This window comes from Schistocerca gregaria, chromosome 2 (assembly GCF_023897955.1).
Source record: "Schistocerca gregaria isolate iqSchGreg1 chromosome 2, iqSchGreg1.2, whole genome shotgun sequence".
NCBI lineage: Eukaryota > Metazoa > Arthropoda > Insecta > Orthoptera > Acrididae > Schistocerca > Schistocerca gregaria.
This window is the reverse complement of record NC_064921.1, coordinates 541432996-541577174: the sequence shown is the minus strand read 5'-3', so window position 1 is coordinate 541577174 and position 144179 is coordinate 541432996. Positions and strand designations below refer to the sequence as shown.

General features: G+C 40.7%; 2 protein-coding genes across 5 annotated transcripts; one reads left to right on the top strand and one right to left on the bottom strand.

The window, feature by feature from the left end:
* Positions 1 to 26799: 26799 nt before the first annotated feature.
* LOC126331554 (40-kDa huntingtin-associated protein) lies at positions 26800 to 103564 on the bottom strand. Its single transcript, XM_049996503.1, has 7 exons — positions 103482 to 103564; positions 103352 to 103398; positions 75621 to 75823; positions 54565 to 54826; positions 30131 to 30230; positions 29472 to 29590; positions 26800 to 27503 (listed from the first exon to the last, which is right to left on the bottom strand). The coding sequence occupies exons 1-7, from the start codon at positions 103550 to 103552 to the stop codon at positions 27337 to 27339; spliced, it is 969 nt and encodes a 322-aa protein (XP_049852460.1). The 5' UTR covers positions 103553 to 103564; the 3' UTR covers positions 26800 to 27336.
* A 411-nt stretch (positions 103565 to 103975) lies between these two features.
* Positions 103976 to 140925, top strand: LOC126331508 (DNA repair protein RAD51 homolog 3-like). Of its 4 annotated transcripts, none has more exons than XM_049996499.1 (8): positions 103976 to 104084; positions 112106 to 112188; positions 127272 to 127399; positions 135187 to 135293; positions 135444 to 135622; positions 136829 to 136960; positions 137087 to 137275; positions 140548 to 140925. In XM_049996499.1, exons 1-8 carry the CDS (start codon positions 103976 to 103978, stop codon positions 140584 to 140586), a joined length of 966 nt encoding a protein of 321 aa, XP_049852456.1. In that variant the 3' UTR covers positions 140587 to 140925. The 4 variants fall into 4 exon arrangements, with proteins under 4 accessions (XP_049852456.1, XP_049852455.1, XP_049852458.1 ...); XM_049996498.1 differs by having other exon boundaries at positions 112106 to 112215; XM_049996501.1 differs by lacking the exon at positions 127272 to 127399 and having other exon boundaries at positions 112106 to 112215; positions 135212 to 135293.
* The last annotated feature ends 3254 nt before the right edge of the window (positions 140926 to 144179 follow it).

The window sequence follows — 144179 nt, the reverse complement described above, 5'->3', positions numbered from 1 at the left end:
CGAAAGGCCTGGTGTCATAAAATGGTTTAAATAAGATGATAATAAAATTCGAAAACATGTACGAACTTGGTGTGGCAACTGGAAGAGGAAGGTATTCTATCCTGATGGATGTTATTGACAAAGTTGCTGTTTCTGTATTTCTCGTGCTCGTACAGTGTAACGAGAACTGTCCATCCCATGGTTGCTAGTATGGTAAATTTTTTGGTCTGTGTTACACTGGTACTCGTACAAGATCTAGACTGTGAAGCAAGTGAAACCTCATGATGCACAGCAATGTTCTGAATTCGCTGTTCACTTTCTCACATGGTCTTAAGTGGATGACATGTGGCTGAGCAATGTTCTATGAAATGACAAGGCACAGTCTAAACTAAAGGGTGAGTGAATACACTGAACTGGCCGAGTTAGAACAAGTTAAATTGCGTGTTGTGCGTGCAGAGCCATTGTACTCGCTGTATGTCATTGTGTGATAAGGATTCACAAGCATCGTTATTCTTGGTCTGTTCTTTGAACAGAATACACCCAGAGGCCCAGTTGGGTGCACCATGACATCTGCATATTATCAAGACCTTCTTGAATAGCATGTGATTCCTGCTTTAGAAGAGTGCACTTGTGTGGAAACCACTATTTTTGTGCAAGATAGGGCAACATCTCGTGTCGCTCACTAAGTAGAACATCTGCTTAATGCAACCTCCCATGACTGTGTTATCTCCAGAGGCTTTCCAAATGCTTGGCCAGCAAAATCATCTGATCTGAATCCAAGTGAATTTGGCTCTGCGGATATCTGAAGAACATGTTGCTCAGATTCTGTCGTAACTGCTGCATCTTATAGACATGGCCGGTGTTCATATCTGCATCGATACTCTGCAATTCACATTTAAGTGCCTCACAGAGGGTTCATCGAACAACCTTCACAATTCTCTATTATTCCAATATCGTACAGCACGTGGAAAGAACGAACACCTATATCTTTCCGTACGAGCTCTGATTTCCCTTATTTTATCGTGGGATCGTTTCTCCCTACGTAGGTCGGTCTCAACAAAACATTTTCGCATTCAGAGGAGAAAGTTACAGCAGTAAGAGAACGGACAAGTGTAGTGTAGGCAGTCTCCTTAGTAGATCTGTTACATTTTCTAAGTGTCCTGCCAATAAAACGCAGTTTTGGTTAGCCTTCCCCACAACATTTTCTGTGTGTTCGCTCCAATGTAAGTTGTTCGTAATTGTAATTCCTAGATATTTAGTTGAATTTACGGCCTTTAGATTTGACTGATTTATCTTGTAACCGAAGTTTAACGAATTCCTTTTAGCACGCATGTGGATGACCTCACAACTTTTCGTTATTTAGTGTCAACTGCCATGTCAACAGCCATGTCTAGCACGAAGACAATCCCCACACCACCCACATTGGTTGCCACCAGAAACAATTCTCTGTCAAAGTGTGGTTGGATACTGTCCAAGATCACCTAACAGGATCTCATTTGCTGCTTCCCCGCCTGCCTGGTCCACACTACCTGCTGGTCCCACGAGAATTGCTGCCACTGTTCTTGGAGACTGTACCCCTTACCGCCAGTTAAAACATGTGGTTTCAACACAACAGTGCACAGGCCAACTTTGCTGTTAGCATCCGCAAACACCTGACCAACGCATACTGTTGTCATTGGACTGGAAGGGGACATCCTGTACAATGGCCAGCGTGATTGTGAGATCTCAAACCTCTGCAATTTTCCTCTAGGGTTACGTCAAGATGTTGGTGTATGAAACCCCAGTAGAAATGGATGAAGACCTGCTTGCTAAGGTCCAAGCTACTTGTCTCTTGGCACAACAGACAGGAATCTTTCAGGGAGTGTAGCAGAACATCATGGGCCATTGCCTTACATGCATTGAGATGTGGTTGTCACTTTGAAAAATTACTATGAGCTATGTTGTTGTTACGCACTATATGCTGCGTATGCCCATAACACAATAAATATTCATTTCCAACCATTGGCAACCTGTCTCAGTATAATTGGTTGTGGACAAATATCGCCTGTTTCAGTTTGACCCTAAAGGGCAGTACTGGGCATTAATTTGTTTCTCTTTATAGTGTTGACACCAGTGCACAGGATTCAATTATAATATCTTGTTCACCATTTGGAACTTTAATTTTTGCAACTTTACCCATCAACAAAAGATATGCTGTAATAAACAAAGTAGAGTCTGTAGTTACTGGCAGGCAAACAGTGTCAAGCTTGAATCTCTGCTGTGTCTGCTGGTGGGCTCGCAGCTGATTTTGTCTGCTGAGCTTATGTAGCTTGACTCTTCTTGGGAAATATGCTCTCTGTATTTCAACAGTAAACATGCAATGCATAATGCCGCTCTTGTAATGTCAGCTCCTGGAGTTGAAAAAGCATCTTGCTATTGGTCCCACATATACTAAATGGATGTGAGGCGAAACATGCTGCTCTGTTGTTTCCTCTCTCAACTCTACCAGAGATGGATATGAGACAAATGAGCAATACTTACGAATTGGTCCACCAAGGTCTTTGTAAGCTACTGCCTCCATGGGTAAATTACTTTTCCTTGTGTTTCTTGCACTCTTAACTTCCATATAACAGCATCATATATGAACAGACCTCATCAGCCAGGTCATAGTACAAACAATAATAATACTAAAGAATTCCTGAAGCTACACCATAGGTACTTTCACACCCACATATTTCTTCTTGTTAAAAAGGATTTTTCTGAGTTCTATTTGCTAGTAAGGCAGAGCCCCAGTCACATAGCTGGTTTAGTATTTCTTAAGCTCATGCTATACAACATACAATTTTAGCAGTACTATCATTGTTCAAAGAAGAGTTCACAAACACTCTCTCTCTCTCTCTCTCTCTCTCTCTCTCTCTCTCTCTCTCTCTCTCTCTCTCTCATGTGTGCGAGTTGCATTTGTGTGAGAGGGTGTGTATATTGTTGACAAAGGCCACTGGCGGAAAGCTTTCACTGCAAAAATCTCTTTGTTGTGCCTATAGCATCTCTGCTATATGGTGAGTGGCAACTTTCCTTCTCAGAATATTGTTATTTTCAAGTTTTTTAGCAACTATAAGTGCCAAAAAGTTTCACGAAATTAGTAGCTCTTATTCTAGGTTTTGCTGTAGCCTTCATAGATATCTTGTTGTGGATACTAATTGCTTCAGTTGTTAAAAGAAATTAGTAATATTTTTAACTTAACAGACACATGAGTTAAAAGATAATCGTCATGCTTAGTCATTGTCCTGTAACACACTGCACTAGCCACAATGCAGTCCCAACGTGAATGCTATTCTCGAACATGGGATGAGTTGGTTCACATTTTTAAGCTGCTGTAAATCACCAGACTACTGTCCAATGATGGGCAGCTGCTGTGAATCAGTCTGTCGAGAGAGTTCCACACACTGTTGTATCACAGATACCAAAGGTATCTCAACTACCATCCTTCCTGTGGATCCTGTCTCCTCTCAAGGAACTATGGGATCTATCACTACCCACTCATTTGACTATGACTGGCATGGCTTAGCATCCCATTTAGGGGAGAAATGGGCCAGGGAGAATTCATTTCTCTAATCGGTAACTCTGAGGTGCTCTCCCCCAATGAAACTGAAACCGAGCCAGTAAGATTCATTTCACCTGTTGAGAAATCTGTTGTCCTCTATTCTGTCTGAAAAGCAGGCAAACACAATGGGCATCTGGGCATCATAGCAATAGAATTCCAAGTTTCCATGAGATGCCAATATTGGTCGTGTGGGAACCGGAAGAGCCAACAGAGCACACCTACTGAGCCATGCTTCTAGTGGCACCCTATGCTGCCGCAATATAGGAGGGTAGTGGCAGCGACTCTGCCCAATTCACACTTGGAGTCACTTCTGTGAGTACGCCATACAAACACTGCCTAGGCATCGCTCCATTGTTGCTATTGCATGAGCAGGACTATTCTTGTTGCATCATGTGTAATGATTCTTCATATGTTTGGAGACATACAGGTTCAGTAAATCTTCTGTTTGCTGTGTTACTTGTCCAGTAATCATTTCTGTTACTATAGTTTTCCTGGAAAGACAGTTTCTGCACCACTCAGTAGCCCACTCTCCTTACCATTGTGAATGAAGCTGTACACAACACAAGGGATGGGAAGGAACACTAGGTACATTTAGAGTGTTAACCTGGAGGCTTTATTCAACGCAATGAAGAGTTTTTACCAGCAGCTTTTGAGGGAACAGGGTGCAGTCAACTGCAAATTTATGGCACGACTTCCAACAAACAATATCTCCAACTGGGCTCTGAAGGCCAGTCATTCTTTCCTTGTCCATTTATATGATACCTTGGGTGCCAATTACTCTTTTCCTTGTCCATTTTTATAATACCATGGGTGCTTCTTTCACTAGTTGTAAAAGTGATACCAGTGTATTTAAATGCACATTTTCATTTTGCAGAATCCTGCATCCAAATCAACTTGGACATCTTAACCCATTGTCATGTATTCTATCTTTTTTGTGTTTATTGCCAGGCCCCATTTTCAGTATTCTTTGTGAAGTTTCCTGAACATGTAACTGAGTCATCTTTGTCTCCCACTATCAAGAACCAGTCACTCAAAAAGAGCAAAGTATGTGATATTTCTTCTCTTACAGGAACTATTCCATAACACTTTCTCTTTCATTTTTGCTATAGTACTACTCAGTAATCTTTAAATAAAAAGATCCTAATGAGTACCCTTGTCTTAGATTCTTATTTACAGAGAATCTTTGGGAAATCCTTGGGAAATTTTGTTTACCTATTCGAACCATACAAGTAAATTTCCTATTGCCTGGACATACTTATTAACAAATTAACAATACCAAAATTTTGCATTGCTAAGTAAATCATAATTCCCCTTTCTGCCCTCTAAAATGATGTCATGTGGATGTCAAATTCTGAAACCACTTGCTGCTCAATCTCTGTTATTTCATGGTTGCCACAAGTTTCCCCAAGTGAAATTCCCTATTTCCAGACAAGTTTTAGCATTTTTCCCTGACAAATTTTGAGATGTCAAGGGTAAGTTAAGACATAAGTTGACACTCTTGTCTTTGGAGCTATGATGCAGAAACAATAGTGCAAATGAGGAAATATCCAAAACAACTTGCAAGCAAATGGTGTTTCCTGATGTGAGCAAAAATCTTAAGTACTGACATAAAAATCTTTTGTAATGAACTGTTTTAGATAGAGAAAGCAAGCCAAATGATTTGTGTTACATTAAGACCACTGATGTCTCATATTTCAATAAAACGAAAACACATTTGGTGACAAAAATAGGCATTTTCTTGGAGTTGCAAGACAGATTTAAAATACCTTCACTGCTTTCAGAAATAACCTCACAAGAACGTAGGCCTCTTGAAAGAAGTACATAAGGTGGTGAAGAATTGTGTAAACCAACACTATAGGTCAACACCAATAAAATGTTGATTCTTCTATGTTTGTTATTGTAGGTTATTACCCACTGTGTTATATCTATGGTTTTACAGGTATTTCCCGTCCGCCCCCGTTAGCTGGGTGGTCAGCATGGCGTAATGCCACGCCCTGGTTCAATTCCTTCCTGGGGCAGGAGATTTTCTCCACTCAGGGACTGGGTGTTGTGTTGTCCTCATCATCATTCCATCCCCATCTCCGAAGTGCAAATAGCCCAATGTGACATCGAATGCAATAAGTACTTGCCCTCGGTGGCCGAACTTCCCCAAATGGAGGATGCCTGGCCCACAATGCCGTACGCTCATTTGCATTTTTCCCAGGTATTTCATGATTTTTCTTTTGAGAAATATATGAGTACTAAGCACACAATTTTCATCTTCTTATTGTCCATACTTTCCAAGATGCAAACTACTTCTGAAGTGCCAAAATGTACTAGAATAAATAAAATGTCTATAAAATGACACACTATCCAACGTCGTAGTTCCTGAAATCCATCGCCCATGGCCTCTGGCCTGCTGAGGAGCACCTTAGTCCTGGGTCCATGAAAATCCACCGCATTACACCACACACACGGGCAGACCAAGCCCGTGGGCAGACTAGCAAGACTAGATCCAACAGCCAGGGCCTGCATATTGGTGGAAACCGAATGGCTTTAGACTGGCAGGCCCGATCCATTACAGATACCCACAGAAACAGCCTGCAGTTTTGGCCCGTCACAGAAATCCACTCATATGGCCAGCTATTCATGAGCCACAGACAACAAGATGAAATGGGACCATAGTGATCAATCCAAGCAATAGATAACTTGTTCAAATATTCTGAGAATCAATAATAATGAGGATAGCTAGCAACTCACTGTAAAGATGATTGCTGAGCCACAGACAGGCACATAGAAAAGACAATCACACTCTCACAACTAAATTTTCAGCCATAGCTTTTGTCAGAAAATGAGAGCACTCACACAATCACTAAGACACAACTCATGCACACATGATCACCATCTCTGGGCACTGCATCTACAGTCTCTGAGAATCAGATCCACACAAACCGTTCCTCATGCCTCCCTGCCTCTTGTCGGCACCTGCTAGGTTAGTGGCAAGAAGTGGTGACAGCACTGACTACAAGCTGAGGGCAGTGGTAGGAAGGAGAGAAGTAGTAGTAATGAGAGAGTAGGGAAGTGTGCACATACTCAGCTGCACTGGTGCATGACACCTGAGTAAACAAATCATTTCATCTACTGAGACAAAAACGAGATTTTTCTAGAATTTTTTTGTTTTTCGTATTTCACTGATTTCCTTAGACATGTTTGAAATTCCCTGATATTCCCTGATTTCCAGAACCTGTGGCAACCCTGTATTTATCCTTCTGTTTTATGCTTTATTACTTTGTCGTACAATCACACTATTGCACATATTGTGTTAATTCTTCTCTAAGTTGCACAATCCCATCAGCTTTCTTTTTAATTAAGGATGAAATAATTGTTTTTTTGATTCGTTAACTTCTTTCTCATGATTTGAACGTCAATAAATATTTCTACCAGAATTTCTAAAACTGCTGATAAGGCTGCCTTTAATATAAGTTCCACATATATATTCCCCGATCACAGTCTACTAGTGTCTGTTTTCAATTTGTGTTGTGTTAGCATGATAGTTTTCATAAACAGCTGTCCATTCTAACCTATTTTTGTCAAGAGATTTTTGAAATAAATTTTCTACTACATTGTAGAGATAACACACATTCCTGCTATATCTTTTAAGTTGCATTCACATTCCTTTGATTAGTTTTTTTTACTTCTGTGTTGTCTGCTTCTAGGCCAACATCTTGGCACGCCTCTTCCCAGTACTTCTTAGACTTCATTACTTCTTTCTGTACCCTTCTTTTGTCATTACTTTAACCTATCTTAAGTGTTTTGCACAGATAACGGTTTCTCATCTACAATCTTCTCTCTATCTTCACTCCACTGAGGTGTATCTTTCCAAACTTTTCAAGACCTGTTTCTTGTACAAAGGTTTCATCTGCAGCTTCATAAACTTTCTCTTTTCTCAAACCTTCAATATTGTACTTGATATTATTCAATGGAGTTCCATTTTTGTCAGGTGGATTGTTGCGAAGTAAGTATTTTTCATAAGGAAAATCAGTTTTTGCTATGACTACAAAGTGATCCATGTCACATTTTGGGCCATGCAAGACTAACATCTGTGATTTTCAGTTCAGTCTTGTCTAACATTGATGGATTTTAGGTTATGTGTGGGGAGCATCCATGCATACCTGAGGATGTCCTTGAACAAAGCTTATCTATTGGCAATAGCTTCTTGTCATTCACATGAATGAATTAGTGTTTTGCCATTATTATTCAAAATAGCTTCTCCATAGCATTTTAATATTGGTTCACATAATTCAGAAATGATTCTTCCACTTAAATTACCAATTAGAAACTCCTCCTCCTCCTAATTTCCAATATTTCTAAAAGTTGTCATCAGATCAACAAAGAAATTGTCCTTCTCAGTAGTTACAGCATTGTCTGTTGGGGCATATGCTACTTTTGATTACAAAAAAAATATTTCTAGCACTGATATCCATTTGCAAAAGCCTGTGATTGATTTGGACTCAGGATTTCATACATTTTTTGTACCCCTTTTTAACTGCTAGGAATAGTCCTCCTCGGTTGAGTCTTCTTCACCATTATATAAGCTCATATACATCTTTTCCCTTTGTTCCTTATCTTCTTCTTCTTCTTCTTCTTCTTCTTCAGTACCCTTTTCTTTGGGTCATCAGTCTTCTGACTGTTTTGATGTGGCCCACCACAAATTCCTCTCCTGTGCCAACCTCTTCATCTCAGAGTAGCACTTGCAACCTACACCCTGAATTATTTGCTGTATGTATTCCAGTCTGTTCTCTTCTAAAGTTTTTCCCTCTACAACTCCCTCTAGTACCATGAAAGTTATTCCCGTATTTCTTAACAGATGTCCTATCATCCTGTCCCTTCTTCTTGTCAGTGTTTTCCACATATTCCTTTTCGCACTGATTCTGTGCAGAACCACCTCATTTGTTATCTTATTAGTCCACTTAATTTGAATTTTAATTCCACTCTTGAACCTTTCTTTTATTTCCATCATTTCTTCTTTGCTTTATAGATTGAACAGTAGGGGCAAAAACTACATCCTTATCTTACACTCTTTAATCCGAGCACTTTGTTCTAGGTCTCCCACTATTATGCTATGTATTATGCATCCCTCCCTATAGCTAACGCGTATTTTCCTCAGTATTTCTTAGACACTGGACTCTTATTCGGGAGGACGACAGTTCAATCCCACGTCCGGCCATCCTGATTTAGGTTTTCCGTGATTTCCCTAAATCGCTCCAGGCAAATGCCGGGATGGTTCGTTTCAAAGGGCACGGCCGTCTTCCTTCCCCGTCCTTCCCTAATCCAATGAGACCGATGACCTCGCTGTCTGGTCTCCTTCCCCAAAACCAACCAACCAACCTCAGTATTTCGAACATCTTACACTATTTGACATTGTGAAATGCTTTTTCCATGTGTACCACGTGTACCGGTATGAAATGAGTGTTAAGATAAAAATGTGTCGATAGGGAACATTTGTTGTGAACGAGCCTTAAAATTTTTTTTTTTTTGTATGTATGACACCTGTCAAAGATATTTAGTATACATCAAGTCATGGAACAAACAACATCATATGTTTTCATCGTGTTAACAGTGTCGAATTTTGTACCAGAAAGTGATGATTTGCGGAAAGCATTAATTTTTTGTTTTCATTTGAAAAATGCTTGTAGAGGCATATGGTGATCATGCTCTATCGGAAGCAACATGGAAACGACAGTTTCAACGGTTCAGAAATAATGATTTTGATGTAAGAAATGAAGAACGTGGAAGACCACCAAAAAAGGTCCAAAATGCTGAATTGCAAGCAATATTGAATGAAGATGATACTTTCAGTCAGAAGCATATGGCAGCAATGCTAAATGTTGCACAACAAACAATTTCTGACCGTTTGAAAGCTATGGGAAAGATCCAAACGTGTGGAAAATGGGTGCCACATGAATTGAAAGAAAGACAGATGGAAAACCGAAAAACCATTTGTCAAATTTTGCTTCAAAGACATGAAAGAAAATCAATTTTGCATCGAATTGTTACTGGCGATGAAAAATGGATTTATTTTAAGAATCCTAAATGGGAAAAATAATGGATTAATCTGGGACAACCGTCCACATCGACTGCAAAACCAGATCGATTCGGCAAGAAGACAATGCTCTGTGTTTGGTGGGATCACATAGGTGTGGTGTATTATGAGCTTCTAAAACCCGGTGAATCTGTGAATACTAATCGCTACAGACAACAAATGATCAATTTGAACTATGCATTGAACGAACAAAGACCAGAATGGGCCAAAAGACATGGGAAAGTGATTTTTTTACACGACAATGCACCTGCACAGATATCAAAACTGGTTCAGAATACAATCAAAACACTTGGCTGGGAGCTGCTACCCCACCCGCCGTATTCACCAGACTTTGTCCCTTCCGACTACCATTTGTTTTCATCAATGGAACTCGCATTGGCTGAGGAACACTCTGATTCCTATGAATAAGTCGAAAAGTGGGTGTCTGATTGGTTTGCTTCAGAACATTTCTATTGGCTTGGTGTCCACAACTTGCCAGAAAGGTGGTCAAAATATATAGAAAGCAATGGTCAGTACTTTGAATAAAATGTTTTTACTTTTCAATTCAAAATTAGTGTTTCATTTTCACAAAAAACGCTCATTTCATTCTGGTACACCTGGTACAAATCCTATGAATGTGTCTCGATTTTTTTTTTTTTTTTTTTTTTAGTCTTTCTTCCATATCACCTGAAACCTCAGAACTGGCTCTCCGTTACTTAACAAACTCTCAATTTTCTTTTCTGTTCTTCTGTTTATTATTCATGTCAGCTGCTTGGTTGCATGAGCTGTTAAACTGATCGTGTAATAATTCTCCCACTTCTCAGGTCTTGCAGTCTTTAGAATTGTGTGGATGATATTTTTTCAAAAGTCGGATGGTGTAATGTGAGACTGATATATCTTACACACCAATGTGAATAGTCGTTTCATTGTCACTTCCCCCAATGATTTCAGAAATTCTGATTCAATGTTATCTATTCCTCCTGCCTTATATTGTCTTAAGCCTTACAAAACTCTTTTACATTCTAATACTGTATCCCCTATCTCTTCTACATCGACTCGTGTTTCTTCTTCCATCATATGAGACACTCTCATACAGGCATTCTACGTACTCTTCCCCCATATCTGGTCTCACCTCTGCATTCTACAGTGGAATTCCCCTTGCTTTTAATTTCACCAAAGGTTCTTTTGACTTTTGTACATGTTGAGTCAGCCCTTCTGACAATCATTTCTTTTTCGATTTCTTCACTCTTTTCATGCAGTCATTTTGCCTTTGCTTCCCTGCACTTCCTATTTATTTCATTCCTAAGCAACTTGTATTTCTATATTCCCGACTTTCCCTGAACATTTTTTTACATCCTTCTTGCATCGATCAACTGAAGTATTGCTTCTGATACTCATGGTTTCTTCACAGTTTCCTTCTTGATACCTATGTTTTTGTTTCCAATTTCTGGGACTGCCTTTTTCAGAGATGTCCATTTCTCTTCAGCTGAACTGCCAACTGTGCTGTTCCTTATTGCAGTGGCTATAACCTTAGACAACTTCAAGACTATCTCTTCACTCCTCAGTACTTCTGCACCCCACTTCTTTGCTCATTGATTCTTCCTGATTAGTCTCTTAAACATTATCCTACTCTTCATAATGGCTAAATTGTTATCCGAGTCTTTATCTGCTCCTGGGTATGCCTTACAAGCCAGTGTCTAATTTTGGAATCTCTGCCTGACCATGACGTAATCTAACTGAAATTGTCCTGTATCTCTCAGCCTTTTCCAAGGATACCTCTTCCTCTTGTGATTCTTTAACAGAATATACACTATTAACAGCTGAAATTTATTGCGGAACTCAATTAGTCTTTCTCCTCTCTAATTCCTAGTATATGCCCACATTTACCTATAACCCTTTCTTCTTGTCATTCCCCTACCACATTCCAGCCCCACGACTATTACATTTTCATCTCCCTCTAAGTACTGAATTATCCATTCAGTATCTTCATATACTTTATCTCTTCATCTCTTGCTTGTGACTTCAGCATGTATACCTGAAATATTGTTGTCGGTGTTGGTTTTCTGTTGATTCTGATAAGAACAACCATATCATTAATCTGCTCACAATAACAGTCTCTCTGCCCCACCCTGTCCCATAACAACTTTTTCTGCTTCTGCTGATATTTCCTATACTCATCTGACCACAAATCTTTGCCTTCTTTCAATTTCACTTCACTGACCACCACCACTTTGCATTTCTCTTTTATGATGTTCTAGCTTCCCTACCATGTTAAAATTTGAAATTCCATGTCCCGACTTGTAGAATGTTATCCTTTCATTGGTTGGTCAATCGTTTTCTCATGGTCACCTCCCCCTTGGCAGCCGCCTCTCAGATATCCGAATGGGGGACCATTCTAGAATCTTTTGAAATGGAGATATCATCATGACACTTTTTCAATTACAGGCCACATGTCTTGCAAATGCACATTACATTTCTTTAATGCAGTGGTTCCCATTGCCTTCTGCATCCTCATGCCTTGATCATTGCTGATTCTTCTGCCTTTATGGGCAGTTTCCCACTCCCAGGGCAAGAGTGTCTGCTGAACCTCTCGCTGCTCCTCTGCTCTCTTTGATATGGCCATTGGCAGAATGAGGTTGACTTCTTATGCTGAATGTTTTTGGGCACCAATGCTGACGATTTTTATTCAAAATTTAAGCGGTGGCATGGTTCGAACCTGCGACCGAGGACGTACAAACACATCACCTAAACACCCCCCCCCCCCCCCCCCCCCCCCTCAACTTGGAGAATCGGGTGATTTTCTGCCTGAGTGTTCTTCCCTTGGACTGTTTTCTTAAATCTGGAAAGACAGTCTTCCTTTTTAACAAGGCTACTGCCAGCCACAGCAGTGCAATACGTCTGACCGAGTGAGGTGGTGCAGTGGTCAGCACACTGGACTCACATTTGGGAGGACAACAGTTCAGTCCCACATCTGGCCATCCTGATTTAGGTTTTCCATGATTTCCTTAATCGCTCCAGGCAAATGCCAGGATGGTTGCTTTGAAAGGGCATGGCTGACTTCCTTCCCCATTCTTCCCTAACCCAATTAGACCGATGACCTTGCTGTTTGGTCTCCTCCCTCAAACAACCCAATTCATTATGTCTGTCACCATGTGCCTGCCCTGGACTGACACTGAAACCCATCACTGAGAGTACAGCAGTCAATGTGTTAACGATTGTCACTTCTGCCAGCTCCAACAAAACGAAGTCTCCTTCTCCACTTTTGCTACCACTGTGGTCTTTGCTTGTATCTTCAGGCATGCGGATTGTGTTATACCCTGCAATTCTGGGTCCTCAGCATATCTTAGCCACTCACTAATCTGTCCTACTTCCATGACACTGACACACCAGCTGAGAACTAGTTAAATGGGTTCAGAGAAGCAGTCTCTTGTTTTTTGTCCGGGACCGCGCGACAGCCTCTGGTTGCGCGCCGGCCACTAGGCGACGGTGTCAAGCGCCAACCGCCAACCGCCAACCCTTCCCTTCCCTTTTACTTCTTCTTCTTGGGCGAAGCCTTCGCCTTAGACGGCGTCGTCGTCGCCTTCTTCGGGCGCGGCGCCTTCGGCTTCATCGTCGGAACCTTGGCGGCCTTCTTCGCCTTCGACGGCGACTTGGCCTTGGCCGCAGCCGCCTTCTTCGCACCCGCGGGAGCGGCCGACGCCGCAGACGCCTTCTTGGCGGCGCCCGCCTTCCGACCGGTCGCCGCCTTCACGCCGCCAGCCTTCTTTGCGCCGGCCGCACGGGCCCCCTTCTTTTCCTTGCTGGCCGGAGCAGCGCGCTTCTTCTTCGCACCACCGCCACCACGAGCCTTGCCGCCCTCGGACGCCCCGCCGCCGGCGCCGGCAAGCTTGAAAGAGCCCGACGCGCCCTTCCCCTTCGTCTGCACCAGCTCGCCAGCCACGACGGCCGACTTGAGAAGCAGTCTCTGTCTCCCCTTAAGCTGGGTTAACGTTTTTGTATGAAGCCACAAGTAAAGTACAAAGTATGCTGTATAATATTTTATATATTAATGTTAACGGCTGTAGAGTATTAACTACTTTATATTACACTACAAAGTGCATTTTTGTGTTTTCTTTGTTGCATGGGCAATGTACAGATTGGGCAAGAGCTGACAGCTGTTCTTCACACACAATGAGAATTTTATGTCAGTGGATTAAATCTTCAATGGGACGATAGCCATCTAACACAAGAAGCCTGAAGCTCTGCCACTATTTCTGCCACTACTCTCAATAACAAGAAATCAAAATGAATTTGAAACAAACTGTAATGTTCAATATAATGTTGTTATCAGTTTACATTTGATCACTATACAGTACACATCTATGTATTAAAGTTGTTTAATGTTTTAAATACGTGGTCACATTTGTACTCTGTGGTGATAAATGAACCCACTTAACACATTGACTGCAAAGAGGCTGCTACTGGAAACAGTAGAACCACACATGTGACACCATGTGGCTGCCAGTAGCCACAGAAATACTCGAGACTGATGCTGTGGCTTCACCTGCTGGTGAAATAGCCATCACTACACATGTGGCAGTTAAAATATTTAGCTATTTATGATAAAATATTCCTGAGTTGTGAATATTTCATTAAATATACAGCTAAAAAAAGCATTATTTTCATTTGCATTGTAATTATTATTTAATGTGACAACTGCTGACTTTGAAAAAAGAAAGCACTGTAATAGTGAATATTGCAGAAAGTGAAACCTACTAATATCTTTCCCTGAAATAAATGGACAGAATATCGTTTTAACTAAATAAGACACGTTTTTAAAGACAAGTATGAACTTTATTGGAAAGCAAGTGAAAACTGTTTAGCTGCACTTAACTGAAAACTCTTATGAAGTACATTAAATCATTGAATTTCACTTTGAAAAAAATACAGAAATACTGTGTACTGAGGCAAGTGCTCTATTAAACATAAACACTGGCTGGCTTTGTAACATGTCCACATCTTGTGGCCTTGAGGAAGCGTTCTCACTTCCCACGCACGGGGTCCCAGCTTCGATTCCCAGTCGGGTCAGGAATTTTCCCTGCCTCGAGATGACTGGATGTTGTGTCGTCTGCATCATTCATCCCCATTACGGTTGGAGGAAGGCAATGGCAAACCACCTCCATTAGGGCCTTGTCTAGTCAGTGGTGCAGGTCTCCCGCATCATCCCCTACGCTCCTCGGAGTATGGGACCTCATCTATGTAACATGGTAATCAACAACTGCATGACAGAAAAATTCATGCAAATGTCTAATGTCTTAATACGTCAGTACCTTCATTTTTTTCTGAAGGTAACTAACCTGCCAACTAACAAATATTAAGAAGTAGTAATGTATACACAGCTGTCCACAGATGAAGGAAACTTTTTAAAAAATATTATCAGTTGGTACGAAATATATTATGCTACATGTGTCACCCATTAACAAGACGGCAAAAATATAGGGCTCATGTGTGAATACATACAGAAACAACAGAAATAAAATATAAAAGAGAAAGATAAAACTAAAAACAACAAAAGAAAAATCATCAGGAAGAAATAAACATTCAAGAAAAACTTGAGGACTCAAGATGAAAATTCAAGCAAGAAATTGAAGACAAAAACAGAAGAAGAAGTCATTTAGGGCACGGAGAATTTAATTCCCTTTTCCAGTTGGTGATACAGACCAGTGTTAGGCAAATACTGAATATGTCCAACACTAATGGCATTACACACTGATGCTGTCAGTCTGCAATGCTAAATAGACGTATCAGCAGCACATCAATACAAGAGACATTAGAGCATTCTGTCAGCTCGCTCCAGCAACAACCAACAGTGCTAACAACAACCAATAGGTAATAATAATTTTTGAAGTTCATAAAGTGAACAGCAGCAGTCTTTTCTTGTAATTTAACAAAAACAACCAGCATAGACTGAAAATAGTGCTTATTTTTCTGGCAACCAGTTTCAATCATAGAAAGACCATCTTCAAGCCAGTAAATAACTCCACTGGTGATACATGGAGCCAATGTACAAAGCTGCTGTACATGCTAAGAGCACCTATTGTCAACTGCAGCAGCTGACGAAAGGTTCCTCTTAGCACATATAATGGCTCTGCACATCTGTTTCATGAGTCACCAATGGAGTTACATACAAGTCTGAAGATGATCTTTCTATGACAAACCCAATACCAGAAAAATAAACATCATTTGAAATTTATACTGATGGTTTTTGTTCAGCAGCTACTAAATCAGAAACACTCAGAATCAGAGTAACTGACACAAAAATTTTGTTAACATTTAGGGACTGAAGAGGCTTTTCCAATATAACTAAATCCATATCCGTAGATCAAAAACTGCACCATATGATACAGGCTATCAGTTTGACTTAGTAATAGAAATTTATTTTATTGTGGGGTAATAATAAAATTTTTAATTAATAATTTTAATTTTTTAATATTTATGTACAGAAACACTGGGAGACTTGTTAGACTTTACTGACATATAACACAAAAAATAAACCACTGATAGGTTGGTTGCTAACATTGTGAAAAGTTAGGTGAAATGAAAGAAATGACTGATAGGCAAAACAATAATATGACATGAATAACAGGAAATGTAGATAATATGGAAAGGCATGCACCTATATCAAAGAGACAAAGCGAGAGCAATAACAGATTTTAAGACCAAGTCTATTAATGACGTACAGGTAAGCAATAGTGAAATTAAGAATGATGTTAAAGGCAGGATACAGGTCATGAGGGAGAAATTACCAGATTCATTGAATGAAGTTAAATCCTGTTGCAGCAAAATGCATGAGAAAAATTTTCCATGAGTAGAAATTAATGTAGGAAATATGCTAAGTAAGTTGAAATTCAAAGACAGCATTAAAAAATGTAAAGCTACAGGTAAAGCAATTATACCACTAGCCAGATCAGGATGGGAGAGTTGATTTATAAACATTATAAAGAACAGAGAGAAGCAGACAAACTAATGTTGTGAAAGTTAAATTACATGGTATCTTAACTGGTGTTGAGAAATGGAGTTACAACACAACTTGGTACTACATAAGGAGGCTTTTTGGATAATCCAGTGATTATACCAAACAATGGTGTGAACATGTACAGATCTACATTGAAATCCAACCATATTTTCCGGGTGTTTAAATTTTTTTTTGTATGCAGTGTGTAAATGGAGTTAAGAAAAGTATGAGACGGAGCTAATGGCAGTTCACTTGCCAAAGTGCTAGTTTAAGCACTATATTGTCGAAAACCTTAAAAGTGCAGTCCCACTATGGGAAACTGATAGTGGCATAGTATATGTGGTGGGCTGTATTCATTGTGGTCCACAAACTTCCATACTATAGCAGTTACAAAATCAAAAGTGCAAAAGTGAAATTCCAAATGATCATGTCTAGTTGTGTGACAATCACTCATTTGCATCCTCATTGCAGCCAACCTCCTGCTATATACACTCATATCACGGCTCTGGTCAAGTCATTTAATATATAGACTGTGTCCAGTCTGCTGTCTTAAGGCAGTTTTCCACTTCATTTTTCACATTCTGTGGTGGCAAAAGACAGTGTAGTTGAGATTTACTTGTACAGTTTTGTATTCTGATAATTTACCCATTTGATTTCACTACTTCCCAGTAGTTCAAGAAATGAATTAACCAAACACCAGAGTGAGGCTCTAATAATGAACTGGACTTATTTCCTAATCCCATTTAAATTAGTTGCCACTTGAAGGCAAACAGGCCGGACTGTTCCTGCCAGGAATACACTAACTGAAACCAGGCATTGTTGGCTCCCACTCTGTTCCCTCTTCTGCTGCACGAACTATTGTGCTTCTCAGTTCTACGGTATAAAACTTTTACTGTTGCAAAAATTTTGCCTACTTCAAGAAAAGAACACAGTTTTGGCCCCAATTAAAATTAAAAATAGATTTTTGACATTTGTAGAGACATTATAGAGATTCAAACCACAGGTAAATTTCAGAACTTCTGTGTGTGTGCGTGTTTTTTTTTTTAACATATTGGTTTCACCTACCAATGTGGTGAGTGCAGCAACACTAAGAATTCATGAATAAAATCTTGTCAGTTTACAAGTCACATCCATCTGAATAAAATTCTCCAGCTTTCAATGGCTCTCTCCGCCATCATCGTCCGGAGTAAGCTCAAGAATTTTATTTGAATTGACCATGGAGATTTTATCCAGATATGCCACCACAAAAGACTCTGAGGATATTAATAATTCATCTTTAGTGCAAAAACTCTGCGGACTACAAGCAGTGTAATTGAATTATCTTATTTTTAGCATGTTTATACTATGTAATGGAACATCATTTGAACGCCAGCAGCTTGTCAGATGATATCCAAAGATATTATCCACAATATATACCCAACACAAACTTGTACCAACTTTGTCATGTGTGCAACAGCACTTTTAATTGAGTGATGCATGAATCAGATTTTATTAGGCCAATTATGAGTGCATGCACATACCAACAACACTGGTTGAGATGCCATTGGGCATCATTTATGATATAATATTATACTTGTAAATATACAGCATACATGTAAGAGTATTTAGTATTAGAATATATGACTTTTGCTATCCAAAAGCATCATCATGTCACACTCATATGTTACACTATCACAAAGAAAAGCTGCTGTGTAACACCAAGGTGAATAGACTTAACAAAATATAGCTGAGAAAATTAGTAATTATATTTAGCTATAATTACCGCAAGTGGCATTTGCATAATTAATTCACGCTGCAGTTTCAAAGCAGCAACGCCAATTATAAATGATGACCTCACTAGATCAAATACAATCAGTAATAATTTGTTGGATGTGTAGATAATATCACTTTAATGTGTGTCAGTAGCATAATTTAGACTTTATGCACTTTGCACAAAACTTACATGAACTTTTATTTTAATTATAATTATACTTCACCCAAAGATGTGTGAGACACTAAAATCACTAGTGCACTTGAGTGCTTCACGTAAATAATGACCGTGCACTTATAAATACGTAGTTTTGCAACAATAGCATCACAAGCCACTGTAAGGGGTAAGGTGGTGCAGACCAACAGGAGCAGAGAACTGCACTCTAGGGAAGAGTTATTTTTGTAGAGAGCATTTTTCAGTGGTGGGTCAGGGAGTTTTTTAGAGTGAGTCATCTGGAGCAGACATGGTTATGTGGTCTCTTTGTGTTGGGAGTTGACAAACTTTGTTCACAAGGTTGACACACAAATGATTCAGTGCGGACTACACCACTAACAGTTTCTCACATCAACATCTACACAGCAGCTCACTACTATACATTTCTAGTGTGACGAGTGTACATTCTCCACCTAGACAATGAAGAAGAGGTGAAGAATCATGAAGGGCTTAAATTTTAGAAATATACCTGGGATATACAGTAGTGTAAGGTTTAATACATCACTGGAGGCCCTTGAGCAGTATTAGCTGCAAGAACAGCAGAACTGTCAATAACTGATGGGGTTGCCAGGTTCAATTAATGCTGTTCTGGAAAACTTAACACCAGCCGTTACAGCTAACTTCAGTAACATTACAATGACCCTTACCACCCCTAAAGTACAGGGCTATTACAAATGATTGAAGCGATTTCATAAATTCACTGTAGCTCCATTCATTGACATATGCTCACGACACACTACAGATACGTAGAAAAACTCAAAGTTTTGTTCGGCTGAAGCCGCACTTCAGGTTTCTGCCGCCAGAGTGCTCGAGAGCGCAGTAAGACAAAATGGTGACAGGAGCCAAGAAAGTGTATGTCATGCTTGAAATGCACTCACATCAGTCAGCCATAACAGTGCAACGACACTTCAGGACGAAGTTCAACAAAGATCCACCAACTGCTAACTCCATTCGGCGATGGTATGCGCAGTTTAAAGCTTCTGGATGCCTCTGTAAGGGGAAATCAACGGGTCGGCCTGCAGTGAGCGAAGAAACGGTTGAACGCGTGCGGGCAAGTTTCACACGTGCCCGCGGAAGTCGACGAATAAAGCAAGCAGGGAGCTAAACGTACCACAGCCGACGGTTTGGAAAATCTTACGTTAAAGGCTAAAGTAGAAGGCTTACCATTTACAATTGCTACAAGACCTGACACCCGATGACAAAGTCAAACGCTTTGAATTTTCGGTGCGGTTGCAACAGCTCATGGAAGAGGATGCATTCAGTGTGAAACTTGTTTTCAGTGATGAAGCAACATTTTTTCTTAATGGTGAAGTGCACAGACACAATGTGCGAATCTGGGCGGTAGAGAATTCTCACGCATTCGTGCAGAAAATTCTTAATTCACCAAACGTTAAAGTGTTTTGTGCAATCTCATGGTTTAAAGTTTACGGCCCCTTTTACTTCTGCGAAAAAATCGTTACAGGACATGTGTATCTGGACATGCTGGAAAATCTGCTCATGCCACAACTGGAGACCGACAGCGCCGACTTCATCATTCAACAGGATGGTGCTCCTCCGCACTTCCATTATGATGTTCGGCATTTCTTAAACAGGAGATTGGAAAACCGATGGATCGGTCATGGTGGAGATATGTCATGGCCTCCACACTCTCCCGACTTAACCCCATGTGATTTCTTTCTGTGGGTTTATGTGAAAGATTCAGTGTTTAAACCTCCTCTACCAATAAACGTGCCAGAACTGCGAGCTCGCATCAACGATGCTTTCGAACTCATTGATGGGCACATGCTGCGCCGAGTGTGGGAGGAACTCGATTATCGGCTTGATGTCTGCCGCATCACTAAAGGGGCACATATCGAACATTTGTGAATGCCTAAAAAATCTTTTTGAGTTTTTGTATGTGTGTGCAAAGCATTGTGAAAATATCTCAAATAATAAAGTTATTGTAGAGCTGTGAAATCGCTTCAATCATTTGTAATAACCCTGTAGTTATTACTAACATAAATTCTATTGAATAATTATAGTGGTAATGATAAAATGCTTCATTTACTGACATGGCAGTGCAAAGTTCAGCCTATTTTATTGCAAAACAATAGAGAAGCTTCTCAAATGTCATTGATAACACCCCAAGACCAATAATCCAGATAATCTTACCAACACAAAACACACACTGAAATGGCAAAGAAACTGGTACACATGTCTGCACTCAAATACAAAGATATGTAAACAAGCAGGATACAACACTGCAGTCAGCAATGCCTATAGAAGACAACAAGTGTACAGTTTGGCATAAGAAGTAATTTAACAACTGAAAATGCTATATTCTCTTCTCTCTGTGAGGTCCTGGATGGGTTAAAACAAAAGGTTTCAAATGCTAGTCATATTTTTTGATTTAACTAAGGCATTAAGGTGGACCATTATGGAATACGGGGAATAGCTCACAATTAGTTCACCTCTTACTTTAGCAACAGACTACAAAAGGTCATTATTCATAGTGTTGAGAATGGCTGTGGTGTGGGATCTGAGTGGGGTATGGTCAAGTGGGGTGCCCCAGGGATCAGTGTTGGGGCCACTCCTGTTCCTTATTTATATAAATGATATGCCCTCTAGTATTATGGGTAACTCTAAAATATTTCTGTTTGCTGATAACACTAGATTGGTTGTAAAGGTTTCAAATAGTGCAGTTCATGACAAGTTCATGGCTTGTAGAAAATAAACTAATTCTAAATCACAGTACAACACACAATTCAACAAAACCTGACATTGTAATTTCACAGAATGGGCATATGATTAGTGAAACTGAGCAGTTCAAATTTCTATGTATTCAGAAAGATAGTAAACTGTTGTGGATGGCCCACATTCAGGATCTTGCTCAAAGACTTAATGCTGCCATTTTTGCTATTCAAACCGTATCTAAAGTGAGAGATCATTTGACACAAAAATTAGTCTACTTTGCTTATGTCATATGGTATATTTTGGGAGAACTCTTCCCATTATAGGAGGATATTTTTGGCCGAGAAACTGGTGGTTCGGGCAATAAGTGGTGTAAGTTCACGAACCTCTTGTTGACCCCTGTTTACGAGTCTGGGTATTTTGACACTGACCTCTCACTACATACATATTCCTTACTGCCACTTCTTTATCAACATTAGCTTATTACCAAGAATACGCAACTTTCACTCAGTTAATACTCGACAGAAATCAAACCTGCATTTGGATAGGACTTCCATAACTCTTGTGCAGAAAGGTGTACAGTACAATGTTGTATTCATTTTCAGTAAGCTACCACTAGAATCCCCCCCCCCCCCCTCCCCCCGTGAACCATGGACCTTGTCGTTGGTGGGGAGGCTTGCATGTCTCAGCAATACGGATGGCCGTACCGTAGGTGCAACCACAACAGAGGGGTATCTGTTGAGAGGCCAGACAAACGTGTGGTTCCTGAAGAGGAGCAGCAGCCTTTTCAGTAGTTGCAGGGTCAACAGTCTGGATGATTGACTGATCTGGCCTTGTAACACTAACCAAAACGGCCTTGCTGTGCTGGTACTGCGAACGGTTGAAAGCAAGGGGAAACTACAGTCGTAATTTTTCCCAAGGGCATGCAGCTTTACTGTATGATTAAAAGATGATGGCATCCTCTTGGGTAAAATATTCCGGAAGTAAAATAGTCCCCCATTCGGATCTCCGTGTGGGGACTACTCAAGAGGACGTCATTATCAGGAGAAAGAAAACTGGCGTTCTACGGATCGGAGCGTGGAATGTCAGATCCCTTAATCTGGCAGGTAGGATAGAAAATTTAAAAAGGGAAATGGGTAGGTTAAAGTTAGATATAGTGGGAATTAGTGAAGTTCGGTGGCAGGAGGAACAAGACTTTTGGTCAGCTGAATACAGGGTTATAAATACAAAATCAAATAGGGGTAATGCAGGAGTAGGTTTAATAATGAATAAAAAAAATAGGAGTGCGGGTAAGCTACTACAAACAGCATAGGGAACGCATTATTGTGGCTAATATAGACACACAGCCCACACCTACTACAGTAGTAAAAGTTTGTATGCCAACTAGCTCTACAGATGATGATGAAATTGATGAAATGTATGAAGAGATAAAACAAATTATTCAGGTAGTGAAGGGAGACGAAAATCTAATAGTGATAGGTGACTGGAATTCGAGAGTATGAAAAGGGAGAGAAGGAAACATAGTAGATGAATATGGACTGGGGGAAAGAAATGAAAGAGGAAGCCGTCTGGTAAAATTTTGCACACAGCATAACTTAATCATAGCTAACACCTGGTTCAAGAATCATAAAAGAAGGTTGTACACATGGAAGAATCCTGGAAATACTAGAAGGTATCAGATAGATTATATAATGGTAAGACAAAGATTTAAGAACCAGGTATTAAATTGTAAGACATTTCCAGGGTCAGATGTGGACTCTGACCACAATCTATTGGTTATGAACTGTAGATTAAAACTGAAGAAACTGCAAAAAGGTGGGAATTTAAGGAGATGGGACCTGGATAAACTGAAAGAACCAGAGATTCTACAGAGTTTCAGGGAGAGCATAAGGGAACAATTGACAGGTATGGGGGAAAGAAATACAGTAGAAGAAGAAGAATGGGTAGCTTTGAGGGATGAAGTAGTGAAGGCAGCAGAGGATCAAGTAGGTAAAAAGACGAGGGCTAGTAGAAACCCTTGGGTAACAGAAGAAATATTGAATTTAATTGATGAAAGGAGAAAATATAAAAATGCAGTAAATGAAGCAGGCAAAAAGGAATACAAACATCTCAAAAATGAGATAAACAGGAAATGCAAAATGGCTAAGCAGGGATGGCTAGAGGACAAATGTAAGGATGTAGAGGCTTATCTCACTAGGGGTAAGATAGATATTGCCTACAGGAAAATTAAAGAGACCTTTGGAGAAAAGAGAACCACTTGTATGAATATCAAGAGCTCAGATGGGAACCCAGTTCTAAGCAAAGAAGGGAAAGCAAAGAAGGGAAAGCAGAAAAGTGGAATGAGTATATAGAGGGACTATACAAGGGCAACGTACTTGAGGACAATATTCTGTAAATGAAGACGAAATGGGAGATACAATACTGCATAAAGAGTTTGACAGAGCACTGAAAGAACTGAGTCAAACAAGGCCGCCGGAGTAGACAACATTCCATTAGAACTACTGACAGTCTTGGGGGAGCCAGTCCTGACAAAACTCTGCCATCTCGTGAGCAAGATGTATGAGACAGGTGAAATACCCTCAGACTTAAGAAGAATATAATAATTCGAATCCCAAAGAAAGTAGGTGTTCACAGATGTGAAAATTACCAAATTATCAGTTTAATAAATCACAGCTGCAAAATACTAACGCGAATTCCTTACAGACGAATGGAAACTGGTAGAAGTCGACCTCGGGGAAGATCAATTTGTATTCCGTAGAAATGTTGGAACATGTGAGGCAATACTGACCTTACGCCTTATCTTAGAAGAAAGATGAAGGAAAGGCAAACCTACGTCTCTAGCATTTGTACCTTTTGACAATGTTGCCTAGAATACTCTCTTTCAAATTCTGAAGGTGGCAGGGGTAAAATAGAGGGAACAAAAGACTATTTACAATTTGTACAGAAACCAGATGGCAGTTATAAGAGTCGAGGGGTATGAAAGGGAAGCAGTGGTTGGGAAGGGAGTGATTGAGCAAGCAGTAAAGGAAACAAAAGAAAAGTTCGGAGTAGGTATTAAAATCCATAGAGAAGAAATAAAAACTTTGGGGTTCGCTGATGACATTGTAATTCTGTCAGAGACAGCAAAGGACTTGGAAGAGCAGTTGAACAGAATGAACAGTGTCTTGAAAGGAGAGTATAAGATGAATATCAACAAAAGCAAAACAAGGATAATGGAATGTAGTCAAATTAAATCGGGTGATTCTGCGGGAATTAGTTTAGGAAATGAAGCACTTTAAGTAGATAAGGAGTTTTGCTATTTGGGGAGCAAAATAACTGGTGATGGTCGAAGTAGAGGGGATATAAAATGTAGACAGGCAATGGCAAGGAAAGTGTTTCTGAAGAAGAGAAATATGTTAACATCGAATATAGATTTATGTATCAGGAAGTCATTTCTGAAAGTATTTGTTTGTAGTGTAGCCACGTATGGAAGTGAAACATGGACGATAAATACCTTAGACAAGAAGAGAATAGAAGCTTTCGAAATGTGGTGCTACAGAAGAATGCTGAAGATTAGATGGGTAGATCACATAACTAATGAGGAGTTATTGATCAGAATTGGGGAGAAGAGGAGTTTGTGGCACAACTTGACAAGAAGGAGGGACCGGGTGTTAGGACATGTTCTGAGGCATCAAGGGATCACAAATTTAGCATTGAGGGCAGCGTAGAGGGTAAAAATCGTAAAGGGAGACCAAGAGATGAATACACTCAGCAGATTCAGAAGGATGTAGGTTGCAGTAAGTACTGGGAGATGAAGAAGCTCGCACAGGATAGAGTAGCACGGAGAGCTGCATCAAACAAGTCTCAGGACTGAAGACCACAACAACAACAACCACTAGAATTCAAAAATCTTAGCAATAATCCACATACTTTCAAATCGACACTGAAGAGTTGCCTCATGGGTCACTCCCCCTATTCTGTCAAGAAGTTCCTTAAAAATCAAGCTGGTTCTTGTTATATAGTCGAGTGTGTTTACTTAAACTTATGGCTTGACTTTTTTCAGGTTCATAAAAATTTTATTCTTACCTGTTGTTATTTTTTATTGTAATTTCATGTACTGACACATTCCATGACCTTGGAGATTTGCTCCTCAATTTGGTCCTACGGTAGTTGACATGTAAATAAATAAAAAAAAGTGTCTGGCGCAGTTGTTAGATTGATTACTGTTGCTACAAGGGCAGGTAATCAAGATTTAAGGCAGCCTGAATGTGGTTTTACAGTCGGCGCACGAGCAATGGGACACAGCCACAGCATCTCCGAGGTAGTTATAAAGTGGGGATTTTCTCGTATGTTCATTTCATGAGTTTACCATGAATATCAGGAATCTGGTAAAACATCAAATCTTCAACATTGCTGTGACCGGAAAAAGATCCTGCAAGAACAGGACCCATGAAGACTGAAGAGAACTGTTCAGCATGACAGAAGTGCAACCCTTCCGCAAATTGCTGCATATTTCAATGCAGGGTTATCAATAAGTATCATGTTGCAAACCTTTCAATGAAACATCATCAATATGGGCTTTCAGAGCTGAAGGCTCACTCATGTACCCTCGATGACTGCACAACACAAAGCTTTATGCCTTGCTGGAGCCCACCAACACCAACATTCAACTGTTGATGACTGGAAACATGTTGCCTGGACAGACAAATCTCATTTCAAATTGTATCGAGCAGATGGACATGTACGCATATGGAAACTTCATGAATCCATGGACCCTGCATGTCAGCAGGAGACTGCTTAAGCTGGTGGAGGCTCTGTAATGGTGTGGGGTGTATGCAGTTGGAGTGATATGGGACCCCTGATATGTCTACGTACAACTCCGACAGGTGACACGCACGTAAGCATCCTGTCTGATCACCTGCATCCATTCATGTCCATTGTGCATTCCAACAGACTTGGGCAATTCCAGCAGGACAATGCGACACCCCACACATCCAGAATTGCTACACAGTGGCTCCAGGAACACTCTTCTGAATTTAAACACTTCCACTGCCCACCAAACTCCCCAGACATGAACATTATTGAGCATATCTGGGATGCCCTGCAACGTGCTGTTCAGAAGAAATCTCCAAACGCCTTGTACTCTTACATATTTATAGACAGCCCTGCAGGATTCATGGTGTCCATTCTCTCTAGCACTAGTTCAGGAATTAGTCAAGTCAATGTCACATTGTGTTGCAGCACTTCTGTGCGCTCGTGAGAGGCCTACACGATATTAGGCAGATGTACCAGTCTCTTTGGCTCTTCAGTGTATTACTACAACCTTAAATTGTGTAATAATGACTTGGCTCCATATAAGACAGATACATAGATGTTCTGACATTAATACCTATTGTATTTCTTCAAGATCACAGCAAAAAAGCAAGCATTTCACATAAAAAAGAAATATAGCATTTGTGATAAACCAATAAAATTATCAGTTCAGGAAAAGGAGAAAATTGGAAAAGTGAACATTCAAATCACAGCCATTTCTGAACTGAGTAAATTATAATAAATTATTTTCTCAATCACACTATCAGGAAGTACAAACATGTTTTATTCATCTAGTGTAATCTGGAGATGTGTGAATTTCTTGTCACAGAAGTACATATTCAGCACAAGAACATGAAGAATTTTGTAAATAACAGGTATCTTGCAAATACTGTTGCATACTTGTAACCAACACAATATGGTTCATAATATCAGACCAGTACAAAGAGGCAGCATATGTCATGTGAGAGAAGACTATACATGTAGTTACCATTATCAAAAAAAAAAAAAAAAAAAAAAAACAGTCCTGGTTTTAAAACCACTATTTCATTGAGTATCTATGAAAATATCTTTAATTCATTTATAAGATCTGATCTATAATAAATATGATACAGACTCAACAATTTTTTCATATATTTGCAACACATTTCATCTTAAACATTTGAATACATTCTCTGATGCAAATACCAACCTTACACACAAATTATTTTCGTTAAGTATATTCAGCACCTCATTCAACAACAATTAAGAACTCCTTACAGAAGATTAATCCAACGTGTAACAGCCCTGAGTCACAACCTTCACGTAGTCATATGGCAAACTAATGTGCGTAGTAAACCACGCTGTTCAGCTGTTAGATATGGCCACAACTGTGCTTCCAGCTCTTGCAAAGATTCACAGTCTTTTGACTGACAGGCCATTACCAATGACTGGAGGAGAATAAATTCATCTTCACTCAGATAATTCACTGAAACAGAATACAAATGTATGTAATAGACAGTGGAAAAACAGATAAAAAGATACGATTGATCAAATTTAACATTGTACTTGTAACAAATACATTTTGTTTCACTACAATAAAGTGAAACAAAATAGACAGAACAATATCAAAATCTATAAAAAGAAAATTTTGCTTTAAAATTAATAAGCTTTTATTTTCAAACTAAGATGTTTCCTCTACATTCTTATAATTGTTATTTCACACTATTTTCAATATACTGTCATTAAAATTTAATTTTAAAATTTACATAATCGTAGAGCATTCAGTCATTGACAAGCACACAAGACAGAAAACTTCACTAGCTTTTGGACAATCCTTTGAGCTAAAGTTCGCATAAATCCCCCGCACACACTTACCACCCTACACCTCTACAATCACACCACTGTTCCACATTTCAACGTAATAGGACTCATTTTTATCATCAATCTCAAATTCCTCAAATTGTTGATTAATGCTGTTCTGTTTATCGAACAATATACTTCCTTGGGACAACAAATACTACAATTAGACTATTAGGAGTGAGTTTGCGTTACTGATTATGATGAATACTGTTTGCTGGATTCCCTCCCTGTTCTGTATCAGACAGTACTCCAAGCTCATTTAATACACATTCTCTTTGATATTTAAGAATTTCTGTGACTATCAAAAGCCTGTACCTAGGGTATTATTACCTTTCAATTTACGTTTATTTCCTTCCTATCAGATGGTAATGTAGTTTCACAAAAGGTCAGCATTCTTTTAAGTCTTTTGCAGTTCAGAAATGTTTTGGAGTTTCTGATTCATACTGTTTATTTTTTTTTTTTTTCCCCTTTCTTTCTGTGTGTGTGGGGTGGGGGGCACGTGTGTGCACGTGGGCACGTTCCTGTATTCTACGTAGTAGCTATATGCAAATACGGTTTTTTGCTTGAAACTTTTGTCTGGCCCCTGAGTGCTCCTTGTTTACAATTTTTCAGACAAGTTCAATTTGTCCAAAGATTTGACTATTTTCTATAATACTTTTTCATGAGTTTCATTCCACCGGAAAAGATTCTTCCTTCAGGTTACCAGAACATATATTTTGATTGCTCTTGTATTCAAGATTTTATTTTCACCTATTAATGACCTCAGTATCGATCTCCTCTCCTGGTGTAATTGTTCAGTTTATGCTGACTTAATTTTTTCATTACTTTCAGTCTTCTTTCTGGCATTAGACATGTGTTAATTTTTATCAGATAGGACTTGTCATGGAGATATTCCAAATCTCTTTGGAGTTAATCCAAGTGATCAGAATGTGCCCAGTTTTGGAAGTCATGCAGTTAATCAGTTATTTTCATACTAGATGCCATGAAGTGCAGATCTAATTTCTCACATATCTATTCATCTCTTGTCATGTGCTGTTACTCTTCTCATGTTTTTGAAAATTCAATAGTATTTTGTCCGATGATGAATGCATAGTTTCCACAATCAACCTTCAGCAAAACAAAACTTCCTATAATTGTAGAAGCTACATATTTCTCGGTTTACAAATGCTGTTAATTTAACATGATGTGTTTAATGCTTCCAGTTATTAATTATAGCTCACACTGGTCAGTTGCTTTCATTTCAATAACTTTACCAACAGGCTCAATACTGACCTTAGTAGACCTATTGCTGCTTTTTGCCAGAAACCTTCTCCCAACCAAGCATTCTAACTCATCATTACAAATATACAGGATTTGCTAATAACCACCTCAAGTTCTATGTTTATCTCATTACGGATTTCTTGATGAGATAAGGTTTCTTAGAAAAACCAATGTTTGAGCAGTCCTTTATTATCACTGTGCATGTAGATTTCTTTTCTTTCTCTTTCTGTAAAATGTAGTTTTAGAAAATAATCGTATTTTCATTACTGCAGGCCATAAAAGTAAATTTTGTTCAAGACCACTACAAATCAAAACACTGAGTAGTATCATTTACCAGGTACATTTCCACCAGCTTCCCATGCATACTTTTCGAGCACTTGTCCCAAATCAGGTGGAAGTCGTTGGGCAGCAGGCTGAAGAATGAGTAGCAAAAGTACACGTGTCACTTCACACCTGAAGACAGAAATATGGTCACCAATAGTAGAACATTCACTTACTTTCTGGAAGTGAATAGAAAAATAAGTAAAGTCAATCTGTTCTCAACCCAAAGGTAAATTTGAATGTCACACTGCTTTACTAAGCATTGACCTGCAGGAGGGAGCGCTTGCCTTCCTCAAAATCTTCGAATCTGACTTACTTGGACAATTACAGGGGATTACAAATCATGATGAAACTTGGCATTTTCAACATTTACAAGTAATTGCCAGACTTGAAAGTGACAAATACTCCAAGAGAAATTAGTGATTGAACCTTGGCTCTTTGCACCAGACGTCTACCACTGAGCCACTTAGAAATATTAATTGTATTAGAAATAATGATATGAATCAAACAATATGGCAAAAAGTGTAGCCTACATATTCATTAATTCAAAGATTTTCATTGCAGTAACATCACAATTCTTTCTCACTTTCGAGATAAATATCTGGTTGCATGCATTCTACAGTTGCTGGACACAGACAGTTGATTTTAATTTCTAAGCTACATATGACTTGCCTGTGCAGAACATCACTGTATACACCCATTGGTGGTTTACTCCCTTGATTTGCAACACGAACCATCTCACTGAATACATTCAAAGCACCGTCATAATCACCTGTAGCAAACAAATAACAAATTATCCTTACAAATTCTTTCTAAAATTCTGCATATGTGATCAGGACTTTCAATACCAAATGAGAAAGCTGTAATTGCTTTATATTAGGAGCAACATTTCAAATTATATTATCTCTGAAAAACCAAATTTTACAGGAGAAAGAAAAAAGTAATTACTTCTAATCAGGGAAATTTTTCACAAATTAGAAAATATGAAGTTACTGTAACTTCCTGGCAGATTAAAACTGTGTGCTAGACCGAGACTCAGAACTCTAGACCTTTGCTTTTGTGGGCAAGTGCTCTATCAACTGAGCTACACAACCTTTGCTCGGGTGTCTCAAACAGTATAGCACTTGCCTCCAAAAGGCAAAGGTTTTGGAGTTCCGAGTCTTGGTCTGGCACACACTTTTAGTCTGCCATAAAGTTTCATATCAGCACATAGTCCACTGCAGAGTGAAAATTTCATCATGAAGTTAATGTGTTTAAGGCTTACTTCTACAAAATTATTTTTATTATTATTGAAGAACATTATCTTTTAACATGAAATTAAATTTTTCACAAAGCCTTCTAATGTATAAAGTATCCATATTGTCCTTCCCGCTCCCAGCAGACTTCATTAGGATTTCTATCAAAGTAACATATTATTGTAAATCATGTTGTTATTATTATACGATAAAAATATTCATAGTGACCAATTTGATACACAATTCGCGATGTCTTTCTGCTATAGTTCTTTAATGATATGCCATATAGTTTAAATGCTTGTTCATATTCCTTGAAGTTTCAGATTGCACCCAGATTACATCAATTCTTGCCACAGTATTTCAGCTGACAACCATTCAGCCACCTCCAGATGAGTGTTTTCTCCTGGTGACCGCTAGTTCACATCACTAACTTTATACCAAAAACTGACAAGGCAATGCATGGTTGGTTGGTTTGTGGGGGTTGAAGGGACCAGACTACAAAGGCCATTGGTGGAGACACATGCACAATGGCAGCTGCTACATGCGAGACCTCTGTAAAGTTTTGGATCCTCTTTGAATATTGCTTCATCTATGGCCCACAGGAGCATGTGTAATGCTGATACTACATGCATGCTCTCTGGTGGAATGCACACTTGTGGAGTTCAAATTCAATTCAGATATCAAAATTATAAAATTAATTGCTGTTGGATGAGTCATTAGGAATAAGTTTTTCTTTCTGACAAAATTAGCTAGACGACTTATGTCTTTGCTGAGACTTTTTGTGGGGAAGTGCTTGAATCATATTTGCAACTCCAGTGACTTTGTTAACAGACTGAACTCACTTCTTAAGCTTCGATATCATCTCGCTCTTCACTAGGGTCCTTTTATGGATTCATTATCACTCATCAGCAGCAAGTCTAAAACGGATATAACAGCACTATTTCCACAACCCACTATTTATTCAACAGTGAATATTTTGAGCAAATTTACAGTGTTGCCATAGGTAGTTTTCTCCCCCCACTGGTAGCAAACGTTTTTATGGAAAACTTTAGAGGGAGAGAGAGCACCTGATTCAGTAGAAATTTAAAAAAATCTGGCAATATGTAGATGACAATTTTATAGTGTGGCCCCAGTGTGAAGAAGAACTGTTATGCTTTTTGCACCATCTGAATTCTATTCATGAGAAAATCAAATTAAGATGGAAGTGGAGAAGGCAGCCGTGTGCCGTTTCTGGACATTTTTGTCAGTCAGATAGCAGAACGATCACTGGGCATTTCACTTATTGTAAGCCCACATGAACAAATCTGTATTTGTAAGTGCCTAGCTACTACCACTCATCACAAACTATGTACATGCTTCCACCCACTTATAAAGACTTGTGCTCTTCTTGGTTTGGCAAAGGACGATTTGGGGTTGCAGGAGGCTTGAATACCTTCAAGTGTGGAAATGCCCACTTGGTCAGGCAATACACACAGTGCATGGAAGATGCACTGAATATGATCACCACACCTGCCTTTCACAGCTCAGTATTTCAGCCATAGCTGAGCACTGTATCTCCACAGGACATTTCATAGATTATTCTTCCATTGAAGAGGTTGCCTTTGCTCATGTGTGTCTGCATCAGTTTTTGGTATGAAGTTATCAACGTGAACTAGCAATCTCCAGAGCAAAACACTTACCTGAAGTTGGCTGAGTGGTTGTCAGAAGAAACACCGTGGAAAGAAGTCTATGGAATACAGCTGCTTCATGGAATACTTTTTATATTGCAAAAATCTCAAATGTCTCTTTCTTCTACTATTATTAAAACTTAATCCAAAATCTAAATATTCTGGTTAAAAGCTTTTATTTATATCATGTTTGGAATGAGCATCCAATAGAATTCTCTTAAAACTTGGTTCAACCCTCTTCCTTCCTCCAAGTAACTACAAACTGATATACAAACTTTTCCTCATTGCCAGTTATCAAAGCAAATGAATCAATGATGATAGCTTAGGAATCTAAATCTCCTATCCTACTCCAGCAATCCCCAAAATGTGTATGAAGTAAAGTATCCATATCAGTCATCTATGCTTCACTCACTCTACTGTATGGTGACTTAAGTTGATGAGGATGTTTGGTTTTCTTTTCCCTCTTACGGTTTCCTCTTAAATTATCACCTACAGCAGTTTTTTCCTCCATAAATGAAAAGCTGTTCTCTTATATATAATATACAAATGAAAGATAACTGACATTTTTAAAAGTCTGTCGAGAAAAAGAGTGCTTGTTGTCAGTGTAGTCACCTGAACAAAGTAACTATCAGCATTGTGTAGTCTTAATGTTGCACACAATGTGACTTGAAACACACACTACAGAGGACTGAATAAGATTTGAAACAACAGTTAATTCTGAGCAGCAACTGTAATTACACTGTTCATAAATACAATTTGTGACAACCTGACATTATAGCAAGAATGTTCACTTTGGAAATTGTATGAAAATGTATCGACTTCAATTTTTTCCAGTAGTGGACATAATATAATTTGAAACAATGCTCCTCATATTGCAAACTAGTTTATGAAACCATTTCACTATCTGTAAAAGATAACACATGATTCTATAGTAAAAGATTCTGAACTGACATCTCATATGGCAAACAGCTTAAAATTACACATACACAAGGTACTTCCAGCTCTTTACTGAGTACGTTAACAACAGTAGCTTGGAAAGAGATTTACAATATCATTAAGTACTCAAGTGATTACAAAATGACACTTTTTTATTATCAGTACTTATATCATATTTACAGGTTGAACATTCTGAGCAGTCGTGTGGTCCTTTTCGCTGTGTAGTACATTTGTCTTCCGTTTATGAACCATATCTACCACCAGTCGTAACCAACAAACCAATGACTCAGTACTCTGATCCACTGATTTTCAATTGTACATGCAACTTCTCCTTACAATGCTTTGCTCGACTTCCTCTGCCATTATTCACACATTTCAATATATAGTGATATAAAACACACACAAAGGAAGGAAGATAAAGGTTTAATGTTCCATTTAATGATGAGCAGTGTAAGTGAGAGCAGAGTTCCTGTACCAAAGTTAAACAAATTTACTTTATTATTTTTCTTGTAACACTATTAAATGTCTCTTGTCACAGTTCTCACAACAAGTTCACACATGAACTTACTGGAGGGTATCATCAACTGTAGCAACCAAACCATAATTAGATTACATTAGTCACAGAAATATAGAGAGTACTAAAAATATATTTTCTGCTTTTCACGCCGTGGTGGTGGTGGTGGTGGTGGTGGTGGTGGTGGTGGTGTGTGTGTGTGTGGGGGGGGGGGGGGGGGGGGGGGGCGTGTGTGGGTGTGTCTGTGTGTGCGCGCGCGTGTGCGTGTGCGCATGTTTGTCATGTTTGTTTGGAGAATTTGTAAATCTAATCTCACATTACATTTGATGACAACAGTCAGCTCAAGTCTGATTATGATTTTTACATGTTGTCTTCCATGAAAGAAGCAAAATTGGTGATATTTCAAATAATCTTGATTGTATTAAATGCTTTATTATGCTTAAACAAATTATCACTATAGGCCCCTAGAACACATCAATGTTATGGATGCTGTTTACTGACAATGTTGACGATTACTGCCAACCTTGACTAAAGCACAGATCCTACATTATTTGGTTGTAGTTCTTCGTATGTTTCTGTAATCTTTGACACTACTGTCTTTCACAGTTAATCTGTACTATATGCCTATGTAAGCCTGAACTTACTAGTTCTTAACAGCTAGGAATCATCAAGTATTTTTATGGTACATAGTGTTTTGAAGGTTATTGAGCTTACACGTGTTGTTATGGAAAAAGTCTGTACTAGACACATAGCTGTATCCTTTTTGAATTTAATGTATTTTTGATCCATCAGTATACAGCTTTGTAAGTACTTTCCTCATTTTAAAAGCTTGTCTGTGTATACTACATATCTTTTCCTGTTTCTTTATTTTATGGCCCTCCATAATAATGGTTGATGAAATTGAAACTGGTTAAGAAGAACGGTGTATATTCAGCTGGTGGCTCAAAATGCTTTTATTCAAATACTCTGCCATAAACAGTTACCCACAAAAAGCTTTAATTTATTAGTTAACCAGTCTTTGGCGTGCTAAGTCATTGTCAGACTATCTGACTGTCATCATTACAGACCAGATTATATGCCTTTGCATGTTGCATATGCATTTGCATATTTTGCTGCTTTTCATCCGTTATTGCATATTTTACCTAAACACTAGTGACAATGCATATTTTTGTTCTATGTTTACAATATTTTAAAAATTTAGATGGGCAGTCTCTAGCTCGATCTAGTTTTGATGTCTCACAGATTGACCGTGACCTAGAACCGCGTGCAATCGCTAACCGAGAGGCGACTACCTAGCGAAATCATTACAGAAGAGGAACAGGAACAGGCAGACAGAGCCAATGCTCCTGTGCTCACACCACCTTGTTAATCCTCTCCGCTGTCACACTGTAAGCATCAGCAACAATTACATTAAACTACACAAGCTTTTAGTCACTCAGCCATTGTTTAAGTTTAGCTTTCTATTTATTTGAACAAAGTTGAATGTGTTTACGACATGTAGTGTATATAGTGTTGTGTGCCATGCTGGGTGAAAAAAGAAACGCTGTTTCATGGATAGCTGATCATCTTGGAACATTTACATATGACAGAATTGTTTTATATTGTTGAGTTAGCAAGACAAACATTTCATATAAAAAAGTTTCAAACAGACCAGAATGTCAATATGTTCCTATTGCAGGAATGCAGAAGAAAGCACCACAACAACAACTTCTGCCAACAGAAGTTGCAGTAGCAGGGATTTGTCCAAAGGTAACAAAAAAAAGTCGATTTAACATGGATCTATGTGAAGCATTCATTGCAAGCAGTATCCCTCTTCACAAGCTTACAAACCCTATCCTCAAAGGCTTCCTGGAAAAATATTGCTTAAATCGTAATATACCACATGAATCAACATGGCGCAAAAATTACATATCGACAACTTGTGTAAATGTTCTGGAAAAAGTATGCATTGATCTCAAAGACAGCATTATCTGGATTTCAGCTGATGAAACTACAGACACTTGTGGCCGTTACATTGCAAATTTTATTGTTGGTGCTTTAAAAGAAGAGCTTTCTTCTCCATATTTAGCAGCCTGCAAAGAACGATTGCCAGATTTGTGAATGAGAGTATTAGAAAAATATTTCCAGAATATTTGAGATATAATGCACGCAGAAACTACCACGTCTTTTTATTATTTGATCTAGGATATTTCGACATTTTTCATGCATTTTAAGCATTTTTCCATGCATATTTGCAAGCATATTTTAAGGTTTTTATGGTGCATATAATTCGGTCTCTAGTCATCATCAACCAAGTTACAATATTTCTGAACAACACTGGATATCATGTTACTCATGTAGACTGAGGCACAAGCACACAAAGATGACATTTATTGTGTGTTAGTCGACATTAGTAACATCTTTTCCATTGTTGTTTGGAAATGTTGTAACTTCTTTGATGACAACAGTCAGCTCAAGTCTGATTATGACTTTGTAATCTGAAAACCAGTTAACTACTGAATTAATCCTGTAGAACACACAAAATATTGTGCTTTTCAGTTATTAGCTTGTTGTTCTACCATGAAGTGATAGAAGAATCAGTTAATAAATACTGTACATCAACAAATTTCAAAATCTTGAAAATATCGAGGAATTATATACAGAGAGGGGCACTGAGTACCCATAATTTTATAAACAAATAAGGAAGAAAATATAAAAGGCCACGAGAGAAATAGTCAGTAAAATACTATAATTACATGTAGAATATATCTTTACTCACAAATCTGATGAAAATAAAATCATACAATAAGGACAACTAGTAATGGTACACCTTTTGGGCACCGAACAAATCACACACATGAATGCACTTGCTAGTTCTAACAGCTGAATGGGCATGGTCACAGAAGCTTTCTCTGAGCAGACAGAAGTATCACACCTCAGAAGCTAGGAGGTAGCTCACTGCTTGACCTGCAGACAACTGTATATGTCATGTGCCTCTCCAAACTGTTTTGCCGATGGACATGTTTGTCAAGGTAGGAATACAGGAGGTGACCAAAATTTATTGAAAATATGCGGTATGGTGTGAATACTTTGTGTCTTCTATGGAAGCATTCAGCAGCCTAATGGACATTTCAAAACTACAGTCAAAATAGTAAGCACACACGGCACGATAGTTATGAAAAAGTCACGCATCTTAGATTAAAAATATTTCTGGGATGATACACATTAGCCTGTTCTGAACCTTTAGTTTAGGAACTAAGAAGCCAGAAAGATGTATACTTGACAGCACAAAAATTGGCTGTGGCTGAAATGTGAAAAGCATGTTACGCAAAAGCCTATCACATTACCGGATGCACACACATGCTCACAAAAGAAAAGACCACTTGTAATTGTGAATGTAGAAGAAGAATGAACACTTTTTTTGACATTTATCATACGGACATACCCTTTAAAAACACACAAGAAAATTGCACTATGTCATTAATAGCATCGCAGACACAATAAAGCCACTTTATTTTGTGATGTGGAGTCGAGTGATAAGAATTACCTAAATGTCGGCAGCTATAGTGAGCCATGTCACGGTTCAACATTTTTTATTTACCCACGAGATTATTTCACTGGTTTTCGCCACAGCGATAAGGGGCGTGATCGCTGAGCGCTGGTGCGTGAAGCAACAGTTTTGGCAGGACGGCTCGGTCGGTTGATGGCGACAGGACGGAAGCGGCGGGAAGTCAACTGATGCCTGCCGATTAAGGACTGCGATGAGCGTGACTGTTCGCAAGCATGTGGGGAGGACGGAATGCTCACTTGCTTAGCATTGTTCTCCATGTCCAGCTGTTGCTTGAAACTTCCTGGCAGATTAAAGCTGTGTGCCGGACCAAGAATCAAACTCGGGACCTTCACCTTTCGCGAACAAGTGCTCTACCACCTCAGCTATCCAAGCACGACTCATGCCCCGTCCTCACAGCTCTACTACTGCCAGTATCTTGTCTCCTACCTTCCAAACTTTACTGAAGCCCTCCTGAGAAACTTGCAGAACAAGCACTCTTGAAAGGAAGGTTATTGTGGAGACATGGCTTAGCCACAGCCTGAGGTATGTTTCCAGAATGAGATTTTCACTCTGCAGCGGTGTGCGCGCAGATATGAAACTTCCTGGCAGATTAAAACTGTGTGCCGGACTGCGACTCGAACTTGGGACACAGTTTTAATCTGGCAGGAAGTTTCATATCAGCGCACACTCTGCTGCAGAGTGAAAATCTCATTCTGGCAGCTGTTGTTTGTTTGGGCCCAGCACAATTATTGTTAAATAATAAATTTGTGCCAACAAGGCTTGGACCAAATAAATGTGTCTACACCTTCCCCATCATGGCTCTGCAACCGTCTGTACATCGCATATAGCATAATGCATTTGTAGGTCAGTGGCACAGTTGGTGATCTAGCCTGCAATTACATGGCAACAAGCTCTGGTTTGTATCTGGCTTATTACAATTTTTTTGTGTTACCCCGTTAACTTGTTTAATCTGCAGGACACACAAAATTAATATAATGAACAGTACACAGTTATTACCAAGATATTTTTGGCCCTCAATATCTCATAGCAAGTGGATTCACTATCATTTAATACCCCGTCCAAAGGCCTTTAGCTACCATGGTTGCCTACAATCTGTGAGGAAAACCATCTATGAGGTGGGCAACAAATCTCTCATTTTCTGCCACCTCATACCAAGTAGCTAATGCAATTTCCCAAAGGTTTTCATGGGTTCCAGGCATAGGCCAGTTTTCTTGCATGGTCCGTTCGGTCTCTTCCCGTAAGTTTTCAATAGGGTGCAGGTACGGTGCAGAAGAAGGCCAATCGAGAAGGAAAATCTCATTCCACCCTGCACATGCTCCTCCACCATCACTGACACTTGTATAGGACACTGGTCCTGCTGGAAACAGATTACTGCCTCAGGACATACACTCCCGGAAATGGAAAAAAGAACACATTGACACCGGTGTGTCAGACCCACCATACTTGCACCAGACACTGCGAGAGGGCTGTACAAGCAATGATCACACGCACGGCACAGCGGACACACCAGGAACCGCGCTGTTGGCCGTCGAATGGCGCTAGCTGCGCAGCATTTGTGCACTGCCGCCGTCAGTGTCAGCCAGTTTGCCGTGGCATACGGAGCTCCATTTCAGTCTTTAACACTGGTAGCATGCAGCGACAGCATGGACGTGAACCGTATGTGCAGTTGACGGACTTTGAGCGAGGGCGTATAGTGGGCATGCGGGAAGCCGGGTGGACGTACCGCCGAATTGCTCAACACGTGGGGCGTGAGGTCTCCACAGTACATTGATGTTGTCGCCAGTGGTCGGCGGAAGGTGAACGTGCCCGTCGACCTGGGACCGGACCGCAGCGACGCACGGATGCACGCCACGACCGCAGGATCCTACGCAGTGCCGTAGGGGACCGCACCGCCACTTCCCAGCAAATTAGGGACACTGTTGCTCCTGGGGTATCAGCGAGGACCATTCGCAACCGTCTCCATGAAGCTGGGCTACGGTCCCGCACACCGTTAGGCCGTCTTCCGCTCACGCCCCAACATCGTGCAGGCCGCCTCCAGTGGTGTCGCGACAGGCGTGAATGGAGGGACGAATGGAGACGTGTCGTCTTCAGCGATGAGAGTCGCTTCTGCCTTGTTGCCAATGATGGTCGTATGCGTGTTTGGCGCCGTGCAGGTGAGCGCCACAATCAGGACTGCATACGACCGAGGCACACAGGGCCAACACCCGGCATCATGGTGTGGGGAGCGATCTCCTACACTGGCCGTACACCTCTGGTGATCGTCGAGGGGACACTGAATAGTGCACGGTACATCCAAACCGTCGTCGAACCCATCGTTCTACCATTCCTAGACCGGCAAGGGAACTTGCTGTTCCAACAGGACAATGCACGTCCTCATGTATCCCGTGCCACCCAATGTGCTCTAGAAGGTGTAAGTCAACTATCCTGGCCAGCAAGATCTCCAGATCTGTCTCCCATTGAGCATATTTGGGACTGGATGAAGCATCGTCTCACGCGGTCTGCACGTCCAGCACGAACGCTGGTCCAACTGAGGCGCCAGGTGGAAATGGCATGGCAAGCCGTTCCACAGGACTACATCCAGCATCTCTACGATCGTCTCCATGGGAGAATAGCAGCCTGCATTGCTGCGAAAGGTGGATATACACTGTACGAGTGCCGACATTGTGCATGCTCTGTTGCCTGTGTCTATGTGCCTGTGGTTCTGTCAGTTTGATCATGTGATGTATCTGACCCCAGGAATGTGTCAATAAAGTTTCCCCTTCCAGGGACAATGAATTCACGGTGTTCTTATTTCAATTTCCAGGAGTGTATTTGTGACACTGATGGGACAATAATGAGGGTATGCTGGGCAGCATCAAGTCAGCCATTTAGCCTGTGAAGCATTCCAATCCCACAAGAACACATCCAACCTCAAACTGCCAGACACAGAGCCACAGTAATATGCCTCATGGTAATATTTGAGATTGAAAAAGGCACCTTACAGGCAGTGAACTAGTATTGGACCATCATTAATTGAGGACAATACCAATTCATTGGAGAATGTCACATTCCAGCAATCTCAACTGACACTGTCCCCCACAAATGCTGATCAGTGGAGTTGATGATCATTGAAGAGCCTCTTCTTGATGGCTGCGCATCTGCTAAGTAGTACAGATTCCCAAAGCCATATCCACCAACTTCAGAAAGACAGCGGTATGTTTCACCTGTACCATGTTTAAAAAATAATTTTGCAGTGACATGTCAACAAGGTCATTATCTTGGATTGGTGTTGTTACATGCCAAAGTCCTGCCCTACTTGATTCTGCAGTATCTTGAAAACATTTTATCAATCGTTGCACAGAGCGATAAGGAACAACGTATCATCTCTTGTCTACGACGCCATCAAATTCTCCTTCTCCACAAGAGCAATGATGTGGTCACAAATAGCGTGTTAATGATGAGGCATGGTGCATGAATAATATGACTCAACTGAAAGTGAAGTGGTGCTGGTATTTGACCTTGCTCGTCTACCGTCATTGGCTGCTACAGAACAAAATATTGTGCTTGCAGACCTAACTTGCTTCACCAGGCTGTCACAGTCTATTGCCATGAAATACCAATGAAACATCATCAATAATTCTGCATGTTATGTCAAATAGAAATAGTGAATTTGAGTTTTCAACTTCAGGGAGGAGGTCACTCTGCACTTGAAGACCTCTCACTGATTTATATCCAAAATTCCATCACATCTGCTGTGGAAAATTAACTCTATGTCATTGAAATATGTTTCATTTAATATGTTGAAGGGTTTCATAGACAACAAATTGTTGAACCAGGAGAATGTGTGTCTTGTGGAGGGGGAGGAAGAAAATGTAAAAATAAAATAAAAATTACACAGATTGGAACACGAGAAAACTTACACATAAAGCCTGTTTGTGGAAAAAATTTGATCCTTCCTAGAACAGATCGTAATACTGACAAGAACAGTTTTCTGTAATTTTTGAAGTAATATTTCCTCATCTGCATGTTCCCACAGTAAACAGAAAAATGTGGCATGCTGCATTTCATTCATGTCAGTGCTGTACTGTACTGTAACTATGGCAGTGATTTCTGTTGGCCAATTTTTGGGATGTCAAGTTTATATTTTACCATAAATTATGAAAATTAAGAGTTTTTGTTGTATCAATGGTATAGAGATGGGCGATGGCTCACAAGAAGCATAATACAAATCAAAATGCTTGTCTAGTACCAAAAGTTAATATGTATTTTTGTGTTGTCACTACTTTTCCACGGTCTGCATGTTGTTGTTATCTTCAGTCCTGAGACTGGTTTGATGCAGCTCTCCATGCTACTCTATCCTGTGCGAGCTTCATCGTCTCCCAGTACTTACTGCAACCTACATCCTTCTGAATCTGCTTAGTGTATTCATCTCTTGGTCTCCCTATGATTTTTACCCTCTACACTGCCCTCCAATACTAAATTGGTGATCCCTTGATGCCTCAGAACATGTCCTACCAACCGATCCCTTCTTTTAGTCAAGCTGTGCCACAACTCCTCTTCTCCCCAATTCTATTCAATACCTCCTCATTAGTTATGTGACCTACCCATCTAATCTTCAGCATTCTTGTGTAGCACTGCATCTGAAAAGCTTCTATTCTCTTCTTGTCCAAACTATTTATTGTCCATGTTTCACTTCCATACATGGCTACACTCCATACAAATACTTTCAGAAACGACTTCCTGACACTTAAATCTAGGCTCAATGTTAACAAATTTCTCATCTTCAGAAACACTTTCCTTGCCATTGCCAGTCTACATTTTATATCCTCTCTACTTCGAACATCACCAGTTATTTTGCTCCCCAAATAGCAAAACTCATCTACTACTATAAGTGTCTCATTTCCTAATCTAATTCCCTCAGCATCACCCGACTTAATTCGACTACATTCCATTATCCTCGTTTTGCTTCTGTTGATGTTCATCTTATATCCTCCTTTCAAGACACAGTCCATTCTGTGCAACTGCTCTTCCAAGTTCTTTGGTATCTCTGATAGAATTACAATGTCATCGGCGAACCTCAAAGTTTTTATTTCTTCTCCATGGATTTTCATACCTGCTCCAATTTTTTTTTTTTTTTTTTTGCCTGCTTCATTTACTGCATTTTTGTATTTTCTCCTTTCATCAACTAAATTTAATATCTCTTCTGTTACCCAAGGATTTCTATTACCCCCGTCTTTTTACCTACCCGATCCTCTGCTGCCTTCACTATTTCATCTCTCAAAGCTACCCATTTTACTTCTACTGAATTTCTTTCCCCCCATTCTTGTCAATTGTTCCCTTATGCTCTCCCTGAAACTCTCTACAACCTCTGGTTCTGTCAGTTTATCGAGGTCCCATCTCCTTAAATTGCCACCTTTTTGCAGTTTCTTCAGTTTTAATCTACAGTTCATAAACAATAGATTGTGGTCAGAGTCCACACCTGCCCCTGGAAATGTCTTACAATTTAAAACCTGGCCCCTAAATCTCTGTGTTACCATTATATAATCTATCTAAAACCTTCCAGTATCTCCAGGCCTCTTCCATGTATACAACATTCTTTCATGATTCCTGAACCAAGTGTTAGCTATGATTAAGTTATGCTCTGTGCAAAATTCTACCAGGCAGCTTCCTCTTTCATTCCTTACCCCCATTCCATATTCATCTACTACATTTCCTTCTCTTCCTTTTCCTACTATCGAATTCGAGTCACGAATGACTATTAAATTTTCATCTCCCTTCACTACCTGAATAACATCTTTCATCTCATCATACATTTCATCAATCTCTTCGTCATCTGTGGAGCTAGTTGGCATATAAACTTGTATTACTGGAACAGGTAAGGCATTAAAACTATGCACTAAAGAAGAGCCTAGGGCACAAAACCCGAGGAAAGAAAACCTCAACATCTACCAAAGGGGAAAAAAAAAAAAAAAAAAAAAAAAAAAGGGCAGGTGAGGTACCACATCCAAGGAACAGCTGGAGGCCCCCACAGGCAGAAAATGTGATGGAGGACATAATCTCTGCCACTTACCAGAGGCACCCCACCCAACTATATAAAGTGAACACTGTGACAAGGCCAGGACAAAAAATCACTGGAAAGAAAACCAAATCAGACAGAGCATGCAAGAAAGGAAAGGAGAAGGGAGCAAAGAAACCGGTAGGGCGAGGTCTGCAGCAGACCAAGTCTGCATAGCCACTGCCTTATCAGGGCAGAGGAGACAACAGGGCACCCTTCACGAGTAAACCATAAAACCAGCTTAGCCACTGAAGAATCGTTTGCTAACACAAGGGGTAGTGAGTCAGGAAGATTTAAGACTTTGCCCAGGGTGGCTAGGTTAAGACAATCCAGCAAAATATGGATCACCATCATATAGGCACCACAATGACAGTGGGGCAGGTCCTTGCAATGGATAAGATGACCATGGGTCACCCATGAACAGCTGATGTGGAGATGGCAAAGGATGATGGAATCCTCGCAAGAGGCCCACGAGGAGGACCTCCATTAATTTGTGGTCCCCTTTATCGCCGGTAATTTGTTTGATGAAGTCAAGAGTATGCCATTCTGTACTCTAAAGCCTTAGAACTTAATGGCATAATACCAATCAAAAATCCGGTGCCGGAATGCCAATCCCAAAACGTGGCTTGCCGGTAGTCAATTTGGCCAGCCTGTCAGCAAGTTCATTCCTCAGGATCCCAACGTGACCCAGGGTCCACACAATGACCAACAAATGTCAACATGTTTGAGGACAAAAAGGGAATGCAGGATACATAGGACCAGGGATGGCAAGGGAAACACTGGTCAAGACCTTGTAAATTACTCAAGGAGTTGCTACAAATAAGAACAGACTCACAAATCTGCAGGAACAGATCTGCTCATGAGCACGAGAGATGGCTGCAAACTCCACAGTGAAAACACTGCAGTCACCCATCAAGGAGCAGAGTTCATTACATCCCACATGGATGTAAGCAAAGCCAGTGTGACCAGCAACAATCTAGCCACCAGTACAGACTGATTTTGAATCCCAAAACACAATGAGAATGAAAAAGAATTGGCAGAGAGGGTCTGAGGTGGAGCAGAGTCTTTCGGAGCTTGTGATAGATCAGGAAGGAGATGCACCAAACAGGCCCTGAGAAGAGAGGGTAGAGAGAAAATTTTGACTTCTGGAAAAAGAGACTGAATTCAGATGGTGATTGTAACCCCAGACCTGGGCTGCCGTTGTGGCAGGTGGATCTTTATATCTGGATGGAGGAGACAGTAGTTCAGGTGCTCCAGAGAGCAACAGATGCACCCTATCAACTGTTGCTGGTGCAGAACCCACATTGGTGGAACCCCTACCTCCACTAGAGGCTGATCATAGAACTAGTCCAAAATGCACCAGTTGCCAGCCCTACCCTACAATGGTGTATCAGGTCCAGCATCTGCCGAGCCGTATGTGGTATTTTCACAATCTAAAAACAACTAGACCAATACTTTGTACAGCCATAGTAGAGTAGAATGGTCCGCACCTCACTTCGTATTGCTCAAGCATCAAAGAGCACTGAGATGCAATCAATATGTCTGATTTAACTGGCGAAGATGGGGAAGCCATGTCAACTGGACATCGAAGCCCAGTCCCAAAAAATTGAGACACTGATGGGCTGGCTATCAAAGTACAGATCCAGGTGGGGATGGGGACGCACTGTACAGCAACAACAGAAATGCCTAACACAGGTCTTGGTAGCTGAAAATTGGAAGCCATTAGTGACAGTGTATTGGTCCTTGCAGTCTGCGTACAGTAATTCCCATTATGAACAAACAAAAAGAAACGCAACAGTCATCAGCATACAAAGAGGGGGCACCGCATGTCCCACAGTTACTACCAGACCATTGATAGTCATTAAAAAGAGAGGGGCACTCAAAACAGAGCCCTCCGTTACCCCATTCTCCTGCATATGGGAAGTGCTATGGGTGGCAACAACCTGTAACTGAAAAGTGTGACAGGAAAGGAAGTTCTGGATAAAAATCGATAGTGGACTACAGAGATGTGGTGGCAACATGTGGTATCATAAGACTTATGGAGATCAAAGAAAACTCCAACAAGATGCTGATGTTGGCCAAAAGCCGTTACGACAGCAGACTCCAGGTAGAGTGGGCTTAGTGAAAACCACCCTGCATTAAAATCAAAAGATCCCAGAATTTGAGAATCCAATATAGCCTTCGACTCACCATATATTCAAATAAACTGCAGAGGATATAGGTTAAAGTGATTGGACGATAGCAGTCCATCTGAAGAGGTGGTTAACTCAATTTCAAAACTAGGACACTTTCTTGCCATTGGGAAGGTAATTCCTCCTCTCTCCAGGGGCAGTTGAAAAGGGCAAGTATATGACATTGGCTAACCACCAATAAGAGTGAAGCATTTGGTTGTGAACTTGGTCTGGACCAGGAGCTGCATTGGGGCAGAGAGCAAGCGCACTGGTAATTCCCACTCACTAAACGTGGAGTTATGAGGCTCCAGGTGACAGGGAATGAAAGATAAAGGGAGTCATTCCAGGCAGCATTTGAGGAGATGGAATGCAGGTGGACTGACATAGACACCTGGGTAAAATGCTGAGCAAAATGCTCAGAAATTAAGTCCAAGCTCGTGAGGATAATACTACTTAGGGAAATTCCCAAGACACCTGTAGGAGGACAGTGGCCAAAATGCACCTGATCATTGCCCTCATCTATGAGGAAGGGAGTGCGCATCCCTATGGCAGCGACATATTGTTCCCAACAAATCTGTTTCTGGCTTTTAATTAAATACTAGGTCCAGGCACAAAGCTGTTTGAAGCCAGGAGGCAGTGAAGAGGTGGATGCCATTCATAGTACTGGAGGGCATGGCAGCAGTCTTTAAGAGCTGCATCCATTTCAGGGGTCTACCAAGGAACAGTCTTTGGTCAGGGAGATCCTGAGGAAGAGGGAATCATTGTAACTGCTGCTGAAAGGATGGCATCAGTCAAACTCAGTAGGAACTCATCAATGCCATCATGCACTGAGTGATCAGGATGGCAGTCAAGGAAAAGGCTTTCCAATCCGCCTGGGAGGAAGTCCAGGTGCGTGATGCTGAATAAAAGATAAGAAAATCGGAAAATGATTGTTGTCGCACTAATTGTCGTGAACTCTCCCCAGGAACCAACAATGTCTGTGTAGACCAATGTACAGATACCACCAGAGCCTTGGAAATGGCTGACCTGGTTCTGGCGGAAGACTTGGCTATACAAAGAGTCAGTGAATGGGTGAGGGGAGGGAATGAGAACTGTCACAGAGGAGGAAGGGGAAGGGCAAAAGGATGGAGGTAAGGAGGAAGGAGGAGGAGGAGGAGGAGGAGGAGGAGGAGGAGGGGGGGATGGGGGGAGAACACCAGTAATTATTATGATCACATTTATTATCTACTCATTTGATTTACACAGATATGGCACTAATTAGATGGAACATTTGAAATGATTACCAGTTTCCAAGTAACAACAGTCAATACAATGCACTCATAAATTGAGCTGTATAGATATGCCTGGAAATGAGCCTTAGTTAAACTACAGAAAACTCCATTACATCAATATCATCTAACTTCACTATCCAAGACTAAATTGTGTTACATATTAACCATTTAACACCATAATTGGTCATTAAATTAAAGATGAAGCAAATGGATAATTAAATGGCAGGGGATTTTTCATCACAAAGACTTGTAATAGTTTTCAAACTGCATGTTTGGTGTTCCTCTGAAAAGTAATTTTGCAGGAAAATGATACTACAATGTATGAGTACAATAGCAAAAGGATAAAACACTAAGTCCATCTCTAGTCTGCTCCAACACGAGAGAACAACTTGAAAAATTATTTATTACACATAGAGTAAAAAATAAAGTTTTAACACAGTAGTGCCTATTGGCGTCAGAACAGACAGAAATCACTGAATTTCTAGTACAAAGTCATTTTTCCGGCACTAGCCCATCTTCCTGTAATTGTTAGTAAGTCAAGGCAAACGCTGCTTATTCTGTGATAATATACTATTTGTGCTGGTACCATGACTGTATCTACGTATGTGTTACACTTACCTGTCTTCGGTTAGAGCTTGATATCTGTGAAGGTATGACATTACACTATTTGATTCTAATACTGGAAGCCATTACATTTTGATATATAAGGGTCATTCAAAAAGAAATGAGCCGCAGGCATAATTACAGAAACCAGTACTTGTATGTTAGATGTATTGACCCTGGCTGTTGAGACACTGGATGTCGTTGTCCAAGGTGAATCGCTATGCTGTCATTCTTCTTTGGCCAAAGTGGCCCCTTTCTGATTCACTTCCTGCAGCACAGGACAACAATGAATGGCCAGCGTTACTCGCAAACCTTGACCACCCTTCACCAAGTGATCGAAACAACCAGGCAATCTCGTCATGGGGTCATTCTGCTTCACAATGCAAAGCCTCATACGGCCAACACAGTCATGGAACTCCTGCAGAAATTCAAACGGGAGGTTCTTGGCCACCCTCCATACAGTCTGGACCTCTCTCCCTGTGATTATGCTATATTTGGTCCCCTTAAAAAAGCTCTAAGGGGCAAACGATTCACCTCAGATGACGGCATCCAGCTGTATGTCCGGAACTGGTTAACATCGCAGCCCAGGGAATTTTATGAGACAGCCATTCGCCGCCTTGTGTCACAGTGGGACAAGTGTCTCAACAGCCAGGGTCAATACTTCTAACATACAGGTACTGGTTTCTGTAATTATGCCTCCGGCTCGTTCCTTTTTGAACACCCCTTATACGAGTATTGCAGACTCCTGTGTAGATCACACGGTAAATGAAAACCTATACCATTTGTGTTTTAATTTTTTAATTTTGTGTGTGTGTCAGGAGGTGATGATGGTTGATAATGCTCAATGGGGCAAAATTAGCTAGTTACATATGAAATAAGGTGTTGGTTTCGAATACAGATATAGCCAGGTGCAGGAAAAATGACTTCATATGACATACATGGAATTGTTTGACAGTTACATTACTCTCACCTGGCAAGTGTGGAAGTGAGAAGCAGATCTGATTACACATGTCAACACCACAGAATTGTACTTAGCAGTGATATGAATAGCATTCAATAAGTAGAACACCTGGAAATATTTACACCTACATAATTAGCAGCTGATAGTGGAAAGTATAAAATCAGATCACTTCTAACATTTCTGTAAATAGCTATGGGTAGTGACAAATGCTGGTTCTCTCAGAGCAATACTTTCATCCACTAATTATGAAAATGACATGGCCTTCAGCATTTAGATTTAGAGACAGTATTGCATTCTCTCTCTTTATAACTTAAAATCTTTTGGAAGAGATGAAACTTCAGACCATGAAAAGAAAATAATGATACAACAAGACAACTGACAACCTGGAAATGCTTTGTACTGAACTCAGCTCACAGGTCACTCTACACCTATGGTAATAATGTTGCAAACAACCAATGCCAGAAAGCTCATGTTCTTCAGCTGCTAGGGCATTGCTACCTGCCATGGTGAGAGGATGGGAGTGTGTGTGGTCATTGGTCAAGCAATACGTAAAATAACCAGTGGGACACTGATAGTACACCAGGCGATAGTAGTTATTTATCTTGTTGTTCTACGGACCAATAAAATGTCATTTTTAGGCGCAGTGTGCCATTTATTAAATACCTACAAAGTGGTGATCCCAACAAAACTATTATGAAATAGTTACGATATTTACAACAGCAACAAGGACAAACAGAATGATATGGCAGCAGCTGCTGCCACTGTGTGATCGGCAGCAGCAGAACATGGAAGAGACAGCAGCACTGCAATAGCGACACTAGGAGCAATATGATTGGAAGCAGAGGGACCACCTACAGCACTACTACAAGCGTTTCTATAGTCATGCAGCCAGCAGAGTGCATATCTGGGCACTTTGGCATTGCCCGCTGGCTCCCGCCCAACAGCTAACACCAGTTCGACATGTGCTCCGAGTGATATCCTGCCAGCAAGTGCCTGCAGCTGCAAGTCCGATGAGCCTTACCCAGCAGCCACCTCTTGGGGCTATTCTAGGAGTGCAAGTGAAATGCATGGGATTTAAAGCACGAGCCCTCTGGATGTATTGTCTGTAACTTTGGTTCACACACATCAAAAGCTGTACCATCACTAACAGGATAATGCAAGACTCCACCAAATATGCACAGGTGCTGGCACTACTGGAGAGCCACTTCACCAGCAAGGTTAACTATGTTATCACAAACCTGTCTCCTTCTGGAAAGTATTAGTAACTAAAAAGTGAGCACATTCAGTAGCTCTCCCTCTCTAACATGCAATTCTTAGGAAATTGTTGCATCTGGAGGAAAATAATCATAGTTCCAACACCACCTCCAAATGTTGGCTGGACCAAATGTCCTGAAGCCACTCCTAAGATAAATGCAGATGTCTCACTTGCTAGAGATGCATCACGCCCTACTCTTGGTAATGCAAGAGGCAAACTTAAGCAAGCTGGCAGAGACAGTGGGAAACATTTCCAATGTGACTGCTCCACAGGTGTTTGCTACAATGCCCACCAGAGACAAGATGACAAACATTACCTCTCATCTTGACAAGCTGACATGGCAAGCCACAGCCATCAGGGTGTACAAATGATGATAATGCATGCCATCACATGTATGATAAAGCATGCACTCCTTGCCCTCACCAGACGGAAACTGTTTCAGTGATAGAGCTCGTAGGTGCAAATCACTGCATTCCTGGGTGGAAAACACGAATGGTAGCCACCCATGCCTAGCCTGCAAATCTGCCAGCAGGACCAAACTAAGCAATTACCACAATGTTTAGTGGTAACAGACAACACCTCTGAGATACAGTTTATGGTGAAGACCAAATCAGACTGTGTGTGTTTTCCAAGTACCTGCAAATGGTCCATTCATAGCTTCATACAGACATGTGATTTTAAATTTGAATATCAGTTTGTGAAGATCATTCAGTGGGCAATTTATAGTCTCAAATGTTGCCTGCTAGATTCCTGTGCTTCTTTGACCTCATCCTGGATGAGAAGAATGCTTCCATTTTGGACTGTGTCACATCACTGAAAGTTGCACGCCAGCACATACAGTGCGGTGATCCATCAGTAGACTTCCTTGTCGAGCCACCACCGCTGGCACACCTGCTAAACAAGTTCTGATCAGAAACTTCCTGGCATTTTAAAACTGTGCGCCCAACCGAGACTCGAACTCGGGACCTTTGCCTTTCACGGGCAAGTGCTCTCCATCTGAGCTACCGAAGCATGACTCACGCCCGGTCTCACAGCTCTACTTCTGCCAATATCTCGTCTCCTACCTTCCAAACTTTACAGAAGGTCTCCTGCGAACCTTGCAGAACTAGTACTCCTGAAAGAAAGGATATTTCGGAGACATGGCTTAGCCACAGCTTGGGGAATGTTCTGATCAGTCAAGCAACCTACCAGAGCACCATAATCGCCCTGCCATTCAACAGTACACCACATCAGAACTACTACTACTGCTATTTTCTCATGACCCGGAATGTTGGCCCCAGATGATCACCAGGTTAGAAAAGCAGACTTTGAAGAAACGATCATCCAGGCAGACAAGGCACAACCATCAGAAAGCAACTGGGCTTATACCTTTATTCTCACACACAAAAAAAGCGGGTGGCTGACATCATAATGATGACTACAGAGGACTCAGTGTTCAGACAAATCAGGGATTTTGCGCACCAACTGATGAGGTGCACCATTTTCTCGAAGTTGAACATTGTAAAAGCCTACAACCAAAATTCTGTGACAACAGAGGTCACTCATAAACCCGCAATAACTGTGCTCGCTGAACCATTTGAAGTCTTGGACATGTTCTGTGGCCTACGGAACACACCACAGACCTTTCTGTGCTTTATTGATGTTCTTTAAAAACTAGATTTCTGCTCTGGATACACAGTCGATTTGTTGCAAACATTGGCACTCTCAGAACAACATGGAATTCATCTACACAGTTTTCTGAAGCTCTGATGACTATGAAATCAAATATCTGGTTAAATGTTTCATTGGTGCTAACAAAGTGAAGTCCCTGGGATTTTGAGTTTCTGTGACTGGTAGATATCCACCAGCTGGGTACATCAAATTTATTACATCTTATCAGTCTCCAAAAATGATGCGCAAAGTGTGACGGTATCTAAGGTCAAGTTGCACGAAGCCAGGTGCCACTTCATGTGCCTTTGTCGGCCCTTAAGTCCATGGTTTCATGCATTCACTTGGACTGGAAAACTACAGGCAGCATTTGTAGCCTGCCAGGCAAGTCTCATGCAAGCTACCTCCATGCACATCCAATCGCCAATGCCCCACTACAGACTTTCTCAGACACATCATCCTGTGCTGTCAGTGCCATGTTACAACAGAATGTAAATAGGTCCGGGCAGCCTTTGGGTTTCTTCTCCAAGAGAACCACAAAAACAGTGCTCTTGGTCACCATTTCACATGGAACTTTTAGTAGCCCTTTAAACAGTTAGATACTTATCATCAAGTCGGAAAAACACTCCTTCACTATAAATACAGACCATGACCATTAGCCACCGAGTTTCAAGTATTTGCAGCCTCGAAACAACTATCCCCAGTGCCAATCAACGAACTACATTTTGTTTCGCAATTTAAAACAAAACATTCAGCATGCGAGTGGTTTAAAAAATATTCACTGCCAACATTGTCTAGAATGGAATGCATTTCCACACTGTGCATTTTGCCAAACTGGCAGCAGTACAAAATATCTGGAATACTGTAACAAGTCAGCAGACTGACAGCAGCTCTACATGCATGCCCTTTTATAACAGGTTTTCAATTCTCTACACACACTCAGACATCAGAGAATCCATACTATGAGGGCACTAGTAATACAGCATTTTGTGCAGCTCAGTACACAGGACTGCCACATAAATAAAAAAAAGGAGAACATTCTCCAGAGAAAATCCTCAGGGCAAAAGAACTTTCTCTGAGTAAGTTCTCAATTTTTGTATGAACAAAACGTTCAAAGCATATTCTCTGATGAGGGAGTTCCTTCTCACTTCCTGACTGTGTCCAGCACAGAACACACACATTATATTACATTTCATTTAGCTTGCTCACACAGGCAAGCTATTCAGTGTACAAATATGGAACTGGCATCATTGTGTCCTGGAAGATTTTACTTTTATGTGTGGCAACAAATTATTAAGACAAAAAGTTTACTAAAATGCATTTTCTTGCAATGTTACCGAATTTTCAACATGCAGGAAACTTTTTTTTTTTTTTTTTACTGAAGTTAGGTGAACTCATTACGCAAATGAAATCTTAAGATTGCAGGACATTTTCATTTACTAAAAACCGGAACTCTTGTCAAGTTTTATAACACAAGATAATTTTGGTTAAATATGATGCATAACGATCTGCTCATGCATCAATTATGTAAGCACCTGTCTGTACAATTTGTTACGAGAAATAGATCGCTAGATTTGTAATAAATCATTTATTAATTATTCTGACCCATCTACTTAATCCTAACACAACAAAATATTAGATTTATGCTGTGAGAAAACATGACGATGAACATCTGGCCATGTCAGTGACACTGTTGTTTGGTAAATACCTAAGTCTTCTCATACATCAGTCTGAAAACTTGGGTCTGCTAAATAGCAAAACACATGTTTTAGTTTTCACTTCATTTGAAAGGTCACACACTCTTCTTTCATGATTTTCAGGAAGGGAGTTAACCAGGAATATAACATTTTTATTGTTAAACCCATATAAACTTCTACAGTTTCTCTCTCCAGTATTTCTTTGGGCTAGGTATATCTTTTCTTCATTCCAAACAACAAATATTCTGACACTGCTACTAAAAATTAAGTGAAACTTAACCTCAACAGAACTTAGCTTGAAATATGCTACAGAGCAAAAAACCAACAACAACAACAACAACAACAAAGTTGTTCTCTGCTTGTGAGAAGCTCCATTAGTTTTATTCATACGAATTTGGAGTATGTTCTTTGTTTTGAGCAACTTCTCCCAAACCTTTTCTGAACACTGAGAACATTCTTGACTAGCTTTATTCAAGTGACATGAGAACTTTCTGCAAAATTTTGAGTATATACTATATTCTCCATTTTATTCATATGACTTAATACATCACCACATCGTGCACTTGCAAACAGCATTGTGGAGTGCCTACACTGTTTCTTAAAGATTGTTATAACAAACCAAGTAACAGATTCAGGGGCTGATGCCCTCCCGTTACTGTTTTTGGGATTCCATGCTGCATTAAAAGAAGACCTGCAGGTCTCCCCAGAGGAGTTAGTTTATGAAGAACCTCTGCATCTACCATGGTTACTTTTTGAACAACCTGGCTCTGCACACTCAACTAAAGGTTTCCTAATGGAACTTTGGATGCAAATGGAGGCCATCCAACTGAATGGGACTACAAGACAGAGAAAATAGACTGTTTTTGTTTTCAAAGACCTGGCAATGACAAAGGACACTTTTCACTATGTGCACATTGAAGCCAACCTACCAAGGGCCCGTACACAGTTATGGGATGAAATGATAGGACACACTCTCTCTGCATAAAAATTATACACACAGTAGCATCCATTGATCAGTGCGAGCTAGCCTACCTGAGAGGGTAGCAACCTCGGCTCACAGACCAAGCCATACTTCTCCAGTTGTAACAATGTGGAAGCACACTCTCCAGCAGACAATACACCACTACCTACCATGGCCAGAGGATCAGAGTGTTTGTGGTTGTCAGAAGCGCATTACATAAAATAACCCGAGGGATGCTAATAGTATACTATGTGGTAGTAGTAATTTATCTTGTTCTACAAACCAATGCAGAGTCCCATCTTTAGGTGAAATGTACTGTTTATTAAGTACCTATAGCACCCCATAAGCGGCTGAGCTAGAATATATAATACTTGAACAGCAAAATATAAAATTTACTCATCAGGCTTTGTTTCATTTGATTATTTTTCATGCAGATTGTGTGGAGACATGAAGTAGTCAAACTGCAGTTCCCTTAAATTCACTTTCAATTTATTTGATAAAAAATTATAGGATAATTCTGGAAAGAAAACTAACCACTGTAAGTTAGTAATGACAGCAATTGGTGGCTGTTTATTGTTCTAATAAAATTAGGTTACTTACATACCTAATTCAATGCGGCAGGATGCAAGATGGCCTAGGCAGCTTAGTCTGTCAAGTGGACTTGTAGTTTGTTGTGCAGCTAATTTGAACTGTGTAGCAGCTTCTGCCACACGTCGCAAGTCATTTTTCAGTGCTAAACCCAGTTCAACAGCTAATCCTGTGGACAGTGGGCAAGGAAGCACTGCTGCACCTGGAATAGGGGGCTGCTCAGCTGCATGGTGCTGCTGCCATCTATTTGCAGCATGTCCATAGCAACTTGCAGCAGCCTGAAACACATACCATGTACAATAAATACACTGCAGTTAAAAGACTGGTCATATGACTAATTTTGCCACAAATTTCTCTCTTTTTTATGTATGGTTCTTTCCTAGTGTGGAATCCATGTGTGGTCAGTCCTGTCAAAACAGACCTTTAAGTTAATTCTTAAAGTATAACTGCCAGACCACAAAACATAGTAGCTCAGTTTTCAGTCCCCAGTTGCTCCTAGGATTTTTTCCCTCTGTCACATTTTACTTCTTTCATCTCTGTCTGCCATTTCTTAATGTGGAAAATCCTAAGATATATCTCAGTTCAAAATTCGTTAAACTGTAGATCCCTCTACAACTGGCTGGGAAAATCAGCTCAAACATTAGAGGACTACAAAGTTATATCATCTCCAACAGGAACACTGTGGTGTTCAAGTTACTTTTGGATTCAGAATAATGTTACCTTACTTGTACATCTTGCTTTCACTGATGTTCTTTTTAGTATATACACGTTATTAGTAGTTTGTAAACAGAAAATACTACTAACAGAATGTAGTTTTTCCACGAGTGCAGTCTTGGATAGAATTCCTTCTGCTTTCTTGTTATACAATATCTCAAGCTTTCAACAATTTCTTCCACAGACATTGTTAGAAGATGATTTGTTAACTGATTCGGTGCTGGTCCATCATCATCATCATCAGCAGCAGCAGCAGCAGCACAACCACAGCTGCCACTGCCACTGCCACCGCCACCACCACGAACTGATTGCCATGGCTGAAACTATGATGGTATTTGGTTACACACGATGGTCTTAATAGCTTTGATGACAAACTCTTAGTTGGTCACTGCATCGGACAAGGTTTTTGTCTTATCACACAAAATTCTATGCTTGATATGTGAGAGAGTATTTTAAGAGACTGATGCATACGAATTTTGATATTTAAGCCTGCATAAGTGTTCTGCACAACATGCTGATAGTATACATTTGGACTGGCCAATATACCACCTTCCACACTCCCAAGAGAAATGTTACAATTTTCAGGAAGAATGAGACTGTGTTTTATCACGTTTAGCATGTCTTATCTTTCTGAACAGTTTAAAACAGAATGAGACAAAAACATTGTTTACGCATTCCATCATCAAGGAACAACAACAGATTATGCAACAACAACTGAATGAACCTTCCCTGACACTAAAAGAAAAGACAGCCAAAAAACTAATCCATATTACAGGTGCCATCATGAGAAATTATACCAATATGATTCTTAGAATATGTCAACTGGGTCTCCTATGAACCACATAAATTACTACTTCTGATTTACGAATTGGTTTTTCCAATAATTTTTCGTTCAATGAGGGTGCTGTTGTTCCTGAACATCTAACCACTTTGGTCCAGTTTTCTTTTTTGTTTTCTCTGGAAATGGAGATCTAAATTTTTGTTTCAAAATGTATCTCTGTTCAAAATTTCATGTTCTTCAGTCTTCTTCTCTTTCAGATGATTTCAATTTATTAGAGCCAGCAGCACCACAGAGACTTTTTTCTATGAGATATGTTCAAAAATGGTCTTGCACAGATAATGTATATTACAGGCAATCCAAACACTGAAGCTGTGTCATCAAGTGGAACTTTCACCAGCACAAGTTGAAATGTCCTGTACCTTGAGGAAAATGTAAATTTCAAAGATCATTAATATGTAATTGTATCCTGTGCCATTTAGCACTTTTCAATCATCTAAACTTTTCCTGTGTTAGTGATCACGTAACATGTTGTTCAAACCAGTACATGCATCCTCAAATCTGAAAGGCCCATGAAAATAATAACACATTTAAGAAAAACGGATGTAAAATGTATCGAGCACATCTAGCAGAAAGCCCTTCACATTAACTGAGCAAATAATGTAGACAATTTAGAAGAGCACATCAATAAATCAGATATCGGGTGAGAGACAAACATTGTCTGGTGGAGAGTGCAGGGACTAAACAGGCAACAGACGCAGCATCAGGAGATTGTGGGTCACGGAGAGGGGGAAAAAGGAGAGGACCGGGAATGACAAGTGAAAGCGTTGGTAGCAGGTGGCAAATAAATAGTGTGGGAGATGAGAATGGGTAGGAGATGATACGATGAACAGGGTGGCAACTGTTGGGCAGAGGGTGTGGGGACAGTAGTTACTGTAGATTCAGGCCGGGATAATTATGGGAGTGGAAAATGTGTTGTAAATGAACTCCGATCTGCGCAGTTCCGAAAAGCTGGTAGTGGAAGAAAGGAACCAGATGGCTCAGGTAGTGAAGCAGCCATTGAAATCAAGTATGTTATGGTCAGCTGCCGTTGTGCCACAGGGTAGTCTACTTTTGCTCTTGACCACAGTTTGGTGGTGGCCATTCATCCTGGTGGACAGCTGGTTGGTAGGCATACCAATATAAAAAGCTGTGCAATTATTGAAGCCCAGCTGGTAAATGACATTGCTGCTTTCAGAGGTGCCTCAGCTCCAGATGGGGTAGGATAAACCTTTGACAGGATTGGAATAGGAAATGCTGGGTGGGTGGATTACATAGGTTTTGCACCTGGGTTTTCCACAATTATATGATCCTTGTGGCAAGCGGTTGGGACTGGCAGTGGCACAGGGATGGACTAGCATGCTGCGGAGGTTGTGTACATGATGGAGCACTACTTTAAAAGGGGTGGGAAGTATCTCCGGTAGGATGTCCCTCATTTCAGGGCAGGTAATTAAAGCCCTGACGAAGGATGTGGTTCAGCTGTTCCAGTCTGGGTGGTACTGGCTGATGAATGGGACACCTCATTTTGGCTGGTTCTTGAGGGTGGTAGGAGGATTGGGGGCGTGAAGGGAAATGGCACCAAAAATGTTTTAGGAAAGTAACAACCTTTTGCTACAGCTCTGGCCAGACATAGCAGCAGGCCCCTACATGAGCGCTGATGCCGCACTAGTGCCTAGTTCTGCCTCTCTCTTTCCCTTCAATGTTCAGAAACGACACTGCTAAGCACCCGTAGTTTGCCTAGTTTGAATGCCGGAAGTGTGTCAGCAGAGAGACAGTGTGCAGATTTTTGCACAGTTCTTGTCTTGCATTCCTTATTGAGTTTTGGCACTTTGATGTGAAGCAAAACAGTGTATCTGCTGGTAAATTTATGCGATTTATTCACTGTGTGGAAGTATTTGTGTAAGTTGAAAATGGAAAAGCAGGAAGAAAGAGAGATTTCCTCTGTGTTCTGTGGGTCAGGTCTACAAACAACTCCAATAAGGAGCACTTTGACAGCAGTAAGAAAGTGAATGAAAAAGGCAACTGAGTTTCAGTGGCAAAGCAAGTCCATAATCCACAATGTCTAAATGCTTAAAACATTTTGTTGACAATGATGGTGAAGTTTTAGCATCTACATGCACCCTTTTTAAAAAAGATTTGTATAAGGTAGACATAACCAATAGTTATATCAAGAAATGCTGTGATATGTTACCAGAAAAAATCATAGTAAAACAAAAAACCCTGTTAACACACAGGCTATTTGCACTGCAGCTTGTGGCATTGGTTTCAAAACCATACAGCATGTGTGTCATGAGGGAAAAGCCCCGACATCCTGTTCTTCCAGGAAAAATATTAAACAACACAGCTCTTTGACCAAACTAAACAACTTTGAGAAAGACATTGTCAGGTGTACAGTCTATTAATTTTATGACAATGGTGAGCACCCAACATCACAAAAATCGGGAAAATTGATTGAAAAAATAAAATTTACTAAATCTGCTAGATCTGTGACATAATGATGCAGGATTTAAATACAAGCATAATGACATTAGGCAATTTGTAATTGAATGCAATGACATAGTAACCTCCAGAATTAAATTTTTGCAGACAATGAATTCACTATGTACTTCATGTTGCATGTGACCTCTGTTCTATCTGGATGAAACCTGGATTACTCAAAACCACTCACTAAAGTACATCTGGCAGAATTCAAGCCAAAGCAGAGGTGCTTAAGTCCCCTTTGGAAAAATGGCTAAGCTGATTGTTGTGCATGTGGGGTCAGCTGGTTCCCTTAAAGAAAATAAATTAGTTTACAAATGCAACAAACCAAACCAATCAGAAGATTACCATTCAGAAATGAACACTGCTAAGTCTAAAAATTGATTTGAAGACCAGTTTATTATTTATTTATTTACTGGAGGAAAGGTCCATCATCGCCGTCGTCGTCGTCGTCATTGATAATGTGAAGTATCATTCGGCAGTCATGCACCAAGCTCCCACAACAAAACACAGAAGGCTGACATAGCAGTTGATTAATCTTGCCTTCTCACGTACAGACACAAAGAGTTGAGATGTTTGATAAGGTTTGTTTAAACAAGGAAGAACGTGTTTATAATCTAGATGGACTGGAAAAAGATAGGAGGCACCAAGCAGTACACTTACCACCTTATTTCCAGTATAACCTGAGTGAGCTCATTTGGGCTGAAGTCAAGAAAGAAGCAGCCACCTGAAGTATCAAGTCTGAAAGTGCAGATAGAGAGCATGTACTTCACAAGGCCTTGGAGAATGCCAAAATTGAACAATGGAAGAACCATGTCCAAGCATGTGGGAAATCTACATAAGAAGATTTTAATAAAGAAGTCATCTGCAACACCGTAACTGAGCCAATAATCATCAACTGGAATGATGACTCAACAATCACAGAGGAAAGCAGTAAAGCAGACAAATAAGAAAACTGTGATGAGTAGAAAACCAAATGAGAGCAACTGAGATGGGACATGTGCAACATTTTACATTTTTCTTGTAATTTATTGTGCAGGTATAACACTTTCACCACCTGAACAGGCCTTGAACGCTCAACATTACTGACTTGCCACTGTGTCATCCTCAGCTCTTAGGAGCCACCAGATACAGATATGCAGGGGCAGGTGGTCAGCACACTGGTATCTCACCCACTGTAAGCTTTCATGTTCAGTGGCACTACTGCTCAATCAAGTGGCTCCTCAATTGGCCTCATACAGGCTGTTTGTGCACCCCGTTTGCCAGCCGCACATGGTAGACCCGCACAGTGACCCATCCAAGTGCTACCAAAGCCTGATGGCACTTAACTTCAGTGATCCGACAGAAACTGGTGTTACCACTATGGCAAGGACATTGGCTTTTATAAGTAATAATTTAATAAAAATTTTATTGCAAACAAATAGTATCAGTGTTTTTTTATTGATTATGGGGAACTGGTGTGTTCAGCAGCTGTAAGATGATTTGGAAAATGAGGTAGGTATTTATAGAAACCATACCGATTGTAATACGGTTTTAGTACTGTTCTAGACTTCAGCTATCAAGCTAACATAAGTGTATTTAGAATGTATCATACTGCCTCACCAATTATGCAATTTTGTTAGTGTACTAATTTGTTTGAACTTCACTAGTTATATTTCTTACCATAAATGTTTTTCTCAATGATTTGTGTACATTTATATTAACATACAATATCTAATGCTGCCTCTAAGAATTTTACACACTATAGATGGTAAATAACAAATTCAATTAGAAGACTTTTTGAATGTTTTCAAATTAAAATAATGCATTCGTACACTGCTTACAGAATGATATGACTGACATAGCCAAAAGTCAACATTTCACCACAGATATGCAATTATATACTGATTTTGACCAAAGCAGAAACTATTGTGACGACTAACAGAGCTGCATGTGACTGTCAAATGCTTGTGATTCACAGTCTGGAAACAGCACACTAACAGCAACCCGCCAGTATGCCTGCCCAGGGCTATAGACAACTTTAACCTAAGTGTTTTCATTTTTTCTAAAAGTTGGTGCTACAAGGGAGAGGTAAGGTGGCAGAATTAAATTTAAAAGAAAGGGAATGAGAAGAAGAGAGAATCAGGAAGAAATAGTACAAAAAAGGACTAACCACTCAAGCCAGTGTAGTGTCATCAGAACCTTATTTAGTTCCATACAAATCCCTACAAACTTTAGAAAAAGCATTGAGAAGAGTAATAAAAAAAATTAAAAAAAATAAAAATAAAACCTTTTCCAGATACTCCAACTTATGAGTATGCCATAGTGAAGAAATGGTTACAAAGTCAGGGCTTAAACTGTATACCATTATTTCTGGTGAGGACAAATAAACAGCTGAAAATGTTTATAACAGAGATGACATAGCCTATCAACACACAGCAGAAGGGATACAAAATCAATTAAAGATCTTGAGAACAAGAAGCTTTGCTGAAATGTTGTATACTTCTCTCAAAGCACCTTATGAGAACTTTTAGGAAGACTCTAAATGGACCACATAAGGAAGGCTACATTTCATGCATTACAGTCAAATAATATTTTATTGGTTTCTGATACACTGCAAAATGTATACATCTATAGATATCACACTAACTTTGACAATCTGGAAAACAACACTTATTCACATATAGAATTTAGAAATTTTAGGTCTAAGCTTCAATCCAGGTTAAGGAATGAAGTTAAAAAGAAGTCAATTGGAAACAATAGATTCATAATGATACACAACCGAAACTTGTATACGTGAATGGTGTCATTGCATATGTAGTGGAGGAAGGAAGATTAGAGTTTAATGGTCCATTGATAGTGGAGTCATAAGAGAGAACGCACAAGCTCTGATTATGAAAGGAGAAGGAAACAGGGCATGGCCTTTACAAGCAAACCTTCCCAACATTTGCCTGGAGAAATTTAGGGAAAGCACAGAAAACCTAAATACGGATGGCTGAACAGGGATTTGAATTATCGTCATCCCAAATGTGAGTCCAGTGCCCTAACCAATCCACCATCTTGCTCAGTCAGATGTAGTGACAGAAACTTTTAAACAAATTATTAAATTTCAATTTCACAGCTTCATCCAAATCTTAATCTGCTGATACAAGAAAGAAGAATGAAGCTCCAGAAACTGGGGCACGACAGACAGACTCTGTGGAACATTTCTCTCTTATCATGCAAGATAAAATTAAGAGTGCTCATTTGCCACATAAGCAAACAACAGCTTTTACAGCTTGTACCCAAAGAGCTGATAAAACATTTTCTTACACCACCATCAGGGGCAAACTGACACCTAGAAAGATTTCTGTTGCTGTGTTTTTACATAGCTGCACACTACTTGGTGTAACATTGTGCAAGTTCTACAATTTTTCATCAAAATAACTGCTTGATATTTTCAGGCAGTGGTAGTTGCTCTCTCCAGTACTGCAAGGCATGACTAGTGATGATTATACAGGTCATCAACTAAACTCGTCAGGCCAAGTGCAGAAATTATGCACGCACAGTGAGGTGATTACAGGTGGATGGAAGCACTGCTCTTACTGCACCCTACCAGGAACTGAAGAAATTACTTCTGTGTTTGTAGTGGGCAATGACTGTGTTGCTGAATGCTCCAATATTTAAAAGCTCAATTCGCTCTCTGCAGCTCACTCCATCGGTTCCCAAATACGAAGATCTTTTTTCTCCTGATTGAATTTAATGGTAGCCAGTGCAGGAACACGAGCAGTGCTTAGTTGAAATCCTGCATCTCTCTTGATAAGATTGTCCACCAGATGTGTGTAGCCTCCTTAAAAACCAATCCCAAAATGATGATGCGGTGGATAAAACTTCAATCTTCTCATAAAACATGTGATGGCCCGCATTCAAGCAATGCTCCACAACCACAAATGTATTGGCTAAGGCATGCATATCAATGGTGTTCTACGCAATGTTCTTGCAAGGCACAATGTGTGTGCCACATATAAGATTTCCTACAATGACTTGGGATCTTATACACGCTGCATTTCTTAAGCCCAAGATCGTCCTTGACAAAACAAAAATTTCTCAGAATAAGTATTTCACTCTGCAGCACAGTGTGCACTGATACAAAACTTCCTGGCAGATTAAAACTGTGTGCCATACCGAGACTCTTAACTCGGGACCTTTGCCTTTTGCGGGCAAGAGTTCTACCATCTGAGCTACCCAAGCACAACTCACGACCCGTCCACACAGCTTCACTTCTGCCAGTACCTCGTCTCCTATCTTCCAAACTTTACTAGAATGAAATTTTAAGTCTGCAGCGGAGTGTGCACTGATACGAAACTTCCTGGCAGATTACAACTGTGTGCCGGACCAAGACTCAAACTCAGGACCTTTGCCTTTCGCGGGCAAGTGCTCTACCAACTGAGCTACCCAAACTTTACTACCGCAATATCCTGTCCTTCAGGAGTGCTAGTTCTGCAGGGTTTGCAGGAGAGCTTCTGTAAAGTTTGGAAGGTAGGAGATGAGGTACTGGCAGAAGTGAAGCTGTGAGGACGGGGCGTGAGTCGTGCTTGGGTAGCTCAGATGGTAGAGTACTTGCTCGCAAAACGCAAAGGTCCCGAGTTCAGGCCCCAGTCTGGCACACAGTTTTAATCTGCCAGGAAGTTTCAAAAATTTCTCAATTTTGCTGGTGGACCAAAAAAAAAAGTTGTGTCTTTTGAAGATTCTTTCTATTCTTGAGACATTTCACCAAAATACGGCAATAAAGTAGTTGCAGTAGACTCCTCTGCATTTTCACTCACATCTCTACAACGAATTGGGTTTACTGGAATGGATGGTGTATCCATTTATCATTCTGTAGAACATCTGGAGGATCTGGCCGGTTGTCAAGATCTGAGACCACGTCTGTTCTACATTCCAGAGAGCATGAGACAGTACCACAGCATGCAGAATGCAAACATAACTCTGAGCAAGTCAGTCTGCAGTAGTCACTAAGTCCCAGGTTTCTGTTGGACTAGAGATCAGATTAGTTTTTCGTTCCATAGATCCGTGCTGAGGAGATCCTCATGGATGTGGAACAAGTCTTCTTCTTTATTTTTTTTTTAAGCTGAAATAACAATACTAATAATATGAATATATACAATACCTCATTTGTTTCTATTAAAAAATTCGTCAATGGAGTAGAGGGAGTTGACCACTAGTAAGTGTTTCAAGCTCCTTTTAAACTGATCTTTATTTGTAACTTAATTTTTTATGTTTGCTGGCAAATTATTGAAGATGAGTGTTCCTGAATAGTGGACCCCTTTTTGAACTAAAGTAAGTGCTTTTAAGTCCTTGTGCAGATCATTTTTGCTCCCAGTATGGTATGTATGAACTGAGCTGTTTGTTGGAAAAAAGAGATATATTATTTAGGACAAATTTCATTAAGGAATAAATATACTGAGAGGCAGTAGTTAGTATACCCAGTTCTTTGAAGAGGTTTCTACAGGACGTCCATGAATTTACTCCACAAATAATACGTATTACACGCTTTTGGACTCTGAAAACTTTTGCTTGACTTGAAGAGTTACCCCAAAATATTATATTGGCTTTCCTTCTAACCATGACATCCAAGAATGGCAAGCTGTCACCTTTTTTTCACTTACTTGGTGAACTGAATGTTCAAATAGAGTGAGTTCAAATGTTGGAGAAACATAGGTAGTGTATCTATTATGAAGTCCATACATTAACCACAATGCTTTTTCCTCAAAGTCTTCCACAAAATAGTTAGCCACCTTTCTTGAGCAGCGAAACTGCTGTGTTATCCAGAACTTTATCTGTGGGATTAAACATGGTGTGTCGTCATAGTGCAATTGCTTATTGCATTCAGTATTCAAGCTGCGTGTATTTTGACATTTGGCGAACCTTAGCTTGTTGTTTAATCGATCATGCTAATACCCAGGTAGCACTATCTACCCAATCCCAGCATGCAACAGAGAGCTCAGAAGAGATCTTTACATGTAGTGATAATTTCATGGACACCATGTGCAGTTCCTATTGCATATGACATAACCCCTTCTCCCCCAAGCTCTCTCTCTCTCTCTCTCTCTCTCTCTCTCTCTCTCTCTCTCTCTCTCTCTCTCTCTCTGCATCACTTGCTTGTCGTTTCGTTCCAATAACAGCACTGGCAAGTCAGTATAATGTTTAAATTTAGAAAACTTAGGAATGGTTTGCTTTTCATGGCATCTAAAATGGCCATTGTGCATTGTAATACACCTCCCTTACTATGTAATTTGTCAAACTCATGTACGTAGTTAGCTGTTTCTTCCCCATAGAGGTGTCACATGTGACTTTTTCAGTCTTTCCTGACAAATCTGTTACAAATACACTTATCAAGCTTAATGCCAGATAACATTGTTTGCATCCCATAATATTTCATCGAAACAACTGTTTGACATCTTGACATGGTGTTAGTTGCTGTCATCATTGCCACAAAATGCGACACATGACAATTGCGCGGTGGTGCTGAAATTTATCAGGAAGCAGTGCTTGTAATTCCTGATAAGTTTCATTGCTGCCGCGCAGTTATCACCAGTTGTGTCTTGCAGCAGTGAAGACAGCTACTACAATCATCTGAAGACATCTAACATTTGTTTCAATTAAATATTGTTGGACTAGCACAATGTTATTCAGCGGCAAACCCAAGACAAGCATTTAGAATAGATTCATCCAGAATGCTTGAAAAGTCACAAAATTGTAATAAAGCTTTCTTCAAGTGTTTATCTACAGCCGATAAATATTTGGAAAAAACAATTTTTTGTGACGACTGTACAATTTTATTTATCCTCCACCAGTTTCAATACTGGCTGCCAACTTCACAGGAGGTACTGCAAGGTAGAAGACACGATAAAAGAAGTATGCGATTTCCTACAACCTTATAATATGAAAACAAATGCAAAAACTTTTTGTAAAATTGGACATTCACATTATGTATATCAATTGGTCAAAAATATATCTCTGCCAAATATGGCAACATCAAGTACAAAATATGATACATTATCACAGTAACTGTTTCACTGAATTTCCACTGTAGTAGATTTACACCACTTAAGTGCAATAACATGTATATGGTTTATTTTAACATCGAACAACCATCACAAGCTCAGTCAGAATATGATCTATACAAGGAGATATTATTTAATTGTGATACAGTACACAGGTCATAATACTGCCCAAAGATAAAATTACAAAATTAAGAGAAGACATACAGATTCATCAAAGAATATACACAGGTCATATGCAGTCCAAAGATAAAATAACAATATTAAAGGAAGAAGAAATTACATGGTTATCAAAGAACATCAGGCTATATTCATGGGTTGCTGGTTTATCTTCTGTGTTGTTTCTTTCATCACAGATGAAGCGGATAAACATTCGAGTTAAGATGGCATCTATTAGTATGATAAGGGTACATTTCCCAAAAATGTACGTCACATTTGCATACAAAACTAAATAAACCCTAAACATAGATGTTTTTCACTCCCTGACTGGAGGAACCTACAACAGTCAAATACTCCATACCTATTTAGTGTTTACTACATTACACAGCACTTCACAAAAAATATTTTTAATTTCACAATATTTCAGTGCCCGTGTTGTTCAGAAATATGCTGCAATATCATATACAAGATTTCTTCAAAAACTTCTGGAACTTTTGTCCACAAATTTTTTCTACACTTTTCTTTTGCTTCTTGTGCATGGTCCCCTTTGAAATAGTTGTCTGCGATTTTTTTAAATCTCATATATTGTTGCAAATCTTTGTCCTTTCAATGGGGTTTTCAATTTTGGAAATAAAACAAAGTCTGCAGTGTCAGGTCTGGAGAGTTCGGAGGATGAAGCAATACAGTAATTTCATTTTTTGTGCAATAGTCACACACCAACAGGGACAAATGTGCAGGTGCGTTACCATAACACAAGAGCCATGATTTGTCTCGCCACATTTCAGGCCATTTCCTTCTCACATTTTCTCGCAGGTGTCACAACAGGTCCTGGTAGTACCATTGATTAACAGTTTGTCCCTGTGGCACGAATTCATGACGAACTAATTCTTCAAAGTCAAAGAAAACTATCAGCAAGGCTTTGACATTTGACCTGACCTGACCAACTTTTTTTTTGATCTTGCAGAACCTTTCCTGACCCATTGTGAAGACTGAAACTTGGTCTCAACACTGCAACCATTAGCCCAAGTCTCATCACCAGTTATGATTCTCTTAAGGAACATCTCCCTCTCATTTGTGCGAGCCAAAAGCTCTTCACAGATTACAAGGCAAAGATCTTTCTGGTGTTGACTCACAAGCCATGGGATGAACTTGGCGGCAACATCATGCATTCAAAGATGCTATGTCAGGATTTCATAATAGATCCAACTGAAATGTTACATTCTTCTGCAATTTCTCTGACAGTCAACCTTTGGCTGGCATGCACAATTCTGATGATGTCCCTAGCACGAGCATTGTCGGTAGACACCGAAGGAGATCCCAAACGAGGCTCATCTTTAACATCCATCTGGCTGTTTTTAAATGGTTGTTTGTTTATTTTGTTTTGCTTTAGGGTGCAAAAACAACTGGGATCATACATGCCCAAGTCAAAACTATAGAACACGAGACAGAGAGGAGTTAAAAGACAGCTATACGTCAGTCCCAAGTGACATAAGGAAAGAACTAAACACAGGGACATGGAGAACAGGCTAAAAAAAGACACCATACAGGAATGGAGGTCCAAAACTAAAAATTAAATAGCCTTCACCATATTGCTTTGCAGATAAAAAGTAAAACACAGTCGGCAAGTTGTGAGTCATTTTTTAAAATGGCCAATAACTCAGATGGCAAATCCAAGCAGGAACGTAAATGGTTACAAAATGGGCATTCCATCAGGAAGTGGTGGACAGTTAAAACTTGGGCTCAATGCGTACAAAGTGGTGGGGTAGTGCCATTTATCAAATGACGATGGCTAAAAAGGCATGCCCAACACACAACAAAGGTAAAACAACCTCCTCCTGGCGGGAGGGCCGAAAGGAAGTCGTCCAAGCTGCTGGGAGAGGCTTAATAAGCCAGAGCTCATTCCCGTGAAGGGAGGACCATTGGCGATGCCAAAGGGAGACCACCTCCTGATAGACAGCAAGATAGAGATCAGAGGGAATACAGGAACTAGTGGGCTGAGGTATGAGGATTGCAGCCTTGACAGCAGTGTCAGCAGCCTCATTTCCTGGCAAACCGACATGACCAGGAACCACATAAACATCACAGTGGCTCCACCAAGAGTGAGCAAGTGACAGTTTTCCTGGACGTGTTGCACTAAGCAATGGGCAGTGTACAGAGCACATAGACTTTGAAGGGTGCTGAGTGAGTCTGAACAGAGGACACAATTGAAAAGTCTGTGTCGGCGGATGTACTCTGTGGCCTAATATAGGGCAAAGAGCTCGGCTGTAAATACTGAGCAGTGTGCCAGAAGTCAATATTGAAAAACACAGGTGCCAATGACGAAGGCATACCCTACCCCACAGTCCGTCAAGAGAGCCAACTGTGTACACAAAGGAAAGGTAGTACCGCAAAGTTCCATGCAAAGGTTGTGAAACTTAAGGCGATAGAGCGAGGCTGGAGTAATGTCCTTAGGAAGCGAATGAAGGCCAAAGTTAAAATGGGCCGCTTCACGAAGCCAAGGTGGTGACGGGTTCACACCCACTGGGAAAGTTGCAGGTAGTGTGAAGTTAAGCCATCACAGCAAATGCTGAAAGAGGTAACAGAGAAGAGGGACATGCCCCATACTGGTGATCAAAGGAATCATCGAAGAAGGAGGCATAGGATGGGTCGCCACACTTGACAGACAAATAGCATGCATACCTGCTGAGGAGAAAGTCATGGCTGTAGGACAGTGGTAGTTCAGCAGCGTCAGCATACAGACTCTCAAATGGGCTAGTGTAAAAGGCACCATTGGCCAAATGGATGCCACAATGGTGGATAGCATTAAGACTGCATAAGAGGGATGGATGTGCAGATGCGTAAACAAAGCACCCATAGTCAAGTTTCGAATGGACAAGGGACCGGTACAAATAGAGAAGGGTGATTCGATCGGCACCCCAGGAAATTCCAACGAGGACACGTAGGACATCGAGGAACCGTGTACAGCGGGCTGCCAGGTAAGACACGTAGGAGGACCAGGAGAGTTTCCTATCGAGCATGAGCCCCAGGAATTTCATAGTTTCAATGAATGGAAGGGCAATAGGCCCAAGATGTAAAGATGTTGGGGGAAACCATTTGCACCGCCAGAAATTCATACAGGCATTTCTGTCAATGGAAAAACGAAAGCCACTGTCGATGCTCCAGGAGTAAAGACGATCAAGACATCACTGAAGACACTGCTCAGTGGGACAGGTCTGTGAAGAACTGCAATAGATGGCAAAATCATCAACAAAAAGGGAGTCACAGATGCCTGGAGGGAGACAGGCTATTGTGATTGCAAAGACGACAACATTCAGACAGAACTCTGAGGCACACTGTTTTCCTGGATAAAAGTGTCTGACAAGGCAGAACTCACACGTACCTTGAAAAGTCAGTCTTTTAAAAATTCCTGAAGGAAATGGTATGCGGCCATGGAAGCCCCACATGTAAAGAGTATGGAAGATACTATTTCTCCAGCAGGTGTCGTAGGCCTGTTCCATATCAAAAAACACAGCCATAGTCTGCGATTTCTGCAGAAAACCAGTCATGACATGGGTGGACGAAGTAACAAAATGATCAACTGCAGAATGCTGCACTCTAAATCCACATTGTGCATTCGTTAGTAAATTTTCCAACTCAAGCCACCAAACCAGCCAGGCATGAATCATACATTCCATCACTTTGCAAACTCAGCTCGTGACAGAGATGGGGCTGTATCTATAAGGGAGGTTTGTGTCATCCTGGGCTTAGGTATGGGTATGACGGTGGCTTCATGCCGAAGTCCGGGAAATGTGCCCTCTGCCCAGCTGCTCTACTGCCATAAGTTTCACAACCTTTGCATAGAACTTCGCGATAGTACCTTTGTGTACACTGATGGCTCTGGGACTGACCGTGGGGTCAGGTGTGCCTTCATCAGTGGCGCCTTTGTTTTTTGATATCGGCTTCTGGCACACTGCTTAGTATTTACAGCCGAGCTCTTCGCCCTGTATCAGGCCACAGAGTACATCTGGCGACACAGATTTTTCAATTGTGTCCTCTGCCCAGACTCACTCAGCACTCTTCAAAGTCTATGTGCTCTGTACGTGTTAAGGAGAAAGTGCTTGCCCGCAAGAGAAAGGTGCTGCAACATATGATTGAGGTCAGCGTCTGGCCCTGGGGTGGAGGATCGGAATGAACTCAGAGCATGATCTAGTTCCCTCATAGTAAAGACGGCATTGTAGCATTCATGATTCTGAGAAGAGAACGGTATCACCTGAGCTCTTCACTCATTTCCAATGGAGGAAGGCAGGGTGACAGTGGGAAGAGCTCGAAACTTCTTCAAAATGGCAGCCCAAGGTATTGGACGTAGCAATAGGGTCTACAATAACATCATCTGCTACTGTCAGGATGGAAATTGGCGAATGGATCTTGGTCCCAGAGAGTTGTCTGAAGTCGGCCCAAATGATAGAAGCAGGGGTGGAACTGTTAAAAGAACTAGAGAATGAAATCCAGCTAGATTTTTTGCTATCCCGAAGAATGTCACGACACTGTGCATGCATCTGTTTATAATTAATGCAGTTTGCCATTGTAGGATGATGGTTAAAAATGCAGAAAGCACATCTCCATGTGAAAACTGTGTTGTGGCATGCCTCAGTCCACCAAGGGACTGGGACACGGCTTGGTAAAAAGAAAGTTATTCCTTACTGTCCAAATACTTGGTTGAGATGTTCGCATGCAGGTGGATACTGGTTCTGCTGCCATTATCATGAATTCTCAGATGTATCTTCAGTTGGGTTCTCCAATCCTGTCACCTGTCACTAGGCAATTACAGACTTACAATAAACAGAAGATTTCTCTCTTGGGACAATTTGATGCTGAGGTATCTTACAAATCTGTCATTCGCACTGTTCCCATATTTGTGGTCGACCATAGTAACGCGGAGAATCTTTTTGGTTTCGCGTTTTTGGGTTCTCCCTAGATGACTGTCAATATTGTCTCCGACGCTATTCCTTATGCTCAACTGGATTCCTTGTCGACGACATTTTCATCCCTTTTTTCTCCTGGGTTAGGCCGTGTAAACAACTTTGAAGCTCATATCATGCTCAAACCCACTGCTCGGCCTAAGTTTTTTCGGGCTTGGCCCATTCCTGTGGCCGTTAGTGATCAGGTCAAACAGGAACTGGATTGTCTCACTGCTTCAGGGGTCTTGTTTCCTGTCACTTCCAGTGAGTGGTCCTCTCCTGTCGTTGTCGTCATTGTCGTTGCTAAGCCAAATGGTGACATTCGTCTCTGTGGTGAATTCAAAGCCACTCTAAATGCTCAATGCCTTATCGACACTTACCCTATGCCTCAACCTGAAGAATTGTTCACTAAACTTGCTGGAGGCCAGTATTTTTCTAAACTTGGCCTGTCAGAAGCTTATCATCAACTTCCTCTCGACACTGCTTCCTGGCAGTTTCTGGTCCTTAACACGCCTTTCGGCCTCTATCAATAACAACAATTGCCATTTGGGGTTGCCAGCGCCCCTGCTCTCTTTCAGCGATTCTTGCAACAATTATTGCTCACTGCCCCTGGGTGTATAAATTACCAGGACAACATTGTTGTCACTGGCTTCACCACTGACAAAAATCTTCAAAATCTCTGCACACTTTTTCATGTCTTACAGACTGCCGGTCTGAAGTGTAATCTTCAGAAATCAAAATTTTTCAGGCCTCTATCATGTACTTGGGGTTTCAACTCTCTCGGGATGGTATTCATCCACTTCAGCAAACTGTCGCTGCGATCGATACCCTTCCTCGCCCTACATCTGTTAAAGAACTGCAGGCTTCCTTGGGGAAAATAGCATACTATCACAAGTTTTTACCATCTGCTGCTTCGGTGACTCAGCCGTTGCGTCTCCTGTTGCATAAAAAAGTGCCTTTTCACTGGTCCACGTCATGGGATGCAGCTTTCCAGAAATTGAAGACTATGCTGAAACAGGCCCCATGCCTGGCTACTTATCGACCTGGCCAACATCTTGTTCTTGCCACGGACGCCTCTCAATAACGGGTCGGTGCAGTCCTTCCGCATCGTTTTTCTGACGGTTCTGAACAACATATTGCTTATGCCTCCAAAACGCTCACAGAAGCCCAACAAAAGTATTCTAAAATCGAAAAAGAAGCTTTGGCCATTATTTATGCATTTCATAAGTTTGGTGTTTCTCTCTATGGATCCAAATTTCATCTTATTACGGATCACAAACCACTTATTTCCTTGTTTATCCATCAACGTCACTTCCCAACAAGGCTGCACACCGCCTCCAGCATTGGGCTTTTTACTTGTCTCGTTTCAATTACGAGATTCATTTCTGGCCGACAGTTCAACATGTGAATGCTGATGCACTGTCTTGCCTTCCCATGGGTCCTGATCTGGCGTTCGATAGGGACGAGCTTTTGTGTTTCCATCTGGATGTTGTCAAGCAGCGGGTTGTGGACGGGTTCCCTATCACTGGGGACCAGCTGGCGGCTGCTACGGGTCCTGACCCTACCCTCTCCTGGATTTTACCCTGTATTCAGAAGGGTTGGCCAGGTCATCCATCCACTAAGACTTCTGATCCCTTGCGGAACTACTACGCTTTGCATTACAGCCTCACGGCTAGGGATGGTGTTATCCTCCTTTCCACTGAAAATGCTTTGCCGCATGTTGTGGTACCTGCGTCTTTGCGTGCTTCGGTCTTGCACCTCCTTCGCCAAGGGCATTGGGGTGTGTCTCGCACAAAATCTCTGGCGCACCGTCATGTGTACAGGCCCGGTATCGACTCTTAAATCACACACATGGTTGCTGCCTGCAGCCCTTGTGCATCACAGGCCACCACCCCGAAGTCAACTTTGTCACTGTGGCCTTCGCCTGAGAAGCCCTGGGAGTGTATTCACGCTGATTTCGAGGGACCTTTTTTAGGTACTTGTTGGCTTCTCGTTATTGACACATACTCTAACTTTCCTTTCATTGTCCGTTGCATGTCGCCTACCTCTGCGGCAACCACCAATGCTGTAGCTCGCATTTTCTCTTTGGAAGGCCTTCCTCTACTCTTGTTACTGATAATGGTCTGCAATTTGCCTCTTCCGATTTTGCGGATTTTTGTCCCGTCACGACGTCATGCATGTCACGGCCCCTCTGTTCCATCCACAGTCAAATGGTGAGGCTGTATGACTGGTCCGCACATTTAAGGCTCATATGAGGAAACTCCTGACTACTTCTGCTGCTGATGATGTGCTTCTCCAATTTCTGGCTTCTTATCATTTCACCTCCATGGACGACCACAGACTGACTGAGCTCTTACATGGCCGACAGCCCCGCATGCTACTTCATCTTCTGCGGTGTGCCGGCAACGCCTGTTCCAGATACCACTACACCACATTCAGCTCTACCTGACACTCGGAATACTGGAATCTCTGATTACTCAGAACGCAGTCCTCTCACCATCATATCGGTGCCAGCACAAGAACTGACGCCACCGGAGACGTGCCCATGCAGGAACCAGATGACCATCATCTGTCGGAGCAACTCTACTCGCCTCCTTATCCTACGGAAGTGGACACATAGCCGATGTCTCCTATTGTAACAACTGGAATTGCTGAAACGGGCAGATTGGTACTGGGGGCCCCAGCAGATTCGACCCCACGTGTCTTGTCATCTCAACCTGTTATCATCGGGGACCCGTCCGTCCGTACCGGAAGCCTCATCCTCGAGACTTTAGGACCAGTCAAACAATACCTATGGACGTTAGAAATCTACAGGCCACCTCCACCAAGACCTGTGCAAAGACTTCAAAAGGGGGAAAAGTGTTGCGACTCGCCAATCTTTCAAAGTGCCGCCGCACAGTTACATGCATCCTCTACATGCGGTGCTGTCTGCCAGCCATGCAGCAGCAGTCCCACCTAAGCGGCCAGCCAGCCAGCAGCCGCTAGACTCAGACTCAGTTATGATTTGACCTTTAAAGTGTACACACGTCTTACTCTGTTTACTTGATCTGTGACTTTCATGTATTGCGTCTTCCTTGAAATATATTTGTTCAACTTGAAGTTATAACAGTATAATTTGTGTTTAGTTTCTGTTAAGTATCAAACCTACATTTAGAATGCCAGAATTTGCACAAGTCTTGTACAGAACCAACAGTGTCCCACACATCTAGGCAAAATTTAAAGTTTTGGATTGAACTTTCAATAAAGTATTTCACTCTTCATGTGTACGCATTTTAAAAAAAAGTTGGAGGGAGGGAGGGGTGGTAGGCTAGTAATTCAACTACATTCACAAAATTTTTGGAATATATAAATTCATGTGTAGCATAAGAAATTTTTAATCTCCCATATGGAACCTTTAATTTTCCAGCTTAAATAAATTTAAGATAGGAAGTTCTTTCACGAATTCTCTCTGTCTGAATGCACTATTCATCATTTAGAACAGGGCTTCATAGGAAATGGACTCTGTGAGCAGATGGTCAGCACGTGCCTGTGAGCAACAACCACTGTATCTCCCTCCGTCATCATAGGGAACAGGGAGAAGATCTGTGACAAGACTTTCTAAATGAGGAACTCGATCCTGAAGGAAATACTTGGAGAAATCTAAACTGTCTTAATGTTACCTGTCACATTACAGATCAATTACTTCCAGTTACAATTCAGCATGAATTGGGTACTGGAAGCTTTTTCATTTCCCATTCAGTTGGACTACGAATCCTGTTTCATTTCCCCAACGTGTTTGACCTTACACACACAAACTAATAAATTCCATGAAAAACTCACATTTTTTACATTTCCTTCAAAAGTGCTAAGAAAGTCAAATCGAGTTGTGTGCCAGTGATGTCTACACTTTCACAGACATCACAACGATTTTCCAAGCTGGCTCTTAACATTATCTGCCATAGCCTATGTGAGACATGATTTTCATGTTTTATAATAGCACCACATGAGACTGTTCTACCTGAAATGGACGTAAATGTTCAGCTGCAACTACCCATCTTTTTGTGTAAAAAGATCTCACTCTGCAGATCGAAATGTGAAGACAGTGTTGGTGTTACATAATGCTGACTCGCCATTTCTGCTATTAGGGAGCACTGCTATCAAAACTGATTCTAACCTATTTCAGAGTTGGTGCTTCTCTCGTGTTGTTGCCACCGCAGTTTGCACACTCATTCCCCCTTATTACCACCATGCAGCAACTACTCGTGAGCAAGAGCCTGAGCAGGTGCAGGTGCTCATGCTCGTGCCCGTGCTCAATATAAGCGAGTTGTTAAGCCCTAATTCAGATGAAGTTCCGAACCTCATCACACTTGGAATGGCTCATTCTACATCCCTGAAGATTCTCCTTAATAAAGGGACCTACAGAAGATGATTATGTGAATGAATTTTCATTTCCACTACTAGTGTTTTAATCCACTATTTTAATCATAGTTCTTTAATGATATACTGATATGGTTGAAGTATTTATTGTCTGTCATTACAAATTTACTCCATGTTTCAGCAAAGAGTGTCATTGTGACCTTACAGAAAAATACATGTGGAAACTAACATATGCGTTGTTTTTATATGGTATCACTACTAATTACATTTATAACAGTGAGGTGGGTGTCTAAGGAATGTCTCTGTACAGGAGCAGCTCCCACTGAAATATTTTGAGAAATCCTGGTATACATGTACTAGACATTTTACATAAACATCTAAAAAAAATCAGGTATGAAATTCATACGGAAAACGCTAAATTGAGAGAGAATGGCATATGGATTATTAAGCAAATGTAAGGTGATTTTACTTATACACAATTTAACTTATAACAGTTAGTAACTGATTAAAAAAAAACTTATTTGCTAATATGTGCCAGTAAACTTAGCTGAACGACTTTTTTCTGTGGAGATGACTGACACGTAAGTACCTGCAGGTAATCAGCACCAGGACCAGTACAGCCTAGAGATGCTGCTTTGGTTTCTGCTGACAGGAATTGCCTGGCAGCACGCACCAGAGCCCAGGCTTCTGCAGGATTGTTCCCCAATGAACCTTCACATCTAGCAGCTGCAGCCCAGCACAAGCCAGCATACTGAGGGAGTTCTTCTCGTTCGCATCTTAATGCCAAAGCACCTTTACAAAATAACAGCTATGATCAGACTGTGCATCTTGAAAATAAAAAAAAATTTTAAAAAAACGTTAAACTACAACATTAGTGTTAATTTGTACCGTTTTCCCTTTGATGTATTGACTATACATTATCTTGGACTTAATATAATGATTTCAAACCTACTTTCAAATTTTCTCTATTATATTTTTAAATGTTTCTGTACGAAGATGATTCAGGAGTACCACCCAGTTAAAACTTGCCCCTCTGCCTCCTCTCAACAGTAATATACCAAAGATTCCCCAAACAATCAAATGGTGTAGTGGTTGAAGAAAGAACAGGTCATACTCATCATCTGCAAGAAGAGTTGATAACTGACCCACAGAACTACAATTCAGTGTCACTTGTATCCATCATTAGTAGAGTCTTAAAAATATCCCAAGCTCAAACATAATAAGATGTCTGAAATAGAATGAATAAACAACAATCATATCAAAGCTAACTCATATTTTTGTCAATGACATCCTGAAAGCAATGAATGTAGGCAGACTGGTAGATGGAATACTTCTTAACTTCAAAAAAATTGACTTAGTACCACAGCAACATTTATTCATGAAACTATCCAACTAAATTTGTGAGCAGGTTAAGGAATTTGTGGTAGAGAGGAAGTAGTATTACCTTCGATGGAGAGTCATCAACAGAAATACAAGTAACTTTCAGTATGTTGAGACCATTGCTGGTCATACAGCCAAGGAAAAAGAAATCCATGAAATTCTCCCATTTATTTACATATACAAGCTGACTTACATATTTTGCTTTGCAACAATGACAAAAATGAATTTGTGACAATATACTGTAATTGGATAATCTCCTGCTGCCACTTGGTGAGTAGATTTTTTATCTATCCAGTTACACTTTATTTTCCTTTGTGTGAGACCATGGGTGCCACATAGCTCCAATTTGAAATTCTACATTCTAACATTCTACAATTCCATTTGTGTCTTTTCACATAATCTTTCACTGATTGTGTCAATACCCAAGTGTATCACAATACAATGTGCGTTTCCAAACATCTGCGATTGCTGCAAAAAAACTCTTGCTGTATCGTCAGTTGTAAGCTTCACTTGTGCATTTTAGAAACTTTTGGCTACAGCATCCTCATTGAAAACCCATCATTTATGTCAAAAAGCTATATTTTTTAGGGTTTTCAGATGCTTGCTAACATCTATTATCCAGAATTTCTGTAAATTATGAGTGTAGTGCATAGTCTATTTCAAAGTAAATTGGTGTTTGTGATTTACAGTTACTTTAAGTAATTAACTTATGTTACATTAGTTTTATCTTTTAATGTGAGTGTATTTTGTCTGTATTTGCCATAGATTAATGCTACTGTCAAGTTTGTTAGTGATCATAACCCAAAAAACATATCAGCAAAACAGTAAATTCTATACAAAGTTTTTCTGTTATCATCATACTGTAGATATCTCATTTTGGCTGCTAATCGCTTCAGTCCTAAAACACTATTGGTAATAGTTGTAGCACATCAAACTCATAAATTAAATTAAATGACAATTAACTAACTCAGTTTAAAGTTATTTGTTTACTGTTCTGTAAAATACTGCACAGGCACAATGCATGTCCACTGTGCAGGCTGTTATTGAGCACAGGATGAGTTAGTTGCTATTTGTAAGCAATTCAAAACTGCCCTGACTGCTCCCCAAGTGATTGGAAGCTGGGTGTGTTGGGAGGGTTACCGAATATCATGTAAAGATACTAAAGTTACTTCAAGTATTCTCTCTCCTGTGGATACCTTCTCTTCTGCAGCAAATACAGAAACCATCACTACTCATCCACTTAGCTGTGAGTGGAGTGTCAGTGGCGGGTATAGGTCATTCTGTTCACAGAAGACAATGTTTACAGAGTATGCAGGGTGTTAGCTCATCCTTATAACTAACAAGTTCCAGGTGTTGTCTTCCACTGAAACAAAAACTGAGCCAGTGAGACTCACTTCAGCTGTTGGGTTGATTGGTTGGGTGTGGGATTGAAGGGACCAGACTGCTAAGGTCATCGGTCCCTTGTTCCATGATAAAATCACACGAAATAAAAACTGTCAGTCGTTAAAAACGGAGAACTGAGAGAAGGGACGACACAATACAAGAAAGGCAGACAAAGACCAGACAAACGGAACTAAAATCGCACCGAGTGTGAAGGTGGTTGGCCGACCATGAAAATAAGGAAAAGCCAACCACCAAATGACATTAAAACCCACAGTTTAAAACCACAGGCCAAAGGCCCAAGTCAATACAGGAAATAAAAGGACAAACACTCAAATCATACGATAATAACCCCCTGCCCGAATAAAACTCAACACGAGGTCCGCCATAGCATCGTCATCACATAAAAGGGCAGGGAGGGTATCAGGCAGCGCAAACGTCTGCCTGAGTCCTGTTAAAAGTGGGCAGTCCACCAAAATGTGGACCACCGTCAGAGCTGCCCCGCAGCGACATAGCGGTGGGTCCTCCCGGCGCAACAAATGGCCGTGCGTCAGCCACGTGTGGCCAACGCGCAGCCGGCAGAGGACGACAGAGTCCTTCCGAGAGGCCCGCATGGAGGAGCGCCACACACGGGTCGTCTCCTTCACCGCCCGAAGTTTGTTGGGCGTGGGCAGGGTGCGCCACTCGTCACCCCAGGCACCAAGCACTTTCTGGCGCAAAAGCGACAGGAGATCACACTCCATAAGGCTGAGTTCCAGAGCCGGTGAACTCACTGCCTGTTTAGCCAGCGTGTCAACCCGCTCATTGCCCGGGATGCCGACATGACCTGGGGTCCAAACAAAGACCACGGAGCGGCCGCAACGGGCAAGAGCATGGAGCGACTCGTGGATGGCCATCACCAGACGGGAACGAGGAAAGCACTGGTCAAGAGCTCGTAAACCACTCAGGGAGTCACTACAGATGACAAAGGACTCACCTGAGCGGGAGCGGATATACTCTAGGGCGCGATAGATGGCAACCAACTCGGCAGTGTATACACTGTTCCCGGGTGCCAGCGACCGTTGCTCACAATTATCCTCTAGAGTAAGAGCGTAACCAGTGCGACCAGAGACCATCGAACCGTCGGTATAGGTCACGGCAGATCCGGGAAACTCGGCAAGGAGAGCAACAAAGCGGCGGCGGAGGGCCGGAGGAGGGACCGAGTCTTTCGGACCCTGTGCCAAATCCAGCCGAATGCATGGTCGGCGCACACACCAAGGGGGCAGACGGAGATTGGCCCGGAAAACAGGCGGGAGAGGAAAAAACTCAATCCCACACAGTAGAGCCCGGATGCGAACCGCGATCGTACACCCTGACCGGGCCCGCCTGTCTGGAAGATGGACGATCGAGTGCGGGAACAGGAGACGGTAGTTGGGATGCCCTGGCAAGCTACAAACGTGGGCAGCATAAGCGGCCAGAAGTCGGTCGCGCCGGATCCGCAATGGAGGAACACCAGCCTCCACAAGTAAGCTGTCAACAGGGCTTGTCCGAAATGCTCCTGTGGCGAGTCGGATCCCGCAGTGATGGATGGGATCCAGCAATTGCAACGCTGATGGCGACGCCGAACCATAAGCCACACACCCATAATCAAGGCGGGACTGGATCAGCGCTTGATACAGCCGGAGAAGGGTGGACCGATCGGCACCCCATCCGGTGTGGCTAAGGCAACGGAGAGCGTTTAAATGCCGCCAGCATGTTTGTTTAAGCTGCCTAATATGAGGCAGCCAAGTCAGCCGGGCATCAAATACCAGTCCCAAGAACCGATGCGTCTCTACCACAGCAAGAGGTTCACCGTCAAGGTAAAGGCGTGGCTCAGGGTGAACCGTGCGACGCCGGCAGAAATGCACAACGCAGGTCTTAGCGGCCGAAAACTGGAAGCCGTGCGCTACAGCCCACGACTGCGCCTTGCGGATAGCGCCCTGCAGCTGGCGCTCAGCAACTGCAATGCCAGCGGAGCTGTAGTAGAGGCAGAAATCGTCTGCATACAACGAAGCTGCGACGGACGATCCCACCGCCTCAGCGAGCCCATTGATCGCAATTAAAAACAGGGAGACACTGAGGACAGACCCCTGTGGGACCCCGTTCTCCTGGACCCGGGAGGAACTATGGGACGCAGCAACTTGCACGCGGAAGGAACGAGACGACAGAAAATTCTGAATAAAAATCGGGAGCGGGCCCCTAAGACCCCACCCATGAAGTGTGGCCAGGATGTGATATCGCCAAGTCGTATCGTACGCCTTCCGCATGTCGAAGAAGACGGCAACCAGATGTTGGCGGCGTGCAAAGGCTGTACGGACGGCAGACTCTAGGGAGACCAGATTATCGACGGCAGAGCGGCCTTTGCGGAACCCACCCTGAGACGGAGCCAGAAGGCCTCGAGACTCGAGGAGCCAACTCAACCTCCGGCTCACCATACGTTCTAGCAACTTGCAAAGAACGTTGGTGAGGCTTATGGGGCGGTAGCTGTCCACCTCCAGCAGGTTCTTGCCAGGTTTCAACACGGGGAGGACGATGCTTTCTCGCCATTGAGACGGGAACACACCCTCAACCCAGATGCGGTTGAAAACATCTAGGAGACGTCGCTTGCAATTCACAGAGAGGTGTTTCAGCATCTGGCTGTGGATGCGGTCTGGCCCAGGAGCCGTATCAGGGCAAGCAGATAGGGCACTCTGGAATTCCCAGTCGCTGAAAGGAGCATTGTACGACTCCGCGTGGCGCGTGTGAAAGGAAAGCCTCCAACTTTCCAACCGCTCTTTCCGGGAGCGGAAGGCCAGTGGGTAATTCGTAGATGCGGAACACTGAGCAAAATGCGCTGCTAACCGGTCCGCAATCGTGTCGGAGTCAGTACACACCACTCCATTCAGCGAAAGCCCAGGGACAGAGACAGGCGGCCGATAGCCATGGAGTCGCCTAATCTTAGCCCAAACCTGCGATGCAGAGGTACGGACGCCAATGGTGGAAACATACCGTTCCCAGCACTCCTGCTTCCGTTGGCGAATAAGGCGTCGGGCACGGGCACGGAGCTGTTTAAAAACGATGAGGTTCTCCAAGGACGGGTGCCGCTTATGGCGTTGAAGAGCCCGCCGGCGATCTCTAATCGCCTCTGCGATCTCGGGCGCCCACCAAGGCACAGTCCTCCTCCGAGGGGACCCGGATGAACAGGGAATCGCAGATGCCGCCGCAGAAACGATGCCGGTGGTGACCGACTGAACCACCGCATCAATGGTGTCAGGGGAAGGAGGTGCGATAGTGGCGAGGGAGGAGAACAAGCCCCAATCAGCCTTATTCAGAGCCCATCTGGAGGGGCGTTCAGAAGAGTGACGCTGTGGTAGTGACAGAAAGATGGGGAAATGGTCACTACCACATAAGTCGTCATGGACACTCCAGTGGATGGATGGTGAAAGTCCGGGGCTGCAGATAGAAAGGTTGATGGCCGAAAATGTGCCATGGACGACGCTGAAATGTGTCGGCTCTCCCGTGTTTAAGAGGCAGAGGTCAAGCTGCGAGAGAAGAGTCTCGACATCTCTACCCCGGCCAGTAATCGCGGCGCTACCCCACAGGGGGTTATGGGCGTTAAAGTCGCCCAGTAACACAAAAGGAGGAGGCAGTTGTGCTATCAATGCAGCCAACACATGACGCGAGACATCACCATCTGGCGGAAGATACAAACTGCAGACAGTAATAGGCTGAGGCGTCCACATCCTTACAGCGACAGCCTCTAAAGGTGTGTGAAGAGGTACACATTCGCTGTAGACAGAGTTAAGGATGTAGACGCAGACTCCACCAGATACCCTCTCATAAGCTGCCCGGTTCTTGTAATAACCCCGATACCCACGTAGGGCAGGGGTCCGCATTGCCGGAAACCAAGTTTCCTGTAGGGCAATGCAGAGGAAAGGGTGACTGCTGATGAGTTGGCGAAGCTCAGCAAGGTGGTGGAAAAAAGCGCTGCAGTTCCACTGGAGTATTGCTTTGTCTATGTCCGAAAAAGGCATGAAGGGGCCGAGGAGGCAGATCACGCCACTGGGTCACCTGCTGCCACCGATGGAGGACCAGTACAATCTGCTTCCATGGCGTCTGAGGGTCCGGCGAGATCCAGGTCCTCAGCGGACGCCCGGATCTCCACCTTATCATCGGACGCAGAGCCTGTAGGGAGCAGTGGGGTGGATGCCACCGCGTGGTCCTTGGCCTTAGAGGTCTTCTTCTTCGTCTTGTCTCTCTGGTCCTTGGGTTTCATTGGCTGGGAGGGCTCCAGCGAGTCAGTCTCCGGGACGGAGGAGGAGCGGGAAGCCCTGCGATCAGCCGCTGGTCTGCTTTTCTTCCATTGGCTGACGTCACCCTTCCCAGAGGCGGAAACCTGGGAAGGAAGGGACCCAAGGGACCCTTTCCGTGCTATTCGAGCAGGGGAAGTTTGAGGCTTCCCCAGCTTAGAAGTGGGGACTGATGTCCCCGATGGTTGGGGGGTTGCTGCTCCTGAGGCAGGTAGTGCAGGAGCAGCAGGGAGTGAAGTGCCCCCCACCATCAAGGGGGCAGGTGTAGCATTCCGGCACTGAGAGGTGGCAGTCTAAGGGAGAGCTAATGGGGCCATAACAGTAGTAGCCGCGGCGTAAGAGGCAGGCATTCGAACAGGATGGAGGCGTTCGAACTTCTGCCTGGCCTCAGTGTATGTCAGGCGGTCCAGGGTCTTATACTCCATGATTTTGCGCTCTTTCTGGTAGATCCTGCAGTCCGGCGAGCAAGGTGAGTGGTGCTCTCCGCAGTTTACACAGATGGGAGGCGGAGCACATGGAGTATCGGGATGTGATGGGCGTCCACAATCTCGACATGTGAGGCCGGAAGTACAGCGGGAAGACATATGCCAGAACTTCCAGCACTTAAAGCACCGCATCGGGGGAGGGATATATGGCTTGACGTCACAACGATAGACCATCACCTTGACCTTCTCAGGTAAAGTATCACCCTCGAAGGCCAAGATGAAGGCACCGGTGGCAACCTGCTTATCCCTTGGACCACGATGTACGCGCCGGACGAAGTGAACACCTCGCCGCTCTAAATTGGCGCGAAGCTCGTCATCGGACTGCAGTAGAAGGTCCCGATGGAATATTATGCCCTGGACCATATTAAGACTCTTATGGGGCGTGATTGTAACCGGAACATCCCCCAGCTTGTTACAATCGAGTAACCGGCGGGACTGGGCGGAGGACGCCGATTTGATCAAAACCGAGCCCGAGCGCATTTTGGACAAGCCCTCCACCTACCCGAACTTGTCCTCTAAGTGCTCGACGAAGAACTGAGGCTTCATGGATGTAAAGGATTCACCATCAGCTCTCGTACACACCAGGTAGCGGGGCGAGTATGGTTCGCTGGCATCCTTAGTCTTTCGTTCCTCCCATGGTGTAGCCAGGGAGGGGAACGATTTGGGGTCATATGTAGTTGCGTTGTATTGAGCCCTGGAACGCTTAGAGACTGCTGGCGGCTGGCCACCAGCAAGAGATGACGTACCACGCTTCATTGCGGGTCATCCGCCCTGATGCCACCTACTCCGACCAAGGGCCCTCCCCACGGGTGCCACCCAGCCTCAGCAACGACCACCTGGCAGGATGGCCATTGCCGGGAGTCCCAATGCCCCAAGGAGATAGGCATCTACTCCTTGGCATACGTGGGGAGTTAACGGCGCTGGCATCAGCAGAGCGATCCCTGTGTAGTCAGGGGGCTACAACCAACAGGGTACATGGCGGCCCCACCACAACGGACTGGCTACCGTGCTGGATTTCAGGTGATGTAGTCCAATATCGTCATTGGCGCATAAAGCGGCACAGCATAGCAGACTGCAAGAAACCGCACCCAAGAACAAATCCACGCCCAAGAGATGGTAGGTGAGCGGGACTGCTAAGCGATGACGACAAACCTGGCTAGAGATGGTAATGCTTGATGGACACATCGCTCCTTGTAAGGCGCCCTTCCCCAATCGGCTCGCTCTTCGGAAAATTTAGAAGGATGGAGGTCAAACCCGTTAGGGGACCATCTCACAAGGCCAAAATGTTTGAGACTCCTTTTAGTCGCCTCTTACGACAGGCAGGAATACCGTGGGCCTATTCTTACCCCCGAACCCACAGGGGGGTCAGCTGTTGGGGAAACGTGCTATCTCACATTTCAAGGGGAGGGAAACACAAAAGGGTAGAGGTCTATTAATTACCAGAACTTAAAACATGGCAAACAGTGGTACCCCTCAGCAAAACTGCATCAAGGGATGGGAAGAAACACTGTGCAGTCAATGTGTTTGCCTGGGGGCCTCATTATCTATTTATTTGTTTACTTATCTACAAAGAGCGTTCAAAAAGTTTTGCAGCCACCTCAATATTTTTTTTATTTTTTGCAGGGGGAGAATGTAATTTTTTGTGAGCATACTTGGAACACTTAGCTACAAGTTGGTATATAAAAATATTTTCTTTTATTTACACATGAGCCGTAATGGACCGTGAAGTAGATGTCAAGTTGCGACAATGGTTGGTAATGGAATTCCTCTTCAAGACCGGCAATGACTCTGCCACATCAAATCATAGGAAGTTGCTCCCTGTTTATGGGAGAGGATTGCAGCAGTATCCAGTGGTGGTTGCAGAGGTTTAAAGAAAGTGATTTCTCTGTACTGGACAATCTACGATGCAGTAGACCATCGACAGCGGCGAGTGATGTGAATAAGGAGACCATTGATCAAATCATCTAAAATAACAGCTGTGTGATGACATGACAGCTTGCTGAAATGACTCATTTGTCATTGGGTAGTGTGGTACTGCTGGTACAGTCACTAGGGTACAAAAAAGTCTATTGTATGTTGGGTGTCTAGATTATTGACAAAAGAAATGAAAACGATGAGGAAGAATGTGTGCAAGGGTCTTATGAAGACCTTTACCAAAGAGCAGAGACAGTGTTTTGACGGCGTCATTACCCAGGATGAAACACGGTTGTTTTTATTCGAACCTGCGAGCAAAAACCAATCCATGGAGTGCTGTCATCTGGGTTCCGCTCAGAAGACAAAACCAAGACTTTCACGAACAGTAGGCCGAAAGGTGATGGTCTCCTCCTTCTGGCTCCACAATTCAGTGGGACCATTAATGTTTGTCATTGGACAAGCTGCAACATGCCATCAAGACCCACAGACCACAGCTTCAGGGTCAGCTCATCACACTACACTATGACAATGCCAAACCCCACACAGCCCTTATGATGCAGGAGAAAATCAGGAAAATGGGTTGGAAACTTGTTCCTTATCCTCTCCACAGTCCGGACTTGGCTCATTTTTACCTCTTTGGTCGTCTGAAGGCCCACCTGCACAGTAAAACATTTGATAGTGAGAAAGACTTTATTTCCTGTGTCAAGCAACGGTGTAAAAGACAATCCCCAGAATTTTACCAAAGTGCATTTACATCATGGAAATAATGTTGGGTCAGATGCACCACAGCTGATGGAGGTTACACTTAGTAGGCTCAATGTACAGCTAAATGTTCCAAATATGTTCACAGAAAACTTCATTCTCCTCCTACAAAAAATTAAAAAAAATAGAGATGACTGTGCAAAACTTTTTGAATGCCCTTCGTAGTGCTTATTTAGCCTGACCAGATAAAACTTACTAAAGAGGCTATTCCAGTTGCCATTGAGGGAACAAGGTGCAACCAACTGCAGATGGTGCATGATGGGTCAGATGATTCCTGTTGTCTGGGCTCTAAAATCACATTTGGATAACTCCAAAACTGGCAGAGAAGACTAAGAACATCTGATGAGCTCTTGAGGCTTCAGTACAGCTCACAATTTTCAGCACTTCCCCCACAACATATCATTGCTCCCTGGTTTTGAGTTGAGCAGAAGGCTTGAACCAGAGACTGTGCAGGCTCTGTGACAAGCTAGGCTGTCACTTCCTAGATTTGTGCCACAGGGTCAAGAACTGTGAAGTGCCCTTAAAAGGGTCAAGTGTGCAGCAAACATTAGAAACTGGCACCAAAGTGTGTGTGGCATTCACACAAGATATTTTTACATTAGGCAACTCTCCATCTGCTCCAGATAATGATATCTATTGGATACCAGGCAGGCAAGATTGAAAGAAATGCCTCCCACGAGTGAGAGTATTAGAATACAAGTGGTTAAGTGTCAAAGCATTCACAACAAAGTGACAGATTGAAGCATTCCTAGAAACAAGTGAAGCTCACATAATACTAGATATAGAAAGTGGGTTAAAATCTGAAGTTGACAGCAGTGAGATTTTTATGTAAATTTAAGCATATATCAAAAGAATAGGTAAATGGGCCTTCCATGAACCACAGACCTTGCTGTTGGTGGGGAGTGGGGAGGCTTGCATTTGTCAGAGATATGGGTAGCTGCACTGTAGGTGCAACCATAACAGAGAGGCATCTGTTGAGAGGCCAGACAAACATGTGGTTCCTGAGGAGAGCAGCAGCCGTTTCAGTGCTTGCAGAGGCAACAGTCTGGATGATTGATTGATTGATCTGGCCTTGTAACATCAACCACAATGGTCTTGCTGCACTGTGTTGGTACTGTGAACAGCTGAAAGCAAGGGGAAACTACACGCATAATTTTTCCCATGGGTATGTGGCTCTACTGTGTGGTTAAATGGCAGTGGCATCTTCATGGGTAAAATATTCTGGAGGTAAAATCTCCGGGCAAGGACTATACAGGAGGATGTCATTAACAGGAGAAACAAAACTGGCATTCTATGGATCAGAGAATGGAATGTCAGATCCCTTAATCAGGCAGGCAGGTTAGAAAATTTAAAGAGGGAAACGGATAGGATAAAGTTAGATATCATGGGAGTTAGTGAAGCTCGGTGACAGGAGGAATAGGAATTCTGGTCAGGTGAATACAGGTTTATAAATACAAAATCAAATATGGATAATGCAGGAGTAGGTTCAATAACGAATAAAAAATAGGAATTTGGGTAGGCTACTATGAAATGTATAGCGAATGCATTATAGTAGCCAAGATAAACACGAAGCCTACACCTACCACAGTAGTACAAATTGTTTATACCCCAACTAGCTCAGCAGATGATGAAGTGATAAAAAAATAGATGAGGAGATACAAGAAATTACTCAGATAGTTAAGGGAGACCAAAATTTAGTAGTCATCGCAGACTGGAATTCAATAGTAGAAAAAGGAAGAGAACATAAAACAGTAGGTGAATATGGACTGGTAGAAAGGAATGTAAGAGGAAGCCACCTAGTACAATTTTGCACAGAGCATAATTTAATCATAGTTACCACTTGGTTTAAGAATCATAAAAGAAGGCTGTATACGTAGAAGAGACCCGGAGACACCAGAAGGTTACAGATTGATTATATAATGGTATGACAGAGATTTTGGAAACATATTTTAACTTGTAAGACATTTTCAGGGACAGATGTGGACTCTGACCACAATTTATTGTTTATGAACTGTGGACTAAAGCTGAATGAACTGCTAAAAGGTAGGAATTTAAAGAGGTGGAATCTGAATAAACTGAAAGGGCCAAATCTTGTAGAGAAATTCAGAGGGAGCATTAGGGAATGATTGACCAGAACAGGGAAAAGCAATATAGTAGAAGAAGAATGAGAGCTTTGAGGGATGAAATTGTCAAGGCAGCAGAGGAAATCCTTATAACACAAGATATATTAAAAGAAGAAAATATAAAAATGCAGTAAATGGTGCACACTAAAGGGAATACAAAAGCCTAAAAAAAGGGGAATGACAGGAAGTGCAAAATGGCTACGCAGCAGTGGCTGGAGGAAGGATTTAGAAGTGTGTATCACTAGGGGATGCTGCCTACAAGAAAATTAAAGAAACCTTTGGAGAAAAGAGGACCACGTGTATGAAATCAAGAGCTCATATGGAAAGCCAGTCCTATGCAAAGAAGAGAAAGCAGAGACAGCGAAGGACTTGGAAGAGTGGCTGAATGGAAAGGACAGTGTCTTGAAAGGTGGATGTGAGATGAACATCAACAAAAGCAAAACAAAGTTAATGGAATGTAGTCAAATTAAATCATGTGATGCTGAGGGAATCAGATTAGAAAATGAGATACTTAAAGTAGCAGATGGGTTCTGCTATTTGGGTGACAAAATAACTTATGATGGTCAAAGTAGAGAGGATATAAAATTTAGACTGGCAATGGCAAGAAAAGTGTTTCTAAAGAGGAGAAATTTGTTAATATTGAGTATAGATTCAAGCGAGAGGAAGTCTTTTCTGAAACTATTTGTATGGAGTGCATGGAAGTGAAACATGGACGATATTTGAACAGTTTAGAAAAGAGGGGAATAGAAGCTTTTGAAATGTGGTGCTACAGATGATTAGATGAGTAGATCAAATAACTAATGACGAGGTACTGAATAGAACTGGGGAGAAAAGAAATTTGTGGCACCACCTGGTTGAAGGGATCGATTGGTAGGACACATTCCCAGGCATCAAGGGATCACCAATTTAGTACTGGAGGGAAATGTATATGTCTGTATATGTGTGTGTGTGTGTGTGTGTGTGTGTGTGTGTGTGTGTGTGTGTGTGTGGTGGGGGGCGGAATAAAAACTGCAGAGGCAGGAAAAGAAACAAACACAATAAGCAGATTTGGAAGGATGCGGGTTGCAGTAGTTATTCAGAGATGAAGAACCTTGCACAGGATGGAGTAGCATGGAGAGCTACATCAAACCAGTCTTCGAACTGAAGACCACAACAACAACAGGAAAATGGAAACAGAGGTGGTGTATTTGACGCAGTAGACAAGAAAGTCAAAACCACCAAGTCAGAAGTTGCAGCAACATGCGAGACTGTTTGTACCACACTCAGCATCAGGAGTGGATGTAAAACAATGACTCATCTTGTGATGTGTGTGAAAAGTTTGGAGAAAGCGGCACTTCTGTAGTATGTATGTATGTATGCCTACCATATTGTAATCATCGGAGGAGACTTCAATCATCCAACAATCAATTGGGATAGTTACAGTTTTGTTAGTGGCATCATGTAAAACATTAATAAATGTCTTCTCTGAAAACTACCTAGGGCAAATAGTTCATAACCTCAAACATGATTTTAAAAACGGGATATAATGGCAACAAAGAGACATAACCTTTTTGAGAATGTCCACATGGAAACATATCAGTGACCTCCGGCAGTTACAGCAACAATGATACCAAAGAACAAAGGACAGTTAAAACAAGTAGATTTTTTTTGTCCAGTAAATTATATAAAAAAGCAATAGCAGCATATCTCAGTGAGGAATCTGAAACTTTTAACTCAGGAGCTATGGCTCAAGTCTAAAAGAATAGTTTACTTTACCAAGCAATGGATAGATAAGCGCTCGGCAGAAAAGTTCACAAAGGGAAGGGACATCCATGGTATCCAGTCACTGCAAAGAAACTTCTAAAGTAATAGATTACTGCATAATAGCTGTAAAGCAAAGCATAGTGCTACAGATAGGGGGATGCTAAATGAAATGCATTTAGCTGTCAAGAGCAATGTGTGAAGCCATCAATGACTACTGTAGCAGAATAGTGTCAAAAGATCTTTCACAAGACCCAAATAAATTTTTGTTCCACATAAAGGCTGTTAGTGGCAGAAAAGTTAGTGTCCACACATTGCTAGATGAGACAAAAACTGATATTGTGGGTACCAAAGCAGAAACTGAAATACTGTTTTCAAACATTCCTTTGCAAAGCAAAACCCAGGAATATGCTCCAGTTTAATTCTGGTATCACTGAAAAGATGAGTGAAATTGACATATGTGTCAAAGGCTGACAGCTGAAATGATTAAAACTGAACAAAGGTTCAGGTCGCAATTGAATCCCCATCACATTCTATACCGTGGCTGAGTTAGCCCTTCCTCTAACTATAATTACAATAGATACCTTGAATTTAAAAAAACCTTGTCCAGCAGCTGGAAGAAAGCACAGGTCACACCTATCTAAAAAAAAAAGGAAAAAAGGTAGCAGAAGTGATCTACAAAATTTTAGAACACATACACTCAAATGTAACGAGATATCTGAAACAGAATGACTTTCTTCATGCCAACCAGCACAGGTTCCTAAAACACCTATCATATGAAGCCAAGCTTGCACTTTCCTGATATGACTTACTGCAGGCATTGGGTCAAGACCAAGTAGAGGCAGTATTCTTCAATTCCTGAAAAGCATTTGACTCAGTACCATACCTAAACTTATTATATATACTACCATACAAAGAAAAATCAATGTTTAAAAATAATGTTACTAAAAATCTCTAAATTATCTTGAGCCATTTACTTCAAATTTATACTTCTGAGCACCTCCCTGGGTGGCAGATATGGGAAAGCTTCCTAGATATGGGGAGCCCTGGGAAACCAAGGTGGCTTAGCCACAGCCTTTCTTTCAGGAGTGTTAGTTCTGCAAGGTTCGCAGAAGAGCTTCTGTAAAGTTTGGAAGGTAGGAGACGAGATACTGGCAGAAGTAAAGCTGTGAGGATGGGGCATGAGTTGTGCTTGGGTAGCTCAGTTGGTAGAGCACTTGCTCGCAAAAGGCAAAGGTCCCGAGTTCGAGTCTCGGTCCGGCACAAAGTTTTAATCTGCCAGGAAGTTTCATCATACTACATGTCAGACAATACCAGAACACTGTGGTCATATTTGTGGATTTCAAAAAAAGCTCAAGATTCTGTTGTTAGACAAATGCTGTTTAATTGCCTACACGAATTAGGAGTCAACAGAAAGACCAGGGTCAACATCAGAAACCACCTCAAAAGTGAAATCCACGGGGAAATCTCAAACTCATTTAAAATTCAAAAAGGAGTCTGGCAAGGAGACAGCCTATCACCACTCTTGTTTGACACTGTACTGGAAAAAAAATTTAGAGAATAGGGAAAGTATGTCAAAGGCATTCTAATTAGGAAAGGGAAAGGAAAAAAGAGTCACTGCAAAGTGCCTGGCCTTTGCTGATGACTTGACTATATTAACAAACAACAAAGATGAAGCCGGACTGGCGTTAGATAAACTACATGAAATCTTCTGCAAAGTTGGACTCCAAATTTCCTATAAAAAAACTCAGTACATAGACATCAACTGGAAAACTTCCACTGGAAACACAGTATGGAGGAATCTCACAGATCACTCACTTCAAGTAATTAGGAGAAACCATCCAACCCAAAGGACTGAACACAATCTCCAACACTGAAAGAATATTCAAACTGCAAAAGTTGTTCAAATTATATGGAATCACTATAACAAAAGAGCAATAGCCCGTAATGCAAAATTAGGGCACTACAACATAGCTGATTTACTAGATGCCTTGCATGTAACAAAAACTACAGTTATTAGACAGATGACAAAAATTCATGACAGAGAGAAACAGAAACAAAACATTATTAGAAAAATCTATGGCACTGAACTCTATGAACGCACAGACAATATATTATAGATAACTTTATGAAAAGATGCCTACATTTCTACAGATATCTGTGTAGGATGGATGAAAACAGACTCACTAAGAAACTGTTTTAACATTCTTAATGCCAGCAAATTAAAGACCAATTGGATAACAGAAAGACAAGAAGACCTCAGCAAGTCAACGGGCCGCACAGACCAAAAACCAGTGATCAGCGAAGCATCTTCCGGCTGAAGTTACACTGCATCCACTCAACACCCTCATTGGTCATTTCCGATAGAGGTGCAGCTTAGACAGCCATGCTTTCCAGATGCCACACACAGTGAACCATCGCTCAAGCAGTCTCTTCTTCCACTTCGACGTGGCAACACCTCCCAGCTGTGCTCTCAGCAGCTTGTCCCGCACAACGCAACATGGCAACCATCGTCATCTCTCACAGTTCGTTAGATTACGTGTGAACAGCATGATTCTTACCCCGTGTCCAGTGTCAATGTTTTGTGACGGTATATTCAACAAGGAAATTGCTACTGCCTTTTCTGCATCATCTTCCCGAGCCGCATTCCCTTGAAGTGCTCCCATTGACTGTGGCTGTACAAAGCCCGATGGCAGATGCCTGGTTCATTCCGTCGTTATCAGCACCTGGAATATTGCGTGCAGTGTGGTCTACATAGCGCAGTGAAGTGCAGTGTGTGCCAGGAGTACCATTCTATATGTTTTGGCATCCCTTAACCACCAAGCTTGACACTGAACTGGGTTTTCCCACACCACCAGAAGACGCCCAACAAAGGCTGTGCGCCATTCATAGTCCGCCCTGTCCAAAGACGTCACCACAAGCGAGGGATCTCCTTGATTAAGAGGTAGTAACTTACAAAATTTTACTGTGATTGTTAGCTTTTAGGAATACTGTAATATCTCCAAACCAACTCCCGCAGCTCTTCCAGCACGTCCCATTATTTTTTGTTATCTTTCTTAATCAGCACAGTGCTACAGGCATGTATGCCCCTTACTAGGATCATAGAATGGCACCTAAATCATTCCTTCAGACACACATGCACATGCACATGCATACCCGCTCCAACGCACACGCACACAAACGGAGGGGCAATGTATTCAGCAAATGCTGTATCCTGCTACTAGTGCACGTGAATGTGAGTGTCGCTGAACGTGTGTATTTAAATCAACTGTAAACTGTGTACGTGCAGGTTGGTGACTAGAGGTCGCCTGTAGGGAGCTCGCACTCGGTATGGTCTCCGCTGTGCCGTCTACCTGCGACTTGCAACTATATACGTGCAGATCAGTGCTGACTCAATCTCACTATGTTCTTTTAGTTTGTACCATCATCCGTGACCTCCCCCAAGTTGTTTATTGAGTTAAGTGTTTTTTGGCAAAGGCTCTGACTACAGGTTGACATAGGTGCTGCAGTGATGTTATTGAATTCCCAAACCTATGTTTGTTTAGGTTCACCACTGTTGATACCAGTCACATGGAAGCTGCTCATTTATACCAAACAGAACATTGTGTTGTGGGGACAGTGTATGGCATCTGCCTCTTACAAGTCAGTGGTTCATTCCATTGCATTTTTGGTCGTTGCTGATTCCAGTGTTGAGAACTTGTTCAAAGTGGAAACACTGTGCAAAGTGTTTTCAGAAAGTATAGCATCTGCTACAACTTTTTCTGCTCACATTTCTTTAAAATCCACAGCTCAGCCTTTTTTTTGTCATGCATGTCCTATTATTGACGCCCTGAAAGATCAGTAAAAGCAGGATTGTACAGACTTTAATCTCTAGGGGTGGCGCAACCTGTTATGGCTAGTAAACGGACGTATGCACCGTAGGGGAAACTTCACCTCTGTGGCAACTTCAGCACTACTGTCAATGCACAGTTATTCATGGATATGTATCCCCTTCCACACCAGGAGGAACTGTTGGCGAAAATATCGGATGACTAGTACTTGTCTAAAATTGATTTGTCTGAAGCGTATCTGCAGGTTCCTGTGGACAAAAAGCCTCAGCGAGTTCTGGTTTTGGATACTCCTTTTGGTCTCTATCGATATTTGTACCTTTCTTTAGGTGTGGCTAGCACCTCTACTACTTTTAAATTATTTTTAGAGCAACTGACTATGCCTGTGCGAGGTTGCATTAATTATCTGGATGATATTGTTGCCACGAGCACCACCGTGGCCGATCACTTGAAAAATTTGGCACTTGGTTTTCTGCCTTACAGTCTGCAGGTTTACCGTGTAACATTGCAAAGTCTGTTGTTGCTGTAGTGTTTCTCCCCTCCCCCCCCCCCCCCCCTGTTATTTATTTGGTCCTCCCAGGGGATGCCACCTTGTCGGAGGCACTTTCAGTGGGGACGGGAAGGCTTGCTTGCTCTGACAAAGTCAAGAGCTATTCCAGTGGTAGTGTAGCTACAGGCAGGGTCACCTACACTGGAGTGCTCTTGACAAAGGAGTCAGAGAAAGTGTGTCCCACAACATAGGGCAGGGAGGGCTCTAGAGGTGTGTTGAAGCCAGTCTCCCTGAGTGAGCAAACTCTACAAAACCCTGGTCCACCAGGTAGGAAAAAACATATTGTTATGAAATTCAAAGGCAGGAACAGCAGGACTGATGATAGCAATTAACGTCCCATGAAAGGAAAAGGACATGGTAATTGTAAAAATGATTTATACTTTATTACTTCAAATGTAAGAACTTTGAATGAACCAGGAGCTCTATGTACAATCAAACAAGAGATGGAGAAATACCACATAGGAGTAGCAGCAATCCAAGAGGTCATATGGAAAGGAGATGGTATCACAGGGAGTGGTAATTATACAATTCTGTATAGTGGAGGGAACAGTGGTACAGTAGTACAGTAGGTAGTACGCGCTTTCTTGAATACAATAAGTATAAAGAAGCAGTCATAAATTTTAACCCTGTAAATGAAAGGATGTGCACTTGGAGAATGAAGGCCCACTTCTTCAACATCATTCTAGTACGTGTGCATGCACTTACAGCAGATGATGGTGAAAAAGTGCAAGATGGGTTTTATGGTCAACTGTAATAGGAATTAGAAGATTACCAAGGCAAGATACGAAGACACTGACCTGCAACTTCATTCCAAAAGTGGGAAAAGAACCACCTTTTAGAGAAACAGTAGGAAATTAAAGTCTACATGAGATGTCAAACAGTATTATGAGAAGGAGAGTTGCTACTCACCATATGTATATAAAGATGCTATGACTTACCAAATGAGAAAGTGCTGGTAGATAGTCACAATAAAAAACACACACACAAATTTCAAGCTTTTGCAACACACGGTTGCTTCATCAGGAAAGAGGGAAGGAGAGGGGTTTTATGGGAGAGGGTAAGGAGTCATTCCAATCCAAACTTCCACATGGGAAAAATATATTAAAAACAAAGATTCCAAGACCCACCAAGCGGGAAAGCGCCGGTAGACAGGCACAATAAAATAACACACACACACACACACACACACACACACACAAAATTTCTAGCTTTCGCAACCAACGGTTGCTTCTTCAAGAAAGAGGGAAGGAGAGGGAAAGACGAAAGGATGTGGGTTTTAAGGGAGGAGTCATTCCAATCCCGGGGAGCGGAAAGACTTACCTTAGGGGGAAAAAAGGATAGGTATATACTCGCGCACACACACACATATATCCATCCATACATATACAGACACAAGCAGACATATTTAAAGGCCCTGCTTGTGTCTGTATATGTATGTATGTACGTATGTATGGATGGATGGATGTGTGTGCGTGTGCGAATATATACCTAACCTTTTTTCCCCCTAAGGTAAGTCTTTCCGCTCCTGGGATTGGAATGACTCCTTACCCTCTCCCTTAAAACCCAAATCCTTTCGTCTTTCCCTCTCCTTCCCTCTTTCCTGAAGAAGCAACCGTTGGTTGTGAAAGCTAGAAATTTTGTGTGTTATTTTATTGTGCCAGTCTACCGGCCCACACACACTAGGCATGCCGGCCCCAGATCGAATCCACCCGGTGGCTTAACGACGAGGGCCGGTATGCTAGTCAGCCTGGATGTGGTTTTTAGGCGGTTTTCCACATCCCACTAGGTGAATACCAGGCTGCTCCCCAAGTTCCGCCTCAGTTACGTGACTCACAGACATTTGAAAATGTTCGCACTATTTCATGACTTACACTAGACGCAGACAGTTGGGGTACACTACTTCCGTCCCGGAGGGTTCGGGGTGGCATCACGAAGAGCATCCGGCCACCCTCTGCCATTAACACTGCCAAATCCGCCATAACAAAGCCAACCCTGCGTTGGAGCGGGACGAAGGCCCCGAGAAAGAATATATATAGGATGAACATCCCAAGCAAGGAAAAGGACATGGTAAATGGAAAAATGATGTATACTTTGTTACGTAGAATGTATCACCATATATAGAGGCAGGGTGGTTTCAGTTGTCTGAGATTTTGCCATGGACAATGCAATGGACATGAAGTATGACGAAAGATGCTTTACAAGAAACTGTAGATGCAATTTCAGATAGCCTACAGAAGAAAGGGTGGAAAGGGCAGGATGGTTTGATAAAGATTGCAATGAGGCGGTGGCTGAGAGAAATGAGGCAAGAAAGAAAATAACAAAAAGGGCAACAATAGCTAATACAGAAGAATTCGTAAAGGAAAGAGGCAGATAGAAATGGATTATTGAGCTACAAGACAACTATAATGACCAAGAAGCATGGGAAATTCTACAACAGAGATCAGGGATTGAGAAAGGATTTCAAACACATACTGTATTCTGTAGAGATAAAGAAGGCAATTTTATAGCAAGAGATAAATAGGTTTTAGACTGGTGGGGTGAATACTTCAGTGAGCTCCTGAACAACACTACAGAGAGAAAAGTACTGGAAGAAAATGAACAAAGAGCGACTAACCATAGCAAAATGTTACTCAGGATGAAATACCTGTAACCCCACCCCCCACAGCAGTGGAAGTTAGACAGCCAATAAAAAACCTAAAGAATAATAAGACTCTAGGTAATGATAACATTTCAGCAGAGATGATCAAGGGTGGAGCTGAACTCCTACGTGCAGTCAAGCCATATTAAAGGATACATTGTGTTCTGGAGATGTAATAGGATGGATGGGACTGGAGGATAGATGTGTGAAGGAAGGTAAGTCACTGGATTGTGGTCATTCATTTCCCTCCTTTATAGGTGTGTACAATGAAGAGTGAGTAAGCAACTCCACATTCTCTCTACTGCATTACATCATAAAAAGGAATTATAAGGTATTTTACAAAGTTCTATTGAACCTCCAATAGTTCCTCTTATTACTCACTTGTGACACAGTGTGCAGACACTCCTGGAAAGGGATGGGGGGAGGGTAGGGTTTATTTTTCACAAAAATGTGTTAACACTAGATTGAACACAGATATGCACTGTTAATAATACAAATTCAAAAAAGCATATGGACAGATTCTACATACATCTCTGCAAACTGTTCTACAGAGCTAGAGCTCCTAAGGCAAGATCAAATATATGTTGTTGTTGTTGTCTTCAGTCCTGAGACTGGTTTGATGCAGCTCTCCATGCTACTCTATCCTGTGCAAGCTGCTTCATCTCCCAGTACTTACTGCAACCTACATCCTTCTGAATCTGCTTAGTGTACTCATCTCTCGGTCTCCCTTTACGATTTTTACCCTCCACGCTGCCCTCCAATGCTAAATTTGTGATCCCTTGATGCCTCAAAACATGTCCTACCAACCAATCTCTTCTTCTAGTCAAGTTGTGCCACAAACTTCTCTTCTCCCCAATCCTATTCAATACCTCCTCATTAGTTACGTGATCTATCCACCTTATCTTCAGTATTCTTCTGTAGCACCACATTTCGAAAGCTTCTATTCTCTTCTTGTCCAAACTAGTTATCGTCCATGTTTCACTTCCATACATGGCTACACTCCAAACAAATACTTTCAGAAACGACTTCCTGATACATAAATCTATATTCGATGTTAACAAATTTCTCTTCTTCAGAAACGCTTTCCTTGCCATTGCCAGTCTACATTTTATATCCTCTCTACTTCGACCATCATCAGTTATTTTACTTCCTAAATAGCAAAACTCCTTTACTACTATAAGTGTCTCATTTCCTAATCTAATTCCCTCAGCATCACCCGATTTAATTTGACTACATTCCATTATCCTCGTTTTGCTTTTGTTAATGTTCATCTTATATCCTCCTTTCAAGACACTGTCCATTCCGTTCAACTGCTCTTCCAAGTCCTTTGCCGTCTCTGACAGAATTACAATGTCATCGGCGAACCTCAAAGTTTTTACTTCGTCTCCATGAATTTTAATACCTACTCCAAATTTTTCTTTTATTTCCTTTACTGCTTGCTCAATATACAGATTGAATAACATCGGGGAGAGGCTACAACCCTGTCTCACTCCTTTCCCAACCACTGCTTCCCTTTCATGCCCCTCGACTCTTATGGCTGCCATCTGGTTTCTGTACAAATTATAAATAGCCTTTCACTCCCTGTATTTTACCCCTGCCACCTTTAGAATTTGAAAAAGAGTATTCCAGTCAACATTGTCAAAAGCTTTCTCTAAGTCTACAAATGCTAGAAACGTAGGTTTGCCTTTCCTTAATCTTTCTTCTAAGATAGGTCGTAAGGTCAGTATTGCCTCACGTGTTCCAACATTTCGACGGAATCCAAACTGATCTTCCCCGAGGTCTGCATCTACCAGTTTTTCCATTCGTCTGTAAAGAATTCGCGTTAGTATTTTGCAGCCGTGGCTTATTAAACTGATAGTTCAGTAATTTTCACATCTGTCAGCACCTGCTTTCTTTGGGATTGGAATTATTATATTCTTCTTGAAGTCTGAGGGTATTTCGTCTGTCTCATACATCTTGCTCACCAGCTGGTAGAGTTTTCTCAGGACTGGTTGTCCCAAGGCCGTCAGTAGTTCTAATGGAATGTTGTCTACTCCGGGGGCCTTGTTTCGACTCAGGTCTTTCAGTGCTCTGTCAAACTCTTCACGCAGTATCGTATCTCCCATTTCGTCTTCATCTACACCCTCTTCCATTTCCATAATATTGTCCTCAAGTACATCGCCCTTGTATAAACCTTCTATATACTGCTTCCACCTTTCTGCCTTCCCTTCTTTGCTTAGAACTGGGCTGCCATCTGAGCTCTTGATATTCATACACTTGGTTCTCTTCTCTCCAAAGGTCTCTTTAATTTTCCTGTAGGCAGTATCTATCTTACCCCTAGTGAGATAAGCTTCTACATCCTTACATTTGTCCTCTAGCCATCCCTGTTTAGCCATTTTGCACTTCCTGTCGATCTCATTTTTGAGACGTTTGTATTCCTTTTTGCCTGCTTCATTTACTACATTTTTATATTTTCTCCTTTCATCAATTAAATTCAATATTTCTTCTGTTACCCAAGGATTTCTAGCAGCCCTCGTCTTTGTACCTACTTTATCCTCTGCTGCCTTCACTACTACATCCCTCAGAGCTACCCATTCTTCTTCCACCGTATTTCTTTCCCCTATTCCTGTCAATTGTTCCCTTATGCTCTCCCTGAAACTCTGTACAACCTCTGGTTCTTTCAGTTTATCCAGGTCCCATCTCCTTAATTTCCCACATTTTTGCAGTTTCTTCAGTTTTAATCTACAGGTCATAACCAATAGATTGTGGTCAGAGTCCACATCTGCCCCTGGAAATGTCTTACAACTTAAAACCTGGTTCCTAAATCTCTGCCTTACCATTATATAATCTATCTGATACCTTTTAGTATCTCCAGGGTTCTTCCACGTATACAACCTTCTTTCATGATATATATAGAGGGTGGTCAGAAAATGTATGAAATGCTTGTAGGGATGTTACAGGGCAGGTTGTACTAAGACATAAATGTTAAGAAAGAAATTAGATACGTTGCTCCATTTCCGAGTTATTCAACATAAAATTTAGCCATTGGGCCTCGCGCGCTCGCATTCAAGCGGCCTGCCAGGGGCGGTGTTGCCCAGCGAGTGCTTTGTCTCGTTAGCTGAAACTTGAATTTACGCGTGCGACAATCTGATTAGCTAACTTCAATGCTAAATAACTCGGAAACGGTGCAATGTGTTGAATTTCTTTCTCAACATTTATGTCTCAATACAACCTGCCCTGTAACACCCATACAAGCATTTCACACATTTTCTGACCACTCTGTGTATATATATTAAAAACAAAGATTCCAAGACTTACCAAGCGGGAAAGTGCCGGTAGCCAGGCACAATAAAATAAAACACAAAATTTCTAGCTTTCGCAACCAACGGTTACTTCTTCAGGAAAGAGGGAAGCAGAGGGAAAGACGAAAGGATGTGGGTTTTAAGGGAGAGGGTAAGGAGTCATTCCAATCCCGGGAGCGGAAAGACGTACCTTAGGGGGAAGAAAGGACAGGTGTACACACGCACATATCCATCCGCACATATACAAGCAGACATTTGCAACTATTGCTTCATCAGAAAAGAGGGAAGGGGAGGGAAAGACGAAAGGATGTGGGTTTTAGGGGAGAGGGTAAAGAGTCATTCTAGTCCCGGGAGCAGAAAGAGTTACCTTAGGGGAGAAAAAGGACATTTTACAAATGTCTGCTTGTGTCTGAGTATGTGCGGATGGATATGTGCGTGTGTGCGAGTGTACATCTGTCCTTTCTTCCCCCTAAGGTAAGTCTTTCCGCTCCCGGGATTGGAATGACTCCTTACCCTCTCCCTTAAAACTCACATCCTTTCGTGTTTCCCTCTCCTTCCCTCTTTCCTGAAGAAGCAACCGTCGGTTGCGAAAGCTAGAAATTCTGTGTGTGTGTGTTTGTATGTTTTATTTATTGTGCCTGTCTACCGGCGCTTTCCCGCTTGGTAAGTCTTGGAATCTTTGTTTTTAATGTATATATAAAATTTAACTTACCAAACGAAAAAGTTGGCATGTTAATAGACACACTAACAAACACACACACAAAATTCAAGCTTTTGCAACCAATGGTTGCTTCATCAGGAAAGTGGGAAGGGGACGGAAAGACGAAAGGATGTGGGTTTTAAGGGAGAGGGTAAGGAGTCATTCCAATCCCGGGAGCAGAAAGACTTACCTTAGGGAGGGGGAAAGGACAGGTATGCGCGCGCGCGCACACACACACACACACACACACACACACACACACACACACACACAGATATATATATATATAAATATATAACAGACACAAGCAGACATTTGTAAAGGCAAAGAGTTTGGGCAGAGATGTCAGTCGAGGTGGAAGTACAGAGGCAAAGATGTTGTTTAATGACAGGTGAGGTATGAGCAGCGGCAACTTGAAATTAGCGGAGGTTAAGGCCTGGTGGCTAACGGGAAGAGAGGATATACTGAAGGGCAAGTTCCCATCTCCGGAGTTCTGACAGGTTGGTGTGAGTGAGAAGTATCCAGATAACCCGGATGGTGTAACACTGTGCCAAGATGTGCTGGCCGTGCACCGAGGCATGTTTAGGGGGCCATCCTGGTACCCATGGCTGTTACCATGTGTGAAAGCACCCACATGATTTACCAACTGACCTACCTACACTGTGAAGCTTTCTATGTGGGTATGACCAGCAACAAACTGTCCATTCGCATGAATGGATACAGGCAGACAGTGTTTTTTGGTAATGAGGATCACCCTGTGGCTTGGTGCACGGCCAGCACATCTTGGCACAGTGTTACACCATCCGGGTTATCTGGATACTTCCCACTAACACCAACCTGTCAGAACTCCGAAGATGGGAACTTGCCCTTCAGTATATCCCCTCTTCCCGTTACCCACCAGGCCTCAACCTCCGCTAATTTCAAGTTGCCGCCGCTCATACCTCACCTGTTATTCAACATCTTTGCCTTTGTACTTCCGCCTCGACTGACATCTCTTTGCCTTTACAAATGCGTGTGTGCACGCTCACGTAAGGTAAGGAAAGCCGCTCCCAGGATTGGAATGGCTCCTTACCCTCTCCCTTAAAATGCACATCCTTTTGTCTTTCCCTCTCCTTCCCTCTTTCCTGATGAAGCAACCATTGGTTGCAAAAGCTTGAATTTTGTGTGTGTGTTTGTGTGTCTATCAACATGCCAATACTTTCTGGGAAAGGCGACTTCCTCCAACATAAGCGCTGCTTATTTTTCATTTACAGACAGTCTCTACCATACCTCCCCAGCGTTTCCTTTCCAGTTATCTTACATGAGCAAGCAAAATAACTTCACTGAGCTTGTGTTTATGTAGTTGAGTAATTGGGTAATTATTCACAGTTGTTGTCTTGGTTAATCAATATCTTGACCTTTCTGTATTGTCCATATTCTTAGCTCTGTAGTGATTAATTTCATGTCCATAGTTGTAGATGTCAGATCACATTAAAGGCATCCAATTCGCTAAGTTTATAGCACAACATGAAACGTGACAAGACAACTAATTGAAATAAATGATAGCTTTTCAACAGTACTCCTTGGAATGTTTGTGCGTTACCAAACAACATTCAGTCACTGCCAGTGGAAGCTTTCACAATAGAAATGTATGAGCCTTATACTCAGTGCACAACTTTTTTCCCTTCTGGTGACAGAACCACTGACTATCTGAACTGAAACTCAGTAACAAAATACTTGCAGAAACTGATACGGTTTCTGAAACACTATAATAGGAATCATTTTATTTATTTATGACTGACTCTGGTTTCAATGTACTTCTAATGCAATCCTGACTAATAGATTATACTGTTTGGTATTAAAGTAACAAATTGACTTCTCCATATTAGTCAAGCAACTCAGAGTAGGAAGGTTGCATTCAGTTATGACTGCATTTCTGGCAGAGGATTACAGTAAATTAAGAGAATATTGTTGAAGACGAGGGCTGTACCTCCAAAATTTTCACATAAAGTACTGATCTTTTTTGTGTTGGCTACAGGATTGTTCTGGTTTAAGATCCCACAATGTCCAGGAAAGATTTCTATACTTCAGGGCAGGTATAACCAGACTTTTTAATTCAAAGATAAGGATGGTTTTAACTTTTTTGTTTACACTAAATTACAGTATTCACTTACTGATTACTGACAAAAACATACTCAGTCTGCTGAAATTCCCAATATACAGGATGAACTCAGATTACCCTGACAAAATTCTGGAGTTTTTCATAGACTATTCCAAGTATTTTGACAAACGAGACATGCACTCTCCAGTGGTTCATTACCAATAATATCAAAACAGTGATAAAGCTAGCAATAATCAATTACCAAAAATTTAAAAAAATGCAGAAGAACTGTGACATGGTTTTTCAGCACAGTGTCACTGTGCCATCCTTTTCTTGCAATCAGTTAACCCATATACAAGGGACATAACAGTCAATACTTCGTCAACAAGCCTATCCATACAATTGTGTGTCACTTTTAATGTACAACTAAGACTGACTCAGGACCAAGCAGTACCAAACACAGTTTGAAGATTACTACTGTCAACAGCAACAAACACCTTGAGAGAATGAAACACGAGTATTTACAAACATGACACACAGTGCACATCATCGACAAACAAAACCGACTCGCACACCTCCCGCCGTAATGACGACACACGCCACAACACTCTTGCGTCAAGGGTCAGAGGAAACGGCTGGAATCGGAAGCTTCCATGGACCAAGTGCCGCTCATACGAAAATAGTTGGAAAAAATTCACGTTGATCCTGTACTAAATGCACAGCGTGGAGGAGGAAACGAGAATAAGTATGTAAAACATTAATGCATCGGCCAGTTTTAAACCGACACCAGAACCTAACCACTAACAATTGCATGTTAAATATTTGTAAATCGCTGAAAATGTCCAATGTACATATACAAATATTCAGGTACTGATTGCTACTGCTTACAATAAGAAACAATTTAATAAATTATTATTAGCCGGTGAGCACACATCATTCATACACGTTTTTACTTTCTGTCGTTTCGCTATGAATACAAGTAATCAGACATATGTCTACAGCATTATTTGATATGCTGTACAAAGAGAACTGACTTTTTAATAGAGTACAACGGTCAGAACACATACCTCCACCGTAGTCGCATTCAAAAGTAAACAATATGTCTCTTTACTCTCTGCAGAGTTTAACTATACTGCTTACAAATAGAGCTTACCAAACTGTTCACTAGCTTCTGTTACATTTGGCTTTCGCAGAAACCTCCTGCAATGGAAGAAAATGCAACAAATTGTATATCTGTAAGATTAGTTCCTTGAGGCAATGCACAAGAAGCATATTCTCCGTACTTTTTCAGTTTATTTGATATATTCCTATACTGCGCCAACAGGTCGCTCGTCCCGCTGCCACTATCAACCATAATACCAGTGCGGGGGGAAAAAGTAAATAAACCTTTTAATCTACCATTCCTGCGCACTCAACTACAACCACTTGCTCAAGTGTCAAACCCAAACGCTACACTTAGTGTATTTAATTATCTTTGGTTCGAGTTCACAGAACATTGGTAACATCAAAGATAACTGTCGTCAGAGTAGACTGCTTGTCAACTGTCAAGTCAAGAGAGGGAAAATAAAGTTTGTTTATAAATTGTTAGTCCGAGACGTAACATAAGAATCATTGATGACTGAGTATCGGCTGTCCGGAGGGGAATTAAGTGTGTTTATATTTCATAAGTCGAAGATGTCACCGAATTTACGCCAAAAACTATTGCATGAGGCGTAAATATTGAGATATATCGGTTACACGTGAGAACTATGCAGACTAAATACAGTGGACTATTACGATGACAACACCAAGTTTAATACCACTAGTAGCACTACCAATACCAGGAGACATTCTCTCATGTCTCCAATCTGCCGGTTACCTTTATTACGAAGACATCGAACAAGAAGGTTACTGTCAAATTATGCGATATTGATAAGACTGACATGATGTGTTTCAATCCCATGCAGTAGGTGATGTAAGTTTGAAGTGAACTATCACTTTTGCTCTGATTCACTGGGAATACACGTAGGCGGAGTAGTGTGGAGACGGTGTTCGCTTACACGTGAGAGCAACCACTAACACACTCTGCCAGATCTACTACTGGCTATTGCAACTTCAGTTTTACTCTACTAGAACAGGAATATAAAGATGTAACTACTGGACATAGAGTAATTGTTAAGACACTGGCCTGGAGGCGTATGCTCTGTCCAGCCATCCTGATTTTAGATTTTCTGTGGTTTTCCAAAATCACTTAAGACAAACATTGGGGTGCTTCCTTTAGCAACACTATGGCAGAGCAATTATAGACTCATTTATGCATATGGCTGTGTATATGATTTATGTTTTCCCTTTTATTAAGCTGACACGTCTTTATCAATGTAAAATAACTATAGCCAAATAAGTATTTAAATTTAATAATAGTTCAGGAATGATTCACTGTTAATAACTGCAGCACCAGAAACCAGTAGCATTTTTATTAATGATGTTCTTAGATGTATAAGTTATGCAGCTTTTGCATTGCTTGTATTATCAGATTTTGGGTAGATAGAAGCGGCCAGGTCATCTTTTCCAAAATATTTGAACATCAAAGTACCATTGTGGTAGAGCTCGATCCCATTGAAAATTAAACCTTGTGAATCTTTGGTAAGACAAGGAAACAGCCTATGTTCCAATGTGTGGAGTTGTGTTATTGTACTAACTGTTCCCTCTGCAAAAAGGAATGGTTCATTAACTTTGTTTTGCAATAAGGTACAAAGCACATTTAGCTTCACTTTGTTTCTCTCATTTTTCACAAAGTTTTGAAGGTCCAGTAACTGAACATTGAGTCCAGTCATCTTTCCATAGAGTTGAAATGTTACTTTACTGTTAAAAATTAAGTGTGGATAAATGTTTCATCATCCACTTTATGCAATGTTGCCACAAAATTCAGTATTCTTTTCTTTGCCATTTTCAAAAATAGCCTACATGAGTTGTAAGCATTTGGTCTTGTACAGCAAATGGTATCTCAAAATTCAGAGTATAGAGAAATGTTCGATGTGAGTCATTCCTTTTAAAAGTGACAGAGGAAATATGCCACAAACAATGCCACTGGTCAAAGCTGATGACTCAAATAATGAACATTTCTCTTGACTTAAAATGTGGCCTACATTTGGTTGAGCTATTCATAGCTCTGTACTGCCCCTATTGGTCAACTTGTAGTACATAAAAAAACGTTCTCTAATGTGTCTAATGACTGGCACATATTGTTGGCCCATGCTTCCTCATTTGCAGAGGCATCCAATTTGTCGAATATGCTTAAACCACTATCTTATTCTTTTCTTTGTTTGTGGTTCAGTCATGAATTGGAGACAAAATGCCCTCTGCACAGAAATTGCTAATTAACTTCTTTCAGCCTAAAGAACTTACAGAACTTTATTGTGCTTGGTGACCATCTTACAAATGATGCAAACTAGCTGTTGGCATGAGCACTCTAGCAGTCATTTACACAGCTATCTAGTATTTAGATTACATTTATAGCTGTGCCATGTGGATGGCTGTGATGAGTATTTGTGTAGTACCGTATGGTGTTATGCCTGTTTTGCAATTAATAGTAGTGGAAATGAATACAGAAAAGAAAAGGAAATGGCAGACAACTTGGAGCCTAGCTACTTAAAACGCCCCTTAGAGAGGTGGGTTATAGCTGATAGTATCACATGGTGTTACCTGCTGAGACACTTAGGTTTTTGAATGTAGCTAAATACATTGTCACACTTTCAGAAAATCGCAAACTGTGCACAATCGTCTCCCCTTTTCTTGCCTTCACATGTTGCTAAAATTTCACACTTGAATAGGTATTTCGACAGTCATCTTTTAGTTTAGTGCCATTGCACTGATACATATTAGTGACTTCAACCTTTTCAGTTGATTTAATACACAATTTACTGAAAATGGCAATCTACCACAGTAGAATAACAATACTAAACTGTAGACAGAATAAATGTTTTGAAGCAACTGATGAATTCATTTGCAGCAGTAACCATCCAATGTGATGAAAGATTCACATCATTATTAATGGCTTTATTAATAAAGTTATTAATGATGTTATCTACTGCAGTTACCAAATGCAAATATGGTTTTAATGCAGTATGTGGCAGAAATAAATTCCACATGTGGAAGATTCGAGATGATAAAGAGTTGCCGGCTAGGGTGGCCGGGCGGGTACTAGGCCCTACAGTCTGGAATCACGCAACCGCTACGGTCGCTGGTTCGAATTCTGCCTCGGGCATGGATGTGTGTGCTGTCCTTAAGTTAATTAGGTTTAAGTAGTTCTAACTTCTAGGGGACTGATGACCTTAGAAGTTAAGTCCCATAGTGCTCAGAGCCATTTGATAAAGAGTTAAGACAAGAAAAGAATAGAAGCTTTTGAAATGTGGTGCTACAGAAGAGTGCTGAAAATTTGATGTGTAGATCGTAGTGTCACATGGAAGAAGGTGTAATAAGATGAATGACGAACATTAGCTTCACTTAATGAAGGATTATTCAGCATTTGCACATACAAGAGCACGGAGCGAACTGCCTCCAGCCAGAACACATAGGCCCTACAGTATATATATGGTTACAGAACATTCCAGTACAATAGTTCTTGATATTTGTGGATACTTATAGAATGTCCTCGAACCAAATACAGAAATTAAAATTTTACAGTTCAGGTGAGTTTTGAACTCACAACCCTCCATGCAACAGTATCATAACCACTACACCACAGTGACTGCTACTCAGCTTCTTCTACGACATTGCTCCCTCCTTAAGAGAAAAGCGTCTTGGTGTTACGTCCTCCTAGTCCGGGAACGAGGCTTCAGTCCTGCATACTGTAGAATTCAGTGGTTATTAGGATATAAGAGGCTTGCGTAGGATATAGTTATATTCGGAGCTACATTAAACTAATCTTCAGACTGAAGACCATATCAACAACAATGTGGAAGATTCACCACTTGTGTCTGGCAGTTTTTCGGAGGCATCTTTTTGGTTTCCTCAGTATTTCCATTTGCAGTTAACACTATTTTATCGTTATGTCAACATTGTGGTAAACCATTCTTAAAGTGTTTATCATGAACATCGAAACTGCTTAATAGGTGTAAAACAAAGCACAGGACTAGAGAGAGAGAGAGAGAGAGAGAGAGAGAGAGAGATGCGGAATGAACCAAGTTTGTCTGTCAAGAGAGGAATGCATGAAGCCTTCAGTGACTACCATTACATAATATTGTCAACTGATCTTTCACAAAACCCAAAGAAATTCCGGGCATATGTAAAGGGTGTTATTGGCACCAATGTTAGTGTCCAGTTATTCACGAATGAGACAGGAACTGAAACTGATGGCAGCAAAGCTCAAATGTTTAACACCATTTCCAAATGTTACTTTTTGAAAGAAAACTCAGAATAATTCTCTAAATATAATCCTTGTACCACTGAAAAAATGAGTGAAATAAGTGTTAGTGTCGGTGGTGTTGAGAAACAGCTGGAATCATTAAAATTAACCAAAGCTTCAGGCCCCAATGGAATCCCTAAAAAACTCTAAACTCCATCTGAACAAGCCTCGGAAGGCCCAACAGTACCAACAAAACAGTGTGTCATCCTCAGTTGATAGGTGTCACGGAATGCAGATATGGAAGGGCACACGGCCAACATGCCACTCTCCTTCCTGTTGTCAGTTTTCATGACAAAAACCACTGCTTCCCAATCAAGTAGCTCCTCAGTTGGTCTCAAAAGGGCTGAGTCCATTCCACTTGCCAACAGTGCTCGGCAGACGTTGAAGGTCACTCATCCAGGTGCTAGCCGAGCCTGACAACACTTAACTTCGGTGATCTGACAAGAAACCAGTATTACCATTGGGGCAAGACCATTGGCCTAATGGAATCTCTGTCAGATTCTATACTGAATTTTCGGCTGAGGCAAGTTGAAAGAATGCATAGGTACACCCTTTTACAAGAAGGGATGTAAAAGTGATCCACAGAACTACCACCCAATATCCTTGATATTTATCTGTTGTAGAATCTTTGAACATATTCTGAGCTCAAACATACTGAGTTATCTCGAGATGTGGAGGTTGAAAAGAATGGAAAAATTATTAAAAAAACTGCAGGCCATGATTGAGTATTGCAATTTTAATTGTACAATTTTTTAAAACGATAATATCACCTGTGTCAAGGAACTACCATCCCCTGCTCCACCACCCACCCACCCCCCCGCCTCCTCCCTACACTCAGCAGAGCACTCATATCTCCTAAGACCACATAAAAATGGCAAAAAAATGAATTTCTCATGGTAGATGTTTCCAGTTTTCAATTTTTAACTACCCCAAGAACCCCCCTGCCCCTCTCCTGCCCTCAGTTGAATCTTCATTGAGTAGAAACATTTAATAACAGGAAAAAACACAATTTTATACTTATACAATGTATATTTTACACAAAAAAATGCAGTCAATAACATCTTATACTAGGCCTTACCAGCTAAAGGTATACTTAAAAATTGAAAACTACTATTAATGAAAAACGTGTAATGCAGTAAAAAATCACAGAGAAACAAAACATCAATTGGGGTTTTCCAGTCTTTGTAATCCATGTCACCATCCTCCTTAGTGATGTCTGACCTGGACAAATTCTCACACACATAACTGTGATATTGGTTGTAAATGGCAGAGCACCAAAGTGTGGCTGTTTCGCAGCTGCAGGTTCCTGTGCTACACCCCTTAGTACATTTGTAAGGCATTATTTTCAGGAAGGAGTTTATAGCTGCCATTTTCATTGGTGTGAGAATCGTCCTCCCTTGTAACAGTGTGCTGCCCCAAACTGATAGCATTTTGTCACTGTTGTAATCATACTCCATACACTTTATGTAGAAGGTATATGCCATCAGTTATTGCATATTTCTGCATTCCACAGTCTGTTTCATTTTGTGTTGTTGTGCATGATGCATACAACTCTGACTTTGTGCTCTTCCATATACCACTGTCAGTGAAGAGGTGCACTGGGAAGGATGGAGACTGATTGTCTATGCAAACTCATTGGAGGAGAGTAAGAGAATCATCCGTTCCATTTTTTGTCACAATTTTCAGGGCACAACATACTGAGGCTAGAGTAACAGTATCAATCTTTCATTGCAGCTTAGTGTCATCAACATTTTCTTCCAGTATTTTCATTGTATAGTTGATACTAATTTCTTGAGCTAAATAACAATTCAGCTCTTTGAGACCAATTGTTACTGTGGTGACACTGTCTCCTTAAGTCTCAAGGAAGGGGTGTGCTTAGAGAACCTACACTCTGCTTCTCAGTATCAAGATTATCCCTTATTGCATGGGAAGGCATAAGATCTGCATGGTGTTCTGATATTCCTGAATGTTTGTAAATGGACATTTCTATTAGTTCTCAGACTTAAAGGATGCATAGCATTTCCAAAGTCTGTTGAGGCAGCACACCATCTGTTATCCTGTTATCATGAATGAACCCTCCATCTCTCTTCATCATCACTGTTCGGACTTTCTGTGTGGTCATATCTGATCTGACGACGACCAGAATATCTCAGTGCAACAAACAGTAAAGCAGCCTTCAGTCATCACTTGAAGAAATTCCAAAGGATCTGTTTTGTCTTTTATGTTGATGATGTGATGCTAGTACAGAGGTGTGCTTCTAACAAAGTTCAAATGACTTGTTGCATGGAAGTTGGGAACATTTTTTGACACTTTTGATATGCAGATTCCAATCCTAATTCAGTGAGCTGTAATAAGGTTATTCATTAGGTTACATTGTGGAAGCACTGACTTCATAGCACAGCAGTGAGACCATGATAATATGTGAAGATATCCTGCTTTCAATAACATTCTAGGCAGATATAGAGATTGGAGGCTACCGACGGCTTCAGGTCTCCCATGGACACCTGCCCATCTGGCCAGGCGACTCTCCACAGTGAGCTGAAATAAAAATCCCACTCATAAGCAGAGCCTTCTTGAGGTTGATAAATGTTGATCATCAGGGGCATGTACCATTATGCCTTTATCGATATAAAATTAAAGTTATATTGCTAAGAACCTGCACTTTTAGATTTTTTTTTATAATTTGAAAAAAGTTTGAAATTTGAAAAAGTTAAAGACAAAAGACTGAAAAAGTGCCAGAATTTCACATTTTTCAGTTCCTTCCAAATTAGCACAGGGTCCTTGAGGCTGAAAACTTGTATTCTGCCCTGCAGACAATCTGTGCACAACATACTTAAGGTTAATAAAATTCTGACCTTTTGTAAGGTTCACCCCCCCCCCCCTCTCTCTCTCTCTCTCTCTCTCTCTCTCTCTCTCTCTCTCTCTCTCTCTCTCTCTGAGTATCTGCGACATGGATTATAACTAGAGAATGGTAGTAGTTCAGGAATTAGTTGAAGGCTCATTCTATGAGTTTTCACACTGTGAATCTATGTGAGGAATTGAATCAGACTGGAGAATGTACAGCATAATATTATGGACACAGTAGCAAAATATAAAGTAGTAGTGTAACACTTATATAATATGCTGGAGGTGACATGCTACATGTGGTGTGTCAACATCCTCCCAGAGCATTGAAAGGTGACAACTGGCTGTATAACTTAATGTTTAGTTATGAATAAAAATCAACAAGTATGCCTCCAATAGTGGGTTGCAAGTACCATCATGAACATCTACTGCATAGCACTCATGCAGCTGTTTGATGCATTACAGCTTAACTTGTGTGGATTTATACTTTTTAATAAATAACACTGTACTGCCATCTTGGTTCAATACTGATACATGTTATAGAAGTTTTGTCAACATAATTTGAATGAATTTGGAGAAAATATGATTTTCTCCCTTCAGTCACAATTATCATTCTTTGTTCTTGATTTTGAGAGAAATTTTCCTGTATCTCCTGTATGTGGTAACATCAGTTGGATCACATGCTGACTTCTCTCAACCCTTTATTCTATTTCTCTGCAAATACCTAGAAGCTAGTATCTATGCTTATCCCACAGCATCTGTTGCATAATTGAAACAAACTATAGTTTTTTTTTTTCTCCAAAATGACTTCAACCTATTTCTAGGAGGGTTCCATTGCAAAAGACCATGTTGATTTCCTTCTTCATACTTGTTGAAACTGTTTGTGCTTCATATGTAATGGTCCTGTTATTGATGGGAGATTAATACCTAATTTTTCCTTTCTTCCATGATGAACTTTAATAAAAAAAATGTTGGGTATCCATGGGCTCAGTTCTTGGGGAGAGGAAGAGGAGGGCACAGGGGTGGGAGGGGGGCAGGCGAGTCTCAGGTTTTACTCTCCTCTCTCAGATATAAGTTACGATCACACTCACATTTAACGTTCTACAGGTGCCTATGATTTTAATTATAATAAAATATATAAAAGTTTTAATGTAAGATTTTTGCTAATGAAGGTGTCTTACTGTTCAGGTGTATTTTTGATTCTGATGAAAGTATATTTAGATATACCAAAACCATGGTCAAGGATTTCAATAAATCTTTATCCTCCAACTGTTTGGCTGTTATCATTTACCGTGAAGATTTTTAACAGTTGCTGCTTCAGCCATGTTTAAAATTTTGTAATCATGATGATTTGTTCAGTGTTAAGTACAGTGCTTTTTTTTCCCTTTGTTGGTCATAACTATCATGATGCCCACCTCCCCCTTCCTCCTTCTCCCAACTCTTTCTAGTCCCCATCCCCCACCCCCACTCCCACCCCTCTTGGACCCGTTCTGTAAAAAGCTTCAACAATATGCCCAGCTGAACAATTTTACCCTAAAAAATTATTTAACATTTGTGAAAGCCATGCTTTTCATTCTGTTCAGTATCTATTGTCATTCAAAATGTGCAAACTGTTTCTCCTGCATCTTATACACACAGATTTTTAGTTAATGCATATGGTGTATTGTTTTTGTTTTTCAGAGGGCTCTCCAGCGGATAACATAATTAAAAAATTTGCAAGTAATACAAAATTGTTTTGGAAAGCTGTTATGTCACCACCTGAGGTAAAGACAGCACTTGACATATGGCAGGTAATAAAAAAGCAAATTACATATATGACACATGAAAATTTGCAGCTAAAAACAATGAATGGTACTGACAGGTTAAGAAACACTTGATCAGTGGTGGTGGTGGTGGTGGTGGTGGTGGTGGTGGTGGTCGTGGCCGTGGCTGTGGTTGTGGTAGCAACAGCAGCTGCAGTAGTTAGATTTATCCCTGGATCTTTTTAACAAAGGTATTGGATATGTCTTGGTTTTACAATTTAAGAAACAACATAATTAATTAGGCTATACAGGCATCTATAGACTTGCAGGTGTAGAGTGAAAAGGATAGGACAAAACCTTATCGTTAGTGTTGATCATATATAAACTCCTGAAACTGTGGGGAAGATTAGATGAATATAAGAAAGGGGGAGTGTATCATCGAAGAAATACGGTCTTATAGAAATTCAGGTCAAAAAATAGGTAGAATGTAGTACAAAGGTTTACAATTCATGTCATACATAACAAGATCCGGCTTTTTAAGTGACTTAGCTGTAGGAATTGTAATGGTTTTATACAGTTGACCTGCAGGGCAAGGATTGTAAAGTTTGTGTATCAAAAGTATTCCATCAAAAGTAATTGCTTTCAGCCAAGTTTGTTATTTTTATTAACAGTCTGAAATCATACACACATTTGTGAATTAATATACAGTGTTTGTTATCTGTCAATGTGCATAAATTATATGAGTCAGTTAATTGTTACCTTTCTTTTCTTCTTTTCCTGTACATGTGTGTACTGCATTACATATTACAATCTTTTTTATACACTGCAATTTAGCATACAGTTAATATCTAATTTGGTGATATAGTGTTAAAACAGTCACCATGCATTTAGGGGATAATTATAGATATATGTCTGGCTACAGTGATTTTCATTTCTAGGAATCATAAAACACTTTGGATATAGTTTCAGATCTCTGCTCAGCAAAAGTACAAGAGTTGACTGAAAAGTAATGCTTCCACCTTCGTAACTCTTCAACAGTTGGCAGCATTGGTATACAGCAGGTACTGGCTTGTTCCGTAGCCTATTCTCTACAGCTCCAGTTGCCAGGAAGCCTTAATATTGAACGGTTGCGTTATTACATTGTAAAGTATGGAACCGTGCGCAGAAGGTCGGTCAATGTATTTAAGCAACTCGCAGTCATTGAATTCTTGACGGGAGAAGGTGTCACCCCAAAGGAGATTCGTCAGTGAATGGAAGCAGTTTAGGGCAATTGTGTCGATGTGAGTACTGTGTGTCATCAGGCGAGTAAGTTTATAGACGTTGAGGTGTGAACATTTGACCTGCATGGCAAACAAAGGGTTGGACATTCTGTGACTGCAACCACCGAGTTTCACAAGCAAAATGTTGACAGATTGATTCAGGACAATCGTCGTTTCACTCAGAGTGAAACTGCAAGCACAATCGGCGTTTCACAAGAACATGTGGGTCACATTATTGCTTTGCTTGGCTATCGGAAGATCTGTGCATGATGGGTACCCCAGATGCTGACTCCTGAAATGAAAGCTCACAGACTTGAAATTTGCCAGGAACTCTTCTCACATTATGAGAATGAATGAGAATGAGAATCTTTTCTCGATAATAAAAGACGATCTGCAGGGACATATTTAAGCTTCTGATAAAGACGTTGAGAGCACAGTGAGACTGTGGTACCAGAAACAGTGTGTCGACTTCTTCTGTGACAGCTTCAGAAAACTTATTCCTCGTTAGCAAAAATGTATGCAATTGGCTAGTGATTATGTGGAAAAGTGAATATTGGTAATTAAAGATCACATTTTAATGATTATTTCTGCATTTAAAATATTCTCATCCAAACCCAATTAATGAAGGTGGAAGTATTACTTTTCATTCACCCCTCATAATTTCATGCTCAGGATGTTCCTGTGAACATCAAGAGAATTTTTTGAATAAGGTCTGTAAGAAGTGTTACTCCTCTCTCATTAGATTTAATCTGTTTCTCAGTCAGGTTACTTCACAGTTTTAAAACATTGACAAGAAATCCATCTTTTAGGAATGATCAAGTTATCTTCAGGAACTGGGCGAAGAAAAGACAAATGATTAACAATTACAGAATAATTTTGGGTCTTATCTATAATGCTAACCTGAGATAAATATTCACTCATGAGCTGTTGAATTAGGAACACCTACCAAATAGCATATGGTACTTGCTTTTGCCCTGATGACGGTGGCAACATCTCATGGGATATACTCCACTAGACCAACACAGCTTAATGGCTAGAGATGTGCAAGATGTGCACATGTTGCTCAATACATACAGATGTGCTGAACAGAATTGAGGATGTGATCTGAGGAGCTACAAAAGCACCATCGTATCCATGAAGGGTTCCTCGAATAATTCTGAGCTGTCCAGTGGTGTGTTTTCTTTGTCAATGTACCTTTAGAGAGCTATAAGTGAACAAATAGCTGTACATGATCAGGTCATGAGACAACTGACGTGAATATCTTCTGACCCTGAAAGTATTCTACAACTTTATGCTTCTGCCATTTGCCTGAACAGTGTGCTGTTGACTTAGTTTCTACATATTCATGCCTATCACTGGCATCACATATTTACTTCAACTCGTCAGTCCTGGCAATCATATTCAGTTTATGGAGTGCCCAACAGTAATGTTTCTGTGTCAGGGCACTCTCTGTGTACTGTACCATGTGATGAGCAGTAGTGCATCTGTCGGGGGGAGGGGGCGGGGCGGCTTCCGCACCTCACAGCAGAGAGATGTTTCTGGAAGGTATGGCCACTCAATTGCCCTTGTTGTCTAGCCCTGAAATGGTGAGCAATTTGCTTGACTGTGGCTCCTTTATATACAGTTATAATAAACTGTTCACTTTATGTCCATGACATGAAAAGTATAACCATTGAGGTGGATTGTCCCATTAGTCAGATACTCATGATCTGGCTGCAGTCAGACATATTAATATTGTGTGTGGTCATTTCATGTTTGACAGACACACTAACAGGCAGGACAAGTCTGTAAATGTCCAGTAATGTGACACAGTGAACTGTTTCATTTGCAATGCTGACAAGAGCCCTTAGTGTTCAACTCATGCGCTGTTCCTAATTCAATTTTGTGCACAATGGAAAAGATGATACATCTTACGTTTATCATATTTTTGGACCCTGATGTTTTTTTTCCAACTTTCATTCCTTTCCCCAGAATAATTCCCCCCCCCCCCCCTCCCCCTCCCCCTCCCTCATCTGCACATCTCTGTCATCTGTCATAGTTTAAATTTTTCAGGAGTCAAAACACATGATAACGTAAGTATTTACATCTTTTTTGCTTTACCAGTAAATACTGTATGTCAGTTATAGTCACTGTTTGAATATGGTCAGTATACACTCGAGATTGCATTTTTCTCAGATAAACCAGGTCAGAACTACTACAACTCATGGAGTAGTTCTCTGATCTCTTCATAGATCATACTCTTAAATTATGATGTTTACTGTGCATCCATCTATTATTGGTATTAACAATATTAGAAGGAAAGTTGTTACTCACCATATAACATAGATGCCAAGTCGCGATAGGCACAACAAAAAGATTCACACAATTATAGCTTTCGACCATTAAGACCTTTGTCAACAATAGGCAACTGAAACCACACTGCCTGAGACTGCAGACGTGTGTGCAAGTTGTCTCTCTCTCTCTCTCTCTCTCTCTCTCTCTCTCTCTCTCTGTGTGTGTGTGTGTGTGTGTGTGTGTGTGTGTGTGTGTGTGTGTGTGTGTGTGTTGTTACATTCCATCCTGTTTTCCATTGTTTGATTTTATAATTGGTATTAACCTCCCTCCCTCCCCCTCCCTCCCTCCCCCTCCCTCCCTCCCTCTGTCCCTCACTCACTCACTCTCCCTCTCCCTTTCCCTCTCCCATTTCCCTTTTCCCTTTTTACATTCTTGTAAAATTTTACAGATGGACTGGTCCAATCCAACATTAGAAACCCATCCTGAATTTTTTATGCGATCATAATACAGCAAAAGAAATGCACTGTCAAAATTGTATCTGCTAAGACACACTGCAAGTAGCTTTTTTTTTTTTTTTAATTGTCAAAGTTACTCATTTTTGCCAGACAAAGAACTGGTTTGTACAGCCCTTCCTGCCTATCGTGATTGGCCGTGACAAGCAAATGTAGCACCACATAATGCAAGTAACCGGAGTGATACACGTGGAGTTGAAGCACCTAAACCACACAAAAAATGTTGTGTATCATTCATATTTTGAATAGGTGATGGTTCATATCGACAGCTAAACTGTTACAAAGATTACAAAGGTTACCAGAGGAAAATAAATCAAGGCAGTGTTTGCTGTTACATTAGAGACGACTTCCATCCATCATGACTGTAAGTTATTGAAATGAAATATTTATAACACATACATCATTTTATAACTAATCCTGTAGCACAGTACTTTTGATAATGGTTGAATAATGTCAAACAATGGGAAATCCAGGGTCAAATAATGACATTATTATGAAAAGGATAGATTGCTACTCACTATATAATGGAGATGGTGAGTTGCAGATAGGCACAACAAAAAGACGGTGAAATAAGTAGGCTTTTGACCAGAAATGCCCTCATCCAAATTAGACAAAACACACATGACCACAGTCTCTGGCTACCAAGGCCAGTCTACGAGCAGGTTTTGACTAAGATCATCTTTTTGTTGTGTCTCTCTGCACCTCAACCTCCCCGCTATATGGTTAGTAGAAGTCTCTCCTTTTCATAAATTGCCATTGTCTGTATAATGTATATTTTAGTACAATGGATTCCTTGTTTAATCCACATATTAATCACAATAAAGCACAGTGTCATTCGAATGACAAAATCAAACCTTTTCCTTACATCAGGCACGCCTGATGAATGAAAAATTAATGCTTTCAGGAACATTCCTGTAATTACTAGCTGTACGCAGAATTGCAGTGTAGTGAGAAATGTCCTGGCTGTTGCACTGCCTATTCTGCCGTGTACTAGGCATACTTTCAGTAACTTGTAAAAATGCAAACTGATATTGCACAAATGACTGCAGTTCAGGAATATTGTTCTTCTGATAAACCTCAAATGGCACAGAGCTATCAGAAATTGTGTTGTCTGGCGAGTTTCTTAAAAATATTTTCACAATTGAAAAAAAATTCTTTATCCAGAGTCACATTAGTTGTTACAGGTGGAATCTGAATTATATCAAGTCTTTTCGTTGCTCTGTCCAGGAGAGGTATTGTTATTTCCAGGCCAGGATTCCAACAAAAGTAATTAATTAATTTCTGCAACTAGTTAGAAACTATTTTGAATGTAAAATGCCTTGAGCTCGCAAGACAGATATAAAACTGCAGAAACAGTAATTCATTCACACCTACCACTGTCATTGTTGTGTATGAATATGCATAGCATTATTCAGTTGCACAATAGACTCTGTCTTTTTTTTCGCCTGAAAATTATAAACTGTGCTTTATTCGCAGTTCATTCGTGAAACATGACTAATCGGTGTTAGACACAGCAGATGTGGGGATAACAGCAAAGTTTGTCTTCAGGCCCACTATGAATTAATGTCATCTCCTCTACACTTTTACTTATACACCTACATCTATACTCTGCAAACCATTATGAAGTGTATGGCAGAGGATAACTTGAAGTAAAATTCATTGTTTAATTACTTCCTGTACTGTATGAGTCTTTGAATATGCTCAGACTGGTTGAAGATGATTTAGTTTTAGCAATGTTTATCTCAGTTGCAGGTCAGAGGGCCTAGTCTCATAGATCTCCATCGAAAACAGTTCATTGCCTCTCACAAGCAGATTTATGTGGTTCACACTACAAGAAAACTCTTCTAAAGAACCGTTGTTCAAGTAATTTATTAAAATTTGGGGTTTATGTTGGTTGTTAATGAGGGTAATGGGACTTCTTGGCTAACCTGTACAGTAAATCTTTTGGATAGTTTCTGTTTCACAGTTTTACAGGTTTCATTTTGCTGCAAATTTATTACTTTTTTTAAGACTTTCTCTGATTTATCCTGTTCATGGTCAGATTTTATGAAGCAAAAATGGGTTTGCGTTCTGGACATTCAATGAGTTGGGAACCTGAGTGTACAGTAACTACAGACCAACTGTTTCAGAGAAACTAACAACAAAACCAGAAATTCACTTTACAAATTACAATCACACCGAGTTCTGTTGTCTGTTTACCAATGGGCTGTCAGCCAATGATATGCACCCGCCATGTTGTGCATGCGCAGTCCATTACAGCTCAGGTAGAGGTGTACATTTCTCCAACTGCCTGGTGAGCTATGAATTTGGCAGTTTTCAACATTTCCAACATTTTTTTAAATACTTGTAGTATGTCTTAGAGCTAAAATTTTTATAGGATCTTTCTTTTGATGTAGCCTTCCTGTATGCATACGTAAAAAAAATCAAGGCATGTTTCAATATGTTAGATTGGACCATTACCTTTTAAGAGTTTTCCAAGTATCTACCACAAAGTGTGAATTAGTAACAAGGTGATGAGTAGCTAAGATGATGGTGCAGATTCATGGTAGCCAATGATGTAACAATAATGAGGCAGCAAGTTCAAATAAGTGTAAATTTGTAACATAAATCAGTGGCAGTCAGAGTGCAGCTATAATGGTATTGTCTGCAAATAAAATGACGATGTTCCAATGCAAAGTAGGTGTCAGGTTGTACCACAGATCAATCTGTTACTCACCTAAGATTTTTATTGTCATTTGTTGGCTTCACCAACTCATAATCAGACTATCACATACCAAACTAGCTAGACTTGGGACTATTGACTGGAATGTAGAATGTAGTTTATACGTCTCATAACATACAGCTTCAAATCAAAGATTTTTATCCAGTAGACATGTCAGATTATTTTTTAAAAAAATGTTTATAATAATTAACATATTTAAGCAAGCATTTCTGAATTTTTAGACATCAACAAATAACAAAAACATATATAACACTTACGGTCATTTTGCAGTTTACAATACAATTTATACAATATATTAACAATTTATTATACAATACATAATCTTTATTGTTTCTTTTCTTTTCGAAATGCCAAACTGTCCTGCATGAATTCTTCAATTGAATAATAACATTTTTCCACTAGTGTATTAAATAACAAACTTTTTAGTGGGTCAAACTCCATATTTAACAGATTTGTGTTATTTAATTTTATAATAAAGTTTTAATTCTATGTACAATGGTGTTTGAGGGGGACGAGGAGATTAGTGTTTAACGTCCCGTCGACAACAAAGTCATTAGAGGCGGAGCGCAAGCTCGGGTGAGGGAAGGATGGGGAAGGAAATCGGCCTTGCCCTTTCAAAGGAACCATCCCTGCATTTGCCTGAAGCGATTTAGGGAAATCATGGAAAACCTAAATCAGGATGGCCGGAGACGTGATTGAACTGTCGTCCTCCCGAATGCGAGTAATGGTGTTGGAGCATAAAGTTTTAAATTATGAGAGGGAAGTTTGAAATTGTGTCTGTGATGAGTACTGTAATTGTGGTTGAAATGGAATTTTCAAGGGAGTTTTGATATTTGTATGTCAAAATAAAAATATCATAGATTCACTGAGAAGGAATGGTTAGTATTTTTAATTTTTTTAAATAATGGGTGACATGGTGTTCTTTTTTTGGACTAAACACATTTCTTATGATTCTACAGGGTGTCCGAAAAGTCTTCCCCTGATTACATAAATTGATAACTCAGGCTAGAAGTAAGATACAAAAATGAAACTGGTGTCTGATTGTTTACAAACTATCAAAGTTTGTTCACACGTCAGTAATCTTCCACATGTGCACCCTTGGTATCACGTAGCACATCTAGACGATATTCAATTTCTGTTCACACATTAGCCAACATCACTGGAGGGATCAATTCAACGATTGTGGTTATCCGTTGCCGCAGGGTTTCAAGATCTGGTACACATGTTCGGTAGACCTCATCCTTGACATAACCCCATAAAAAGAAGTCTAATGGGGTTATGTCAGGAGAGCGTGGAGGCCAAACCATTGGCCCATCACGACCAATCCATCTCCCAGGAAAGGTCATATCAAGATAGGCACGGACGTCCAAACCCCAATGAGGCGGTGCACCGTCTTGCTGAAACAAGACATCAGAATGATACTGAAGCAGCTGAGGAACAGCATACAGTTGCAACATGTCCAGATACACTGCAGATGTGATGGTAGCCTCAGCGAAGAAGAATGGCCCGATAATTCAATCATGCAATAGCATGCACCAAACATCCATCTTTGGACTCCCTCTGGTGCACTCCATGACCTCGCCAGGGGGTTGTGAACCCCAAATTTGCACATTATGGCGATTCACCACTCCACTGACAAAAAAGGTAGCTTCATCAGAAAAGGCAATTCGTATGAGATAACCATCATCGCCCTCAATACTTGACAGCATTTCGACCGCAAAGTCATACCAACGTATACTATCATTGGGCAACAAAGCCTGAACGATTTGCACTTTGTATGCACAAAACAATAAACTTTTGTGTAAAATGTCATGGAGAGAGCTTTTTGGCCTCTGTAATTCAAATGAGGCCCTGCGCACCGATTTCTTCGGACTTCGCAGAAAAAATTGCCTTAGAGCTTCCACCCTATCTGCTGATGTTCTTGGTCGACCAGACCTTGGAAGGTCAGCAACCGATCCTTTGTTCTTGAACCTCTCATACCAGGCTTTAATGTTCTTGACATCAGGTGAATTCCTTCCAAATGATGTCTGGAAGTGTCTCTGCACTGTGGTTGGTGATCGTGTTTCATGGTACCACAGGACACACTGTGCCTTCTCCTGATTGGTTAACATTAGGCACTGCACCTCATCCACTACTTACAAACTGCGAACCTAAAACAGAAAAAAAAACTGATAGTTGTAAACAATTCGACACAAGTTTCAGATTTGTATCTTACTTCTAGCCTGAGTTATCAATTTATGTAATCAGAGAAAGACTTTTTGGACACCAGGTATTTTGAAGAATAATTAATCTCAGGCTGTTCATTGAGTTTCCCCACAAAATTATTCCATATTGAATTAGAGTCTCAAAATAGCTGTGGTAAACTATCTTCCTTGTGTCCATAAGGATGGAACCAAATAAGCCATTCATGGCATAAGCAAGGCTGTTTAGTTTGTTTGCTAACAAGGGAACCTCCCCATCGCACCTCCCTCAGATTTAGTTATAAGTTGGCACAGTGAATCTACATCTACATGATTACTCTGCAATTCACATTTAAGTGCTTGGCAGGGGGTTCATCGAACCACAATCATACTATCTCTCTACCATTCCACTCCCGAACAGCGCGCAGGAAAAACGAACACCTAAACCTTTCTGTTCAAGCTCTGATTACTCTTATTTTATTTTGATGATCATTCCTACCTATGTAGGTTGGGCTCAACAAAATATTTTCGCATTCGGAAGAGAAAGTTGGTTGACTTCCATCTCAACTCGCATATCATATCTGCCACACTCTCTCCCCTATTATGTGATAATACAAAACAAGCTGCCCTTTTTTGCACCCTTTCGATGTCCTTCATCAATCCCACCTGGTAAGGATCCCATACCGCACAGCAATATTCTAACAGAGGACGAACGAGTGTAGAGTAAGCTGCCTCTTTAGTGGACTTGTTGCATCTTCTAAGTGTCCTACCACTGAAACGCAACCTTTGGCTTGCCTTCCCCTCAATATTATCTATGTGGTCTTTCCAACTGAAGTTGTTCGTAATTTTAACATCCAGGTACTTAGTTGAATTGACAGCCTTGAGAATTGTACTATTTATCGAGTAAGCGAATTCCAACGGATTTCTTTTGGAACTCATGTGGATCACCTCACACTTTTCGTTATTTAGTGTCAACTGCCACCTGCCACACCATACAGCAATCTTTTCTAAATCACTTTACAACTGATACTGGTCTTCGGATGACCTTACTAGACGGTAAATTACAGCATCATCTGCAAACAACCTAAGAGAACTGCTCAGATTGTCACCCAGGTCATTTATATAGATCAGGAACAGCAGAGGTCCCAGGACACTTCCCTGGGGAACACCTGGTTGCACTTCAGTTTTACTCGATGATTTGCCATCTATTACTACGAACTGCGACCTTCCTGACAGGAAATCACGAATCCAGTCACACAACTGAGACGACACCCCATAGGCCCGCAGCTTGATTAGAAGTCACTTGTGAGGAACGGTGTCGAAAGCTTTCCGGAAATCTAGAAATACGGAATCAATTTGGAAAACTGAACACAAATCAATCGAGAAAACAGGAAGAAGTTGTGTGGAACTATGCAAAAAATTAGCAAAATATACAAACTGAGTAGTCCATGCGCAAGATAGGCAACATCAAGGATAGTGTTAGCTCAGGAGTGCCGTGGCCCTGTGGTTAGCGTGAGCAGCTGCAGAACAAGAAGTCCTTGGTTCAAGTCTTCCCTCGAGTGAAAAGTTATTTTTTTTTTATTTTCAGACAATCGTTCGATCCCTTAAGGAACTTTCCGATTCCTTACATTTCGAAAAATATTCATTGACCTTGTTATTGAAGTCACGAGCTATATTTGCTGGATTCATTTTGCCCACAGAATACTTCTCACGTATCTAATGCTCTCTCGTCCAAAGTAGAGAACAGTCAACTGCCAGCCGGGGAGCCTCTTTAGTAGGAATACTCTGTCTTCCGTACGCTGACATCATATGTTTCGATGTTTGTTTAGGTGTAGCGTCCCCTTACTACAGCACAGTTACCTCGCATTGGACGGTCGGACGGAAAGATAATAATTGTCTGAAAATTAAAAATTAAACTTTGCACTCGAGGGATGACTTGAACCAAGGACCTCTCGTTCCGCAGCTGCTCACACTAACCACGGGACCACGGCGCTCCTGAGCTCGCACTATCCTTGATGTTGACTATCTTGCGCATGGACTACTGAGTTTGTATATTTTGCTTATTTTTTGCATAGTTCCACACAACTTCTTCCTGTTTTCTCGATTGATCTGTGTTCAGTTTTTCAAGGCATATCCACTGTCTAACTTATAACTAAATCTGAGGGGGGTGTGATGGGGAGGTTCCCTTGTAAGTAGTCTAAATGTGCCTTCTAATTTAAATTTTTGTCAAGATTTAGACCTAGAAATTTTTCATAACTCACTTCAATCATTTCCTGACCGCCATGCACTATTTTTATGGGAGATGCTGATGTTGTTTTAGCACTGAACAACGCTAATTGTGTTTTTGTGACATTGAGTTGTAATCCATTATGCTGAAACCATAATTCTAGGTTTCCCATTTACTTTTCCACAGTACCAGGAATTTGTTCTAAATTGTCATTTTCAATTAAAACTAAGGTGTCATCTGTGAATAAAATGGAGTGAACATCAATGCTTAAAGGTAAATCATTTATGTACAGCAGTAAAAGATAAGGCCCTAAAATTGAGTCCTGTGGGACCCCGGTACAAATATTTTTCCAGTCCGAGAATGATTTTTTCCCATTTGAATTTAGAATAACACTGTTTCCTTTCTGACAAATAAGATTTGAACCACTGCAATGCCCTGTCCACAATCACATCTCTCGCTAACTTGTGTAAAAGTAGTATGTGATTGACCTAGTCAAAAGCTTTGGTCAAATCCCAAAATATACCTGTGACCTTATACCCTTATCTAAAGCAGAGCTTGTCTTTTCACTGAATTTCTTGGTAGAATTTATTGTATTTTTCCCCTTTTGAAATTCAAATTGATTTTTAACTATAACATTGTTTTCTATAAGAAAGTTTTCAAGCTGTTTTGCAATAATTCATTCTATCACCTTAGCAAAAACTGCCTGCAGGGAAATAGGGTGGTAATTTTCCATGTCATCTGGTGAGCCTATCTTGAACAATGGTCTTATTTCAGTATATTTTAACACATCTGGGAAATATCCTTCCTCAAATGACTGATTTCTAATTTTAGCCAACAGATGAGAAATGATGTTATAAACAGCCTTGACTACAGTGGTTGGAATTTCATCCCACACAACTGATTTCTTAATTTTTGAAGACACTATAGCATCTTCTGCATCTTTTGGGGTAATTATTTAGAATGTTTTAAGGCTTCCATTTTGTTTTATATTTACAAAGTAGATATCTACCTTGTCCTGGTGAGCTGTGATATCTACTTCTAATTTTTGCCACATTTATGAAGAAATCATTTAAACAGTTTGACATTTGAAAAGGATCTATAAATATATCATTTTTAATTTTTATTAGGACAATTTCAGATTTGATGATACCCCAAATTGCCTTTGGTTTGTTTTCATGTTTACTAATATACTGCTTGTTAGCCTCTCTTTTTTTGCTGCCTGTACAACATTTTGAATGCATTATTATATCTCTTTACATACCCCACAAAATCAGTATTTTTGTTATGTTTTAACTTTTACTGGGACTAGAAACTTTTATTCCTCGTGTAATCCAATTTATTTTACCGGCTACTCTTTGTCACCAAGCTTGAAGGGGAAAAGTTTCTTTGAAAACATCTAGGAAACAGTTTAGAAATCTTCTGAGATATTTTTTCACTTGACACACTATTATATAGAGGTCAGTTTGTAGCTCTTAGTTTGTTACAAAATATATTCATTCTCTTTGCTGAAGTTTGTTTTAAAACATTTTTTCACATATTTTTGTTTCCCTGTTTTTGGAAGCTCTATGAGCATTGCTGAATGATCTGATATGCCTAAATCTGAACACAATTTACTTCCATCTTCAAACTGATAATTTGTCAGAATATTGTCAATACGTGTTTCAGAGTGGCTTTATCCTAGTACATTCAGTGAAATTTAAATTAAAAACGTATTTCTGAATTAAGTCGCAAAAATGTACAATGTCATTATTATTATTTAATACGTTTATATTAAAGTGTGTTGCAATTACAATTTTTTTCTTTCTGTCTTTCTGAAGTCTTTCTAATAAAAAATGAAATTTGGATAAAAAGAACTTTGTTACAGCACGTCCAGGAATAGAAAGATACAGTTACAGTATTTAAATCAATTAGCTCAACAGCACAACTTTTAAAATTACCATCCTCATTCAAAGAACTGAACTCAGTTCTCTCTTTAAAATTTGTAGAGTCATTTAGAAGGCTGCAGAATCCCCCATAAGATCTGTTACCTCTACAAAAACTACTGGCAACTATAAAATGTTCAATTTTGTTTAGAATTCCTATATTTTCTTTTATCAGCCAATGTTCATTTAAACATACAATTTTTGAAATTTGAACATTCTGAAAGTGAAACTTGAAGTTCATCAATTTTAGAGTAACTTGGGTTACAAAAATCTGAATCTATATCATTTATATTCCAGTGCACAAGAAAAGGAAAGATGAAAGGATGTGGGTTTTAAGGGAGAGGGTAAGGACTCATTCCAATCCCGGGAGCGGCAAGACTTACCTTAGGGGGAAAAAAGGATAGGTATATACTCGCGCACACACACACACACACACACACACACACATGTATATGAATGGATGGATGTGTGTGTGTGTGTGTGTGTGTGTGTGTGTGTGTGTGTGTGTGTGTGTGTGTGTGAGTACATACCTATCCTTTTTTCCCCCTAAGGTAAGTCTTTCCACTTCTGGGATTGGAATGACTCCTTACCCTCTCCCTTAAAACCCACATCCTTTCATCTTTCCTTTCCCTTCCCTCTTTCCTGACGAAGCAACTGTCGGTTGCGAAAGCTCGTAATTTTGTGTGTGTGTTTGTGTGTTATTTTATTGTGCCTGTCTACCGGCGCTTTCCCGCTTGATAAGTCTTGGAATCTTTGTTTTTAATATATTTTTCCCATGTGGAAGTTTCTTTCTATTTTAAATGCATAAGAAAATGTTTATCACTGCTTTCAATGCTTTTAAGTAAATCATTTGTTGGGATACTTTTTTTTCAGTTGATTCTTTTGTTTTAACATCCCTTCCACACTTTATCAGTTTGCCTGATTATTGATAATTTTGCTAATGTCCAAAAATATTTTACTCAGAGTCACGTGGTCCATCCTATTAAGATGTACACCATCTATACCCAGACATTGTTACTTATAAATTTGTTTGTGTTTATAAATACCACGTCAAGCTTATCACATTAGTCCTTAATTCCATAGTTTATCTTGTCTATGTAAGGGTCGCTCACTGATCTCCTGTGGAAAATACCACTTATTACTAGTTTTGAGTTAATATACACAGATTTGGCAGCACGAATCAAGTTTAGAGATCCTCTAATGATTTTGTCCTCAATGCTATGTCTACAGAGTTTGTCCCAACATGCATGAATACGCCAGTGAAATCTGATTTCACTTTGACACCATTTTGGTTAGCAGCAAAGTTTTTTAAATGGTTGTTTAGTTGATCCATCCTAATGCTTGGATGCACGTCAACTTTTGAATTTGGCACAATGATATTTTTAAGTAAAGAGTCTCCAATGAAGAGAGATTCTTCTTTCCAATTTACAGAAACATTACTTTGAGGCTTAATTTTCTTTTTCTTGTAAGTAACACTGCACCACTGTTATTTATTTTCTGAGTTTGTGCTGTTTAACTGCAGGCCTATGTCATTACAAACTGATTTAGACACATTTGTGGAATCTTGTGGAATGTCACTGGACTGCAAATCCTTCTGTTGCCACAGCCAAGATTTTGTATTTCAGAGAAAATAATAATTATTTTAACATAAGAATCAAATGTGAAAGCATATCTGCCAACAAAAATGTCAGAATGTGGCATAAGCAGAAAATCATGAGAGTGTCATCAGCACAATGATTTACTCAGATTTTCAGAAATATAAATATCGTCTTCGTATGATCTTGTCATTGGTTACTCTTCACTATCCTCTATTCTTTCCCGCTAACTAGATACTTTATAAGAGTTAAGATGTGTGCTCCACATCATACAGTATCACTGTGCATGAACAGCCCTTTGTGCTGTTAAATTTCTTTTTATATTTTTATTGTTTTATTCACAAGACAAGTTCCTTCATATCAGCAATAAAAGTTGATTAGTTGGCTATTTCATTATTCTTTTCACGCAATAGGAGGAGAGTCAGCTGTTTGGCATAGTGACTTTCTGCAAAGCAATTGATGACATGTTAGATGGAGGTATTCCACTGCAGAGCATCACAGAATTTTGTGGGGCTCCAGGTTCAGGAAAGACACAGCTCTGGTAAGGCACAATTTCAAAGTTGTCATGATCAAAATTTTATATTTATTTCTTGAGCTGATTGCTTTTATAACAGACACTGTAGTTATAAAGCTGCTATTTATTTGTCACTAAGGACAGTATCATTTTTTAAGAAATGCGCTGATGTATGAATACATGTGTAGAATAGTTTTGTAAATTTTACAACATAATATTCAATTTTTGATCAGTTTATAGTATGTCTGCTGTGCTGAGAGTCTGCATTATTTTATCAGTTGCCTTTCTTGGAAAACCATTGATGTAATGGTTTTAAAGTGAAAATTGTGCTTGATTTAATGATCAGCCTGTAACAAGAGATACTCTTAGGCACCTGATTTTGAGCATGCGCAATATGAAATGTTGAAATAAGAATAAAGAAGTGTGTTGAAGTTAACTTGCTTGGGTAGAATGACGATGTCTTTCTACACCTGTATTGAGCAAATCTTGTTTTCTATAAAGAGCTGTCATTGTAGTGGAGATCTTATAACCGTAACTGACAAGTACCATTGATGTTATGGCACTCATCCCACAGGTATTAAAAGTTTCATCTTCAAAATTGACAATGGAAGCTCAGAAGCACCGTGTATTGATCTTAGTCACAAAATCTTGTCCAAACCCATCAACCAGTGAACAGATTGCTCAGAACACTTTTGATGCTGACTGTCAGGGAAGGGTATTAATATAACTGCAAAGATAAGAGGTACCATGAAAAAGTAATGATAACTTTTGCTTTTGTAACAAAACGGATTTTCCATTGTTTATTTATGCATCATCGACAACTTTTTCCCCTTCATAGTAACCATCCTGAGATATAATACACTTGTACCAGCAGTTTTTCCAGTCTTTTAAGCACTTCCGGAACTCACTATTTGTTATGGTGTTCAGCTCCTCCAGCAATTCTATTTTAATGCCAGAAATGATGGCAGAAAGATGTCCTTTCATGGATCTTGTCAGCCTCAGGAATAAAAAGAAGTCACACACGGCCATGTCTGGTAAATACAGTGGCTGAGACAAAATAACAGTTTTGTTTTTTACCAAATGCTGGTTGTTTTCTTCAGATTGCTTCACACAAATGGTGCATAACTTTCAGGTATTATTCCTTATTGACCACACAGCCATAAGGTAGGAACTCGTCATGCACTATCCCATTGTAATTAAAACACCAGTGAGTAAAACCTTCACATATGATTAAACTTGTCGAATTTTTGTAAGTCTTCGCCCTTCAGCCAGTTTCCATTGGGATGATTTGGCCTTAGTTTTGACATCATACCCATATACACTCCTGGAAATTGAAATAAGAACACCGTGAATTCATTGTCCCAGGAAGGGGAAACTTTATTGACACATTCCTGGGGTCAGATACATCACATTATCACACTGACAGAACCACAGGCACATAGACACAGGCAACAGAGCATGCACAATGTCGGCACTAGTACAGTGTATATCCACCTTTCGCAGCAATGCAGGCTGCTATTCTCCCATGGAGACGATCGTAGAGATGCTGGATGTAGTCCTGTGGAACGGCTTGCCATGCCATTTCCACCTGGCGCCTCAGTTGGACCAGCGTTCGTACTGGACGTGCAGACCGCGTGAGACGACGCTTCATCCAGTCCCAAACATGCTCAATGGGGGACAGATCCGGAGATCTTGCTGGCCAGGTTAGTTGACTTACACCTTCTAGACCTTGGGTGGCACGGGATACATGCGAACGTGCATTGTCCTGTTGGAACAGCAAGTTCCCTTGCCGGTCTAGGAATGGTAGAACGATGGGTTCGATGATGGTTTGGATGTACCGTGCACTATTCATTGTCCCCTTGACGATCACCAGAGGTGTACGGCCAGTGTAGGAGATCTCTCCCCACATCATGATGCCGGGTGTTGGCCCTGTGTGCCTCGGTCGTATGCAGTCCTGATTGTGGCACTCACCTGCACGGCACCAAACACGCATACGACCATCATTGGCACCAAGGCAGAAGCGACTCTCATCGCTGAAGACGACACGTCTCCATTCGTCCCTCCATTCACGCCTGTCGCGACACCACTGGAGGCGGGCTACACGATGTTGGGGCATGAGCGGAAGACGGCCTAACGGTGTGCGGGACCGTAGCCCAGCTTCATGGAGACGGTTGCGAATGGTCCTCGCCGATACCCCAGGAGCAACAGTGTCCCTAATTTGCTGGGAAGTGGTGGTGCGGTCCCCTACGGCACTGCGTAGAATCCTACGGTCTTGGCGTGCATCCATGCGTCGCTGCGGTCCGGTTCCAGGTCGACGGGCACGTGCACCTTCCGCCGACCACTGGCGACAACATCGATGTACTGTAGAGACCTCACGCCCCACGTGTTGAGCAATTCGGCGGTACGTCCACCCGGCCTCCCGCATGCCCACTATACGCCCTCGCTCAAAGTCCGTCAACTGCACATACGGTTCACGTCCACGCTGTCGCGGCATGCTACCAGTGTTAAAGACTGCGATGGAGCCTCGTATGCCACGGCAAACTGGCTGACACTGACGGCGGTGGTGCACAAATGCTGCGCAGCTAGCGCCATTCGATGGCCAACACCGCGGTTCCTGGTGTGTCCGCTGTGCCGTGCGTGTGATCATTGCTTATACAGCCCTCTCGCAGTGTCCGGAGCAAGTATGGTGGGTCTGACACACCGGTGTCAATGTGTTCTTTTTTCCATTTCCAGGAGTGTACTTATGTTTCTTCTCCTGTTACAACTTCCTTTAGAAGTTCTGTGTTGTTATCAATTTCATTCTGCAATAAGTGACACAGTTTCAGAACAAACTTTGCTGCAACATGTTTCATGCCCAAAACATCTGAAAAAGCTGCCTGGCATGAGCCAAAGGATATGCTGACATCTTCAGCAACCTTTCTGTTGGTGATAGAGTGATTCTCCAGAACCATTTTCTGTGCTTCTCCACATTGTCCTCAACACTTGATGCACTTAGATTTCCAAGTCTGTAGTCTCCTTAAATGTCTTCTCGGCCCACTTTGAATCATGTATACAACTCTTGTTTTACTCATAGCAGATTTACCAAACTCCACAATCAACCTTTTAAATACAGGGCTGCCCGTTATTCCAGTTTTCAAGCAAAATTTAATGCAAATTCTTTGATCCATCTTTTCCAAAGGTAAAAATTCACTGAGTACTCAAAAACACATGTAATCCTTTTGACCGTCAGCTGTGAACTTAATATTCAAGACACCTGGAAATGCAAACATACATCAGGAACATGTGTACCAACAAGGTAAAACCGTTTTGAAAATCAAATGTAGAATGCCTGCAAACTTAAAAAAACTCCCATTACCTTTTGATCATACCTTGTGTGTCAAGTCAGTCAACATAAACTTATTACTATCCTCTCCAAGCTTTAGTGACACATCTGACCAGTCATATGAAGTTCAGAGGAAGTTTGAGATGAACTATTTCCTTAAAATGTAACCAGCTTTCGCCACTACATTTAACTTATTTCATTTGCTGATATATGTCAATCTAGGTATATGCGTGCAACTCAGATTTGTTGCATTTCCTCCACCTGAAATATAATCTAAGTCCAATTTCCATGTGTCAGGTAATTTGACTGAATAAATAACATAGCCCGACCAATCAAAATACTTTTAAACATGTTTATTGTAGCCCTACAAAGATAAAAAGGACACTGGTTTTGTGCCTAAAACGTACATACGACTGTCGTAAGAACTAAAGCATTACTAACTTCAGTCGGGTAGGCTACTAACATTGTATCTCATATACACTTAAGCATCAAAGAAACTGGTATAGTATTCAAATACAGAGATGTGTAGACAGGTAGAATACGGCACTGTGGTCAGCAACACCTATATGAGACAACAAGTGTCTGGCGCGATTGTTAGATCAGTTACTGCTGCTACAATGGCAGATTATCAAGATTTAAGTCAGTTTGAATGTGGCGTTATAGCTGGCACACAAGTGATGAGACACAGCATCTCCAAGCAAGTGATGAAGTGGAAATTTTTCCATACAACTATTTCATGAGTATAACGTGAATATCAGGAATCCAGTAAAACATCAAATCTCTGACATCACTGTGGCCGGAAAAGATCCTGCAAGAATGGGACCATTGAAAACTGACGAGAATCATTCAACATGACAGAAGTGCAACCGTTTTGCAAATTGCTGCAGATTTCAATGCTGGGATGTCAACAAGTGTCAGCATGTGAACCATTCAACTAAACATCATCGATATGGGCTTTCAGAGCCAAAGGCCCACTCATGTACCCTTGATGACTGCATGACACAAAACTACACCTCGGCTGGGCCCGTCAACACTGACATTGTGCTGTTGATGACTGGAAACCTTCTGCCTGGTCGGATGAGTCTCGTTTCAAATGGAGACAATCTCATGAATCCATGGACCCTGCATGTCACCAGGGGACTGTTCAAGCTGGTGGAGGCTCTGTAATGGTGTGGGACGTGTGCAGTTGGAGTGATGTGGGACCCCTGGTATGTATAGATAGGACACAGACAGGTGACATGAACATAAGCATCCTCTCTGATCACCTTAACCCATTCATATCCCTTGTGCTTTCTGACAGACTTGGGCAAATCCAGCAGAACAGTGCAACATCCTACACATCCATAATTGCTACAGAGTGGCTCCAGGGACACTCTTCTGAGTTTGAACACTTCCCCTGGCCACCAAATTTCCCAGACATGAACATTATTGAGCATATCTAGGATGCCTTGCAACGTGCTTCTTCAGAAGAGATTTCCACCCCCCACCCCCGCCCCCCCCCCCACCCCCACCTCTTGTACACTTACAGATTTATGGACAGCTGTACAGGACTCATGGTGTCAATTCCCTCTAGCACTACTTCAGACATTAGCTGAGTCTATGCCACATTGTGTTGTGACGCTTCTCATGCTTGCGGGAGCTCTACACGATATTAAACAGGTGTACCAGTTTCTTTGGCTCTTCAGTGTAGATTTTAACAATTACAAAGTTGCATTATGCATTGTTTCAATCAAATTTATTTGAATTTTGAATTCAGATTTAGATACTTTAACAAACTGGTTATGGCATTTCGCTTTACAAATCATTATAGTGTTTCTGTGACAGTTATCATGTTGAAAAGCTACAATTCACAGATCCATAACAATGCTGTAATTATGCTTGTTAGTTGCTGCACTAATACAGTGTGATTTTAGTTCCAAATACAAATCCTGTGGCTCTACAGTTGACTGCATCATAATTACTATCATTTCTCTTCATATGAATACCATGAATGATAAAATGGGCTTTGACATTTTTATTAGTTAATTAAAAATCGAGTTAGTTTATCACAGTTCATTTTAAGTTGACTTATTCCCAACAATACAGCAATCCAATAATGTTGCAATGTGCTCTTGCTTTTATGTAGCTTTGCACAAACTGTGTTCATTGGTATCGTACTAGTTGATATATATGGAACTGTAGTTTTTGTGAAATGTTTTCCTGTTCTATTACATTAAGTATCCTGCCCCATCACCTGAAGTATTGCACATAAGAATTGTGGATGAGTCTTTGACATGGAATGTATGCACCAGAATAGGAAGTTCGTTATACAAAATGATTGTGGTGACTGTATCTTTTGTGAAACAAATTAGTGACAAATTCTATTCTATTATTCATATTACATAGAAATTTTATACGGAGAATTTATATTCCATTTTATAAATGTCTTCTCAATGTTCTTCCTCTATGCCCTGAACTCGCAAGCACTGCCAAAAATTGTATTTGAAGCATCACCTTTTAGTATCCCACTTCTCCTTTATTTCATTCAGATGCTTTGTCTTTCTCTAAGACACAGTCTCAATTACTAATGTTCAGTCAAAACACAACTACATAAAATGTATACAGTTTTAAACAGTTGATGCACAGTTAGTCCTTACAGTTTTTAATATTATACAATTAAAAGTTAAACGTCTCAGGTAAGTATACTGTTAAGTAGTGCAAGTATATAGTTTAATCATTTGTGTGTCAGATAACAGAACTCAATCATCTATACTAATTCTTAGTAATTATAATGTTTTGTTCTAGCATCGGGTACACTTGTAGTGTATGTGGAGCCAAGCTCACAAAATAAGATGTCAATTAAATACATTACTAAGTAGAATCAATTCAGGTATTTTGTCCACATATCAGGTAATTTTCCCCGTACAATAGCTTAGCAAATCACTTCAAAATGTTACTGGTATTTGTATATAACATTTCTTTCATGTAAATGACATGGCAGCACCTTCCAGATACAAACCATCATAAGGAAAATAATGTACTTCAAATTAAAGTGGTCATTTTGTCATCTAGAAAAGATGTAAGATTTCATTGTTATGGAATATTTTTGTAAAAGATAGCAAATTCAAGTGAGCATCAGAGTGCACTTTCAGTTACTGCTAGTTGCTTAGCTCGTAGAAGAATAGTGTGTAGTATAATGATCATTTGATAATGTTACATCAGATTCATTGTCTACAGTTAGTACAGGTTGTCACTCTTTTATAACAATTTCCGTCCATCACCTTTTGTGTAATTTGATGCTTATGATGCAAAGCATCTCATGTGAATGATCAAGCTTGTGTAAATGTAAATTAGTGCATGAATCAGTTGTTTCAGTGCATATAGACTCTTTTAGTATTGCTTTCACAAAAGTATACTTCACTAATAATATATTTGCTTATGCTTTGTATAGGTTTGTATGTATAATAGAACTATTGTATATAATTTGAAGGTAAAATACTACTTGGCATTCTTTGATGTCAACAGGAATACATTCTCTAATTTCAAAGTACTAGAGAGTGTGTACAAAATTCAGGTGCATTTATATACCTCATATGGGTTCATGTCGATAACAGGTAAGGTGTAGAGCTCCCAGCTTGTTAGTTAAATTGATTTTGTTTTTTGAGGCGTGAGGGACGGAGGGAAGTGGTGGTAAGTGGCTTTGGTGAGTTTGTTTCATGCATGCCATTGGATTGTCTTTAGGGTTTTTTTGTGTTCAGGTATGTTTTTGTTATTCTTAAAAAATATATATTTTTTAATTAATTGTTAAATGATGTTAGTTTATGATGTGTGACAGTTTGTGTCTTTGTTTTGTTAAATTGGCTTTTTTGGGCAATTTACAATTTTTGAAGTTTGTAACTGGAGCTGTTAGGGTTTTTTTGTACTTTGTTGTGTATTTCTGTTTATATATTAATTTAATTGCTGTCTAAGGGGAATATCAAGTGTGTTTAATTTCTGTAATTTGGGTTTTCTGTATTGCCATCACCGTTTTCACTTGCGATCAAATTATGTTTTGGTACCAGCTATAGTTGCTTTTTGGCAATTTTGTATCTTTGCACCTTTTAAATAAACTGTTATGTCATGTTTATATGGTTGTTTCTTTTAATGTTGATGTGATTTTTTTGCTGTTGTTGTTTTTTATTTGAATTTGTCCCTGTGTAAGACCCACAATTTTGTGCAGTTGTCCCCATTTAGCTTCAATATTTGTTACTAAAGATTAGTACAATCCTGTACTTGGTTTATATTTTCACACCATATGAATGGTTGATATAATTGCTTGCCATTTTGAAATCAGGTTTGTGTTGTATCTTTTTGTGATATCTTTGATGAAAGTTGACTGATATGTTCAAAGACTCTGGCTTATCCCTAAGCACATAGCTTTCACTCCTGCACACAGTTTCATTTACCAGTTTCATTTGCATAAAGTGACATTCTGTTTCAAGTTTATGATATTATAGTGCTTTTGTTATCACAGCTTGCAGCTTTGTGTTGATGTGCAGATTCCGAGCATATTTGGTGGTCATGAAGCAGAAGCTGTGTATATAGACACATCAAGCAGTTTCACATTGATTAGATTGTCAGGTATATCAGTTGCTTGTCATCTTTCTTTTTTATTTTGAATGAGATTTTTTCTGCAATATATTGGTTATTCTATCATATCAACTCGGCACATACAGTTGGACTAAACTTTGTAGTAATCAACTACTGTTTCATTTTTCTTTTTTTTTTCAGATATGGCTGATGCTTGCATCAGTCATTGTTCTTTAATTGCCAGACAACAAGGTAAACTCCCTGCCTCAACTTTTACAATGGAAGCAATAAAAAATGGCATATCTTATATATCAGTAACAAACCACATACAGCTGTTGGCTGCAGTCTTTCAACTCAGTGACATTTTAGAAAAAAGAAATGTAAGTTGTAGAAGAGAATAATTTGTTCCCAAGAGTTAGTAAATATAAAGCTTTTACTGTTGGTATGTATGAGTTATGAAAAAGATTTGTGTAAATCGGGATAGATCAGTACTCACCAAATAGATGGTTACAGTTGTAGTAGACAGGTATATATAAAAAATGAAAAGTTGCTAAGTATTTAGACAATGGAAGTAAGGTGATAGTGTAGATGGAATGTGACAGGTTTGGGAAATACCTTACTGGGTGAAACAATTAAATACTTATATGGTCCGGTTTGGAAACAAATAGTAGGAAAAAAGGTACAGTTGGGAAGAAAGTAGTGGAAAAAAGAATGGAAGTACAGAGAGAATGGGATAAGAACAACAGAGGGATACAAACCACCAAAGTGAGTGAACTGTCACTCAGTAGATAAGTAAGTGGGGAGGGGAGGGGAGTGGAGAGGATGATGTACTGACAGTAAGATGGAAATAGGTTGGGGGACAGGAGGCAACAGGGCAGGTGGAGAACAGATAAGAGTGATATTTCTGGCAAGAGTGTGGCAGGAGTTATGGATATGTTGAAGAAAGAGTTCCCATCTTTGTAAATGAAACAATTAACAGTAACAGTGTTATGAAAAGGAAAGTTGCTACTTACCATATAACGGAGATGCTGAGTCACAGATAGGAACAACAAAAAAGACTGTCACAAATAAAGCTTTCGGCCAGTAAGGCCGTTGTGAACAACAGACAACACACACACACACACACACACACACACACACACACACACACACACACAAACACACAATTACTCTCTCACGCAAACGCAACCCACACACATGACTGCCATCTCTGGCAACTGTCAGTGTTGTCTATTGTTGATGAAGGCCTTACTGGCCAAAAGCTTTATTTGTGGCAGTCTTTTTGTTGTGCCTATCTGTGCGACATCGCATCTCCACTATATGGTGAGTAGCAACTTTCCTTTTCATATTATTGTTGCAATTCATCTTGGATTTTCCATTGTTTGATTTTTACACAACTAACAATTATTCATATTCTCCCCCCCCCCCCCCCCCCTCCTGCTGATTCTGTTGCTCAGCACCCAGTGAGCATTGATTTATCCTCACATACATATTATTTTGAACCTTGGATTTTTTTTAACATTTCATCAAATTTATTTTGTGTAAATGTTGCATGTTTGTTAATTTTACTCTTTTCTGACATACAGGTAAAATTGATTGTCATTGATAGTATTACATTCCCTCTCCTATATGGAGAACTGAGCAGCATTCAGAGAACAAGACTCTTGCATCAGATCCTTGATGAATTGCATCTGTGTGCTAAAAAATTCAAAGTTGCGGTGAGTGTTTACTTCTCAAATGAACCATATGTGATAGTACTGGGTTTTCACATAACTCAATGACTGTATATATCATGTTGCTCTCTGTAAAATGTATGCCCATTTCTTGTGGGAATTTATACATAGGTTGTTGTAACAAATCAGTTGACTACAAAAGTCTTTGCTGATGGCACCTCACAAGTTGTTCCATCACTGGGAGAAAGTTTTGGTCACCGTATTAATCATCGCATCATGTTAGGAGCTGAGAGAGGTGGCACTTTTGCAGCAGTGCTCTTGAAAAGTACTGTGTACCCATGTGCTTCTGTCGGCTTTCAGGTATCTGACTGTCTTAAAATATTTCTAGTTTTAAACCAGATAAAGGTGATGTTAGATTTACTTATAAATACAGAAATAAACAGCTACACAGTGTAATTTGTTAAGTTGACAAACTTTTTGTTTTGTGAACCATGAACAAGCATGTGTTTGACACATATCTCAGGAAAGATCAAAGTCATCATTCAGATGGATGCTAGGATTGTTCTTTTGAAACAGATAGGCAAGTTTCTTTGCCAGTCCGTGTCCAACGTGAGGTTGTATTGCATTTAATAAAATCACCAGCAGAACATTTTAAGATATAACATCTCTTTTTCACTTTGATTGTTGGCTGACTTCAGTATCCATTACATCACAAAATCTACATACCTTTTCCTCTCTCCTTTTCTTATAAACATGCTTCTGTTTGTGAAACCAGGGGCTGTCTGTCTTTCATGTGTGACTTTGAATTCACTGTTGGCTTTTATGCTAGTGATTATACCTTTCATACGAGGGTTGGAACTTAAATAGTGGCAACTATATATTCACAACCGATACAAGAGAGTTACATGTTTGCACCTGTTACTGTCCTTCAAAGTAGTCACCAGTGTTGTGTAGAACCTGTTGCCAGGCATGTGGAAGGCATAGTATACTATTAGCAGAGCCTGATCTGTTGATGGTGTGAATGGAGTGGTCTGCTGCCTGTCGAATCTCTGGAACAAATCTGAAGCAAATGCTATGAAATGGTTCTTTCATCTTCAGAATCAAATCAAAGTCACAAGAACTTAAGTTGGGGGAGTATAGTGGACAGTGCAGTACTTCCCAGTACCATCGACCGAAAAGAGCAGTCACAGCTTGTGCTGCATGCACCTATGCATTGTTGTGCAAAATGATGGGTGGGTTGCGCAGAAATTGCCGCCACTTCTTTCTGAAAGCTGGTCGCAGGTGATGCTACAAAAACAAATGGTAATGCAGAGCATTGACGGTCTGCCATGGAGAAACATAATGCTTTAGGATAACACCATCATAGATGTCCACAAAATCACATAACTTTCACCATACTGGGGCTCTGAGGCACTTTCGACTCTTGCAGCAACCCATAATGACGCCATTCGTTGGACTGGTGTTTCAGTTTTGGCTTGTACAATTTGGCCCATGTCTCATCCAGTGTTATGATATGGTCTAAGAAATCCTCTCCTTTGCGCTCATAGTGCTCCGAGTGCATCTGAGCAGCATTGTAATGCATACATTTCAGCATTTCTGTCAAGTCATGTGGAACCCATCATGATGCAGTTTTTTGCATGCCCACGTGTTCGCTCAGGATGTGAAGCACAGTCGTATGCACTAATCTGGTTTTGTGGGCGTGTTCACGAATCAAGTGGTGTCGATCACTGTCCAGTAACACGGCAAAAGCATGCGCATCTTCTTCAGAGATGCCAGGATGATCTGCCCAATGCATGTCTGCCACAGTTTGCCGACCTTTGTTTATGCAACGTGCCACTATTCCATAAAGCAATGCCGATTCCCCACACGCCTCTTGAAGACCTTGATGACACTGTCTTGCTGTAAGACCTCTGGCACATTCAGTCTGGATCCAACTCTGTTGTTCCTGTTTCGAAAACATAGTGACACCATTACGTTAGACCGCTCACTCACAAGTGAATGTGTTTCCCTTGATTGTGCGTATGCTGGTGTCATGGGACTGGCGAGTACACTTGCTCGGAGGTAGGGTAGGTATGTCATCAACTTGTGCTATCAGCAACATAGTGTCCCACAGCAGTATTGCCACTATTTAAGTTCCAAGCTACGTACGAGGGTCACTCCAAAAGAAATGCACACTATTTTTGTAAAAGCACGGTTTTCATTCTGCATGTATGAAAGTTTTACAGTGTGTAAATACATCCTTCCTGCTTGTTTTCAAACTTAGTTCAACCTGTTCCCGTGAGTGGCGCCGTCACAGCATGTCTTCAAGATGGCTGCTTCATTTGACATTCATCAGAAGCAATGTGCTGTCATAGAATTCCTGTGCTGTGAAAATGAGACAGTGGAAAACATCCACAAGAGGTTGAAAAAGGTGTATGGATATGCTGCTGTCCAGTGCAGTACAGTTAATCGGTGGGCAAGCAGGTTACGTGATGAAAGCGGGCACGACAATATTGAGGATTGTCCTCGCAGCGGCAGGCCTCGTACTGCACACACTCCAGACAATGTGCATTGAGTTAACAAATTGGTGACTGAGGACAGACAATTGGTGAACGAATTGTCACGCTACATTGGGATAGGGGGAAAAAGTGTTTGCAGAATACTGAAAGTGTTGGCGTTAAAAAAGGTTCATGTCAGGTGGTTTCCCAGGATGCTGGCAGTGGCTCACAAAGAAACAAGAAAATCGGTATGCAGCGAACTTTTGAAACAGTACGAAAATGGTGGAGATGAATTTCTTAGAAGAATCGTGACAGGTGATTAAAAGTGGCTCCATCATTTTTCATCAGAAACGAAGAGGAAATCAATGGGTTGGCATCATGCAAATTCACCCAAGAAAAAAAAAAAAATCCAAAGTACACCTTCTGCAGGAAAAGTTAGGGCTACGGTGTTTTTCGATTCTGAAGGACTCTTGCTTGTGGACATCCCAAGTGAAACCACCATAAATTCTGATGCATATGTGATGACACTGAAGAAACTTCAAGCTCGACTGAGTCGTGTTCGACCACATCGGCAAAAGCAGGATGTTTTGCCATTGCATGACAATGCATGGCCGCATGTCAGTCAAAAAACCATGGAAGCAATCACAAATCTCAGATGGACAACACTGAAACACCCACCTTACAGTCCTGACCTGGCTCCATGTGACTATCATCTCTTTGGGAAAATGAAAAACTCTCTTCGTGGAACAAGGTTTGAAGATGATGACTCCTCTGTGGACGCTGTCAAACAGTGGCTCCAACAGGTTGGTCCATAATTTTACCATGCAGGTATACAGGCGTTTGTTCCAAGATGGTGTAAGGCAATTGAGAGGGATGGAAATTGTGTGTAGAAATGAAAATATTGTTCCTAAAGGATGTATCTACACACTGTAAAACTTTCAAACATGTAGAATAAAATATAGATTTTTAAAAAAATAGTGTGCATTTATTTTAGAGTGACCCTTGTATATTATTTTTTGGTTAGCAGTTAATTTCCCATCATACATCTTCCCAAGCAGATATTGTTTCAAATTTTCACCCCAGAGAATATTTTTAGAAGTATGACAGCATGTTTATTATTTTATATGTGTTACAACAGTATTATTATTTTTTTAGATATCAAATATTGGAGTGAGAGATATTGGCAATGGCTAACATCACAACTATTGATGCCATGTGATGTTTAAAACTTGATGCATGTTGACACTGAGACCAGGAAGTGGTTCTTGAGCACATTATACATATGTGTATATTCCAGACAAAAATTAGTTGTTTATCATGTGTGTTTTAATGATTCTTTTATTTACTTGTAAAAGAAAGCCTTTCTTCGTACTGTGTAATTTTTTTGACCACAATTATTGTTTGTAAACTGACCAGTATCTAAAGAAATCTATGTACACTCTATTATTAAATTATTAATAGTTTTGTAACCTTGGTTACTATTGTAATCACATGAAATTGAAATTGTATTAAAATAACAATATTAAGATTCGAGCCCTTCTTCTCTTTTTTACATTCAAAGGCTGTAAGAAAATTGTCAAGTCACCTGAAAAAGTGTTCTCTCTCTCTCTCTCTCTCTCTCTCTCTCTCTCTCTCTCTCTGTGTGTGTGTGTGTGTGTGTGTGTGTGTGTGTGTGTGTGGTTACCTCTTTCTTGTTGTAGTGGCACACCCATTAAATTTTTTATCTTTATTGGGCAGGCTCGTGTAATGACTAATGTAATATGGACTTACCCTATGTCCTCCTAATTTTTTTCCATTTAAAGACCTTATTCTATAAAGAGGAAAACATTTTAATTTTTTCTGACTTTTCAGACCTGTGCTTATGTCCTTCATCTAATGGTGTTTTCACGTCGACTGTGAAATCACCGAAGTCTAGAAATGTAAGTTCCCCATCCTGACCCTCAAGGTGCCATTAACATTTAATTTGTTTTGGTTTGAGATTCAAATGTTGAAAATGACATTGTTAGTGCAGCAGCCTGTGAGTAGTAATATGTTGAATTTCTTTTGTATATTAATGTTTGTAATAAAAGAAACTATGACAGCTATGCTATGTCAACAATATCTGCTGGCCATTTACAGGACATTTTCCTTTAAAAAAAAAAAAAAAAAAAAAAAAAAGAAAAGAAAAGAAAAGAAAAGAAAAGAAAAGAAAAGAAAAAAGACTAATTAACTGTGCTCAAGATTTTTTCTGTTGTATAGAAGCACTTGTTAAACTTGTTTACTAAACATCTGAAAAAGTTACTGCTATCTGTCTGACATTTTATTTCTGTGGGTAGATTGTCAAAGAGTTTCATAGCTACATATTTCACATCTTACAATTATTAAAGGATGATGAGATCATTTTTCCTACAAGTGAATGAGTGGACTGTGAGGCCATTGCTAACATTCCTAGATACTGAAAGAGATAGCTGCAAGATGTACAGGTGTGAACTCTACAAATAATTCTATTCACTTTCCTTTATGTGGTAAATACCTTTTGTCCAAGTGAGGAGTTAGCCCGAGATATCAGTAAATGAAAATATGTGAAATCTGTTTACTAATTACTTCTATATACCACTGTTGGCAATTATTTTTATTCCAAAACAAACCTAAAAGTTTTAGTAGGTGAAATGTTTCCATGTAGAGGAGAACAGACAAATACTTAACTTTGTTTCTGTTGTGTGTCCGCAAAATAAATGGTGGTGTAACTTCTGATTTTTATAGCTCCTCAATTAAACACTTGCTTCATGTTCACTTCCTTGCAATGTCAGACAATTTATGACATGCTAACTAAGAAATTCTTACTTGCAACAAAGAACTTAACTTCGAGACATTTAATACAAAATGATAGCTATCATTATGATTCTTTTATAATTTTGCAATAATGAATGTTAAACATAGACATTATTTGAGTTCATTTCATAAATTACAATTAAGGTTTTACAATTTTGGAAAGCTGAGTAGTAATTCCATATTTGCTTTGGTATGAACTTTGTGTATGATAATTGTTTAACAGGAATATGCCCCCTAGCTTGTGTAAATATTTGATTTTATTTGCCAACACAATGCTTCATATAAAAAAATTATAATTGTTTCATTATTACATTAGAGTATTTTTTCCTTGCATGTTTTCACTGTAATGTCAACATAAGTTATTTAATACATTTTGAATCTCAGCATAAAAGTAATAAGTATAGCAGTAAATGTGTTCATTTACTTCACATGGCAACTATGAAGATCTTTACAATACAGCATTCATCCTATTTCATAGGGAAGATGTAATAGGTTTACTGATGACCTCCCAGTCTGTCTGTTTTATCTTAATCATATTGTCATAAAATGTAGAAAACAGAATGTGCTTCACATATGCAGGTTGGTGTATGAGTATTGCTGTCTCCAAAATACCTGACATCAATCTGTTCATCATGTACTGCCTCATTCTGCTACATTATATACCCCCTCCCCTCCCCTCCCCTCCACAGAGTATGACAATGGATTATGGGCGAGACACTGATGTGACGTACATGTAGTACATCTACATCTACATCTACATGACTACTCTGCAATTCACATTTAAGTGCTTGGCAGAGGGTTCATCGAACCACAATCATACTATCTCTCTACTATTCCACTCCCGAACAGCGAGCGGGAAAAACGAACACCTAAACCTTTCTGTTCGAGCTCTGATTTCTCTTATTTTATTTTGATGATCATTCCTACCTATGTAGGTTGGGCTCAACAATATATTTTCGCATTCGGAAGAGAAAGTTGGTGACTGAAATTTCGTAAAAAGCTCTCGCCGCGACGAAAAACGTCTATGCTGTAATGACTTCCATCCCAACTCGTGTATCATATCTGCCACACTCTCTCCCCTATAACGCGATAATACAAAACGAGCTGCCCTTCTTTGCACCCTCTCGATGTCCTCCGTCAATCCCACCTGGTAAGGATCCCACACCGCGCAGCAATATTCTAACAGAGGACGAACGAGTGTAGTGTACGCTGTCTCTTTAGTGGACTTGTTGCATCTTCTAAGTGTCCTGCCAATGAAACGCAACCTTTGGCTCGCCTTCCCGACAATATTATCTATGTGGTCCTTCCAACTGAAGTTGTTCGTAATTTTAACACCCAGGTACTTAGTTGAATTGACAGCCTTGAGAATTGTACTATTTATCGAGTAATCGAATTCCAACGGATTTCTTTTCGAACTCATGTGGATCATCTCACACTTTTCGTTATTTAGCGTCAACTGCCACCTGACACACCATACAGCAATCTTTTCTAAATCGCTTTGCAGCTGATACTGGTCTTCGGATGACCTTACTAGACGGTAAATTACAGCATCATCTGCGAACAACCTAAGAGAACTGCTCAGATAGGATAGGAAGTTTGTTATACAAAGTAAATATACTGACTGTATCTTTTGAGACACTTGGATATAAGAAACTGTAGAGGATAGAGTTACCACAATGCACCAAATATGTCAGGTATGTATTTACTCTGGGTTGGAGGCTAGAATCAAAGCTGTCTCTCCTTATGTTTACTATATTCCTCGTTCAGCGAACACAATGAATGTGGTGGATTCAAGTGCACTACAACTCCTTTTTTTTACAACATTTTGCAAGAAATATTTAATTAATTCAGTGATTGTAATCAGCAATGGAATCATTTAAGCACATTTTTCAATAAAGGCAAGCGGACTGCTAAATCCCTCTTTATAGCACGATGGTCTGCTAGAGAAGAAGCTTGAGCAAAGATGGTGAGGAAGT

Coding starts and splice junctions, on each gene's coding strand:
- LOC126331508 (XM_049996498.1), top strand. CDS start 103,976: ATGACAACACCAAGTTTAATACCACTAGTAGCACTACCAATACCAGGA. Junction 112,216..127,271: donor CAGCACTTGACATATGGCAG/GTAATAAAAAAG, acceptor TTCACGCAATAG/GAGGAGAGTCAGCTGTTTGG. Junction 135,294..135,443: donor CACATTGATTAGATTGTCAG/GTATATCAGTTG, acceptor TTTTTTTTTCAG/ATATGGCTGATGCTTGCATC.
- LOC126331554 (XM_049996503.1), bottom strand. CDS start 103,552: ATGGTTGATAGTGGCAGCGGGACGAGCGACCTGTTGGCGCAGTATAGG. Junction 54,827..75,620: donor CTGGTGCTGATTACCTGCAG/GTACTTACGTGT, acceptor TATGTGTTTCAG/GCTGCTGCAAGTTGCTATGG. Junction 30,231..54,564: donor ATCCTGCCGCATTGAATTAG/GTATGTAAGTAA, acceptor TGTTTGCTACAG/GTGATTATGACGGTGCTTTG.